We start from the raw sequence: 143,193 nt of genomic DNA on the forward strand, positions 1-143,193 counted from the left end.
GGGGTTGGGGAGGAGAAGGGAAATCGTGGGGAGGGGGGCTTCCAAAGAACGAAAGTGACAAACAGGCCTTAAATACTTTCCAAAGCAACTGCTTATCCCCACACTAAGCCTCTCTTTGTTTGATTTCCTGCCACTGGCCTGAATGAGGATGTAGCACTGCACAATTGGCCTGGCACTATTGGATGCTAACACAAACCTGGCATGAAGAGGAAAGCTGCTCTCCTCCTCTGCATGAAACGTTACGGCATGGAGCAGTCTGGCAAAGGAAGTTCCGTCCGGTTTGCATTTAGTGGACACAGTAAGGGACTTTTCAGTGTGGAGGGGACATAACATCTAGAAAGGATGGGCTCTTGGTTAAGGGACTTGCCTGTGCTTCAGAAGAGCTGGGTTCAATTCCTGCTCTGCCACACTCTCTGTGTGCCTGGGGCTAAGTCACTGAGGCCCAATGCTCCTTGGTGTTTAGGCACTGAACTCCCATTGCTATCAGTGGTGTGCTAAACACCAATGGGAGTCAGGCACCTAAATACCTTTGAGCATCTGGGCCTTAATTTCTCTGTATCTCTGTTCCCTATTGGTCAAACGGGGATGACATCACCATCCTCCCACTCTTTGTCTTGTTTTGGCACCTTTTCAGGGCAGGGACTGCCCCATACCATGTGTCTGTGCAGCCCCTAGCACAATGGGGCCCTGGACTGGTTTAGGGCTACTAAGTGCTGCTGTAATTCAAATGATGATAACGCAGCTCTCCTGTGGCCCATGTGTGGTTAGTGGTGAGGGCACTACACTGGAACTCAGGAATTCTTGGTTCTGTTCCTGGCTCGGCCACTGACCTGCTGGGTAAGTTCAGGCATTTCACTTCTCAGTTTGCCTACCCACCCTTTGTACATTTGGCCCATGCTACCTCCACAACGGTGAAACTTCAGTGCCCACTGCCCAGAGTCTCTTTAGAGTTGGGTGGCCTTCCTCAGCACCGATTCTAGCCTAACACAAAAGTAGGCTCTTGTTCAAACCAGGGGGATTACTTTGTGATGATGACATCATCATCCCAGAGGGTGGAAGAACACACAGGTGGGGAGTAGTGTGAATGTCACAATATAGGGGAGAAGCCCTGGCAGGGAAAGTCTCATGCATCAGCTCTTGGAAGCTGCTCCTTCTACAGGTGTCTTGGGAGGGGGGCACTCTGCTCTGCCCATCCCCAGATAGCATGGGGGCAGCCAGCATTAGGTATCCCTGTCTGGGGCCCAAGCAGTATGTCCTGAGCTAAATTATCCACCTTCTAAACTCTTTTGTCTTCCTTCCATCCTGGCGGGTGAACTGTGTAGGCGAGAGATGATTTATTAGGAGGAAACTGCCTTGTTCTGCAGCTGGAGGAGCAGGGCCAGCCTGGGAGCCTAGCCATGGGGCTGGCATGAGCAGAGAAGGAAGCATCCCTGTGCCAGACCCTCCGCCCCAACATTAAGCAGCACAGCTTTGGCTGGCTGGCTGTGTGACTGCCAAGGGGGAAAAGGGTAAGAGAGAGAGAGAGAGAGAGAGAGTGTGTGTGTGTGTGTTCGTTCCCAGAACCGATTTGGACTGGGGGAGAAGGAAAGCTGCCCCATCTGTCATTATCCTCCTTTCACCCACTCCCACAGGTGGCTTCCCATCCAGCCTCTCGCTTGCATGCCACCTTGTTGCCCCCCGCACATGTGGCTCTGTGTGAAGATGGCTGATACCCACCCAGGTCTTCCCTGCTAGAAGAGGCCCTCTGTGGACCTGATCAAAGCGGAGACCACACGCCCCGGGCAGCAAGGTAACAGCGTGTCGAGGGGGAGGGGGTTAGGACTCCAGAGGAAACGAGTCTGGTGTCTCTTTAAGAGGCTGCTCTCTGGCTCCTCTGCCCTGCTTTGTTTTACATGCAGGCTGGGAGGGGACAGGCTAAGGGGGAAGAGCCAATTTAATCTTTTCTCACCTCTGCCAGCTCGCTCGCCCCATGGCACTTCCCCCTGGGGTGGCACACTAAACGGGACGCAACCAGCAAGGGGCGGAAAACCCCAGGCCAGGAAGGAATGGGAGCGCGAGCCCCCAGCCACTGATTTGCTCTCTGCCCCCCAGGAGCCCCATATTCTCGGCCCCCCGGCTCTGGCTGGAGGAGGGGCGAGGGTCCTTTTCCTAATGCACATGTCGGAGCTGGAATAATCCCCGCTGCGGCTGGTGGGTGAAATTGACACAAAAGAGCCCTGGAGGGTGAAACTGAGGCAGGCTGTCGGATTTTTCAGCCATTTCTTGCTGAGTTCTCGGGAGATCTGATCCGTCTCCGATCAATGCAGAGAGAGATTCGCCAGCTGCGGGAGGGAAAGAGCCAGTGCGTGTGTGGGGCGGTGTAGGGGGGGACGGGCTGTAACCGGGGGCCCCGAACAAAAGGCAAATCGGGCCACCAAGTAAGCCCCCCTCCCCCCGCACGCGCTCTTTGCAACCAAATCCTGCTGGAGGAGCCAGGCTCTTCGGGAATGCTTTGTGTCTGGCTGCTTTCGCTTTGGACTCCGCTCGGGAAGGAGAAAAAAAATGGTGCATGATTCAAACCGGGAGAGAGGCGATTTTCTGCAGCCTGAGGGGAGTGAAAAGTGGAAAGCTGGGGGAACGAGCGATCCGGGTTTGCTTTCGCCCTTCTAGCTCTCCCCCAGTATAAACACTCATTTCCCCCCCTGTAGGAGGGGGAGATTGTTGCCCGGCGAGCCATGAACTGAAGCTGCTTCTTGGATTGTTTGTGTTTTAAGTCTTCCGAGTGCCACGAGTGAGCGGCAGATCCCTGGTGTTTGGAAATCTCGCCGCCTTTGAGGAACGAGGTGGAGGCGGAGGGGCGCGATGGCGTCTGGCTTTTCCAATGGACCCGGTGTCCAGAACGAAGCGGAGGTGGTTCACCTCTGCAGGAGTCTGGAAGTTGGCACCGTGATGACTTTGTTTTACTCTAAAAAATCGCAGAGGCCGGAGAGGAAAACTTTCCAGGTGAAGCTGGAAACCAGGCAGATCACTTGGAGCAGAGGGTCGGAGAAAATAGAAGGAGCGAGTAAGTGGATTCTTCTTCTTTCTCTTTTTTTAAACAACCAACCCTTGTTGCCTCTGATTCCCCAAACACCCGACTGTGGATATGGAGGAGCAGGCTTGTGGCGCATGGAGGTGAGGGTGGCCCTGTGACAGGCTGTGTTTGGGCTGAGCGAGGATCTGTGTACAATAGATGCAGCGGTGAAAGTTTCCCTAACCAGTTTATTTTGAAAAGTGCCTGGCATTTTTTCTCCTCGTTACACTACTGGTGTGGAAGTGGTAGTGCTACCCAAACCTGGCCCTAAAGCTGCCGTATACCTTTCTACCTAGCTTCACATTCTGGCCTCTTGCCCATCCGGAATCACTATTATTCCGTTTTATTATAAACACTCGTTTCTCGCAGAGGAAGAAGTACATCGGTCTTAATCGTTTGATAATTCATCTCTTCTGGCCCATTTTATGTTCCCTCCCTGCCCCACCCCACCTCACCGCCTAAAACTTCAGCAGAGCTGCCAGAGAAAAATAGATTTCCTGTTTCCTCAGGATTTAAAAACTAAAAATATGTTTATTCCATCCTTGCTGCTGTAATGTGGTGGAGCTAGGTTCTCATGGTCTGAGGACCCGAATATATGTGTGTGTTTGTGTGTGTGTGGATTAAAGTGAAGTTTAGATTTTTGTGTTTTATTTGCAAAAGCAGATGATCCGAAAAGGCTGAAGGCTTTGGAGCTAAATTGGGTTATTTAACCTTCTGCCCCGTTGTTAGCAAGTTTCATTTCCCCTACACAGACACCCTACCATCTTTTGATTTGTTAGTTGTGTGGGAATCACACTACATGTAGAGATACAAACTCCTTTTGTTATCAGTGCCTGCTTAGGAGGACAGCAATCTAGCCACTTAGATGGAAACTCTTAACTGTCTGTAGAACTAATTTTTATCTTAAAGCCATTAACTAGTCCGCTGCTTTGTTTACTCTCGTATTTAAAGTTGTGGACAGAGTTGGTAGGTCCAGCCCTGATTTTGATCATTGCAGTGAGGTCAGACGTGAAACAATGGAGGGCTGGAGAGAGAGGTTTCGTGCCAAATACAGGTGAAGAAATTAACATGGTGGGTAGTGACTCTCCTGCTGCTTTTCATTGTCCTTGAGCTCGATAAGAATCTGCAAAACAAGATAGGTTGTCTGTCAAATAAGCTATTGAGTGACCAATTTCTCTCTTTTGCAGGCACATACCCAGATGTTGTCACAACTGGGTGGTGGATTGATGAGTTATAATCCTCTTGTAAACTCTGCTAGCTAAATTGTAACATACTAATCTAATTATAGCCAGTAATAATTATATAGCTAGTAGGGGCTGTAGTCTGGTATGAAGTTGGTGCCAGTAAGAATGGTGCCTGTACGCTAGGTCTAAGTCAGGGGCGCATCCTTTGTATCTCTTGTCCCTGCAATGTTTGCAGTACGAACTGGGCATCAATATTGAATTCTAAAGGAGAGTGGGTCTCTCCTGTCTCCTTCATGAAACAGCATAATTGATAAGGTATCTGGTTTCTGCTTCCATGAGACATGTCTGTCTGCAAGCTAACCGTCTGCTATTTGATCAGTTTGCATGGCTCATAAGTAGAGTGGTGTGTATTAGTGTTTAGCTACTCTGGTGATGGGTGCTGTAGAAATCAGACACTAAATAGCACTCTAGAAAGCCGGATATTCATTTGACTTTCATCTTGGTAAGTGACTGCAAAAAGGTAGGATAAGGTTGGAGTCTGTGACAAACCCCCTCCCCCATGATATATTTACTACCAGCACCTCTATAGCAGAGGATAGCTAAGCGTTGCAGAAGGCAACCCAATAATTTAAACCCCTCTTCTGTTTTTACATGTAGCACTTGAGGCGGGAGAGAAGAACGCTTGGTTTTTTTTTTCCATTTGTTTCCTTTGTGCATTCGACAACACTTCGTGTGTAGTGGGCCTCAAGGTTTCCAGCATAGTCTGGCCCTGATCCTGCAAGCTGCTCTGTGTAGGCAGACCCATAAGCAGAACGACAAGAATGAGAGAAGCATAGGAAATAGTGCACGTAAACCCACAAAGAATAGCAGGGGGCTCAGAAACTGCTTTTAACTCCTCTCTTCTTTCCATGTTGCTCAGGGCCCTTTTTAATCAAGTCCAACAACCCCACTGTAAGGCGAGTAAATATTATCCCTGTTTTGCAAGGGGGAACAGGGACTGAAACACACAAAGGAGAAGTGACTTACGCAAGGTCTGGTCTGTTTTACACAGATTCTTATACTGCCTCATCACCATATATATATTATAGTGCATTGAGCGTCATGACTAAACATACAATGAGTCAGTGACAGACCCAGGACTAGAACCCAAGGGTTGTCCTAGTCCCATGTGTTAGCCACTAGATCGCAGTTCCTCCTCACAGTACATTGTGATTCTGTCTTGATGCCCAAAACGCAGAAGTTTGAAACATTTAATATTGCCAGGAGAGAGATCAGTGAAGCTGCTTTTCCTGCAGAGCCTATTTCCATTTGTTAGGCTAATGCCTTGTGAAAGAAGAGTCTTGGGACGGCTGGAGCCCTGCGGCTGTGCATCGCCAAAAGCATTAGGGGCATAGGTGAAATCTAAGCAACACGTTTGCTCTGTAACTGGGAGGGCAGCTTGGTACTATTTATTAGCACGATAAAGGGAGCTGGATAACGGGTACATCACCTGACTCTCTTTCTCTGTCACATCTGACATCAGCTGCTTCTCTTGACTTTTGAGGCCCTTCACGGCCTATCCCCACTGTACCTCTCGTCTCTTGTTCACTTTCGAGCTGTTGGCGGTTGGCGGCGCTTGGCCCATGATGCCAGCCTCCAGTTACACTTGCAAACAGGAACCTCTGCGCTTTCTCCTGTGCGGCCCCACACGCTTGGGAGGTGCTCCCCATAAACATTGCAGAGTTCCCTCATAATCCACCCTAAAAACTCTCCTTGGCCGTGATGCGTACAAAGCTCTTCAGGCTGCTGGTGTGCTGAGACCCCTGCCTGTCATGCTGACCGGTATTGGCTCATCATTTCCTCGTACTCCCCACCTGTCTGTATCCGTATGTTGTCTCTCATCTCACACTTAGACTGTGAGCTCTTTGGGGCAGGGACTGGGGGATTTTTTTTTGTTTTTTTGTTTGCTCTAGATTTGTACAGCACCTAGCACAGTGGGGTCCAGGTCCGTGATAGGGGCTCCTACTGCAATACAAATAATAAATGTTGGGGGTAAGGTTGGTTAATAGAGGTGAGAGAGGCTTGATTTAAATGCAACAGTTAGAGCTGATGGTGGGATGTGATTTCCCACTTCAGAGAGAAGACTAGAAAGGGAAGTGTTAGGCGGAAATAGAAATGACAGTTTCCTGGCTGAAAAGGGCTGAGTTCTTGAGTTGTGTGCATGCCAAGAGGGTGCAGAGATCATTCAGGTAGCTGAAGCAACTGTAAAAGAGAGCAGGATGACATCTTATTTCAATAGCATCTTCCATCTGGGTGCATCACAGGACTTACAGAATCTGCACATCCAGGGATTGCTGGACTCGCCACAGAAATGCAGCTTTCTCTGGGGTGGAATATGCCAGCGTTTCTGTAGTGCACAGTCACAACTATTTAGGGACTTGTCGATATAGCTCGGTGCTGGGATCCTTACCTAATTTTAGGCTGGAATTGGCAAAGGGGCCCAAGGGAGTTAGGTGCACAGCTCCTGTTGACTTTTAACACTATTACATTTTTTCTTAACTGCATCCAATGAATGTTTTGTTTTATTGTCTTGGTCCGGTAGACAGGTTTGTTTGCTTTAAGCAAGTAGGTAAAACTATGGGACTGACTGTCTAGGAGAATTCTCCCCCTTCTAATGACAATATATTAAAGTTTCAAGAACAAACTGTGTACGTTAAAGTTTCCTGGATTTTTCAGATTTTTTAAGGCCCCAGTCTTGCAAAGATGTAGGCACCTGATTAAACGCCTACATAGAAGTAATGCCATTGACTTTGAAGAGACAATTCATGTGTGAATTTAAGCAGGGGCACAATAAATCTTTGAAGGATCAGGATCCAAGCTAGACCATTTGCTGTCTGATAACAAACTTCCTTCAGCTTCTTGCGAAATAAAGAATTTTTAATAGGTAATTCTAAAGTTAGGCACCTGAATAAGAGTGGCTTGATTTTTTCAGAGTGGCTGAGCACCTGCAGCTCCCATTGCATTCAATGGCCTCTGAGAGTCAGGGCACTTACATTTAGGCACCTAATTGAGGACTTAGGTGCCTGAAATGTGGAAGGCCTGAATTCTTTTCCCTGCAGACATTTGAGTTTGATGGGTAAAGCTGGGAAACCCTTCCCTCGCACAACTCTCCCAAGAACCAAGCTGGGGTGGATAACAGATAGGGTGACCAGACAGCAAATGTGAAAAATCGGGATGGGGGTGAGGGGTAATAGGAGCCTCTATGAGAAAAAGACCCCAAAATCAGGACTGTCCCGGTAAAATCGGTATAGCTGGTCACCCTAATAACAGACAAATAACTTGTAGGAAAGTGGGGGCTTGTAACAGCATGGATGTGATTGGTGCAGATAGCGCAGCTGTACTGTGCTATTGCTCAGGTCTTATCCTCTCACACCATGCTGCTGTGTAAGGCTTTCCATGGGTGGCAGTTTTAGTAGCTTGCTCGTCTTTCTGGCTGGCTCAGCAACTGACTTTGAGGCTATGACCTCCAGGTTGGAGAGGGCCTTGCACCTTTAGCTGAAGAAAGGTCCTGACCATTGGTGGTCATTCACAATTGTAGCACTCTTAGCTCTGGGGTCCTCCCCTAGTACCAGCTGGGTTACATTTTTGCCTCCCCAAGCTCCTCTTGTAGTTGCGTTTGTCACTATTCCTGTTCGGCCCTGAACTCTGCAGTGTTGTGACCTGCTCTTAGTTTTGTTCCACCTTAGAGGTGGCCGCATTTCCTTCCTGGTTGAAGTGCTCTTTTAGGGCCCAGTCCTGTGAGGTATTGAGCATACTTATGGGTGCAGTGTGTGCTCAGTAAGTCACAAGAACAGGGCCTGAGTGTGCTTTAAGGTATTCTGAGGTGAATAGCGCTATGTGAACCTGAGCTAACAGGCCAATGCTCTTAAACATGGTGTCTGGAGTTAGGCTCCTAAATCCCTATTTAGTCAAATACGTAAAAGTGGCCTGACTTTCAGAGGTGCTCAGCACTTTTACTCAGGTGCCTAAATGTAGCCTGGATTTGATTGCCAATTACCTGGAGACAGCTAACCCATTTGTAAAGGCTGGAGTGGAGAATGTCGCACGTCTGTGGCTGACCCAAGGCTGAGAATGCACCACAGTGGCTGCCTGCCAGCCCGCTCTTCCCCAAATTCCATCTGCATGCCTTCCTCATGGAAAAGACTGGACTTCCTTACACGCCACCTTCAGCACAGTCCTGTGAAACTACATACAGGAGGTTTGGGGAAGTTTCTGCAGGGAGGCTGGAGCTCTGTGGGGGCGGAGTTAAGGCTACTGTGCTAATGGAGAGGTGGATGTCTGGCTAGGGAGTAGAGGGAATGTATTGCTGGTACCCAAAACTTTTCATTTCCTTGCTTTGTAGGTTTTGTGTTGGGTATATTACATAAAGAGCAACCTTAACTGACCGGCAGTTTTGGTATGTTAATTGCCCAGGTGTGGGCTTTGTTTAGTTAACATCTCCGACAAAGAAACGGTTTCTTTCAGGCAGAATAGGATTTTCAGCCAGCTGGGCTCTATGACGATGAACCTTTTCTGTGTGGGAGGAGCCATTGCTGCGTTGAGGATCCTGCTGTTAACAATCAGTTAGCTCCAGAGCTCTGCTGCCCTTGATAAAGATTAGAATCCACCGATGGGATGGGATCTTGATCAAACATCTCAAACAAAAAAAGGTTTAATTTGCAAAATGGCAGCCTCCCCTTTCCAAAAATGGGAGATTTTGCAATTAGACCATTTATCAATAAATATTTTTTTCAGCCACAATATCTCAGCTGGCTCTAAGCATTACCAAACGCTGCTTTCTCGATGAGCAACTTCACACACAATCCTTGTGATTATGAAATTGTTCATTCAGTTCAAGACAAACGCCTCCACAGCTTCTCGGAGATCATGATCTTTGGTAGATCAGCCCCTGATACTTCCTAATAGAGCTGATCATAAAAAAGTGGTTGTCAGCCCATTGTGGTGCATCAGGCTATCTGTTATGATGAGGAACTCTTAATTCTTCATTCTTTGTGTTAATCAATACAGACCCCACAGTACTCCCGCCAAGTGCACGTTTGTAACTTCTTAATCTGTAGGGGCTCAAAAATCATAAGTTGGAATGTGAAACTTTTTTGGCCATTTTTTAATCAACAAGTTTGTCTTGAAACTCCTTGGAAAATTCAAGGTTTGTTCTGAGGCTGAACTGAATTTGGAGCAGATCCATTTATTTTTCTATAAAACAAACAGGGTGATCTCCTGCTTTAAGTGTAATGAGACTAGTCCCAATGGGTCGGATCAGTGTCATAATCTGAGCCTCAGCTGCGTGCAAAAAATTACAAGAACTACTGTATACGTTTTTGAAATAATGTGACTTTTAGAGAGTGTGTATCTCAGGAGCCCCTTGCTCAAACAAATCCAGATTTAGACCACTAACCCTAGCAGCTCATGAAGCTGCTACCAGCTATTTGTCAAGGTGACAAAGGTGCTGCTTTGTGGTGGGTAAAGAAGCCTCACCAAAAAAAAAGTTTTGTTTTTTCAGTGGCTGGAGGTTCTGCCTGTCTTTTTACCTTAAGTGTCAGGCATAGTTGATTAGGTCACCCCTGGTTTTGCTGGAGTTCTCCGATGGGAGCTGGGAGCTTTCTCAGTCGTTATTTGAAGGTGCAAGAGGGGTATTTCCATCTTTACCAAACAGACCTTTTATCCTAATTGCTTAGTGAGGTGTTTGTGTTTAAATGTGGGTGAGCAAAGAAGCACCCTTGTCTCAAAAAAAAGAAAAAAAAGAAAAAAAAAAAAAAGAAACTGTCTGATTAAGTTACTTCCCCTCTCAGTCACATTGCGCTTGCTTGTCTGTGGTGTCCTCATCTGGCTACTTTTTCTTGTCCTCCATCCAGTCTTTTGGGAAGAACAGGCTAGACAAGACTTATTTTCTAAAAGCCCTTCAAAAACAACCTCCCTCCCGTCCATCTTTCAGGCCTTCTCTAGATATCCTAGAGGGACCAAGAAGGGATGCAGGCTTTCCTTCTGCGGGTTGTCTTTCAGAGGTGAACAGCAGGGGAGAGAGAGACCTGTGTTACATGTGCCACCAGCAACATTGCTGTGCTCACTGCATGTCTGTTCTATTGGTCTCCTCACTTTCCCTCCCTCTTCCCTGGCTCCTGGGTGATTGAGTTGCAAAGCGCCAGGTTTAATTTCTAAGCCCTGCTGGCTGAGAAGTGGTGCAGCAGGCCCCGTGCTGCAGGAATCAGTCTTATTAGCTGTCACTTTACTCCCAGTTTTCAGGGGCAGATGCAAATAGGGTTTATGTTTGTCCGACTCTACCGTATGGAAACATGCAGTCTTGCCTGTCAGATATGTGAACGTTGTAGTAAATGTAGCCTGAATGAACTGGGTTTGAAATGCAGGCCTGCCTTTCTTTCTCTTTTGCATTGATTGTTTTAGTAGTTTATGTCTCAGTCGGGATTTTTGCACTAGGTTTAGTTTTTACATACTTTTAACCTTAAACAGTCTTGGATCCCTGCACCAGTCATCTGAGTCACTGTGTGACCTCTTGACTGCTTTGTGCCTTAGCTTCTTCATCTGTAGAATGGGAAGAGTAACTCGTTATCTATGCCAACAGACTGGCATGGTTACCGAATAACTCTGACGTCCTTTGAGAACCTCAGGGCGAAGGACAGAGTATTACTAAAGCCACGTACTTAGCGCTATTCTTCCTTATATCACTTAGCCCTCCCCAAAGGTGGACAAAAAAGCCTCCTGGGTATTTTTCTGGTGGGAGATGGACGTAGGGAGGAGTGACTTGTCCTCGAGTCTGTGGCAGAGATCAGACTGGAACCCAGAGTATTGAATATGATAGAAAAAAACATGACCAATGGGCTGTTCTCAAAGCTGCCTGGAACTAATGGAATCTCCAGAATTGTAGTAACAAGAGCTTTGCAGTTGAGGGGGAGAGAGGTGGTTCTCGGGACTCCACAAAAGTGTTCCAGTTCATGCAGATTGCTGCAGCGCATTCCATGCCCTGTGTGAAACGGGCGATATGACAGCTTTACAGAATGAAATGAACCATTGGGCGGGGAGACTTGGTGGGGTAGAGGCTGGGGAAATCCTTTATGCGGCTACTGTATCCTTTGGGGTCTCCTGGAGTTGCCAATAAGAGAGACACTGATTCTTTTCTCTGCACCAGAGAGAAACTATATCAAACAACATAAAATGGAATAAAAATAAATAAATCTCTGCTTTGGCCACATATGGGTTTTGTTCACAGCTGTGCTAGTTTGTGCTACAGTCGTGTCTGTCCATGCTAAGCAGGATCTGGATAGGTCAGTGCCTGGAGGGGAGACTGCTAATTCACAACTAGGAGTAAATAGCTCTCTTCTCTCTGATCCGCAGCCCCAGCGCCAGGCTGGTGTGGCATTGCTGTCACAGGTGCCATATTTCAGCTGAGATGTAAAACCTGAGGTCCTGACCACTTGTGGTTGTTAAAGATCCCAGGGCAGAACAGGTACGTTCTGGCCAAACTCCAGGTTGGCAGTTAATGTACTGGACATCGATGGTTTCCTTTGAATGCGATCATGGAATTTCCATTGGCATTCTTCTTTCTCTCTGTTTGCATAGGGTTGCTGTGTGCCATTGAACAGGTGCTGTATTTTGCCCCTCCAAGCCACTTTGTGGGCTCCCAGCACCCATTAGCTAGCGGCACTGTGATCACGAGCTGCATGGCGATTGCTAGCGGCCATGTGGGATTTTTTTCAAAGCACGCTGAAAACTTTTTTAGCAACGTGGGTCACACAGATGATCGATGTGAGCATGTAACTGGATCTTTCTGTGGCAAAGCAAGACATTGCTTAGGCTAAAACTGAGGCATTAGAAATCCTGGTGCCCATATCATCCGGTCCATAAAACAATTCTGAAAGGAGCCAGGAAACCTTCCTTCCAGGGGACCAATCCGATGCGTGGCTATTGCCATTCCCCAAACTGTGTGGTAACAAACTCAGGATGCAGTGAAGCCCATCAGTCAAAGGGAGCATCACAGACCATCTCCTTGCAGAAGTCTGGATTTCATTAAAGCTGCACTGGAGACCCTGGGGATGCAATAAAGTGCTCACGTGGGACAGCGGGGTTGCCTGTAGGACATAGGCTTAGTGCACTTGTCACAGTAAGTTTTCATATCTTAGCTCTTTAGAAAATAAGGCAGGACCTGTTGCAAAGGTCAAACTGGGGGGAGACCCAGGGGAGCCTGTCACATGTGTTGGAGAAGGTGTCTGGCGCTTATTCTGCTGCAGCAGAGAGCACCCGCATGTAAACGAGTCGACCAAGGGAAGCAGAATCCTGAGATTACTTTGTCGGGGGAGGGTTTTTTTTTTCAAAGCACCCATGAGATTTAGGAGAACAAGTCCTACTGGAAGTCAGTGGGGCTTATGCTCCTAAATCCTTTCAATGCTTTTGAACATCTCTCCCTAAAACAAGCTTGGAACATTGAAGGGGAAGCTTTTGTTTAGTAAGTAAAAACCTGATGATGCCAGTGTGTGCCTCTAGCGTTCGTGACATTCTGGAGGAGGGCAGGGAAAAAGAGAATGTATTCGGGGGGGAGGAGGAGGAGTCACACATGCACAGACTCGCACACAGTGGCATTTGGTACCGGCAAATGGAAAATGCTGTCAAAACCCTGTCGTCATCTAAGACCTCCAAGCAGATGTGCATGTGGCAGTCTTATTAGCATGTCTCTCTGCTTTTGGGATGCCTGTTATCGCTTTCTTGACCTTTTGGCTAGGATCACGAGTAGTACCAGTGTAATACCAGGGACGTCTACATCGAACATGTCACTGGCCACCAACAGTACCAGGAGGTGTGAGCCAGAGCGACATTGACTATGAGAAAGGGACTGAGAGACTTTGTCCGTTGGACCATGTGAACTGGAACCATAAACTCACTGAACGTTAAATCTCACCAAATAAGGGTCAATCCATCCTCATCATTGTATCCACTCTTTGTACTCCACACCTGAACACAGCCGTTGTATGAACAACATACCCTCAAATCTCAGTGTCTGTACTTTGACCCGTTAACCTTTTACCGCCAGTCGGGGATATTGCAGATTATGTATTCCTTACACCACCCTAGTTTAAACAGAACATCTTACCCCTCGATAATCTGTACATTCTTCCCTGATAACAAGAAACTTCTATCCTTAAACTCTGTACCATTCACTTTTTTTTTAAACATCTTAATAACATTTTTAAATCCAATACATCCTTTATCTAGTATCTGTATCTTGCATTGCATGTAAGTGGAGGCGAAGATCTCATAGTTTCCTCTGCTGCTTCCCTGATTCTGTTCCATGAACATGTTTCCCACAGCTGAATTGGAAAGTGGAGCAGGAGCACTGCTGTGCTGACTAGCTATGCAAAGTGCAGGATAGAGGCCTCTGAGAGAGGTGCAGTGGGATTGGCCATTCAAGTAAGGCTGGTCAATAATTTTTTATCTGAACATTTTTTGCTGGAAAATCAGGTTTTTGATTAAACTAATTTTTCTGTGACAAGCATTTGCTTTCTGCAGAAAGCTTCAACTTTTTGTTGCAAATGTCTTTAGAGTGTCACCAAACATTAGCAACTTTCTGCAGCAGGAAAAAAAACATTTTCTGGCCCGCTCTAAGTGGGAACTCAGTCGTCCTGGAATTCATGATTTGTGCAGCCAGGGTGCTGGTGGTTGAACTACATCTGGATGTGTTTTTTCTCTCTCCTTCTGCCCTTCGAAGTGGCTCTAGAGATCTGGAGTGCTAACTTTGCAACATTTTGTCCTGCTATTGCACATACGGTGCGTCAGAATAGGGGCGTTCCATTGCCAGAATTCCAGAGGAATGAACTGATCAGTCCACGGTGCGAGGTGGCTTTGCAAAGAGAGATCCACTCCTAAAAAAGTCAGAGGGTCAGATTCTTGGCTGTTGTAAACTGGCACAGCTCTGCTGAAGTCAACATAGCTGTGCAAAGAATATGGCCCGTTGTCTTAATAAACAGTCTTATTTGTAAACAAGAAAAGTCTACAATGGGTATAAATTCCTTCTCAACCTCTATATCTGGAAAATTTGTGGTTGGGAGACCTTCAGAGTAGACATGGGTGAGTCTTTCAAGTGGATGGAGATTTGTGTAGAGCTTCCCCACATCGAAACAGGCCTCAGTTTTTCTCTAGCTCAGTGATGAGGTTTTTGTGAGTGCAATTATCACTTTATTAAATGCAGCCTCCCAAAATGTGCTTGGCACGTTACAGGTCAAAAGACCTGCGCCTCTGCTCCACAGAGCTTATTGTTCAAGCCTGCAGCTGGGTTTGTGCAGCCACAACGCTGTGTTCAGATAGAGCTGGCTGGCAGAACTGGGGCCTCGGTGAACAACATTTTCCCGGAGGAGTGGGGCAGGAAATGGCTTAAATGTGATTTGCTGATACCTCCCCCGCCCTTGCACACCAGACACTCTTCTGTTTAAAAATAGGTGCAGTTTTTTAAAGTGATTTTGGTGCCACGTGGGCACATGGGGGGACCCTCATTAACCAAGGCTCTGCCAGTGCCTCTCAGTCTCACCCCACAGCTGTCCGGACTCTTCCCTGACACACAGGCAGACAGAGGTCTAGTTATCCACAGAACGTACAAACACTGCCTCCTCGGTGGGCTGTGCCTCCCCATGTTCCCATCCCTCCTCTGGCTCCCAGCCCACTGCTGTTCCAGCTCAAGGCCTTAGTCCTGAGCGTCAAAGCCATCAGCAAGGTGAGGAACCAGTCGTGTTTGTGACTGCGTCTCCGTCCACCACCCACTGCAACAGCGGCGGTTCTCTTGGGCAATCCAGTACACAGCACCCGGGGTGGGAGCACAAGGAAGGGGCAGATAAAGTGTTCTCAGGCAAGGAGAGTCTGTTGTGGGAGGAGCACAACCTGCCATTGCACCTGGGTCCTGACCTGCTGCAGCCCCATTTATAATCCAGTTCCACCCTGTTCCCAGCTTTGTCAGTGGCCTCCGCAGTCCTGACCTGCATCATCCCTTATATTCCAGTCGTGGGCCTGTGCTAAAAATGCCAGTTGTGCCAGAATCTATGGTGACTTCTGTACCCTGCATCTGTGTCCACTAGGGGCTCGGTTGAGAGATGCATCTTCAGTTGTGGTCTGAGCAGGGTTTGAGCTGTGGCTGTCAGAGACCGGAAAGTGGTAACTTGAGGCCTGTTTGCAGGGATGTCGGGGAGAAACCCCTTTGCACTCTGTTTCAGCAGAGTGTCTGTTTGTGTAAGGGCAGAAAGGAACCCACTACAGCAAAAGTCTGATTTGGCTTAAAACCAGAAGCTGACCAGCCCGGCTGTACCATAATCTCCTTGGCCTAAATTAAAGGGCACAGTTAATTGCATCTTGAAGTGGACCCTTCAAATCATGGTCACTTCAGTTCCATTAAAGAAAATCAATATTCTCCCACTAGGAGGGATAAAATGTTAAACACCCAGCTGTGTCACTTACCCTCCCCCTCTTCATGCCCAAGCTGTGAAGAGGCCACGCAGTCTTTGTTACCCATCACCTTCCCTGGTCTCTGCTCATCAACATGTCATGATTTCCAAGCTGATGCTGGTAGGTTTGATTCCTGTTAAAGGCTGTTTAATTTCCCTGCACTTCTCCTCCCTGAAAGGATTTCGCTTGGGTCTGGGATTGGCAAGACATCAAGGCAGATTGCTGGGTCAGTCTGATCTCAATGGGGAGATACTGGTTAGAGGCCTGTTAGAGGGTGTTGTTTGAGTGGCCTTTTCCTGTTTACATGCTGGGTGAGGTGCCGGGTGATGATCAAAAGCCGTGTGGTTTTGATGTCCTTTCTCTTCCCCCACTTCAGTTCCCTTGTCCTTTGTTTTCCTCAGGCAATATCTAGTAAGAGCTCAGTTTATCAGTGAATCTTAAAATCTTGGCATTTACTAGGTCACTTGTTTGTGTTGTATCTACTTATATTTGCTCCTCTCCTGTCTCGTACTGTTGCTCTGTCTCTGATCTGGCCTCTGCCTTGGTCTATGACCTTGAGCGAGTCACGGAACTTTCTCTGTGCCTGTTTCCCTCCTCGTAAAATGGGCAGGACAATGCTACCTCACAAGGATAAGGGGAGGCTTTGTCTGTGAGGTGCTTGGGCACTACCTCAGGACAGATGCCACGGTATCTAGGATAAGCTTCAGTTGCTTCGAGGACATAGTGGATCAAATGTTCACATTCTGCCCTCGGATCTTAGTGGCTGCTGCGCTTGTGCATCTGAGGGTAGAACTCGCCTCTAAATTGTTGTTTCAACCAATATCTGTTTCACAGGCTTGCTCTAAGGTCTCTGCATCATTCATTGTATTGATTCTCTTGCTGGTGTAGGCTAGATCAGTGGTTCTCAAACCTTGTCCACCTGCGACTTAGAAAACACCTGGGTTCCTGTTGTGCCCCACCCTGATTCCACAACCCTCTGTGCCTAGCAAGGATTGGGAGATTGAGGTTTTGATAAGAAAGTATGAGGCTGCTGGCGGTTTTGGAGGGTGGCATCTTGGCTGGGGTGATAAGGAGAGTGTAGCACCCACAAACGCCTCTCTGCCCAGCACTTGGCTCTGGGTACAGCGCCATACTAAGGGGCTGCCCAGCCTCTTGGAGCACCCTTTCCCTTCCTTGGACTACAGTTGAGCCTCGTGCGGGCCGAGGGTACGGTGAGGTGGGGGATTGGGGCAGAGGGTGGGGGTGAGGAGGTATCAGCAGAGAGAGCTGGGGGACAAATCCAGAAGCTCCTGTTGGTGCAGCCTGGCAGTTTGAAAAACCCTGGTCTCCAGGGCAGTGGCTGGGAGTCAGGACCCTGGGTCTGCTCCCAGCTCTGCCCCTGACTTGGTGCGTGACCTGGGCAAGTCACACACATGGGCCTGGTGAGCTCAAAATCCAGTTGGTCTCCAAACAAGAATTTAAAAGTAGTTTCAGGCCCTACAGTAGTGTTGGGGTTTGCTCATTTGCTGGACATGGCTTGGCAAGATGCACATTAAATGTCAGAATTTATTTCTGTTCTTTACTTACTCATTGGGCTGTTTTTCCTTTCCTGACATGTCCTCACTTTTCTTCTTCAATGTCTTGCCCTACTTCTCCCCTGCAGTACTGCTCTGGGAACAGATGGAGTCATTCTCCCAGGCTATCAAGTCACCAGCTCTCACAGCACTAAATTAACCCCCTCCCCCCCACCTCAAAAAATACAAAAAACAAAAACAAAACAAAACTAAGAACCAAAATCCTATCCAAGCTGCTTTTAAAGGCACTGATACCTGGAGCTGCTGTCGTGGCTTCCTAATTAGGATCACCATGGTCCCAGCGTTGACCCTCTCCCACACCTTTGACTAGCCCCAGAGTATTTCTGCAGAGGCATAGCTGGCACGCTCCTGGCTCTTCTGCCAGTTGTTGGATGGTACGGCCCTATCCCTGTCCCCCTAAAGCCAAGTGCTGTGTTGCTAGTGAACTGCGTGCTTCTAGCTGTGTCGAGGTGTTAGTATCTGCAGTCTGGTTTCCTTGGCTCTGGAGAGAGCGATGCTGCACCTTGGCAGTGGTCAGTTCCTGGAATCAAACCTGGTGCTTCGGTTAATTTTCCCTCCGTACCTCGCTGCCTCTCAATCCCAACCCCTGTGGATGCTGAGATGAAGAGCTGTGTCAGAGTCACTCTATTGATCAGCCTTTGTCCTCTGCAGGACCTTTCCGATCTTGTTACAGCTGTACCATCCACCCTGAAGAGTGACACGGGGCTGCTGGAGGGATGGCGAGATTGTGCCACTTGCAAATCCTTGGCTGCTGCTTTCCCTCGGTTTTGTTTCCTCGCCCCTCCCCCCCCCCCAGTGGTGGTGATCTTTCTGGGAAAGAAGGAGGGAGGGGGTCAAGAGTGAAGGTTTCAAGTACAGCGTGGAAGAGGTCACCTTGGGCCCATCACCGACTCTTTCAGCAGCCCCAGGGCATCTGCTGGATCCCACTTTCATTTAAGTCAGGGAAAGTTTTCGCTGCTGATGTGAGGATCAAGCCGTTGCTGCTCATTTTATGGTGCCAGGGGGACAGTCCCAGAGGACTGAAGTCCTCTGTGTAGCCACAGGATGGCAGGTACCATTGCAGGCCCCCTGCATTGCCTTAAACCTGGTCCAGAGAGATTCTCTCCAGGTGCACATTGGCGCTGGCAAAATTGAGCCCCATCATTCACAATTGGGGCAGCTCCTCTAGCAGCGGGAGTGATGGATGCTGTAGTATACGCGGGCCTCCTGCTTGGTGTTCTTACCACTTAGTTGCCCAACCCTGCAAGTCTAGTTGCCATGGTGGTAAAAATGCCGGCGCCCTCTCTACACTGAAGCTTCCACCATTACTGACCCCAGGAGGGCTGCACGAGGGGAGAACTCTGATGTGTAGCCAGAGTCTAGAAATGAGGGGGCTAATCAGTTCCCGGGTCTCTGCTGAGCGGGGTGAAAGCCGTATCAATGTTCGGTGAGAATTCACTCACTTCTGTGCTATTTATTTACTTAGGAAGCTTTAACAGGTTTACAAATCCTTGCCATGTAAATGCCAGAAACAAAACAGTAACCATTAGGGGCATGCACAGGGACGAGAGGAGCGCAAGCAGGGGCACCCCCCTCAGTAATTGGTGGGGGCACAGAACTCCGCTGGCCCCTAGGGCTGCTGTGGGGAGAGTGAGCTCCTCCGCCTCCCTGGGGCTGCAGCAAGGGCACAGAACATGCTCCTCCAAAAGCAGTCAGATTTAAATTCCTGCACACACCCTTGGTAGCCATTACAACAGGGAGCTTTTGTGCAAAGAGAGACTGCCCAGGAATATTGTCATCACGTCTCTCTGTGTATCAGGGTGTGTCACCCTATTGCACCTATGTCGTTTCTAGTGATTTTATTAAATTGAATGAAAGCTCCAATTACATGTATTTAGCAGACCAGGCACATCTCTCAAATGTTGTTAAAAAAACAAAACAAAACAAATGTGCAGGTGTGCTGGGTTATTTTATTTTTTTTTGCAGGATTCACTCACTTTTTTAAGCACTGCCACTTCGTCTGTGTTCATCCCCCTTCTCACCTTCACTCGCCATGAATTTCCTGACGAGAGCATTTGTAGAGGCAGCAAATCTTAAGCGAGCACTGCAGAGTGTTTGTAGGAGAACAAATTTCAAATTCCTATTTGCCCCAGAAGTCTCCCTTTGTACCAGCTCATCCAATCAGGGAACAGAACCATAGCATGTACCTTATTAAGAAGAGTTTGAGTTTCCTGTCTGGAGTACTCATGATGACATGCCTCCAGACAAGACTGAGAACTAGTCAGAGAGTAACTTCAAGTAACAAATTAGAGGAAAAGCCATCAGGAGAACAGGAAAATCCCTTGAATAAATTTGCCATAAATTACCTACAGCGCTACTGCTAAGTCTGCCAATTAGCCTCAATCCTGGTGGTGGGTTTCGTAGAAAGTCTCAACTCTCCCTCATGTCACGCACACGTATATATATTCCATTTAAATGTAATATTTCCTGTAGTCCTTATACAGCATTTTACATCTTCAAAGTGCTTTAACCCTTCTAGTGTCCCCTTGAGGCAGGTAAACGAGTATTGTCCCAGATGGGGAAACTGAGTCAGGGATGTGAAGTCAGGTGCTTAAGGACACCTGGTTTTGGTGGAGGAGCTGGGCTTATAACTCGGAGGTCCTGGCTCCCAGTCCTGGTGTCTAGTGCAGCTGTACAAAACAAACTCCAGCATCTTAGAGTCTAGGACCCAGGTCCTGCTTGCTTGCTTGTTTTTTTAAACAAGGGGTTTAGGGCACTTCCTGGTTTGCTGCTTTTTTGTGGTGTGTTTCTATTCCACTAGCACTGAAATGCCCCAGCAAAGACTGCAGGTCCATCATGCTCGGCACTGCACATACTCATAGTGAGAGAGAGTCCCCATCTCAAAGAGCTTACATTGTAAAATAGGCAGGACAGATGGGGAGCGGGAGGGGCAGCAGAGGCACTGGGAGAGGATACTCACCCAGCACATCAGTGGCAGAGCCAGGACTTAGAGCCCAGGTCCCCTGACTCCCAGGTGGATGCCATTTCCACTAGCTCATGCTGTCTCCCAACTCGGCCCTGCTCCCTGAGTCCTGCTGGAAGAGCTACACCAGCCAGATAGTGGCTACTCCCATCGGGGAATAGGGGGGCTTCCCATCGTTGTAGTTAATCCGCCCCCCCCAAGGAGGCAGCAGCTAGGTGGATGGAAGAATCCTCCTGATGACCTAGCGCTGTCTACATGGGGATGTAGATCAGCTTAACTACGCTGCTCAGGGGCGTGAATTATTCACACCCCTGAGCGATGTGCTTATGCTGTCCTAATTTCCTAGTGTAGACCTGGTCACAGGCTTGGCCTTTTGAGCCTGATCCAAGTGTGATGGAATCCCCTGGCTCTCTACAGAGCAGATGCCTGTGTGTACTGTCCCTGTCCCTTTACTTCCTTTGCTTTGGGCATCACTTGGGCTTAATGAAAGCTTGTTATCCTTCAGCTTCTTGGATCACCTAGCCTCTCAGAGGCAGCCTGATGAGGCTTTGCCTGTTAGCCCAGCAGAAAAGCAGGTTATTTGGAAAGGAATTTTGTAAATTTCTCTGTAGGAATGGAGTGATCGCTGAGCAATTCTCTGCCTTCCACCCTCTCCTGGGCCCATGGCGCTGATTCAAGCCAGTTCATTGCATTGGTGGGGGGATGCACGAAATTGGACTATAAGATGATCTCTTCGCTCCTGAGCCTCCTGTAAACAGTTCTCTCCCCTTGTACCATGTTATAAACTGGAATGATAAAGGACCCTCCGCTCTGAGGAGCTGAGTCATGTGGTTTGGAATCGATAGTCAACCCCCTCAAAAAAGTCCCTCCTGAGCTGTGTAGCTAACTGGGAACGCTGTCTCCAGTGCTGGAGTGCACTGGGTGAATGCTGCATGTGGGGGCAGGGCACGCGGAGTCAGGGCGAAAGGAGAGGAAGATCCTTTTCTGAGCACCCTCTCCTCCCGCTCAAGGCCTTCTCTAAATGCCTGTTGTGTGTGACAGCTGGCTTCAGTTAGCAGGGGTCCTAATCTGTTTGTCTGTCCTCACATCACGTGTTTCACTTTGTTTGATAATGATTTGTGGAGCTAGGGGAAGGTTACCAAGTGCTGGAGTGTACAAGACACAGAGCACGTGAGCCAGAAATGAAGCTGAGGCAGCAACATCTAGAGATTAAGGCAGGAAATAGCAGCACCCACAGCGAAGCCACACGGAGCATCTTAAGCGCCTACGGCACGGGGAAGCATACCCCACGTGCTGCCTACATTGCTCGTCTCACAGCTGACCTGAACCACACTTGGCAGGGGTTGGGAACAAAGGGCTGGTTCCCAGGCACAGCATATCTGCTAAAAGGACACTGACATCGTCTGGGTGCACAAAACATCGTAGAAGCTTGAAAGTAAAGATCCTGCCCCGGTAGACGTCTTTTTGTTCTGTATCGACTGGCAGATATTTATTAGTGAGGGACTCAATCCTTTGTGTTCAGATCTAGATCCAAACTGGGACATTCCCAGAGTTCAGGGTGAGTGGGGAACTCTGGTGTTCCAGGTTGATCCCATCTTGAGTATCTTGTGATATTTGCATAGCACCTTCCATCCCAAAGGCATCTACCTGCACACGCTGTGCATGCATCCACTTCTGGGGTGGGGCTAAGAGGAATACAGTAGCTGTCTAACTGCACACATCAACCAAATATGCTAGCTTAGAGCAAATGCTGATTTGTTTTCTGATGACTCCATTAACAGGACTCCTATTGAGTAAAGATCTGCCAGTCTTATTCATGTTGTGCAGCATGTTGCTATGCAAGAAGTACAAGTGTAATCTATTTATGTACATGGCATCCCTCATAGAAGTATCTGTACCAGGTTTAATGTATTTATCTTCATAATACCTGTGTGAGTTTACAATAGTGGTTTTCAATCTGTTTTCAGGCCCCTAAAAATTTTTGAATGGAGGTGCGGACCCCTTTGGAAATCTCAGACATAGTCTGTGGACCCCCTGGGGCCCACGAACCACAACTTGAAAACCACTGAGCTTGGGAAATACTGTTCTCCCTATTTTTACAGATGGAGAATGGAGGCCCAGAGAGATTGCGACTTGCCTGGGGTCGTACTGGAATCCTGTGACAGAGGTGGCAACTAAACCTGGCTTTCCTGAGTCCCAAAGCAAATGTCTTTACCTGAGTCCATGCTATTACTTGTGCATGAAGTTAGAGTGGCAGAATCTGACCTTCCGTTCATGAGAGCACCAGCATTATTGGGGACAGTGCTGGGATGGTTATTCAACTGCAGAACAGAAGAGGGAGCTTGTCCATTGCATTGCACTAAAATAGCAGCTTTTCCATGTTAGTTTTTATTTTTCCTTGAAGGGGGAAGGATTGCTGGATTTGGGGCTTTGCAGACACTAGAATCCAGAGATAACTTCCTCTTAGCATCAGAAGGGTAGCCGTGTTAGTCTGGATCTGTAAAAAGTGACAGAGTCCTGGGACACCTTATAGACTAACAGACGTATTGGAGCATAAGCTGCCTCTGACGAAGTGAGTATTCACCCTCGAAAGCTCGTGCTCCAGTACATCTGTTAGTCTATAAGGTGCCGCAGGACTCTTTGTCGCTTCCTCTTAGCAGCATCTCTCACCCAGGAAGAACAAAGAAGGTCAAATGTGGGGCCTCGACTGGGTTACTCTTGCCGCTCTTTAATAAACCAGACAATTAACAACAGGGGGGCTGGAACAATTTGTAGAGTGGGGGTGCTGAGAGCCATTGAATCAAACTGTAAACCCTGTATAGGATGGAAACCACTTGAAGCAGCAGCACCCCCAGCGCATCTGCTTCCAGCACCTATGGCTAACAATGTGGATAAGCATGTCCTTGAGAAACCCAATAGCCCTGTATTTTCCACTGCATGCATCCGATGAAGCGGGCTGTAGCCCACGAAAGCTTATGCTCACATAAATTTGTTAGTCTCTAAGGTGCCACAAGTACTCCTGTTCTTTTTGTGGATACAGACTAACACAGCTGCTACTTTGAAACCAATAGCCCTGATGCCCTGAAAAATGCTGAAGACTGGTATGGGAATAGGTATACGGTGGTGGTGAGGAAATGGTAACCCCGGTGCTTTCTAATCTCCATCTGCAAGCTATAGATTGATTATTTTTTTTAATTAGATCTGTGTTATTCTGGCACTGATTTACGGTGGAGGAAGGTGCGCAGAGTTTGGAAGTTGAGCTATTGTAGCTTTTAAAACCATGTAAATGCTAGTGGGAGAGATGTAATCCCTATCTTTAAAAAGCTGTGTAATTCAAAACCTTCCCACTCTGGTTTATAACACGTGCTGAGGTTATTTCTCTCTTTATTCTGAATGAGATGTAAAAAGTAGGTTGTGGTGCCTCATGGCTATTAAACAGGGGTTCTCACGCTGGGGATTGGGACCCCTCAGGGGGTCACAAGGTTATTACATGAGAGGGTCGCAAGCTGTCAGCTTCCATCCCCAAAACCGCTTTGCCTCCAGCATTTATAATGGTGTTAAATATATAAACAAGTGTTTTTAATTTATAAGGGGAGGGGCGGTTGCACTCAGAGGCTTGCTGTGTGAAAGGGGTAACCAGTACAAAAGTTCGAGAACCACTGCTATTAAAGATCTTACAACATTTTTCTTAAGAGCAGTGATTTTAATCTCAGCATCCAAGCCAAATTCAGAATCGAGTAGTCACTGCCGACCTAAATTCCCTTTGCAGTTACAATTGGATGTGGTATTCTTTACTTCCCGACCTGAGCTGCTGTTCAATGTTGCTGTGCACTGTTTAGCATCTTCTGCCTTCTACCCAAGAGGTGGCTGCATTTCAGGGGTGAGTCACTTGTGCATAGATAGTACACAGGCTTCAAAGCCCCTGGGAATCCTTGCAAATGGAAGGGGCTCTGTAAATGTGAGATGATGGCAAGATAGGGCTCAATACTGCATGGTGCTGAGCACTCTGGCCCAGTCCAGAAGAACGTGTAAGCACTTGCTTGACTTCAGGTAAGTGGTTCCACTGAAGTCATGTGTGGGGTGTTTTCCAGGAAATGGGCGATTGTGTCCAATGTAAGGACCTGGCGTAAGCTAACTTGATACCAGGACAGATGTGATCAACTTTAAGTGTCTCCTACAGGGGTTTGAACCTAGCTTTACTATATTGCTCTAAAATCTGATTTTTAGTTAAATCAGTGCATCTTTCCTGTATAGACAAGGCCCATATGTCTGACCTGTCCGATTTCTAATGAGGTATTGCAAGGAAAACTGCAACATTCTCTTTTCCGCACAAACCCCGTTATACTGATTGAGGAGAAACTTACCACTGGGTTATTAATTTGTTCCTCTTATTTCAACCAAAATATATTTAAAACCATACCACATTTTTATTTTCTTTCTCACTTCCCAGATGATTGTCTTTCAAATCAACCCGTCAAGCTATGGGGAAATTTTAAAATTAACATGCAGTCCGTGCTTGGTTGAATGTGGGGTGTCCTAAAAGGTTCAGATGTTGTATATGTGGAAAGCTTTGTATTAAGGGTGATTATGTGCTGGTTGGATGAGTTTTAAATTTGAAATAACTTTAAGGACTGGTATAGTTTTCTTGCAACCAGAGATTGATTTTAGAAGGGATACAAAGAGAAGACTGGGATAAGCTAATTCCTTCCAACTAAACCCACTTTAAGTGGTGGGTGATATTTCATGGGTAGGGCCCTTCGGTTTTGGTTTTTATTTTATTTAAACGTTCCTGGGAATTTATCAGTGTTTATTACTATAACAACCAAAAAGGTGAAAATCGGGGCAAAAAAACTTATTACCTTTTCTGGATAAATATTGGAGTTTATTTTGGTGGACGGAAGGACAGGAGGAAAATGTGTTCAGTAGATTAATGCTTTGATGAGTGGAATTCAATGTAGTTTGCTGCAGAACTAAAACAGAACTCAAAACACAATGCCACCTCAGAGTTGAAGAAAACAATATTTGTATTCCCCAAATAAAACTTTTCCTTTGACTAAACAGTTTACTCTTGTAGACTTAGAACTATTAGCCTATAAATATTTACATTTAGTAATTGGGCCACACCGTTTGCAATGCGTACACTTAACTTCATCCTTTTATCCTGTTCTGTTTTATTTTTAAACTTTTGGATACTTCCTCATGTTCTGAAATGTAGGCTGAGACAGATTTTTTGTTTGCTTCCCATTTTAGTATGTCAAATCTTTAAACCATTATCTGCTAACAGCTTGAAATGTGTATGTGGTGGGCATGAGAATTCATCACTATGTTCAGATGTGCACGCACCTCAGACCTTGCGTGCCTTCCTGTTTGTTTATTGCTTGTATCTTCTAGACTAATACATAACCTTACTTCAACAGGCAGCTTTGCATATACACAGAGACTAATGTATTATCATAACACATATAGCTCATATTATGTATTGTATTTTCCTAATAAAACAAGTTATTTTTTATATATAGAATGATACCAAAGTAGGGTGAAAATGGGAAAAAGAAACACATAATATTCTTTGTAAAACCTGGGATTTTTTCGGTCAAAATTGGTTTAAACTGAAAACGATGGGGCTTATTCCTGGGTGACAGAATTTTGGGATACAAGTTCAGTGCACAGTTATATAACGAGATTGGGTTTGCCAGTTTCTGTTCAATCTGTATCCATGATAGATTCTCTCCTTTAGAGATCCATTCCAATACTGGTCTAATTTCTGCCACCCTAGAGTATATTTTGAAATGTGGCAGAGCCAGGCCTCCCATCTCAATTTGTTGGTCCTGCCATTCGGTTTTGATTCTTGGTTTGATTTGACCATAGGGATCTCTGAATCACTTTTTAAAATTTCTTAAAGCAATGTAATGTCTTATTGTAAATGACCACAAATATTACTACACCTCTACCCTAATATAATGCGGTCCTTTTGGAGTCAAAAAATCTCACCGCCTTATAAGTGAGACCGTGTTATATTAGGTTTGGTCTGGTACAGCGTACCAGACTGGGCCAGCTTCCCTGGTGGTGATTTAAAGGGCCCGGTGCTCCAGCTGCTGTGGGGAGCCCTGGACCCTTTAAATCAACACCAGAGCTCCGGCAGCGGGGCTTGGGAGGGTATTTAAAGGGCCCGGGGCTCCCTGCAGTGGCCAGAGCATCTGGCCCTTTAAATCACCGCCCGAGCCTGGCTGCCAGAGCCCTGGCAGGGATTTAAAGGACCCAGTGCTCGAGCTGCAGTGAGGAGCCCTGATCCCTTTAAATCACCGCCGGAGCTCCGGCAGCCAGGTTCGGGTGGGAATTTAAAGGACCTGGGGCTCCACACGCATTCGGATATAACGTGGTAAAGCCACGGGGCTTGGGTGATGCTTTACCAAAAAAACAACCCTAAGCCCATGTCAACTGGGGCTAAGGAATGGTGTCTAAAAACTTGACCATATAATGGGCTTAGGAAAAGCTGATTTCTCTGTGAGGTCAAATGTTGACTTATTTATTTAAGCGCTTGCCTGATTCTGAAAAGCCAATTAGTGTAATTACACCGTGGTTTAAAGGTTAACAACATCCTGTTAGTCCAGTAGTTCTCAGACTTTTGTACTGGTGACCCCTTTCACATAGCAAGCCTCTGAGTGCGCTCCCCCACCCCATATAAATTAAAAACACTTTTTAATATATTTAACGCCATTATAAATGCTGGATGCAAAGCAGTGTTTGGGGTGGAGGCTGACAACTCATGACCCCACATGTAATAACCTCATGACCCCCCGAGGGGTCCCAATCCCCACTTTGAGAACCCCTGGTTAGTCTGACTTGGAGACAGAAAATCAGTACTTGTGCTCTAGGGATCCTTCGTTATGGGAAGAGCAGTCTAAGCACATATAGTAAAAAAGACAGAGAAGACTATGGCTATAGGTAGTTGGGGTCCATGAGACTAGCAGAGACTGACATTAAGCATAGTTGTGGTTTGATATAACCTGACCACTTCAAAGAAATCTTGTTCAGCAGTACACAGACCCCAAATCTGACCTTCCCTAATGTGGAATTCTGGCCTGTAAGGTGGCAGCAAAAAATGGTACTGTGGGACTCTCTGCATGTTGTGTCTCATTGAGTCTATATTGGATTGGCTCAGATGACAAGGTGTTTGTTTTAACATCAAGCTGGGCCCTTTCCATCTCCCGAGTGCAAGAAAACCGTCTGTCTCTCCAGCGTGCTCATATGGCCCCAATTATCCTAGTATCTGAGCTCCTCACTATCTTTACCACACTTATTCTCACAACACCCCTGGGAAGTAGAGTAGTGCTATTATCCCAACCTTGCAGATAGGGACTGAAGCACAGAGAAGCTAAATGACTGGGCCAAGGTCATACAGGAAGTTTGTGGCAGGCCATGGACTGGAACCCAGGTCTTCCTAGGCTAGTGCTTTAACCACTAGACCATTCTTTCTCTCTGCTCTCCTGTAATTTCTGTGCTGGGTTACATCTGTGCAGCCCCCAAATGCTAATGGCTTTGAGCTGGCATTCCTGAGGTCCACTGGAAAGCAGTGGATTGCACAGGTATAACTGAACATAAAAATGGCCATACTGGTCAGACCAATGGTCCATCTAGCTCAGTATCCTGTCTTCTGACAGGGCCAATGCCAGGTGCCCCAGTGGGAAGGAACAGAACAGGGCAATTATGAAGTGATCCATCCCCCGTTTTCCAGTCCCAGCATCTGGCAGTCAGAGATTTAGGGACACCCAGAGCATGGGGTTGCGTCCCTGATCATCCTGGCTAATAGCCATTAGTGGACCTATCCTCCGTGAACTTACCTAATTCTTTTTTTAACTTAATTATACTTTTGGCCATGATTTAAATCACTAGTCAGGAAGACTTGATTTAATCATGGATTTCTACATAAAAGTGCATTCTTGTTGGTTGTTCTAACCGTAATACATATTCTTCACAACTCAGAGATAGATGTAGGTTTCATTTTTAGAAGGTACATACTATATATTTTTAAGAGATTTATTTTGAAAACTTTTCAGATTAGTTTTACAGCTATATCAGAAAATGAATGATTGTTTAGTTATTTCATTTACCAAAGGTAATTGAAGAAGATAGTTCACCTCCCAATGACTTCATAAATATATCCATTTAACCAGGTTAATCATTAATATTTGGAGGATTTTCTTTCCATGCTGTATTAGAAAAAGAACATCATCAGACAGACATTTAAATTGTTTTATTTAACTAAAACAACAACATTAAGTATTCTGGACTTTTTCTTCAACAGCAAACATATAATATTTTAACAAAAGAAGCATATGAATTTTTGAATTTAGTTAAACATTCAAGTTTTTTAAAATCAAATTGGTTTTGTTAAAATTGCTTTAACTAAAATAGTTAAATTAAATATTTAAAAAAAATTAAATCGACTGTCAGCCAGGTCAACATGAGAAACTTAAAATATTGGCTTCTGCAGCTGAGTCGCCTTCACCTTCATTTATTTTCCTGTTTGTTCGTAATCTGGAAAAGAAAAACAAGCTTTCCTACTTTTTTAGGTCCCAAACTATTTCTCAATTCGGAATGAAAGGAAGAAACTATTCTTTCTACCCTGGCAGAAGAAGCTACAGCTGTTAAAAGTGAGATTATCACTTCAACAGTCTCTGAATCCAAGTGCTTAAGTGACTTCCACCAGTTCAATGGTGTGACTTTCTTTAAAACATCATCAGCAAACATGTATTTCTTGAAAGGTTCACCCTTAGCTCTGAAGTTTTATAATTGGCATTATGGAGGGATGATTGCTGGATGTCCATGTCATAGCTAACTCCCCTTCTTCAGCAGTTAAGGTTTGACCTTGGTACCGAGTATTGAGAATATTTGCAAGAATATGAGCTGGAGATAGTGCTTATCCCATTTGTTTTTTTGAATGCTTGTAATTTAACTCGGTCATTGCATATTTCTCTTTTTAAGATCTCACTCAGTTCCTTCCAAATTTCAACAGCATCAGCAATAAAACAGCTATTTCCCTCTACTTTGTTCAAGGCTACAGAAACAGGCTTCAGGGTACTCAGCATGTGTTCAACATTTCTCTTAAGCCCAATGTTGAGAACTTTGGTTGTGACAGAGCCATCTATTTTTTCACATTTTTGTTCACAGACTGTCATCAGATTAGGCCAGTTCTTGATATAGTGCTCAAAACAGTCCACTGCTAAGTTCCATCGCACATCTTGTGGGAGAGTTAGCTTGGATCCTCCCACTTTTTTCAGAGCAGCTGCTGCAAAGTGGTTGTTATGAAAGTATTTTGCAATTCAACAACATTAGCCTTTATTTCTGGAACACTGAAATCTTTGGCTAGGAGGTGCATCAAATGAGCACTGCAACCATATGATCTTCGCTTGGGACTCTCTCCTAAATAATTTCTTCTCATCTTGGCTATATTTGCAGCATTGTCTGTTACCAAGCTGCGTACTAGACATTTGAAATATTTTTCAGTTTGTTATAGCCTTTACTGTTACTTCTTGTAAATATTCTGCTATGTGTGCATTTCCTGATGTATCAATTGTTTCTGTAAGGAAGACATTCCCTTGTTCTGTCATCACACAAGCACATACAACAGGATCATTGCGGACATTGCTCCACCCATCAAAACTCAGGTTAACAATTTTACCCTCTAGACCTTTTGCTCGCTGCTCAGTTTTTCTTTCATACACTTTATCCAGCAATTTGCCTACAACATCTGGCTCTGTTGGTTGGACTGTATCCTGGTCTTAATGACTGACCCATGTTAATGAAGTGTGGGTTCTCAATCATATGGAAAAGAGAGTTTGTTGCATAAACAAATTGAGCAATTTTTTCATCAATTACCTCTTTTTGTAATCTGCTGGTTCTTATTATAAACTTACTTACGGTTTTGTCTGGATGATGTAGATTTTTTTTTTCTTTTTGCTACAAGTGATATAAGAACATAAGAATGGCCATACTGGCTCAGACCAAAGGTCCATCCATCCCACCATCCTGTCTACCACCAGTGGCTAATGCTAGGTGCCTCAGAGAGAGTGAACCTAACAGGTAATGATCAAGTGTGCATCCATCTACTGTGGCTATGTGACATACATGATGTGATTGAAACACTGTCATTGGCAGATTACTCTGAAATTATGGAAGACGATGGTGATCTTGAAGGTGGATAGTCTTCAGAATTCTGTATGTTGAGGATGGATTCTCCTAAACAAAATAAGTCAATGCAGTTATTTAATTATTATTACCATATTGCTCATTTAGTATTACTCACTGCATTCACTGACACTCAGTACTACTTTAAAGGTGAAATTGTAAAAGGAAGATCTGCCTATTTCAGCTATTTATTTTTTATTACAACTATATTTTTGCTCAAACATGAGAATTCAAGAATAGTCCAGAAGGAAGACAGGCAGGCAGTCCTTAAGAAAAAAGTATGAAATAAAAAAGTTTACCAACCTGAAGATCCTGCATGTTCGACATGTTCCTATCATCATCTTCAATGCAGCTTCCTCCTGAGAAGGAACACTTCTCATGATGTTGTTTCATTCCAGCAACCAGGCCTTGCATTTTTTCTTTGTTGCACTGTTTGTATTTTGCACACATGCCTGTCTTACCCACAGGTAGAGGAACTTCATTAAAATATTCCCAAACTGGGTCTTGTTTACGGCCTGCTGCCATTATAGGTTTTCCCTTCTAGTGAGAGAATGGTATAGTCGATCTCAAATCAATGAAGGCTACACTCAGAAAGGCCTCAAGACTTCTGGAATATGCTGCTCAAACAGTTTCACTTTTGTTTCTACTGCCTGTCCCTCCCTTCTCATATTTATCTCCAGACTTCTTCTCCTTGTCCAGATCTATTTCGCTCCCAACAATCTTCTATTCATTGAACTTTTTGAAATGTTGCACTTTTAGAGAGAGGTAAGGGATTGACTCTGTGTACACAAATTTGCAGAGGGAAAATAGGGTTGAGGTCTGTTATTTCTCCCCTCTGTATATTTTATTTAAAAATATTTTTGCTGTTAACAAGCATGTGTTGTCTGGAGAGACAAATCCACAGTTTGAGAACTGCAAAACTAAGCATCTCTGATGGTATCTTCTAGACTGAGCACTGAGTCCCATTGCGTGGATAGAAAGATTAACCTAAATAATCTATATAGAAGCCCCTGGAACCACATAAGATTGGATCCCTAATCCATGAACTGTTGGAACTCATTTACAAAACTTTTCTTAAACATTACATGAATAGATTATCTCATACTGTAGAATTAGAATTTATAATCCCCATTCCATGATGAGATATCTTTGAGCTATAATGTATCTTAATGAAAACTATCTTTTAGAGAAGTGTTTTTATCAAAAAAATCTGATTTAAAAAAAAAAAAGATTTTTATCCACCCTGCTTTTGGCCTTCCCAACATCCCCTGGCAACAAATTTCACAGGTTGACTATGCGTTGTGTGAAGAAGTACTTACTTCCTATTGTTTTTTTAAGCCTGCTGCCTATTAATTTTATTGGGTGACCCCTTGTTCTCATGTTCTCTGCACCGTTAATGATTTTATAGACTCTATCATATTCCCCCTTAGTCATCTCTTGTCTAAGATGAACCATCACAGTCTTTTTAATCTCTCCTCATATGGAAGCTGTTCCATACCCCTAATGATTTTATTTGCCTTACTTTGTACTTTTTAAAATTTGAGTATATCTTTTATGAAATGGGGTGACCAGTGCTGTATGAAGTATTCAAGGTTGGGAGAACCATGGATTTCTTTAGTGGAATTGTTATATTTTCTGTCTGATTACACTGCTCTACAGCCAAAATGCTTCTGAAATAAATGTAGTCCAGCTTTACTAATTCTGGGTCACTGAGAACGAAAATGATACTTAAAATTGTTGATCGGCTCTAGTTTTCAAGATATGCTATTGGGTCAGTATATACGACCCTTGACTTGGGAATGGCGGAGGATAAGTGAGTTATAAAGGGAAGGGATCTCAATTTAAACCAGAAATGACTAAAATACATCTTTGACTGGAACTATGAATAAATCTATGACTGGGTTTGAACAGTACTTGCTTTTGAGGCAAAACAATGAATGATGCAATCTGAAGCTGGTATTGCATCTTACATGATATGAATTGCATCATGTTATTCCTAGAAGTCATGGATGATGCAATCATAAGGAAGCTTACATCACTCTGCTGAACAAATTGCCCTATATCAGCTCTAGAAATCATACAGTGTCGCTCTCTTATTTGGCAGTGTTTGATTTTGCAAAGGGACACATTTCTGTTTAGCCAAAGTGAGCAGAGATGCCTCGTACTTGTGTGAACAGTGCAGATAACTTCTGCTATGTTTGTAGTGACTTTTGCATCACAAAAGCGCAGTCTAACCACTATGGTTAAGAAAGCCTATCACCTTTATTTGGCTGCAAAATTGGAGATCGGGACAAGAGGTGGGCCCCACACATATGCTGCAACACTTGTGCAACAAATATTCGCCAGTGGTTGAACAGGAAAAAGGAATCCTATGCCTTTTGCAGTGCCAATGATTTGGAGAGAGCCAACAGATCATACCAGCAATTGTTACTTCTGCATGGTGCCTCCAGTTGGGAAAGGTGTGTTAAAGAAGAAAAAGTGAGCTGTGCAATATCCAAACATTCCATCAGCTATACGCCCAGTACCCCACGGAGAAGGACTGCCGGTTCCTGATGCACCAGAATCATTCTCACTTGAGTCAGACGAGGAAGAGGATGAAACTTCTGGTCCTGAGCCATCAATGTCACAGGACCCACATTTTCTCCCATCCTCCTCCTCTGAACCACACCTCATAACACAAGGTGAACTGAATGACCTTGTCAGGGATTTGGAACTACCCAAGAGTAAGGCAGAGCTGTTGGGCTCCAGACTACAGCAGTGGAATCTCCTGGCAGGTGATGTTAGGGTTTCCATGTTCCGTGACCGTCAAAAGGATCTTGTCCCATTCTTCTTCATGGAAGGTGATCTTGTAGCCTGCAACAACATCGATGGTGTGATGGCAGCCCTCAACATCGTTCACGATCCAGATGAGTGGAGACTGTTAATTGATTCATCGAAGACGAGTCTTAAAGCTGTTTTGCTGTATAATGGCAATGTTTTGCCATCAATTCCAGTTGGTCATGCAGTCCATATGAAGGAAACCTAAGACAACATGAAACAACTTTTGAGGTGCATAAACTATGACTAACATCAGTGGCAGCTTTGTGGCGATTTGAAGGTTGTTGCTCTCTTGCTTGGTCTGCAGACTGGATACACGAAGTACTGCTGTTTTCTCTGCGAATGGGATAGTCGTGCAAGAGATTCCCACTACATCAAGAAAGATTGGCCACTCCGACAGTCATTGGAGCCTGGGAGGAAAAGTGTTCAGCATGCACCACTTGTTGAATCAGGGAAGATTTTGTTACCACCCTTACACATCTAGCTGGGTCTGATGAAGAACTTTGTCAAGGCCATTGACAAAACACAAGCAGCTTTCAAGTACCTCCGTGGAAAATTTCCAAGGTTAAGTGAAGCTAAGATAAAGGAAGTTGTCTTTGTTGGTCCTCAGATTCGTGAACAACTTTGAGATGATGCATTTGACCATGCACTGCGTGGCAAGGAAAAGACGGCATGGAAAGCCTACCAGTTAGTGGCAATAAATTTTCTCGGAAACAACAAGGCAGACAACTACAGGTTGTTGGTGGAAAACCTCCTCAAGGCATACAAAAGCCTTGGTTGCAACATGTCACTAAAGATACATTTTTTGCGCACTCATCTAGATTTTTTTTCCACTGAACTGCGAAGCAGTGAGCGCCGAGCACGGCGAGTGATTTCAACAGGACATTGCAACAATGGAGAAACGCTATCAGGGCAAATGGAGCCCATCAATGCTTGCAGACTATTGCTGGACAGTGACAAGAGATGCTCCATTTAATGAATACAAGAGAGAAGCCAAGAAGCGCCGAGTAGACACTGAATAGGACTAAACTATGTACAGAATAGTTTTTTGCCTTTTGTTTCATAATAAATTTTATTTATATAACCCTTTTGCTGATTTTTAAAGTGCTACATAAACAGGACAGGTGAAATATTATCATGTAAAGCAATCATAAACACATGAAAAGACCTAGGTTTACAATTTATGATTAAAACTCTACTATCTACACAATATACATAGACATAAAATGTAAAAACTTAAATATTTTAGAAACAGTAGCCAATCAGTTGTTTTAATTGTCATATTTGAATTCAGCACATCAAAATACATAATAAATAGCACATTTTATCTCTGAAGCAGACGACTTCTCAAAAATTGTAGACCAGTGCTGGCTGGCTGCCCAGCAGCCGTGGCTGCCCTGCTTCCCAAGGTGGGCCATCTCTGTATGGCCAGGCACTCCCCCAGCAATGCGGGCAGCACAGCTCCAAGTCACACCCCTGATGTGCTCTTGCCTCTCCCTTGAAGGAGACGAGCACCAGCTGGCAACGCCCCCTGGAGCTGGCCCCTGCCCATGGAGCCTGTCTGCCATGAGATGCTCCCTGCGGTGCTCATTCACTGCTGTCCTGGTGCTCCTGGCTCCCCTGCTGCTCCTCAGCCCAGAGGCAACATGTGGAGTGGTCACATGCCCACCTCGAATCTTTAAATTGTGCCCCAACTCCACTCATCAAGAGTTATGCATTGTCTCTGTAGCCTGTAATTGCTAGGATCGCCTCTTGAGCCCTTTTAAAAAAAAAATTGGCATTTCATTAGCTATCCTTCAGTCATCTGGTCCAGAGACTGATTTAAGTGATAGGTTACGTATTGCGGTTAGTGGTTCTGCAATTTCATATCTGAGTCCTTCAGAAGTCTTGGGTGAATCCCACCTAGCCCCGATGACTTATTACTGTTTAATTTATTAATTTGTTCCACAACCTCCTGTAATAACACCTCAATCTGGGATAGATCCTCAGATTTGTCACCTAAAAAGAATGGCTGAGATGTGGGAATCTCCCTGACATCCTCCACACTGAAGACAGATGCAGAGAATTCATCTAGCATCTCCACAACAGCCTTGTCTTCCTTGAGTGCTGCTTTAGCACCTTGATCATCCAGTGGCCTCACTGATTGTTTGGCAGGCTTCCTGCTTCTGATGTACTTTAAAAAAAAATTTCTGTTAGTTTTTGTGTCTTTTGCTAGCTGTTCTTCAAATTACACTAGAGGCTGATGGCATTAGTATGCCATAAACATCTTGTTGCCGAGGACATGAGAAGGGAGAGAATTAAGGCGCTGGAAACCTTTCTGGAATTAAGAAAACATCATCACCCAGCTCTGTGAAGCTCAACTTGCCCTGATCCACCCAGCACAAGGTTCCAGGGCAAGCTGTGGACCTGACTTACAAGGGCAGCTGCAGGAACAAATATAAATGCTGTATGAACTGTAATTTGAAAGCTTTCAACCAGCCCCAAGCAGTACTTATTGAGAGCTGTCGGAGCAGTTCCTGGGGAGGGGAGTTTGGATGGATTGTAGGAATTTGATTGGTCCATAGAAGGCTTCAAACTTCTTCCTAGGGGGTCAGATCGGGTTAGACATGACATGGGGGGAGCCAACATGGGTCAAAACACAGAAAGCAAAGCACAGTAGCCAGGTGTGAATGCTATGGTAAAACACTGGCATGCCATCACCTAGTTTGAGAAATGGACTCTCTCCATGTGAAGAGACAATGAGCACCGCTTCACATCTCCATTCCCTGAGAGAGAGCTTCTTAAGACCTCAGTCAACATTAAGGACTCCTGGATAGGCTTTACTGACCTCAGCGACAAAGACACTGACTCCACTGTGATGGCATGGTTAGGCCAAGCTACTTGGAGACTCACACTGGCTTCTGCTGAAGTGGGAGCCAGCCGGCCGCAGCTGAGTGGAATTCAGAAAACCACCAGTGTGTGTCAATCCTTGGTCACCATCTGTGTGTTGCTCTCTCTGCTGCTCCCAAGGATGCTGGAGACTCAGGGGGAGGACCTTGTGGTTCTGTAGTTCTTGCCGCGACTGAGGACACACTCAACCATCAGCAGGTGATTTGACTTCCTTTGTTGCCGCCTCATTCTTTACCCATCAGTGCCCTTGGGACATTGGCTGAAGGCTCTTTTGAGACCAGTTTTAAATAGGAAACTAGAACCAAAGATTTAGAAATGCATGACAATTGCAGTCTATCATCCCTTTGACCTGAGGTAAATTTGGGTTCCTGAGGAGAATATGGAGTTAGGGGTTTGTTACAGGAGTGGGTGAGATTATGTGGCCTGCATTGTGCAGGAGGTCAGACTAGATGATCATAATGGTCCCTTCGGACCTTAAAGTCTATGAGTCTATGAGGATCATCTCTCTGGTAGTGCAATGCAAGGCCTTGGTGCACTCCATGCCGTGCAAAGCAAAGAAGCCAAGGTCTCTGCCCCAGTATGTCTACGGTGTAATCCATCCACGCTGTGTGTGAGGGACCAGTCAAATTTACATAAACATAATTGCTAATTTACATATATTTGTCTATTCTTGGCCTGTTGGAAAACAAAGGGGATGTCTAAAATACATTTTCCACATCTTCAGATGCAGAAGGTCTGTCCCGCCCCTACAGCAATGTCAGGGGCAGCTCTATCCACTTTCCTCAGGGGACACGAGCCTCTTTTGTCCTCTGGAGTTCCCCAGCACTCCACTCCTGGAGCTGCCCCACATCTGCCTTCAGCCCCATTCCTCCTCCTCTGATATCAGAGCCCCCTTTTCCCTGTCTCATCTTGCCTCCCAGCTCTCTGCCCCCCTCTTTCCTCTTGGCTGACCCCTCACCCCATGGATGCTGTTTGACATTTGACTAACACCTGTCAATATTTTAAAGACCAGACTTATGCATTTCCTGGCCGAAAGGAATTGTGGACAACAGGCATCCCAAGAGCAGTCAGCCTTCCTGGACAGGATCCATTGCTCTCTTCCCCTCTGTTCAGTGTCATGGTCATAGCTGTGTCAGCCAGCAGGCAGATCTTGGAGCAGGCCTGAGAAAACCAGCCGCTTCCTACAGTCTGAGGTTAGGCAGGTTTGCCCACAGTTTGCTCTGCTGCGTGCTATTCTGATGAGCAAAGGAGTGACTACCACACCCTGGGGCAGGATGTTGTTAAAGTCAGTACCCCGACCTGCTAGCCAGAGTGGAAGAACCTGGGAGGTGGCGTAAGCAGGTGAGCTGTGCATGGGATGGCACTTGAGAGGCTAAGCAAAGCTGGGGGTGGATCTACTGTTAGGCTTTCTGTCCTTGAATGTGTTCCCAAGAGTTGTTCCCTGTTCCAGAATCACTAGAACGCGTCCAGATAGCGCCAAGCTGGCTAGCTTCTGTTTTCTGTTTCAACTCCCTCCACCAGTCCAGGTGTACGCTGCTCCTCCCCCACAGCACAATCCTCCAACCCAACCACCCTCTTCCAGTTAATAAAGCCGCAGGACTCGTTCTGCACATCCCAAGAATGCAGGTGCTAACAAGGCTTAGTGAAAGTGTAAATCAACCCAAGCATGAGGGATCAATAACCTCTGGCCAATGCATTCCTTGTGGAAAACAGGACCAAGCTTGCAGTCTGTGGAGGGGCTCTGGGCTTTCTGTTTCCCTTCAGGGGAGTGGCTGGTGTGTGCTAAGTCATCTGTGTCTATTTGTGGCTCTTGTGAAGTGAGGTGGGAGTAGATAGGGTTTGTTTTATTGTCAGATGGGATGTTACATTTGCTGCTAGGGGTGGTAGGGACAGAGAGGAGAGCAAAATCCTTGGGCTGGAGGATTCTCCTGAGGTGGGAACCGAGGCATGACTCTAAGGGGTTGCAGGAAGCACTGAGCATTCTTGCCCTGTATCTGTTGGTATGTATGGGGCTGATGAAGCTTGGATATGAACAGGGAAGTAACCCTTAAGTCATGTCGGCATCTCCCCTCTTTGGAAGGATACAGGTTTGGGTGGATGGATGCTTATCAAATGGAAAGGAGACAGAATCATTCAGGGAAAGCATCTTGTCTGTCAGATCAGAGTCTTCACATGCGCACTTGCTCTCCAAGGAGTATCTTCCTCGTAGCATGTGAAGGGACCGGGGAGATTCTTCAGCTGCTGGGGTGGTGGATGAGTGGATGAGTAGAGCCCTGAAAAGTAGCTACTCTGCTGCTGCGTGGTACAAAAGAAGCTGCTGAGATGGGAGAAGAGAAGTTGTATGTGTTGAACTCCAGTTCTCTCCAGATGCACATGCAAGTGTGTCTGTGCAGTTGAGAGAGGGCAGAACAGGCAGCAGTGAGCTGCTATGCACTCTGGGCCAGCAGTTGTCACACTGCTCCCTCTTGGAGCAGAGAGAGACAAGTTTGTGCTGTGAAATCAGTTCCTCCCAGAAGAGTGGGTGCTTGGGTTTCTGAGAAGCTTCTGGTTTGATTGATTTTTCTCCAGAAGTGATATATTTGCATGAATGCAAGTGTCAGGTTTGCACTGAGACCCTGGCTTTCTCCGCACTGACAGAGGCGTGGGTTTGTTTTGTTTTGTTTTGTTTGAAGTGAAGTAATTAACGCAGGATAGTTATCTCACTGCAAAATCCAAATGGAGACACAGCAGTTGTTGTGTTTTGCTGCAAGGCCTATAGGTCGGCATTATACTGGCTGCCTGGGTAGACCCGCTCTAATTTATCACACACTATAACTGTAATTTGTCTCCACTCTGTTTTTACAGCAGGACAGCTAATGCGCCTTGGTGATCCCATGGTAAAAACAGGCCTGTTCAGTCGGTGAAGACCGAGCTGCTGAGTCTCTTCTAGCCACAGCCTGTATTTAAAGTCCTTCACAGGAATAGCCTGTAGCCCTGCACTGTCGCTCTCGTAAGCCATGTTGGACCATTACTGTGGAATGCTGCAGTATTAGGGTGACCAGATGTCCTGATTTTATAGGGACAGTCCCAATTTTGGGGACTTTTTCTTATATAGGCACCTATACCCACTGTCCCAATTTTTTACACTTCCTGTCTGGTTATCCTATGAAGTATTGTCTTGAAAATGGATAAAATCCTGTAAAGATCCCAGTAAAATACATTGAGCTGAACTCTCCATGGAGTTACTTCTGATTGAAATTAGGGCAGTTGAGAGCAGAGCTTGGGGGTGGGGGGGTAAAGGGAGAATGAACAATATAGAGAGCTTTGAGGCAAACCATATCTTCACTGCTGCTCTTCAATACAAGGAAGGCCCCCCTGTGTTAAGGAAGAGGCCATGAATGGAATTCCCCTTGTATCGCAAACTCTGGATGGTGATGAGATTGGTAGGTAGACACATGGAAACAGTGTGTTTGGAAGAATTATTTTTGGATCTGTTAGTGTGTTGACTCAGCTGACAGTGCCGTCGGGATTCCTGTGACTAGGCAGAGGTGATGGGTCTACTTTGGCTTAAAAGGAGATGGGAAGAGAAGTGTTACAAAGAGCCTTGTACAGTTCTGAATGGGAGAACTGATCCCCTCTCTGGGAACTGGCAGGGAGTTGAAGGTTGTGGGCTGGGGAGTCATTAGCGGTTCTTGCTACCAGCTAGCTGTGTCCTGTGCCAAACAGGAGGCACGTGGCGGTGTACGCCAATCAGCTTCCTAGTGGTTTGTAGCCCTGTCAGAAATATGGGTTCTTCCAAGACAGCCAGGACAGGAGGCAACCCTAAATAGTTGAATCAGCAGTTGGGGGATCAGTTGCACCCTTCTACCTTTGGGGGGGATTACATTGAAATGTGTGTGCCCGTATGGGCATGCAGTGACAAATGGATCAAAGTTGTGGCCTTTCTTTCCAATGTTTTAACAATATTTGTAATCTCCCTCGCTGGTAACAGATGAAGAGTTCCTCCAACTGCAAGTTCCAGGTTACTTGAGTTGTGGTTAGTAAGGTGTTCCTTGCCGTGGTTTGATACATGGTCAGGAGTCAACATGCTTGTTTGCTGTCCTGGCCAGAGCCTTCTGGCTGTACTGCTGTTGGCTGGCGTGTCAGATTTCCACCCAGCCAAAGAAATTGCACTAAAATTAAGGGTCATGTTACTCCCCTGTTTGTGCAGCGAGTGGAGCTACACCAGGGTAGAATTACAGCCTACGCTTGCAGTAAGCTGTATTCTGAATTGCTTGGAAACATTGGGTGTCTAGAAAATGTGACTCACAAATGTCATTATTCGGTTCCCCTGAGGATTAAAGAAACACTTTTCCAGGAAGCAAGTGGTTCTTGTTTGTTGAGGGTAATCAAAATCCTTTCCCAGAATCTGCTCTGGGGAAGGCAGACAGTGAGGTGTTGTCCCCTTGCCCTCCTGCATTCAGATCCAGCCAGTCTATCTCCATTTACAGTGAACCCATCCCTGTCTTATCTTGTCACAACTTAAATAGATCACATCGAATTTGAAACCTCTCCATCCCGTTCCTTGTTCTAGATGCTGTCTTAAAGCGAGATCGCTTGGCTGGCTGTGTTGAGAGGACCGTAGCTGGGATGTTCTGGAGCTCCATTCCATGTTAGGAGTGCCTACTGGCTTGCACTGTGTCCCAGCAGCATGACGCTGGGGCAGCCGAGTCTGAGGTGGGGAGGATTTCCACAGCCGTAAGCCTGTTCTTGTGCCCCAGCCAGTCTGATCCTGCAGGCTGTTGGCATTCATTATAGCAGCATGCTGTCTTCACGCTGATACGGTTTGGGCACTCAGATTCTAACTGAAGTTTAACTTGTCCCGTTTCGCTGCTGCCTTTCTGCTGGACCTTTAGCCTGGGGGAAACAGGCAGACATATCGGTTGTTCATAACCTGAGGTGAATGTATCATATATGACAAATGTAAGAGCTGCACCATGAGGTTCTTGGTGCCAGCCCTGACTGGGGTGTAGCATCTGAGGTCTGCCCATGTCTCGGGTCCAGCCCCAGCAAGTGGGATTCCACTAAATTAACGAAGGCTTGTAGCGATGAGCCCCCACTTGGAAGAACCAGAAATAGCTGTTGTCAGTCATGCTGGTGATTTTGGTGATGTGGGAATCTGTTACCTCGTCAACGGGCTGTGAGAGGGCCATGATTTTCAGTCATTGCCGCCTTCATCTAGGGTTGCTTCCTTCTTAGATTTGTCCTGTTGTGCAGTCATTTCCATGTCCCATAATGATACTGTTATGTCTGCCCTGGAGCAAAGTTGGGATTTTCTGTGTGAGCCAGATCCAAAGCCTGTTGAACTCATGTAGCAAGCAAAGGTTAAACCCTTTAAATTGGGACAGGTGGCCACCCTGTATCCTCCTTCCACCTCCCTCCTCACCCGATCCTAATCAGGGGCTTGTGTTTCTTTAAATGCTTCATGACAACGATTCCGGTTAGGGTTTGTTTTTGGTAGTTAAATTTGCTTTTCATACCTTTTTAAAATATTTGCTCTCTGGTAGCTGCTGAGCAGTAAAATACGAGAGATTTCCTGTTGGGTTGTGGGGAAGATTCCTTTTTGGAAGCAGGACAGACCTTGGATTCAGTGAAACCTCACTCTGGTTCTGTAGGGAATAAGCCACAATTAGAACACGGAAGGTTTTGTTTTGTTGGTTCCTGCATTGTGCTTTTCCTGTGGCCGGTTGAGTGCCGTCCAGATGTGTTTGGTATTCAGCTGTATCTGGCTGGGGGAAGGCCAGAGAATGTGCTGGTGTTGCATTAATGTACAGTGGCTCTGGCAAGCTGAGCTTGCAGCTCTGCAGATGTATACAAATGCGGAGGCACCTGGCACCACTCAGGGAGGCAGAGGCCAGTGTGATTCCTATTCATCACTAGACTTGCTAGGGGAATCCATGCAATGGAGGCCTGGACACAAGTGGCTTGTGTGATCTATTCTGAGTGGGAATGGTTGCAGGGAAGAGTGAAAGGGACACTGTCAGTAGTTTAAACCAAAGAATATGATGGTTTTAAAAACAGCTCGTAATTAGGAGAAGAATAGATTCTAAATACATGGCGGCTCCAAGACTGTGGAACTTTGTTAAACTGGATTTGATTAAACTGAACTGCAGGTTGTATGTTCATTTCCATAATTTCAGGGAGGAAAAACCTTATTTATACTATTATTATTATTTATTATTTATTAATTTGTTTTGTTCTCTTGAAAAAAAAATTACAGCCTTAAATAGTAAAATGATTCTAAGAGGCAGTTACACTTGTGAGGGGAACTGTTTGAAAATGTGAGCGTGAAATGTTTAGGAACTCAGAATAATCTTAACTCTGCCCCCGTATCCCACTGCTTTTGTGTATTATCCATATCTGGCAAATAAGAAATGCTTATGATTGAGTATGGCAATTGGACAGGGCTTTGCATTAGTTGTGTAACGGACACAAATAGTTCCGTATCTTTTGCCCATGAAAGTGTTATTCATTGTGTGCAACATACATTCTACTTCTGTCTGGAAGAGCTAAGGTGCTAGTGTCCCACTTAGTTTGGTGAGTGACACACTTACAGTTAGGTTTGTGGTTAGTGTTGCTAGAGTGGATGAGATCAAAGTGGTTGGCTATAGAGGTTGGGCTGTATGACTTACAATGTTAATTACCCTCCCCCTCATGTAACACATCGATTCTCAAATTGGGGAGGGGGGGGTCACAATATGATCACTCCCCCTTTTTTGTGGCCAGACTCGAGGATGAAGGCCCCAAAACACTTTTCTGTTTTACACGAGGTCACTGCATAGAAAGGTTGAGAACCACTTACAATGTGTGGAATAGTGATACTTGTAGAGGTGCCGGCGATGGCAATAGATGTGGCTTTTCAACTTCCGTTGAAATGGTAGATATAGACGGGGTGTGTGTGTGTGTGTGCGCGTATGTATGTGTTAGTCAGTAAGAGAAAATCTTGATAAGGTCTTGACTCTATTTGGCAGGGTTTTTGTGTGTAGGGTAAGAGCTGAGATGTCAGCATGGCAATCTTGGGAAGAGGCTGAGAACTGGAGGAGAAAAGAAGACTGTGGTCTAATGGGAATTGTCTATAGTGGGCAATCGATGCACAGGATGGTATGTCGAGTATCCAGTGGCGTAGCAGAAGGGTGCAGCTTTCAGAATCGTGGCACAGCATATACCGTGTGCCAATGTGGACTGTGTCAGACATTTTGGCAGGGATTTGGAAGCTGTGTGAAGGCCCATTTGCAGTAATGTACCCCTGCGTTTCCAGCCAAACGTAACTTTAAACGTAAACTGCAACCTTGCTTTGCTTTCACATTTTTTAAAAAAGGTCTAAGAAGCTCTCTGTCCCTCAAATTATAGATTTGAACTTTAAAACCGCAGATTAACTAAACTAGGTGGGAAAGTGTGGTGTTCTGGGAGTTTCCTGAGAGTTTTCCTCTCTCAGTAAGTATAACACATGATCAGTGACACCATGGTGTACGTGTTTGATCTGCCTGGATTTTGACTGATGTATTAAACTGTGTCCAGTTCAGATCTTTTTGACCCTCTTCCATACTGTCGGTTCACATGCAGGCTTGTTAAAGTTCGCAGCTGCATGATGAGCTGTAACAGAGTATGAGCAACCAGGGTTTATAAAGTCAGTGGCATTCTCAAAGCCCACGGCCAGACTAACCTGCTGTATCGGCGGTTTAAAATCGATTGCTCGGGGATCGATATATCGCCTCTAGTCTGGACGCGATATATCGATCCCCGAGCGCGCTTACATCGATTCCGGAACTCCATCAACCCGAACGGAGTTCCGGAATCGACACGGAGAGCCGCGGATATCGATCCCGCGCCGTCTGGACGGGTGAGTAACTCGATCTTAGAAATTCGACTTCAGCTACGTTATTCACGTAGCTGAAGTTGCGTATCTAAGATCGATTTTCCTCCCCTAGTCTGGACGTGGCGAAAGTGTTGTCCTGACTATGTTCAAAGCTAACCCACCAGACTTCACACCAAAGACACCATCCTTGTTGATTTCAGCAGAGTAAGCTGAGTTCAGAGATTCTAGGCCAAAACATATTTGATGGATCACCTGAAGAGGCTGTGGGGAAAGAGAATTAGAAAACATTAAAAAGTGCAACCTCAAGTAGCCCCTGCATGAACAAAACTGGTGTATCTCAATCCAGTAAAAAGGAATCCCACCACAGAAATTTCCACCACCACAGTTGACCCTACCTGAGAGTCTCTTAGCTGAGAAACCAAGGACTGAACAAGTCCCGGAGATTGAAATGCCCGCTCAACCCCTTTGAGGGCAGGCCTCAGGTGCACAGCTGAGGCGAGAGGAAGCTTGCACTCACACACTGGCACTGGCTGTGCAAGGCTTTGTAATCCCCATCAATAAACACAAGCATCTTAAGGAGGAGAGAAGCAGGTCAGGATAAGAACAAGGAAGGGGGTTAAAAAAACTAGGGGCCAAATGCTCCCTGTGCCAGGCTTGGAGTAGGAGGTAATGCCGGGGTTGTTGGGAGGAGTCCTCCTTTGCCACCTCTCCAGGCTGTGGAGCAGCAGTGGAATTGCTCTGATTCTGCTACCAACTGTGCTGAAGCAGGGCTAGGCCCAGCTGCTGTTGCTCCCTGGCTCTGCAGGGAGCTATGCTGGTGGATCCACCAGTCCCCACGTCACTGTGCGGAGATGTCAGAGAAAACTGCATTCCAGTGCATGTGGAACACAGACGCCTCTGCTGCAGAGGGTCATTAAATTGCCCCCACACCACCATCCCTGCCCAGGCTCCTTGTCCTTCTGCAGAATGGAGCGGGATTTATTGCAGGTGAAGCAATGCTGAATGGTTTTATAAAGCAGCCTCCCCATCCCTGCCCTTCAGCTTATCCTGGCAAATGCAGTTTGTTACATCTGGGTTTTCAGAGTTAGGTACCCAACTCCCCTAGGCTTTGTCTAGCACCAACAGTGTATAATGGCTGCTAATGTCACCTGTGTACCCAGACCCTTGGATAATGATAGTCATGTTATTGGTGCCCTTCCCTGGGCCTTCTCTAGTGACTAAGGGATCCGGGGGCCTTTCCAGCAGCCGTGGTGCCAATGAAAAGTGCAGGCCACAAGGTTACTAGAGAGGGCAGCCTACCTGCACAAGCCTAGGGATAGCATGTATCTGTAGGGCATTTGTAGTACTTTACAGCTTCAGAACACACTAATGAATCCTCCAGACACCCTTATGAGCTGGCTAGGCTAAATCACAGCCAGTTTTGCAGAAGGGAAAGCTGAAGTGAAGTGATTTGGCTGAGGTTATGCAGGAATCTGTGGCAAAGCAGAGAATTCAACTTCAGCCTCTCCAGTCCTAGGCTAATGCCTAACCATTGGGCCATGCTCTCCTCTCCCCTGTTTCCTCCTTCACTGGTGTGTTTGAGAACTGATACCTCATGGCTGTTCTGCTACATTTTCAGTCCTCTTATTTCCTTTTCCTTCCTCTTTCCCCCCAGTCGACATTCGTGAAATCCAAGAGATTCGTCCAGGAAATAATTCCCGAGATTTTGACCGATACCAGGAGGATCCCTCTTTCCGGTCAGACCCGTCTCACTGCTTCGTTGTCCTCTATGGAATGGAGTTCAGGCTGAAAACTCTCAGCCTGCAAGGTGGGCAGTCCACTCTGTTTGCTTTGCATTTGCAGGGTCATTTCGATTGCATGCTCCTCAGGGCATTTAACTTACGACCAGTGCCAAAGGCAGTGTAGCTGTTCTCATTTCGGTCTAAGGGTGGCTTGTTTCAGATTAGCATAGGTCAGTTAGGAACAAGTTTACACTAAAACTGAGACAAGGCACTCTAAAGAGCCTTTGGCACTGATTTCCCTATATTGGTTTACAAACCAATTTAAGTTAAATTGGTGCAGCTTTCTCCTATAGACAAGCCTTGGTGGGCAGCCATGCTGGCTTCTGCATATGCAAGACAACTGGGTCTTCCACATGGCGATTGCCAGAACGCACAGGGAGAGAGATGTTATTTTCTAGCTTCAAAGAGGATACAGCAAACAATGGGGAGGTTAAAAAGAAATCTGTGCACATTCTAAAAATAGCTGTCGCTTGTGTCTCAAGAGCAGCTGAAAATTTGCTCCTTGAAAACAAACAGGCATCAAGAAACCCCAGGGCCTTGTCAGCGAGGTGGCTTAGAACGCTGAGTATGGAGGTGAATAGGAACTGACCAGTCATGTGTATTGAGAGAGATGTGGGTGAGAGCTTAGTAGTGAGAGCTGATGGCCTCTCACTGGCAGACAGACATTATGGGGAGCAGGAGAGGATCAGAGATCAGCAAGGTGGGAGTTACTGACAATGCAGGGAAGGGATGGGCACTGAAAGGGAGAACAGACAGGGGTGCTGTATTTTTTTTATATTAGGCAATGGATATAAAGAGGGGTTGACAGAGATCCACATTATGGTGATGTTTAGGCCCCTGGCCTGGCTGGATCTACTTCCTCCTGCCATGCTGCAGCTGTGCCAGGGCTTCCTCCATGGAAGCCAGGGTCAGTGTGGCTGCCTCGTTCCTTCATGAGCCCTGTTCTTTATTTTCACAGCCACATCCGAGGATGAAGTCAACATGTGGATCAAAGGATTAAACTGGCTGGTGGGGGATACTCTCAGGGCCCCCACCCCTCTGCAAATCGAAAGGTAAGGCAAGCATCAGGGAGGTGAGGAGCTAATGACACCACAGCGGGCACAGGGCAAGCAGCTGCTCTGCTGGCTTCGCCCTTCCTGCTCTGCTAAAGCACTTGACTTGGCAGCAGCGTCTTTGCTTTGGTCCAGTTTGTCCTCGGAGTTCTTCTCTGCCAATGCCCTTCAGTCCTCGCCCTCCTCCCTTCCTCTGTGGCTTCAGACACCATGGTCTGCGCCAAGACGGCTGTCTGTCCTGTCCTGTCCTGCAGCATCCCTGCAACCCCACCCTGCTCTGCCAAGGCATCCGAATCCTCACCGGCAGCATCGCCTCTTCCAGGCATGCTTTTGTGTTGAGTCACCTCAGCAGTCCTGCCAATTGTGTGGGAGCTTCTGGGATCTGAGTATGGAGCCACTTAGAGCTTGTATAGAGAGAGGCCCACCTCATTCCACTTACGAACTACAAAGGGTTTGAGCCCAGAGCTCTCTAAGCAAAAGGTTTCATTGCGTTGACCTGCTGTGGTACATGATCCTCCTTGTGCTCCATGATCAAGATGAGCCTGATCCTGCATGCAATAGGGGTTCTGGGTGCATAAAAAATGTCAGAACGCAGGTCTGCAGTAAGAAACTAACCTGCTTCACAGGGGAGCAGCCAGGCATTCTGATGGGAGCGGGGGGATGACACCAAAGGGAGTTGAGGACAATTCAGTACCTGGCAGAATTAGGCCTGGAGACAACGTTTGATATCGAGCAATCAAGATTTATGTGGTAAAACGAGTGTGTTTGTGTTTGTGTTTTTCCTTTCAGGTGGCTCCGGAAGCAGTTCTACTCGCTGGATCGCAACCGAGAAGACAGGTAAAGAGAGAGGAGCTCTTGTTTATGCAGATTTATGTATTTAGAAAAGTTGGGTCTGTTTTACTCAGTGCTAAGTCTCAGAATTGAAGACGTCTCAGGGTGCAGTTAGAAACCAAACGTGTAATAAGGGTATTTGAGCATCTCCTACTGGTGCTGTCCCGCCTTCTAAAGATCAAAACTACACACACATTTAGTTGGTGTCAAGCTGGGGTGTAAATTTACCTTGCACTAGCCTGCGGTGCACTAACTGTCTGTGCGGATCTTGCTGATAGCACATTAAAGATTCCTTAGCGAGCTTTGATCTACCCGGCTTTGGCATGGGACTAGTTCAAAACTCACTAAGGAATTATGAATGCATCAGTAGGGTCCACAGGGACCATTCATTTCAAGGCAGGCTAGTGTGGGGTAGATTTACACCCCAGTTCATTGCGAATAAAATGTTGGTGTAGACAAGCCTTAAGACACAGTCATGCAACTCTTACTCTGGTGAGCAATTCTTTTGAAGTACGTGCGGCTTGCTGATCTGAGTGAAGCTTGCTCATCTGAGCTAGGCTTATAGAATCAGGATCCTAATTTGTAACACTGATAGCATACGGGCTTAATGTATTGGTGTTTCCCTCTGACTTTTAAAGGGCTTTGTCAGTTTTAGCTGAAGTCCAAAGCATGGGCTGTGTGGTTTTTTTTTTGAGAGGCTTTATATACCCTAAGAGGAGTCTAAATCTTTTCATGGTTATTTGAAATACTTCATGTAAACAGTTTTTTTTGTTTTCTATTGATCCTGTGGAACTCTTTGCCAGAGGATGTTGTGAAGGCCAAGACCATAAAGCAGGGTTCAAGAAAGAACTAGATAAATTCATGGAGGATAGGTCCATCAATGGCTATTAGCAGGGATGGTGTCCCTCGCCTCCATTTGCCAGAAGCTGGGAATGGGCAACAGGGATGGATCACTTGATGAGTACCTGTTCTGTTCATTCCCTCTGGGCACCTGGCACTGGCCACTGTTGGGAGACAGGATCCTGGGCTAGATGGACCCTTGGTCTGACCCACTAGGGACATTCTTATGTTCTTATGACCCATTCCCTGCAGTTAGGAATGCAAAACACCAGGGTATTGGGGTCTCCTGGGAACCAGCAAGGGAAACTGAGCCATGGAGCCCCAATTGTCTCTGCTCAGAGAACCACACCGTGCAAAGCAGTATACAGCAGCAACAGCCCAATCGGTGCTAAAACCTTTTATTTGGGTACTCTCCCTGCCCCTCAGCCCCCAGTACCCCCTTATTTCTCACTCACTTGTCTTGTCTTTTAGACTGTGAGCTCTTTGGGGCCTGGACTGCGCCATTGACAGTGTGTTTGTGCTGGTCCCATTTCTTTTCTGGGACTCTCTCTCCCCTGCCATGAGGAGGGCTGGTCTGAGGTCTGGGCACCATGTAAGCCCTGCTGGGATTTCAGTGGTGTGTAGATTTGTGCACAAAGTGAATTTCACCTGGTGAGAGGAGCTCTGCCCTCTGAACTCTACCCCTGCTGACATGAATTTAAATGGGTATGGTGTTCTTGTTCAGTCTGCCCTCCGCACCAGAGTCAGCAGCCCTCTCCTCTTAGGGCACTGTTCCCTGCCTCCTTTCTTTTTCCATGACATGGTTCTCCTTAGTGATGTTAACAGAGCACATTAACCTTTTGCTATTGATTTTTTTTTTAAGTGCCTTTCCCCTTGAGATGTGAAACATTCGTCCATTACCGCTGAACAGTGAGAGAACAGGGTGCGGGGGAAGGCTGTGGAGGCATTGCTCATGCAGCAGTGTGTGTCCTCAGATTACAATAAGAAACCTGCTGGACTCATCTGCCAAAGGGTTATATCTGCCCCCCTTTATTTATCTAGGCATTAATGCCATGCTTATTGCCATGGTGACTGAGCACCTGATTGGATTAAATATTCCAAAGGATCTCCTGTTTGTCCTTTCGCCTTTCTGCTGATTATTTTGTTTTGCGGTAAGGCCAGCAAGTTCCACCCTGAGGTTTGTTACCCTAATCCTTGCAGGAAGCCACTGCCACGCTCATGGCGCAGCAGCCTGGGAACGTCTCTCCCATGCTTGTGAGGTTTGCTTTTGCTCCGTGGCATGTAGCTGTCTTGGGGATGTGGCATGTGTGTTTGTATCATGGTGGAGTATCATGGGCCATTTTCACGGAAGGCCTTGAATACCACAACTCTGCATTTAGTGGGAAACCAGTGGTGTGAACAGGTCCCTTGTGGGCATCCGTCATCCTCTGACATTTGACATCTCCTGCTTATCTGTGCCCTGCCATGGGAGAGCCTGCCTCCTCTGCCGTGATTGCCCACTCTCCCTTCTGCATTCTGTGAACCTGTTTTTCAGCTGCAGCTCATTCTGACCCAGTGGTGGCTCTTGGCAGAAACAGGCCTATGAACTCAAGCAGCTTGGGCGTAATCAAAGCTGGCCAAGATACACGGCAGAGCATGTATGAGAGAGGGAGGGAGTGCTTCGTGTTGCTTGGATCCGGATGGACTTGTGTCCGTATATCATGGCATGGTGAGAGTGTTGCCTTGTCCATTCTGAATGTGCCACTTAGGGGACTGGAGAGGTGATTAATGCTTGTGCAGCACAGAGGAATGGAAGTGTTGTCTTTTTAATATATTCCAGCAGCGCTAATGCACTTAATGGACTTCTGTAATTGTTACTTGTTTTTTAAATATTTTAAAACTCCGTTTTCCTGTTTTCACTGTCCTTGTGTGTTCTTGGGGGCTTGGGGAGCAAAGATACAACTGATAGGTTCATTTAAACAGAGTCCTTGTTAAAGTGAGGGCTAATGGGATTTCTCTTTGTATGAGAGGGTAAGAGCCAAATTACCAGGCTCAGGTCTCCAAATCTAAATGCCACCTATATCTTTTGCGTGTTTAGCTGGCCTCTGTGTGTGAAATTTGGATGTTTGAGTGCTCAGCAGTTCAATGGGTAGATGCAAAACAGGTGCAGAAGTAGAGGTACAGATTTGGAAACTAGATTAAAGAAAGATGAAAACACGGCCCTTAGTTCAACGGCTCCAGTCACACACCCAGCTGCTTTAAAGAGACCATCAGATAAAATGTGGCATAAAATTTAGATTTTGTGTACTTACATGTGCATACGTACACGCACACCCTGACCCCTCCCTCCGTCCAGAAGCTACCCGAACAGAACATGAATTCTTTCCATATCTAAAACCCAGAAGACACATTCTTTAAATGTATAATCTCTCCATGGCATTTGGAATGAAGTGAAGAAAATAAACGTTCTCCTTCTGTGCCAGTGGTAGCATCAGGCAAGTCACTAGAAGCCTTTAAATGAAATTGACTAAAAGCAAAATGCGCAAGTGACTAGTCTCCTTCTGTTGTCCAAGTTGTGAGAGGTGCAAAATGTTAAGCCAGGAGCATGAAGAGTGAAAGTAAATGAGGTTTTAGTTCCTTCTGTTTTATAACAATCTTACGTACTGTCGGTAAAAGAGTTGCAGAGGTTGTGGGGAGTTAAAAAGTATGGGGTGAAATTCTGCCCCAGTGGGGAGTTGTAACATTCGTTTCAATGGAGCTGGGATTTCATCCATGGTTTTGAACCTGGAAATGGTTTTCTAAAAGGGCGCAATGCTCTGTGTGTTTTAAATAATGGTCTTTAAAAATCAGCAACAAACGAACCATCCATTGTAGCAGGTTCTTGGAAGCTGAAAAATAACATTCCTGTCACCACCACTTACTAGAGATCTCGTTCTTCGAGCACGCATGTATTTAGTCACATACACGTCGGCTTCAGCAGGACTGCTTGCATGTGTACAGTTAAGCAGGTGTGTAACCAACTGCACGTGCAGGACCTAGTTTTATACCAACACTTTTAAAACCAGTGGTGTGTATATAATCCTCCCCCCTCAACCCTCTTTGCAGGTGCTGTAGGACAACCCCCCCCCAGGGGTGTGTTTGTGTGCATCCCACAAATATATACACACACAATGGCTGTTCAGGTGTTATTTGATCACTGTTTTTGGTAGGGGGGGAGGATGTTAGTTTTTTTTCCTAAATACGATCTAGAAAACACCGCTTTGCCTATGGTTAAGAAAAATTGCTCCCTTTGGGGTGAAATGACAGTGTCAGGTTACAGAGAAGTTTGGGATGGGTGTTTCAAGTTTTGCTCTGATTGCACCTATGTATAAATACCTTTTAAAAAGCCTAAAACCCAGATTATTTTCTCTGTGTTGAGATTTAAAATAAAAAAATCCGTCCAAGGCTCTAGGCACCTTCACATAATTAATAACACAGTACATAAAATCCATATCTAAGCTGGTTCCTCCTGCCGCAAGCAGTGAGGGGAATGCTGGGCACTTCTCATAGTGGTGTGGTGGGTTCCTTTTTCCCTCTTAGACCATAACAGCTGGGCTGACAGCTTCAGTGCTGCCAACACCCACCATGGGTCTGTGCTGCAAACCCACCCTCCTCTGTTGTCCTCCACTCCTGCTAATGTTCCATTGGAACAAGTAGTCTTGAAAATGCAGCAGAACGCTGCAGTGAACCAGCTAAACAAAAACCTCGCATGGAAACCTCCTCTCTTGCTGTGAATATGATACCCTTGCAGGCTTCCCTTCCCTTCCCTTCCCTTCAGTTAGTCATGTCCTTCCTCTTCTGGGGGTAAGGTTAATCCTTTTCTGTTTTCCCTCCCACGTTGGAAAGCAGTAACCTGGCAGATTTAGGGCTCTTGGCTCACCCAGTGAGGCCTGGAAATAATAAATAGATAATTACTGGGTTCCATTTCCTGACCTAATCACTGGAGCCTGAGCATCAAACTGCAGGCCCTTAAGACTGGTCCTCTGTGAGCAGCATCTCTGGAGTGTAGCTGAAAAGGGGTTTAACTGGATTAAATCAATCCTTTCCTGTTACACTATCAAGGGACTCTCTGCATCCCTCTCCCTGGTAAGTAGATCAGCACCAGCATGTAGCCAGGAGCAGACAGGTTCTCTGCCAGCAAATCATCATCTGAAACTGACTTGCTTGGGCTTTGTGAGTCAGCATTTGGCTGATCACAAATCTGAGAGAATTATTAGATGGGGGAGGGGGAATTCCCTTCTGAATGTCAGTCTGCACTGGTTGCTGTGCATGGAGACTGTGTGGGCATGTTGGCTAATTAGCTGGATAGCTGTTATGCAGTGAGCAGGGCAGACTGGGTATCACATTTCCATCTCTGGAGCCCGTACATATGCTCACACTTTGTCTGTCTCCATCCCACACTCTTTCTGCCTCTCGCTGCCTTGACTATCCAGATCAGCTGCTCCACAGATCTGCAGAAGGAACTGTGTACGCTAGATGGGCAGGCCTGGAGACTCCTACTGTATCTGAAATAACAGTGCCAAGGTCTGCTAGGCCTCTCCAGCTGTAATCAATGTGGTCCTTTGTGAGCAGAAGGGGGGTCAAAGGCCCTATGGATCCCCAGCTCTGGGGAGCAGGGAGTGCTGGCTCACTTCCCACTTTCCTTGGGGCCTGTTGAAGCCCTTCTATGAGGCTGGGGATGTGAGAAGGTCATTAGTCAGGATGAACTTCAAGGCACATCACCTCCTCTCTATTACTGCTTTTCCCCCTCCTATCCCCACTGAGGGAAATTTGTGGGCCAGGTGCTGGGACTGCATCCTGGCATGGAGCTGTGGGGGAGGAGGCAAGCAGCCCTGGAGCCAGGGAGGAAACAAGGATAGCACCAACCTCTTGCTGACCCCCAAGGCATGCTGGCTTGGAGATTTGGCTCTCCTGCCCTCTCTGCATACTGGGGGAATACTGCAAATGAAACCTCTTGGAGTTCCCTACCCCCTGCACAGGCTTTTCCCAACATAGGGGCAGTCTGGGCCTACAATTCGAGCTGTGTGTGTGTCTCACTGAACTGGTCACTTCCAAGTCCCAGTGGCTGCAGGAGGTGGGTGAGCGGGCAGGAGCCAGCTGTGGCTTCCAAGCCCCAGTTTTAAAAGGGGCCAGTTCGGCTGTCTGCAGGAGGGCTCAGACTTCTGGCTTGTTTCCCAGAGCTGTTTGCTGTTGCTCCCAAGGACCTCACCCAGGCTGGTTTGCATAAGGATCTGAGAGCGTGGGCAGTGCTGTAGCACCAAGTCCAGTGTGATCTAGTGACTGATGACTAGTGCTCAGGGGCCGGGGAGTGAGGTTGATAAGTATCTTGTGACACAGTCCTTACTGTGCTTGTTTATCTTCCCTCTCCTGTGGGTCAAGGCAGCTGGGTTCTTCCCTGGGCTCTGAGAATGGCCTGCTCAGAGAATTCAAGTTTGTTGTATAGGCATGTGGGCTGGCTCCCAGCTGCCATGGATTATAACAGGCTGGGATTCATGCTGAGTGTGCTCTCTCTCTCTCTCTCTCTCTCTGAGCTCTTTGGGAGTCTCTGGCTAAGCAGAGGGCCCTCGTGGTGGGAAGAAATTTCTGCTAAGTTCTCCATTGGCAGGATGCACGGTGGGTGGGTGTGAAATGTGTGTGTGTCTATATATATGTGTGTATGTATGTATGTGTATAATATATATATATGTGGGGAGGGAATGGAAAGCAAACGCATACACACATCATCTGTTTCTCATGCATGCATCATGGAAAATAAGAGTGGGGAGGCTGGAAAAAGACAGACTGTGCCAGTTAGAGCAAATATTTAAAGATATATGAAGAGCTTGTCTCTGCCTCTGGCTGGTGAGTTTCAGGTCTTATCTCTCTCCCAAATAAGATTGCTGCCTGGCTCAGTGCCTGTGGTACAGTAATTGGATAAACTTTAGTCTTTCCCATGTGGGTGTATTTATTGTATATGAAAGTGAGGGTGTAAGAGCCCTGGCTAGAGTCCCGCATGGTAGGAGCTGGAGCTCTGAAAGCTTCCCCAGAACAGCTCTGCCAATGTACCCTGCAGTCCTGTAACACCACCTGCTGTCCCTGTCCCCACAGTGCTTCACTGATGCATCTCACTTGTGACCACAGCACCTCCTGATGCTCCGGTCCTGGATGCCTAATCTCCTGGCTCCGTCCCTGCCCCTTCATTCTCAACTGCTGTGTCGCTTACTGGTCCAGTCCTGGGTCCCCACATACCCAGATCTGCCCCTCAGTCCTGACCCACTCAATCCCAGGTGCTTCCAGCCCTTCACCTTGCTTTAGAAACGAAGTGGTGTCTTGCTGGAAGATAGAGACAGGATGCCCCCTGTGAGTGAGAACCAGGTTCATGTCCCCTTGGGAGCTGGAACCCTTGTTCCTAGAGGTGAAGGCTAATGCCACTGCTACCTAGGGATAGGTTTTCTCTTACACCGTCCCCAACCCATGCACACACCTCTTCATAAACCCCAAGCCTCACCTCTGGCAGGACTGAGATCTCTATTGAATGCACAAAGTGCATATTGTGTATGGGGAGCGACAGGTTGGGGCCCACCTTCCTTGTGATCTGTCCTGTAATCTGATGGCTTCGGGTCATGGCTCTAGCATGTGACAGCTGCTTCCTGTGACCTTCATCCTTAGGTGTTCTGCTGGCTGTTGGTGATGGTCCCATTCCTCCCCTCTTCCTTTTGCTGTTGAGTGAGGCCAGTTGATTGTCCCTGTTTCTTGGACCTAGGATGCAACAAGCATGTGATGAGTGGGCAGGGATGTCCCAGTGAGAGGGCTGTGATGCTTGTGGAGAAAGCTCTACAGGGAAAATCACGCCCTAGTTGTAGCAATGTAGCTGAGCTGGTGGCAAGGACGCCCCTAGCACAAGCCATACCCTTAGGGTTGCCAGGTGTCCGGTTTTCGACTGGAATGCCCTGTCGAAAAGGGACCCTGGTGCCTCCAGTCGGCATCGCTGACTGGGCCGTTAAAAGTCCAATTGGTGGTGCAGTGGGGCTAAGGCAGGCTCCCTGCGGCTCCAGGAAGCAGTGACATGTTCCCGCCCCCACCCCCAGCTCCTAGGTGTAGGGGCAGACAGGAGGATCCACGCAGTGCCCCTGTCCCTAGTGCCAGCTCCATAGCTCCCATTGGCTGGGAACCACGGCCAATGGGAGATGTGGGGGGCAGGACCTGCGGATAGGGCAGTGCGCAGAGCTGCTTGGCTGCGCCTCGGCTTAGGAGCTGGTGGGGGGACATGCCGCAGCTTCTGGGAGCTGCCTCAGATAAGCGCCGCCCAGAGCCTGCACCCTCTGTCCTGATCTCCATCCCGCTCTATGAACCCATCGGTCCCAGTCCGGAGCCCCCTCCCGCACCCCAAACCCCTCATCCTCATCCCCACTCCAGAGCCCACACCCCCAGCTGGAGCCCTCAGACCCCTGTCCCAGCCCTGATCTCCCGCCTGCCCTCCATACTCCTCTATCCCAGCCCGGAGCCCACACCCCAAATCCCTCATCCCCAGGCCCACCCCAGAGCCTGCACCTCCAGGCAGAGCCCCGTGTCCCAGCCCTGATCCCCCTTCTGCCCTCCAAACCCCTTGGTCCCAGCCCGGATCCTGCACCCCAAACCTCTCATCCCCCACCCCAGAGCCCACACCTCCAGCCAGAGCCCACACCCCCTCCCACACCTCAACCCCCTGCCTCAGCCCAGAGCCCCCTCCCATACTCTGAACCCCTCAGCTCCACTCCCCGGTCTGGAGTCTCCTCCTGCACCCCCAGCTGGAGGCCTCACCCCTCCACACACACACACCCCTGCCCCAGCCCGGCGGTCCCTCTGGAATTCTGAACCCCTCATTTCTGGCCCCACCCCGGAACCCACACCCCCTTCCAAATCCCTGCCTCAACGCAGAGCCCTCTCCCATACTCCAAACCCCTCAGCTCCACCCCCTAGCACAGAGCCACCTCATGCACCCCAAACTCCTCAGCTCCGCCCCACCCCAGAGCCTTCATTCTCTCCCGCATCCTAACTCACTGCCTCAGCCTGGATCCCCCTCCTGCACCCTGAACTCCTCCTTTCTGGCCCCACCCTAGAGCCCGCACCTCTTCCCGGAGCCCTCAGCCCCTCTCGCACTCCAACCCCCTGAGCCAGCCTGGTGAAAATTAGCAAGTGAGTGACAGTGGGGAGAGCAAGCAACAGAGGGAAGGGGGATGGAGTGAGTTGGGGCGGGGCCTCTGAGGAGGGGCAGGAGTGCGGCAAGGGCGTTTTGTTTTGTGTGAGTAGAAAGTTGGCAACCCTACATGCCCTGCTCTGCACAGGGCAGGCAGGAGAGAAGGAAGAGATGGATGAGCGCCTTACCGTGCTCAACAGTGACCCCTACGGCCACTTTAAGGATCTGCATTAACAGTCTCCAAAGGGTATCCTGACTAGACCTTGGTCACAGTGCAGAGCCTCAAAGCTGGACAACTGCGAAACACGATGGGATCCCCAGATGGGAACTGAGAGGACCCGCTGCTTCCCGCAGAGGGGATGGCAGGGAAGGTAAAAGCAGCTGTCAAACAAATGGCGGGATGATGACACAGGAACAATCTCCCTTGTCTCACCCCACCTTCCCCCATCCTGTGGCTCCTCTATTGTGATTCATTTCCTGTGGCTGATCCCAAAATAGGAGTCACAGGTGGCATTGATCCAGCCACTGCGTGTGCTCCATCCTCCAGCGTTTGGCACTGCGCTCCCTTGGAATCCCTTCCCCATCTGACCCCCTTGCTACCACCTCGGATGCACGATGAAGCCTCCCGAGGCCCTCTGTTCTGGGCATGCAGGCCTTCTCTCTGGCTTGCCCAAGACCTTGCAGAGCTCCATTAAATATGTTCATTCCCCATCTTTGTCGCACACTGTTTCCAGAGGAACCTGGGTTTGTGTGATTACCAGTGCTTAATTTGTGCCAGGGCTGAGCCCTGGCACCTCTGGGCTTGGCAGTTCATACCCCAGCATTTCTGGGCTTGCCACATTAGTTATGAAAGTAAAAAAATTGCGTAAGCCCCTGCACCTAATTGCTTGAGCCCTGGCACCTCTTTCATTACAAATTAAGCACTGGCCATTAGGACTAACCGCCTCCTGGTAGAGGAGGCCATGTTATTGATCCAGCTTTCTGGGTGACTCCGCATCGCTGGCTCTGCAGTTTATTTGGCTGCTCGAAGGGGGAGGGTGGGGAGGGCTGGGGCTGTGTGTTGGACCTGCTGCCTTTTTCTGCAGAATGATCTGTTTCTCACTCTCTGTCCTGTGAACAGAAGCGTGACCTCCCTGCTGTGTAGACGGCTCCCAGGTTAGCATCACTTTGGGGCTGGTGCTGAAGGGCGCCTGCGAACGAGACACACGGCCTTCCCTTCTGGGTTCCTGGCAGACATGAGCTGTCTCTGCACATTACTGTTCTGTGGGCGTCCATGCCCGGTCTCCCGCAGACCAACAGGGTCTCCTTGGTAGTAGTGTCATCAGACTCAGCTGGAAAATGATACCAAACTGTGTTCTGGCAATTCCCGGTTGTGCTGTTCATGACATCCACTTGTGCTGTCTCTCTCTAGGTTTGCCACCCAGTCTAGTCTCTTCCCACTTGGGGATCACCCAGGTTTCAGTGGGTGGTTTGAATCATCACACTGTGACTTTGCATTGCCTGAAGGACAAGAACTGAATGCCAGCTTGTTTTTTTTCTTTTTGGCTGAGACACCTAGGTTGTTTCTGGAGTAACTGCATGGGCAGTTGTAGGCCCAGCCCCCAGGCCTTTCTTTGTGTGGGACTTCCATTGACCTAAGCCGGAGCGTGATGCATGGCTGGCTTGCTAATGCCACGCCTACCTGTTGGTACATACTCTTGGCTCATAGGCCCAAGGCTTCCCAACTCATTTCACTGGGCTATTTCCTCCAACTCTCAGCCAGTCTAGTCCTTAGTCTCTGTTAGGCACTAGGCCACTGCCTCATCAGAATCGGAAGACACGGTGAGCCAAACCTACTGAAGCCACTATAACCTGCCCATCAGTACTATTACCCTGATAGCTCCATGGGATGAAATTTAATAGTCTAAGGCAGTGTTTCCCAAACTTTTTTGGCCACGGAACACGTTTTAGCCTATTACAGAACACGTGTAATATTTTGTAGTCGTTCGGTTTTCAAGTAAAAAATTGTGTTATTTATGCTCAAATATATTTTATTTTCTAAAACAAAGCAAAAATACAAATTTAAAAGAACTTGAACTAACAATTTCTAACTGGGAAGCACGTATAAAGTAGTACAAAAATCAAGCGCAAGAGTCTTTCACAGAACACCTATTCACATTGTGCGGAACACCAGTGTTCCGCAGAACGCAGTTTGGGAAATGCTGGTCTAAAGTCATGCATTTAGGGGATAACAACAAGAATTTTTGCTATAACCTTGGGACTTATCAATTGGAAATGGCAGAGGAGGAGAAAGACCTGAGTGTGTTGGTCAATCACAGGATGACAGTGAGCCACCTGTGTGACAGGTTTGTGAAAAAGGCTAATGCAATCCTGGGGTGCATCAGGTGAGGTGGTTTTAGCTGTACAATTCAGGGTGCTAAGGCATTTGTGTGTGATGCATTCACAGACTGTGGTTGCTTATTCAAAAAATCTAGTGTTCTCAGATTGCATAGAATACAGATTTTTCTGAACAAAGAAGTTAGCAACAGGAAAGATAAATCTCATACCATTTAGTATTGTGTTTGTAAAGGGAAGGAGCAACTCCTAACATGAAATGTACCATTAATCTGCATTGAATAATTATGTTGTGGTGGTGGATTTCTTGGCTAATAAAGTAATCTCAATGGTAAAATGATTTTTCCCTAATAGGAAGAACAGGGAAATGAATTATCTAGTTATAAAATAAAAATGTAGATTTAAATGGGGATGGTTGATAAACTTGCATGTACAGATGATACTTATTTATCATTTTAGTTAAAATATATAACTACAACCTCTAACTTGTTTATATTAGTATAATTACTCTCTGGAAAAAAAATTAATATAATTAGGTATGGAAATAAGAACTTGTCTGGGGATTGGTCCTGCTTTCAGCAGGGGATTGGACTAGATGACCTACTGAGGTCCCTTCCAACCCTGATATTCTATGATTCTATAAGTGATCCATCCTCTGTCACCCATTCCCACCTTCTGGCAAACAGAGGCAAGGGACACCATCCCTGCACATCTTGGCTAATAGCCATTGATGGACCTATCCTCCATGAACTTATTTAGTTCTTTTTTGAACCCTGTTATAGTCTTGGTCTTCACAACATACTCTGGCAAGGAATTCCACAGGTTGATTGTGCATTGTGTGAAGAAATATTTCCTTTTGTTTGACCTGCTACCTATTAATTTCATTCGGTGACCCCTAGTTCTTGTGTTATGAGAAGGAGTAAATAACTATTCCTTATTTACTTTTGCCACACCAGTCATGATTTTATAGTCCTCTCTTATCCCCCCTTAATCATCTCTTGTCCAAGCTGAAAAGTCCAAGTCTTATTAATCTCTCTTCATATTCCATACCCATAATCATTTTTGTTGTCCTTTTCTGAACCTTTTCCAATTCCAATGTATCTTTTTTTGAGATGGGGCAACCACATCTGCACACATTATTCAAGATGTGGGCGTACCATGGATTTATATAGAGGCAATATGATATTTTCTGCTTATCTATCCCTTTAATGATTTCCAACATTCTGTTTGCTTTTTTGACTGCTGCTGCACGTTGACAGGATGTTTTCAGAGAACTATCCACAATGATTCCCAGATCTCTTTCTTGGGTGGTAACAGCTAATTTAGACCCCATCATTTTATATGTAAACTTGTTTCAAGACTGAGAAGTTTTAGGAGGGGATGGTATGATGAGGTTGTCTAGAATAGCCCATCCTTGATTGCTATTAGCAAATATCTCCAATGTCCAGATGTGAGACACTATTCAAGGAGGGCTCTGAGTTACTATAGAGAATTCTTTACCAGGTATCTGGTTGGTGGCTCTCACTCACTGCTCTAAAATTAACTGGCACATCTGGAGTTGGGAAGGAATTTTTCTGCAGGTCAGATTGACAGAGACCTGGGGGTTATTCACCTTCTTCTGCAGAGTGGGGCAGGGGTCACTTGCTGGTTTGAATTTGAGTAAATGATGGATTCTCTGTAACTTGAAGTCTTTAAATCATGACATCAGTAACTCAGCCAGAGGTTAGGGGTCTGTTACAGGAGTGGGTGGGCAAGATTCTGTGGTCTGCGATGTGCAGGAGGTCAGCCTAGATGATTGTGATGCTCTCTTCTGGCCTTCAATTCTCTGAATAGTTCCAGGTAATTCAAATGTAGGGAATAATACAGCCTCCTGCAATGGCCCCTTCAGTACTCTATATCCCATTTCCAGCTTTAGGGGCTCACTGCACTGTGTGGACATGAAAGCTTATATGGTTAAGGATCTTCTTTTTAACCTACCCTGAGGACCGTCCCCGGCTTCCTGCCAGGCAGGGCTAGATGACTGATGCCAGCTTGGGGTATTTTGGATGGTTACTTCTCCTTGCTCCCCTGTGGAAACGTTCTGCTTTATGGGCAGAGCACTGAGATTTGGGGGTTGGGCTCTTCATTCCATGAAAGCGGAGTCTCTAACTGTGTGTGTTCCCCTCCTTCCTCTGTTGAGCTAGAATTTCAACTAAGGATTTGAAAAACATGCTGTCCCAGGTCAACTACCGAGTCCCAAACATGCGGTTTCTGCGGGAGAAATTAACGGTAAGTGCTCGGGCTTTACCATGACCAGTCACAATCCCTCTCCCCGTCCCCACTTTAAACCCAAGGATCTAGAGACTGCTGTGTAGCAAAGCGATAAAGGGTCTCTTGCCTTGCTAGGCACCTATCTCTGGACCCGCAGCGGCCTTTTGTCTGGTTTTAAACCAGTCTCACCTGTGACTATAATGCTGTGCACGTCTGAGTGCCATGCTTCCCAGCCCTCCTGCAGTGAATGAATTGGTGCCAAATCCCTGTTCATGCCACTCCCTGGCTCCTATGTGGCCAGCTTGATTTTCTGTCCTACCCTTTTTATGCCCCTTCTCACCAGCTGGTGTTTATTGGTCCCTGATCTTTCCCACATTTTTGTGGTCCCTGCTCCCCGAGATGCTCCCATGCTCAGAGGTGGGGGTGCACATACCCATGCCGCCTGTCACACATCCTGTCCTGGCTGAACCGAGCACTGCACGAGAAGAGAAGTTCAGCTCAGCAGGCTGCTGCCTGACCCTGCAGCCTTCTGCAAACATTGAGCTGATCCGGCCGCTGGCTGCGTCAGGTCACCATGGAACCAGGGATGGCCGGGTTGTGGGCAGCGTGCAAACATGCTGCGTTAGTGGGGGCAGGTCAATGATCATCTGGGATGATGGAGCTTTATCCACTCCTGTCCCATGGCCACTGAGCCCCTGCAGGCTCTGCCACCCATGCGATTGGCAGGCAGTTCTAAACGATGCCACCGGAGGATCTCGAAGCACACCTGAAATTGTTACATCTCACAAGACCACTGTGAAATAAGCCAGCATCAACCCCATTTTGTCGATAGAGGAGCTGGCGCATGGAGAGGTGAAAGTGACTTACCTACAGCCGCAAGAAGTCAGTGGCAGAGATGGGGAATAGAACTCAGGAGTTCTGCGACCTCAGCTACCTACCCTAGTCACAAGATGACCCTGCCCTTTAGTGCATGGCTGAGGTGTGAAGACTCCATTTGTTTCTCACTCGCTGGGGTTTGAATTTCCTATGAAGACTGCTGCTTCCTTCCCTGCAGCCTCCTGGCTGGGAGCAGCAGTGCGGAATAGGTTGCTTTTACTGCACTGAACTCTTTGCTTTGCAGATCTCCCGGCACCCACAGGGAGCAGAATATATCTGAGTCTCCTCCTGCTCCAGCTTGTAAGCTGTGGGGGAGGGTGTGAGCTTGGAGGCAGAGCATCTGGCATGCTGCTACAGTGGCAGGCGTATTCTGCATCAGTTAGAGAGTTCACAGCCTGTGCCTTCTGCAGGCAGAGGTATCGGTGAGAGGTATCGGTATCACCAGCCTTGGTGATGCTTGCTGGCAGAAACCCAGATCTGAGAGATCGGTTTCTGAAACATGTTTCTAGACCCTGTGCGGTGCCGTGGTGGGCCTCCTGGTTGCAGCGCATGAATGAAAGGGCAGTGGGCACAGTTGGATGAAGCATTCGCTTTGCCCTCCCTGCAGGGATCATGTGCCTCTGCAGCAAGCCCCAGTGAGGGGAGGGCTGTCCATGCCACGAACGGTGTGGTGTCTTGGGTGATCACAGCCACTGTCATATTTCTGTTCCTCTTGGCTGCAGGATGTGGAGCAGAGGAACGGGGATATAACGTATAGCCAGTTCGTCCAGATTTACCGGAACCTGATGTACGACGACCAGAAAACGGTGAGATGGCTCAGGTTCTCTGTACTGGGGATGTGGGGGGCAGAAACATGCCAGCCATGAGAGAAGATGGTTTGGAGTGACTTAGTGACTGGCGTTTCTGGCACTTCACATACATACACGAACTCCTCTGCCTCTTTGCACTCGTCTGCCCAGGACATATATGTCCCACATGCTTCCACCCTTTTCTCCCTCTCTCCTTCACTATGGGAGCGTCCCTTTGCTTACCCTCTCCTTGCCTTGCATCTTTCTCCTTACCCAGTCACTGATACAACCACCTAAGTGGGGCAAGGAAATGTTTCTGTTCCAGTGCTGAACTATCCTGTGGATGTTCCATTTATGGCTTCAGGATTCATACATTTGCATTTCTGCTCTCTCCTCCCTACCGTTTTTAACATGTTGCCCCTGTGGCCGACGTGCCCCTATGCTTTGCATACACCAGCTGCAACGTGAGGCTGGTTGCAACTAGCAGGGAGCCTCTGGCGGTTGGGATTGTGGTCCATCTCAGTGCACAAGGGTTCGGGGGAGGGCAGCATAGGTAATGGAGGGGAAAGAATGCTTACTTGGAGGTTAGCTGGCTGTGACTCCCCCCCACATCGAGCGCTCTGCGAGTGATTACCACGGATTGCCAGACAATTGGCAAATCTGGCATCAGTGAATCAAGTGTTTCACAATGTAGCCTTCACCTGCTGCATATTGGGATTATTCCCTTGAGGCTGTTAACGGAAGTGATGTGTCCAGAGCTCTGGCCTTTGTCTTTTTTGGAGGTTCTGTCATATTCCAACTATGTTTTTACTCCCATTCAAATACGAATGGCATGATCAGACACATCCTTGGCCCTTCCAAAGCTTAGAGGTTGATAACCTTTAGTGTGATTAGCTTATAGGTTCCTGATCTCTCTCCTGCTGATGAGATCTGAGCATTGTGGGCTAGTCTGTGGGCCTTAGCTGTGTCTGAAGGATGTTTAACAAAGCTGGGAAGATCCTGGTGAGAGAGCAGGTCCGGCGGCTGCACTTAATCATTGCACTTGGTTCCAGAGGTAGGATGGAGCAAGGAAGACCGTTGTTCTGCCATACATCTAAGATGGAGGGGTAGTGTATGGGGGACCCTCACTCCTGGAGTGTCCCTGGCGTCCTGGTGCAGCATTGCATTTGTGTCTGTCTCAGTTTCCCCAATGGGCTTCAGTGAGTCCAGTGAGGCTCATGTATGTTGATCAGTACCCCTTCAGGGGTCTAGTTTATTTAACTCGAAGGTGGCATCTTATACAAATAGGCCCCCACCTCAGCACTTCTAGCTAAAGGGAAGAGGGGCTGAGTTAATCATGGTCCATGAACCCCACTTATGTCCAGCTCCCTTACCAGCAAGGTCCCCTTGGTCTTGGAGCTTCTTCTGGAGCCAGGACCTCTTGTCATCAGCTGGGGAAGGGCTTCTCCTCTTGGGTCGGGGTCCCCACAGAGATCAAACTATGACAACCCTTCCTTGGAACAGCCTGTAATCCCTCAGATCTAGGATTTCTGCTGCGCACGATGAAGTGCTTCCATGGGGCCAGGTTCTGCTGAGACACAGCATTCGTAGCACTGCCCTTTCGGAGCCTCTCCCACCTAGCATCAGAATTCCTTTCCTGGTGAGCCTCCTCCCCATGGGAGCTTTCCTTCTGTGCTGTAGAGAATTGTTCCTCTCCCCAGGAGTCCCTGGTCTCTAGCTCACCCTGACAAACTGGGAGAAGCTGCCTTTTATCAGGCCCAAGTTCTTTCCTGCCTAATTAGTTGCCTCCCAGTTATTCAGTGAGTTAATTAGTCCCAGGTGAACCTGAATGTCCTCCTTGCCCTTGTGGAGCCTGTCAGAGATAGGCTGAGCCCCTGCCCCTTTTTCCAGTCCTCAACATGCAGCGGGGCTGGTTACCCACCAGCTTGCCCCTTGTATTTCAGGCCTGGATCAAGGAGAATGTAAAATGCTGCTAAACCCAAATTCTCCTCTGACTCACTTTGTACTGGTGTAAATGATGGCACAAGGTGCAGGACAGTGGTGAACAGGGCCAGTGACTCTTGGGCTAACGGTGAGATTGTCCCAGGGAAGTTGGGACGTCTGTCTAATTGACAGGAGTGTGCTGCCTAGTACTGGAGGGGGCTGGTATGTGCAGAAGGAGAGAAGGACCTTTTCACCTTGAGTAGCTCTGCTTAGCACAGGCTTTCGTCTGAAGCACCGTACACCCGAATTCAACTGGAGAAGGTCAGCAAAGGATCACAGGTTCCAGGGCCATCCAGGGACCCATAGTGTTAGCCCTGCTGCGTTTGAGGTCTAGTCTTGTAAAGAAGCTATGTCCATGGAAATAGAAAGGCTGATGTGTGTTTTTCTTCTGTTGCAGATCCAGCTCCCATTCCTGGAAAGGTAAATGCCTCTCTCACTTTGGGGGTGGGGGGTGGAAGGCTATTTCCTTACACTTTCGGTGCGCGTGGGTGTTGGCAGCTGTGTGGGAGCAAGAGCAGTCCTGTGTGCACCTTGCTCATCAGAGAAGATTCTGCTCATGCTTACGCATGTCCTAAACCAGCATCGCTGTTGTAGAATTGCCGGGCTCAAGAGGTTAGTATTGGAGCCTCTAGCTCACCAGATACAATCCAGCCCTGGTCAGTAGTGACCAGAAGTTGTTGCCATCTGATGGCTGTTTGTTTGGTCTGTGTGAACTAAGTTTGGTCTTGATCTAGTTCCTAGGGGAAAACTGCCCACACCTCAAAAGCTGTCCCCACAGTTGATGCTAACCGCACCTGCAATGTTGACAGTCTCATCAGAGAAGCCAAGGACTGTATGGGCCTGTAAGGGTGCGGACTCACCCCTGTGGCGCCTCCTGCTGGTGACTTCCGGGGATTAGCTCCATTTCCAGCCCCCAATGTCCTCTGCAGGCCAGTGATCCGCCTTACCGCTTGCTGTTGGCCCCCCATGTCCCTCCCTGGACCCGGTGCCCCTTTTACCTGAGGTGCTGCCCCCTGGCAGTAACCCCTTTCTCGCAGGGTCTCCCCTTCCCAGGGAAACCCCCACCCACTATCCCCACTTCGCCTCAGTATATGGCTACTGCCAGTCATTGTCTAGCCCCACGCCCTGGGGCAGACTGCAGTATTAGCCTAGTCATCACTGGCAAGGTTGGGTTTGGCCTATCCATGGGCTGCCCTCTGCAACCCCCAGTACCTGTTGGCCTTGTGCTAGGCCGTAGCCTGGGGCTTTCCAGGCTGGAGCGCCCCAGCTCCTCTGCCTTTCCCCAGCCCTGCTCCACTCAGGTATCCTGTCTCTAGCTCCCTGCAGTCAGGCCCTTCTCCCTCTACAGGCAGAGGGAGACTGTTTGGGCTCCTGGCTCACAGCCTTTTTATATAGGCCAGCTGTAGCCTGACTGGGGCGTGGCCCAGCTGCAGCTGCTTTTCCAATCAGCCGATCTTTTAGAGCTGCAGCCCTCTCCAGGGCTGCTTTAAGCCCCGAAGGGCAGGAGTGGGTAACCACCCCGCTACAGGGCCATTGGTCCCTGAACCCAATAGGTACAGGGCCATTGGTAAGGCCCTTTGTTTTCCGTTTTTATTTTATTTATTTTTTTCGGGAATTTGTCAGTGTTTATAACCACAACAACAAAAACAGGTGAAAATCAGTGCAAAAAATGATTATTTTTTCTGGGTAAATATCAGGGTTTATTTTGGTGGATGGAAGGACGGGGGGGCGGGGGGAAGTATTCAGTAGCTGAATGCTTTGATGAGTGGAATTCAATGAGGTTTGCTGCAGAACTAAAACAGAACTCAAAACGCAATGCCACCTTGGAGTCTAAGAAAACAATACATCTGTAATCCCCAAATAAAACTTTTCCTTTGAACAGTTTACTATTGTAGATTTAGAACTATTAGCCTATAAATATTTACATTTAATAATTGGGCCAGACCATTTGCAGCACATACACTCAAGTTCATCCTTTTCTCCTGTTTTTTTTGTTTTTATTTTGTTTTAAACTTTTGAATACTTCCTTGTGGTCTGAGACAGATTTTTGTTTTCTTCTCATTTTAGTGTGTCAAATCCTTAAACCGTTATTTGCTAACAGCTTGAAAAGTGTACGTGGTGGGCATGAGGTTCATCGCAATGTTCAGATGTGCACACACTTCAGAGCTTGTGTGCCTGCCTGTTTGTTTATTGTGTGTATCTTCTAGACTAATACATAACCTTACTTCAACAGGCAGCTTTGCATATGCACAGAGACTAATGTATTATTGTAATACATACAGCTCATGTGATGTATTGTACTTTCTTCATAAAACATGTTGTTTTATTTATATTTTAATGGTACAAAAGTAGGGTGAAAATCAGAAAAAAATGAATAATACTTTTTGTAAATCTCAGGAATTTTTTGGAAAAAAAGGGGCTTAGCCATTGGTAAATAACACCCCTCTGACTCCTAGAGGTCATCCCAGCCAGATGGTGCTCGAGGTACGTTGGCAAACCGTGCCCTCACTTGCCCATGTGCATCTGTGCTGTGGCTAACCAGAAGTTCAATGCAATTGCGGAAGCTGGAGATGGAAAAACCCACCAGCTCAGCTAGTTACTGCCCTAGAAGCCAATGCAGGATTTCTAGTGTCTTGTCTAGAACTAGTTCTGCTAGTCCTACGCACTGTCCTGATGCCTGTAGTATGTTTCACTCAGAGGACGTTCTTGATAGTCAGCCAACATTTTTTCTTGACTTCATCATATCACCCCTCGTTCTGCCCCCCACCTCGCTAACAGTTCCTCTCCCTCCTTGATCTTTATATCCTCTATCTGTTTGTAGGCTGTTACCATGCCTTCTCCTTAGTTATCCCTTAGCTGTGCTCTTTTAATCTTTTCTTACAAGTCAAGCCCCCTAGCTCCCTGATTAATTTTGCTGCTCTTCTCTGGCCTGCTTCTCTCTTGGTGCTGTATTGCTTGTAATATGGTGCCCCAGGCAAATGCAGAGTCCAGGAACAGGTGGCTGAGGCTGGCGAGAGGAGCACTTGTCTCTTTGCTACCTGACTTGATTCTTTTGTGTGTGCACCACCAAAAGTGTGTCTGTCTTCTCTTGGTGCTGGGGTGACGATGGGGGTTGCTGTGTTGCTCTCTGAGGGATGTTGTGTGTTACTTGCATGTGCCATCCTGATCTGTAATGGCTTCCCATCTCCGATGGATCCCAGAGACCATTCACCGAAATGATGAGATCACTGATTGTGGATTCTCTGTGTCTCCTTCCCCCAGGTGTGCAGAGAGACTTGAGCACTCCAAGGTGTCCCTGCTGGAGTTCCAAAAGTTCCTACTGGAGTATCAGATGGTGAGCTCCCCAAAGGGCAAGCGAGAGTGGAGAAAGAGGACTCCGCTATCCTCTGATACGGGCCATCTGTAGGGAGCCAGTGTCCAAAGGGTGACTGGTGGTGCTGAGTGCTTGGCATGCTCTGCCCGTGAGGCAGCCCTGGGAGCACAACACTTCCTGTCAGGAACAGCGGGCTGGTTAAGGAAGAGCACTGACCATCTTAAGAAGGCATCTCATCCAGCCATCCTGGTCTGGGAGCAGGGGAAAGTAGTGTGAGGAGATCCTAGTCAAATACTTGGGGAACATGGAGGTTCCATGAAGGAGATGAGATAGGGAGAAGAGGGTTTGGTCTAGGCCCTTAGATCATGACTGTTAGATCAGTCAGAAGGGTTAAGGTAGCAGAAGCACTGCTTGTCTCTGCCTATCTGCTCAGGAGAGTGGTTGTGACTGCCAGCAGAGTCTGACAGGCAATTGATTGATTTTATCGCTGACTTTTCTTTTTAAAGTGCATCTTCTAAAGCAGTCAGTTAACACGTATGCTGTGTATTTTGCAGACTATGCAATCTCTCACAATCTAGGTTCATAAATGGCACCCACCACTGTACTATTGCCCTCATTAATGCAATCGTGCAAATTAAACTTCATGCTCAGGGGCCCTGACAGCTAGAGCACACACTGGAGAACCTAGCTGACTGCAATAACCATGTGCCCTCATTGTTGATGCAGGTTGTAACTACAGTGAGAATATTTAATATTTCATAGCATGGAGCTCCTGCCTTGCAGCGACCCCATGTGTGCCTCTCTGGCTGCCACTCTGCAGCCAGCAGTTAACTAATCAGCGGAGCCCTGATCTCCCTGGCTGACCTAATGAAAGATGCTGATGCGCCAGGAGAGAAATTGACAAAAAGGAGCCAGATTGGCTTCTGTTGCCTTAGACCCAGGGTGTGGAGGGAGGTGTATCTGGGTGAGGAGCATTTTTCGGTAGCAGAGGACAGCATGAGCAGAGAGAAATATATCTGAAATCCTAAAAATCATAAGATCTAATTAACCATGGGGAGGGTTTCTTTGGTTGAGTTCACTGTTGGTTTACTACACCTCTACCCTGTTATAACGCCACCCGATATAACACAAATTCAGATAGAACACGGTAAAGCAGTGCTCCGGGGGGGGTGGGGCTGCACGCTCCGGTGAATCAAATCAAGTTTGTTGTAACGCAGTTTCATCTATAAGATTTTTTGTCTCCCAAGGACAGCCTTATATCGAGGTAGAGTTGTATTAGTTTACTTGATTTGTATTAACAATCAAATTCCCAGTCCTGGATCCTTTTCCCTGGAGACCCCTTTTTCATTTAATTTGCTGATTTTAAATTAACTCAGTGTGGTTTATAAATGGAAGCTTCTGAAAATGTTCATTTCACACAAAGCAAAACTCTTCCTCCCCCTCCCTGTGTTTGCAGGAACTCTGGGCTACAGACATCCTCCAGGTTCAGGAGTTCATGTTTAACTTTCTGAGAGACCCACTGAGAGAGATTGAAGAGCCTTATTTCTCTCTGGATGAGGTGAGGCTCTGAGGAAGCTGTTGGTATAAAAATGGGGTTGAGGGAAGACTCAGAATAGTCAGTTGATCTAGTATTCTTTATAGGGAGTGTGCCTTTACCTCTGCCATGCATAATGCTGCTTGAAGGGTCCAAGTCTCTCTTGCATAGCATTGCTGCATGTGATTATCCCGATGAATAGCTTGCACTCGATTGTCACCACGTTGCATGAGAGAATTTAAATGTCCCAATTCCCTGTGATTGGAACCAAACATTGGGCATTTGAGCTCCGCACCAGAATGCTCCATGGGGCACTGTCTGGTTCTGCTGATCTTGCAAGGTTAGGAAGACCCCTTGGGGTAGAGAATTATTTGTTTAATTGAATTATTTGGTGATTATTAATAATAATCATACCACGTAATATAGTCTATTAGTTGGCAGAGATGAAATAAGGTTTCATGTCCCTGACTGTGTGTAAATATGTTTAAAGTCCTGCAGCATTGAGACCTTAAACAACTAGCTCCTATCCCCATCTGCCGGTTGACTTCACTGGGGTTGGAGCAGGCCCTTTATCAGTTTGCTGTCACTGGAGTCAATGGGCAGACTGCCATTGGCATCACTGGGGCCAGGTATAGCCTGCAGTGCCTTAGGAACTGTCCTAGCCCTTGTAACTGCTTGAAGTGAGAATGATCTGGTTTGCATCTGCCTCTGCATCAGTTACAACCCACGAAGTAAAACTCTTATTGTCCTTGATGCCTTTTCGTTTCTTCTTGGGCAGATACTCACCTTCCTCTTCTCCAAAGAGAACAGCATCTGGAACTCGCAGCTGGACACTGTGTGCGCAGAGAACATGAACAATCCCCTCTCCCATTACTGGATCTCCTCCTCGCATAACACGTAAGGACAGAGGAGAGGTGTGTCTCCCCAGCCTTTGGGCGTCCGTGCTTGCCGGCCTCCCGCACCATTATGCAGTACTGAAATTCTCCCTTTTGTGCCAACTCCTGTGGCACGATGATTCCCCAGGTCCAGGTTTCCCCAGGTTTCAGTTTGTGGCCCTGTTCATCAGAGACACCTCCCCAGTACTCCAGGCCTCCCCACTGCTGGCTTCTGGCAGTGTTTCATTCTGTGCATTGTCAGGATCACCTCTGTGCTGGCTGCAGTCTGAGAGCCTGCGCTGTCGTCATATTGCTTTATTTACCATCAGCATTATCGACCTCCCCCACCTCTCCGGAGGGTCATAAGAAAAAGCCTGGAAGGATGAGATCAACTGCTTGAATTGCTGCTGTGTGGAAAACCCTCTTAGAACCATGGAAATGGAACATCCTTCAGCTGGCAAATGCTGATGGCGCTTTGTGCGTCTCACGGAGCGGACGGCAGCTTGAGTTTGCTTCCCTGTCTATTCACAGTCACAGGTGCCATCATCAGGAAAGGGCACAGCTCTGCAGACTGAATTTGCAACCCAGCAGGGCTGAGGGTGGGTTGATCTGAACCATTCCTGAGAGTGGTACGAGAGATGGGTCGAAGAGGAGGACAGTGTCTTTGTCATATTCTAGCAGCACAAAGCCAGGCTGTGGCTTGCACCAGTCCTCACTCCCGTGATGTCCCGTGCAGAGCTCTCCGTGTTCCCTAGCGTAGCGAATTACTTTTTTTTGATGGCGTGTTTCTTTTGCATGGAAGGTACCTGACGGGGGATCAGTTCTCCAGCGAGTCCTCCTTGGAAGCCTATGCGCGCTGCCTGCGCATGGGATGCCGCTGCATTGAGTGTGAGTACCTAGCAGGGGCTGGCTCCTTTTCTTCAGCAATGGCCATGAATTTTGTGCTGCCCTCATCTGAGGCCCTTGGTTCCTTTTGTGGAGTGGGGCCTGCTGTGCGATGAGCAAGCCAGCGCCTTCAGAAAGAGTGCGCCCTGGGGGCTGTCCCATGGGCATGGCCCCATCTTTCCATCCTGCACTGTGCCATGCCTGGCCTGCGGGTCACAGCCCCCGCCTCTCTTTCCTGGGACCAAATAGCAATAGTGGGGATAGAGCTACCACCCACTTGAACCTCCTCCTAATGCCACAACACCACAGCCTGGCATTCTGGGGCGGAATTTTAAAGGCATATAGGTTCCTAACTCCCTTTGGCAATCAGTGGGAGTTAGGCACTTCCCTACTTTAACCAGTCTGGCCTGCCTTCTCTTCACATGCTTAGCTGCATTCCAGGAGGCAGCCTGCTGCAGTGGTTAGAGCAGGGGAGTGGGAACCTGGAGGCCGAGTTCGTTTAAAAAAATCCAGTTGTATTTCCACAACCAATGTTAATTAAGCTATTTCTTTTGGAATTTTTCACAGAAAATTCTGCATTTTTTTAATTGAATATTTTTTTCTGAATGAAACCGTTTTCAGTGAGGATCCTGTTTGTCAGGAAATCGAACATTTAGTGAAAATTACAGTTTTTCTGGAATATATTTTGATTTCAACCAAACCATTTTTTAAAGATCTTCAGTCGAAAAATTTCAGCCAGCTCTGTCAGGTGATGAAGTCTAATCTCCCTCTGATACTGACTGGCTGTGTGAGTGGGAGAAAGTCACATCATGGTTCCATGCCTCAGTTTCTCCATCTATAAGATGAAGAGATTCGCTTTCTTGGTTGTTATGAGATTCAGTCCATGGAAGTAGATAGAAGGTGCCACTGAAGTGCTATTAGCACTGTTACTGTCCTGTGATGCTGCATTTTGACACTCTCTTGCAATGCCCAGCGTAATGCTATGGTTGCATGTGCCCTCGCGCTGAAAGAGTTAAGAAGATTTTGTTTGTTGGACCATCTTGTACTTGTTTAAGTCATTGTTTTCTCAGAAAGATCCTTGATTTTCATCTCTCTCCTTTTCCCATCCAATATGAATTCCCCTGCAGAGCTAGCTTGGTTTGACCCATTTTGCGCTGACATCGTGTTTGCACCACTGAGTTTGTTTAAGTTTCCCACTGGGTTCTGTTTTAGTGGATTGCTGGGACGGCCCGGATGGGATGCCTGTGATTTACCATGGACACACCTTAACCACCAAAATCAAATTCTCTGACGTCTTGATGACCATCAAGGAACATGCCTTCATGACCTCTGAGTAAGTAGAACAGGTGTACGAAAGGCAGAATCCTCATGGGTCTGATTCTCATTCAGGTAGAGTGAAACCTATGTTTGTGCAAAGGACACACTCGAAGCCTCCATGCAGGGTTTAAGTGGGTGTGAAGTGGCCCACGCAGGCCTTTTGCTTGCCCCCCTCCCCCACCCTCAGTGTTTAATTTGTTAGGTGCAGGGGCGCAAAGCAATTTTTTAACTTTCATAACTGATGTGCCCAGCCCAGAGGTGCTGGGGCTATGAACTGCCAGGCCCAAAGGTGCAGGGGCTATGAACTGCCAAGCCATGGCATGAATTAAGCACTGTTGCCCCCTCTGCATGGGGGTGATTTCACCAGTAAAGAATGTCCTCATTTGGTCAAGATCTTGGGAATTCTGTCCCTGGCTCTCCCATGGGCTCACTTTGTGATGCTGAGCATGGTATTTATACCTGAATTTCCAAATGTCCGTTAATTTTGGGTGCCCAACTGGAGACACTTTTGGTCCAGATACCCAGAGGAGCTGTGAGCCCCCAGCTCTGGCTGAAGTCCATAGGATTTGTAAGTGCTTGGCAAACTCCAAATCTGGTAGTGGAGGGGCAGGGGAGTGTCAACTTGGCATCCAGAATTAGTAACACTTCTGAAAATTTAGGGCCTAACTTCTCTCTAGGTTTGAAGTTGGTGACTCTACTTAATAAATCTGACCTGTGTCCTTGCTGATAAACAGGGCTCCTAGAAATCCATTTGCCATGGAAAAGCACAGAATTTGCGTTTTTACAGAGACTCTTCAGTTTTTACATTTTGTGAAAAAGTAAAAACATATATTAACTATTAACTAAATGTTACTGAGAGTTCCAGTGTCACTTATTCAGTGCGCACGACCTCCCCTGTTGTGGTTAATTTTTCAATGTGCTTTAAATTTACATAACTAAACATACTCCAATAAACTGCTTCCGGCATAGAGAGGCTACTCAATGGCGCATAAGGATTCATGTTTTAGTGCATCTCAAATTTCACTTTGCCTCCAAACATGAGTAATTAAAGTTAAGAAAAGAAGCCGAAAACTTTAAAAATTCCCCCTAAAGACCATGTCACTGAGTTTGGCAAGCACAACTTTCCTGGTGATGGTGATGTGCTGGTCTGCACTGTGTGCAGCAAGGCTGTCGATCACATTAGAAGGCAGACAGTTGTAGAACACCTGGAAAGCACTAAACATGAACTGAATGAAAAAAAGCGAAAACAAGATGCTGAAAGAGCAGTGCCACCGATAACAGTAAAGAAACTATGCACTGTGTCTGGATCATTCTATTAATTGTATTTTATTATAATGATTGATGGCACTGGTAGGCTTCGGACTTGCTTGAAAATTGTAAACATATCAATAAAATGTGTTCAACATATGTATATTGTGGTTAAGGAAACTAAAGTTTAGTGTTATATTTTAATCGTAGAAAAATGCAGGGTTTTATGGTTTTTTATTGGAGAATTTTTTTATTTATTTTTTTTATCACTGAAAACTAGGATCCCTGCTGGTGAATGTGTCTAACTGTGCCGGGGCTAAATGTAATTTCTCTGGTAGCCTGGGATTTTCCAGGGCAAGTGATGCTTATAGCCTCAGTTAGTGTCCTTTGATATTGCAGCCAAGGGCTTATTTTCCTCTTCGTACTCATGTACAACTTTGGTCCGTGATGGTTTTTATGTGACCCTCATGCACACATGGATGGTACACCGATGATCAGATACTGAAGTTCTTCTTGCTAAACTGGTACAGCAACAAGGGGACAACAGTGGGCTTCTGTCCTACCTATGGCACAGATGGGATTGTTTCTCCACAAGAGGGCTCTGATCAGCAGGAGGCACCAAAGTGCCTGTTTTGTATTGTGTATTATAAATACATACGCCATATTCGTAGTCCATTTGGTTCCTACATGGAAGTCATTGTCCTTCTCTGTGTTGGTGAGGAGGCAAATTTTTGTTAGGTTAAATTAAACTGGGAAGCACCCTGCAGTTTTTTGATAGGTGTCTCTGTTCCCCCTCTCAGCCCAGTCCTGAATTGGAATGTACAGATGGACTCTGCTGAGCCCTGAGGCAGAAACTTGTGTTCATCTTGGTGGGGATGAGAGTGAAATCTAGAATGTCCAAGGGATGCAAAGGAAGCTGAAACCAGACTCTGTGGAGAGTAACTTGTAGAGTTGTCTAGTTGGTAACTGGTAAATTCCTGCAAGTTGGTGCTAGTAGTTAATGCATGCAGTTACAGAAATGCTGACCCTCCCCCAGTCACCGCTCTGTTATTTAACCCCTTTATTCCCTCCTGCTTCTTCACCTACCAGCTATCCTGTCATCCTGTCCATTGAAGATCATTGCAGTATTGCTCAGCAGAGGAACATGGCTCAGAATTTTAAGAAGGTTTTTGGGGACATGCTTTTGACCAAGCCGGTGGATATATCCGCTGACGGGCTCCCCTCCCCGAACCAGCTGAAGAAGAAGATTCTCATTAAGGTAAAATTTCCCTTGTGGCTGGTGTCTCTAATGCAAAGGAAAGTAGGGAATGGAACTGGGATCAAAGGAATGCTCACCTAGGCACTGGAAGGGCTCATCAGTGATTTGAACCTTAAAGGGACAGTGCCTGTTAATTTTATTTGGGCCCATTTCCCAAGAAGGTTGAATTAGGTTGGTTTTTCCTAGAGGCACTAGAGAAGATCCGATCTGGATCCTGATACTAATTTCCCCAAAGTTCAAGGTGCTTTGGATTCAGGATCCATCTTTAGTTTTTTTCCCTCCTTGTCGCCAATGATCTGGTATTTGTACTGTGGGTCTCCTTGATCTGCTTCACTGTCTACTCCATCATAATCTGGTTACCATGGCACCTTGCACTGGCAGAGAAAGCTTTCTACTCTGCTGGAAATGCAGGATGCTCTAAGGTGGGGAGGGGGCATGGAGCTGAAAACTAAACAGAATTGGGGAGAGCCTCTAACTCCTCTGTCTTATTGCCCCCTGGAGGCCACCTGGGAAATGTATAGAGACTGTTGTTTTTAAATATCCTGTGCTGTGAAATTCAAGCAACCCCCAGACAGAATCTCCTTCGATAGCTTTTTGGAGTCATTTCTTTAGAACCACATTGGTTTAATTCTAACCCACTGGAGAGTGTGTGTTACGGATCTCCTGCAACGCTAAGCCACAGAGGAATCTACAGAGCTTTAGAACCAGCTGTGGCCAGCTCATGTTTTAAGGTCTGGAGGGTCCCTGGTTCAATCCCTGGCACGTTGGCCAAGATGGTACTGTCACATAATCTCTTATAAATTCTAAAGGACTCTTCCCAGAGCCACCGTGCATCTTAGAGTCAAGACCTGGTTCTGCTATGTGTTTGTGGGGCCCCCAGCACAATGGAGTACTGATCTGTGACTGAATCTCCTAGGTACCACCGCAGTACAAAGTATACAGTGGGGTTTTTGGCATCACTGAATTTCTTGACCCTTCTCTGCAGCGTGGAGGGATCTTTTATCTATAATTATGATCTAGGAGGTACCCCTTGCAACAGAGCTGAAGAACGTTAAGGTTGCTCAGATCGGGGCATAAACAGGTGAACATGGTCTCTTCTGGGGCCGTTGCTTCCTTTAGGGTATTTGACCCAAGTGTCTTATTCTGCAGCACAAGAAGCTGGCGGAAGGAAGTGCTTATGAAGAGTTGCCGATGTCTGTAATGTATTCGGAGAATGATATCAGCAACTCCATAAAGAACGGGATCCTCTACCTGGAAGATCCCATCAATCACGTATGTTTCTTTCTGCGCCTGCCACCTCATCCACATCCTTCAGGTTACCTAGAGATCATTCTCTAGGGATCATTAAGCCAATCTGATCTTGTAAACTAACAATAATGGTGCTGGGGAAATCATTGCATGTGCATGGTAGGGAGCCATCGTGCCTGGGAGGGGGAATAGTGTAAATTACTCAGGGCTTTTCTCACTCCTCTGATTATGTGACACCGAATGTGCCTTGTTTAATAGACCAGGTTCCATTATTGCAGTAAGTTATAAATTAAGTCCAGAGTTTTCAGACCTGGGTGCATCTAAATCCATATTCAGGCACCTGACTAAACAGTCTAATTTTTATGGGTCTGAGGACTTCTGTCGTTTCAGGTTTACTGTGTGCTTTTGACCGTGTTTTCTCCAGTCAGTTTCCCTTGTTTTCTGCATGGATCTTTCTCACGCATGTTTTGAAAAGGAGGGAGGTGCCAGGGTGAAACAACAGAAATTGCCTGGGTGACTCTGGGTCTAGTGTGGAACCTGAATCTACTCCGAACTTTTGTTTTTTAACTAGATTTCCAGTTGACAGTATCCCATTCAAGTGTGCTGAGAGTTCTCAGTCTGATCCCGCATGAGCATCAGTGTGCATCACCAAGCTACCCCACGCTTTGATGCTATTGAAAGTCTCTGCTCAAGAGTATCTCTTGAGTTGAATTAGCAGCTGTCGAGCTTGTGGTGTCTTGGAAGCTTGTCTGGCTTTCATCCTTTTATCAGTGCCATTGATCATTGTCTTAAATGAGCCTTAAAATTAACCAATCAGCTTCCCTCGCTACCCCCCAGCCCCACCAACCACAGGGCTGAAAATCCATCCAAAGGTGGATAAGGTCTGCTGGGTGCCGTTTGAATGAATTCCCTGTACAGATCTTTCTGTCTTTCCCTACAGGAATGGAATCCGCACTACTTTGTCCTGACCAGCAGCAAGATCTATTACTCTGAGGAGACGACCGGCCACCAGGGAAACGAGGATGAAGAGGAACCAAAGGAGGTGAGGGTGATGCTTTCAAAGAGGGGGTGCCTATGCTCAGGACCCCTTGAAAACCTCCATTTCATGGACTGCCCAGAAGTTGTGAAATTAGCTCAATACCATGCCTTTTCTGACCGCAGAGAAGTGGAAGCGGGCAGCCACACACACCGGCCTCGTGCTCGGCCTGGCTCGTAGCACATGGCAGCGTCATGTCAGAGTAGCTGTGCAAGGGAGGACTCAGTGGTTGGTTTTACTAGAGGCACAGTTGCCAGTGCTATCGCCACTTGGTGCACGAGCAGCCATGGCCTCGACAGCCATCCACACATGCCAATCTCCTGCTTGGTGCAGCTCGTAGCCTGTGGTTCCACACCGCAGCAGTGCAGGCTACTGTGCCTTAGCTAAAACCCAGCCATGGAGCCCTCCCACGCCAAAACTGCTGCTCCGACATGGCACTGTCGTGTGCTCTGAGTAGCACCAAGCAAGAGATCGGTGTGTGCAGATGCCCGCTTCCGCCTCCCCGCTGTTTGAAAAATTGCAGCGGTGCAGGAACAACTCAGGGGCTGTGCAAGTTCTGTGAAATTGACTACTTTACCCATGGTGCTGCTATGAATTTTCCAAAAAAAAAAAAAAAAAGAAAGTCCTTGATTTTTTTTCCTCATGACTTTGTCTATGCTACGTGGCCTGATTGTGTGAGAAGCTGATCTGAGCGTTGATTTCAGCAGGAGCTGCAGGTGCTCAGCGCCTCTGAAAATCAGGCTGTTACTTTACACCTCTGTGCCTCTGTTTCCCTATCTGTTCAATGGGGTTAATGACATTTATACTACCCTGGGGATGGTTTGGGCCCTGGAACATTCTATGCTGAACAGTAATGGAGGTAAATTACTGGAGTCCCAAAGGATTTTATTTTAGTAGGAAGGGAATTCAAACACTCACAGTCCACATCTGGAGGCCCTCTGCCTCTGAGAACAGCAGGCCCCTTTCACAGTGAGCTCAGCTGAAGTGCTGGTGCTCAGTGAAGTGGGAGATGTATCTCTGCCCCCTGCCAGGTGAGCAGCAGCACTGAACTTCACTCTACTGAGAAGTGGTTTCATGGCAAGCTGGGGGCCGGGCGTGATGGGCGCCACATAGCAGAGAGGCTGCTGATGGAGTACTGCATAGAGACGGGCGCCCCTGATGGGTCTTTCCTAGTACGAGAGAGTGAAACCTTTGTGGGAGACTACACCCTCTCTTTCTGGTAAGGATTTGCAACCCTTTCACGAGCTCTGAAGTAGCGTTAATCCATGAACTCCTTATCAGGACCTCTAACTTCTGTGCCAAGATTCCTGGGTCCAATTCCTCCTCTGCCACTGATGTGCAGTGTAACCTGATGCAAGTTACTTGACTTTTCAGGGCCTCAGTTTCTCTACCTGGGATACAAAAACAGGAATCCTGAGTAGAACTCGAGGTTATTTCATCTCTGTATTTGGCACTGGTGCGACTCCTTCTGGAATAAATACTGTGTCCATTCTGGTGTCCACAATTCAAGAAGAATGTTAATAAATTGGAGAGGGTTCAGAGAAGAGCCCTGAGAATTATTAGAGGATTCGAAAACATGTCTTATAGTGAGCGACTCCAGGAGCTCAATCTGTTTAGCTTAACAAGGAAGGTTAAGAGGTGATTTGACCACAGTCTTGAAGTTCCTACTTGGGAGCAAGCATTTAGTGATGGGCTTTCCAGTCTAGCAGAGGAAGGTCTAACACGATCCAGTATCTGGAAATTGAAGCAAGACAAATTCAGACTAGAAATGAGGCGTACGTTTTTAACAGTGCGAGTAACTAGCCACTGGAACAATTTACCAAGTGTGGTGGTACATTCTCCATCACTTTCAATTTTTAAATCAAACTGGATGTTTTTTTAAAAGATCTGCACTAGGAATTATGATGAGACAGCTCTCTGGCCTGTGCGATACATAAATTACAATTATGAATAACGTGTCCCAGAAGATGATCTTCCTAACTCAGGTAGTTAGCCATCGGCTTATGTCTTTGGATTTCCTCTCCCATGTGCTGCTGACCTCTCTGGTGTGAGTGTACATTGATTACACCTTTGTCCTGTTTAGTGTAATCCCTGGTCCGACGGGGGCCATGCATCCTAGATTTCTTTACTCCTGGTGTCCAGTTTAGCTGGGCCATAGCCTTACAGAAATGACCAGCTAGTGATTAGCTTGAGCAAGTCACCTGGTGGCATCTTGCCCAATTCATTTGCATTAGGGAATGGCTCTCTCTCCGCCTGCCCAGAGTCCTCACTCAGGTTGGATCCTGGGGCAGGCAGTCAAGGGCAAGTGTCTTTCTCTCTCCTTGTTCTGACCCAGGCGCAATGGGAAGGTGCAGCATTGCCGCATCCATTCCCGGCAGGACGCCGGCAGCCCCAAGTTCTTCCTGACCGACAACCTGGTGTTTGACAGCCTCTACGACCTCATCACCCATTACCAGCAGGTGCCTCTAAGGTGCAACGAGTTTGAGATGAAGCTGACTGAGCCTGTGCCACAGACCAACGCCCACGAGAGCAAAGAGTAAGTGCAGGCGGGGCGGTGGGAGGGGAGGGAGCTCCTAACCACATGGCTGCCCGGTGATCTCCTAGCGCGCTCCCCTCTCTACCTTGCTTTGGCCCTGCTGTGCCCCCCTGTGCTGGAGTGTGAGGCAATGCTCTGCGTGGTATCCGCAGCCTGCCGTCCTGCCCTTCCGACCCTGAGCCATGTGACATTTGGGGGGAAAGGGCAGGGGCAATGCTTTGTAGGATGCCTCCCCCTTGCCACGGTTACTGGCCAGATCTGACCTACGTCTGCGCTCCTCTCATCCCCGGCCTGTCTCTGCTGAGGGGATGACCCTTAATCACTCCAGATGACCCTTAATCACTCACTGTCCCTTTCTCTGCCTCCTGTCCGTGTCACGTGCTCCCACGTGAGTAGAGAAACCACTACCAGTGGATTTGGTTACATTGCGTCATGAGAGGGACCTTGCCGTGGATTGGTTCTCGGATTCGGCTGGATATGTCTGGGACATGAGCACTCATTCATGTCATGGTGTCTTTACCCAAAGGTGGTACCACGCCAACCTCACCCGGGCCCAGGCCGAGCACATGCTGATGAGGGTGTCGCGGGATGGAGCCTTCCTAGTGCGCAAGAGGAGCGAGCCCAACTCCTATGCGATCTCGTTCCGGTAAGCTCCTGGGCTGGAAAGTATGTATGTGCATCTGTGCGCTCATGCATCCATCCATCCATCTCATGGGGAAGGTTTTGTTTATGCCCTGGCCTTCAGCACTCAGGACTGATGCTGCGACTGGGGGTTGTGTTGCTTTGGATTTGGCTTGGGAATCTCCACCACTTACGCTCTCAAGCGCCTTCACTGTTCCCCTGCATGGCCCCTGCCTTGCGCCCCTCCCTTGGCGTGTACCCAGGTGTAGGGGAAGTCCTCGCCCGCTCGTGCTTAGCGCACTATAAACCCCTTTAAATTGCCAGCGAGTTTGCATTAAGGGAGCAGTTTGTCCGGTCATGCCTTATAGTGAGGACTCCAGGAGCTAAATCTGTTCATCTTAACAAGGAAGGTTAAGGGGTGACTTGATCACAGTCTTGGTACCTACTTGGGGAGCAATCATTTAATGATGAGCTCTCCAGTCTAGCAGAGGAAGGTCTAACACGATCCAGTATCTGGAAGTTGAAGCTAGACAAATTCAGACTGGAAATAACGCAACTTCCCATTGATTTCAGTGGGAGACAGGTGCCTAGCTACCTTTTGAGGATCTGCACCTTAGTGTCCCTGCATTGCTGTGGTGAAGCTTTGTATTTGACAAGGACCGTCGGGGCCCCTGTGTCCCTAATGGCTGTGCTGGTTCAGACAGACAGTTGGGCCACTGGATTCTGCAGCACCAAGCAGGGGAGGCCCAGATCCTTCCCCTCTGTCCAAATGGCCGTTCCTGCTCAACCCCGACCTTGCAGGGAAGAAGAGCATGCCTGCTGGCGGAGCATTTAGACTCGGGTGGCTCACAAAGCTGCCCTGCTCTGGGGATGTTCACCCCAGTTGCCTGCCATGTCGTGGGGGTGCCCCAGCTCTTGTCCCTGTGTTGTCTCATTAACGGGTGCGGCCTTCAGGATCTGTGGGATTGTGCTTTATCTACAGGAGGTTTCATAGTGATTTGGCTTCCTTGCAAGCTTTAGACACGTCCCTGAGTGTGTGTCGCCCTCTTCTGACATGTGCTGGTGCTTCACACGCCATCCTAGTGCTTCGCTCAGATCTTCCCTAGCTCAGGGTGTTGGGAATCTGGCTCCACAGCGATTCCTGTGTGATCTGGGGTGGTGGCACCTCTTCCCTCAATATTGATGGCCGGGTGCTAGTGTTCTCTGCTCAGCAGTGCTGCTGGGTAGTCAGGGTGGCCCCAGGCATGGAGGGAAGGTGTCAGGACTGGACTGGGGTCTCACTCTCCCAAGTGGCTGCCTGGGAGGGGCTTTCTCTGGCTGTTTGCCAAGCAGCGTTTCTGGTCGTCTCGGCCTGGCAGGGCGGAAGGGAAGATCAAGCACTGCCGAGTGCTGCAGGAGGGCCAGACCGTGCTCCTGGGCAACTCAGAGTTCGACAGCCTGGTGGATCTGATCAGTTACTACGAGAAGAACCCGCTCTACCGCAAGATGAAGCTGAGGTACCCCATCAATGAGGAGACGCTGGAGAAGATTGGCACAGCGGTGAGCACGAGGCAGGCCTGTTAACGGGTTGGGGGAGGAAGGGAGTCAGCCCATCTGGAGCGAGGGCTCGGCTCTGCTGGCGTTGTCCGAAGCCATTTGCTTGCCCCTGGCCATTCAGAGGTTGAGCGAGTGTGTGGCACCTGCACAGCCAAGTTAGCAAGAGGACCTGGGATCCCCTCACACACACACACCTTGGGTATGCACAGCCTGACGTGCTGCCTGAGCTCTCGTTGGCTTCAGCGAGGTGTCTAGGTGCTCAGCACCGCAGACCCTCTGGCCAGCAGTGGAGGTGACCAGCACCCTAGTTTAGATAGGGTCTGTTTCCTACGCGCCAGAGCCCTTCTGCACCTGTAGCTTCTGTGGCCCTTTCCCCCAGTGGCAGCAAGAAAAGCGGCTAGTTCTCCCCGTAGCAAATGCTTGGTTCCAAGCGACAGCGTGTGTGCTTTTGTTTTGTAGGAGCCGGACTATGGAGCCCTTTATGAAGGACGCCATCCGGGATTCTATGTGGAGGCCAATCCCATGCCAACCTTCAAGGTATTCTCCTGCTGTTTGTCTTTACAGGTCGATTTTAATGGCCCATTCGCCCAGCTCTGCCCTTGGGGCTTTCGGGCTACCTCCAGCATCCAGCTCTGCTCTTGGCCTCCCCCTCACTCCCAGTTCTGTCCCCCTTCTCCCACCACTGCCATTCTGCTTGCCCCTGGAGCTGTCTCCACCGCCACAGGCCAGACCTTTGCTGAGGGGAAAAGAGGAGTTTCAGGTGGCTGGAGGGCTGGGCTGAGTGAGGACACTTTGGAGGAACCTGTCCCACTGCCCCCCGCCTGGCCCCAAACGCCTGCTACCTAGACAGGAGTCCATGCTGCTGTGCCTGATTCCTGGCCCCTCTGTTGCTCTCATAGAGAGTTCAGAGGGATGGTGGGAGGGTTTCCTGGCTTCGTCCCAGCCCGTCGCTAGAGTGCGTGTGCGTGCATGGGTTTGATGCTGTTCTAAGGTCGGGTCTGTTACTGTATTGCCGAGAAAGTCGCCTGAGCATGGTTCCCTCAGCGTGCGTCCCCAGGGTCTGTTTGTCTATTCTGCAGCCTTCATGCAAAAGTGCAATGAGATCAAATAGCCCCCGGTGGCAGTGCTGGCTCCAGGGTCTGCAGTGCTTTTGGCAGCCCCTGTGTTTCAGAGGGCTGTCTCTGAGATCTCCATGAGGGCACTTCAGTCCCCACCAGTCGAGCCTCCAGCAGAAGGAAGGATCTGCTTTTCTCCTGGTGGTCAGAACAGGGTGCCTGGGTTCAAATGATTTGTTCTGACTCCCCCTGCTGGCAACTTCTGGAGGGGCGTGATCTCCCACTTGCTGTCCTCTGGAATTTTTATGTACTGTAGATTCCACTTCATAACAATCAAGATATTCATATTAGCAACTTCCAGTTAATGGCAACATTTTTCTGGGAACCTCACTATTAATGGGGTTTGAATATTGGCAACAGGCATGCCACATCCTAGCAATTTCGTTTGTTTGTTTTTAAGAAAAGACCCCGCTGCAGACAGGGAAGGAATTGCTGAGATGCGCGTTCCCTGTCTGCAGCCCTTGAAACCTGCCTGCACACAGGGACTGCACAGGAGGTGAGGGGCTGTGGGCAGGGCAGTAGCTGGAAGGGGCCAGCAGCTGGGACTGTATGATCTATCTGTGCTTTCCAGGCTGCACCTTGCTAGGGGACTGCACACAGGGAAGGAAACGCTGGGAGTAGCAGAGCCTCAGCCTCTGGAGAGCTCAGGAAGAGGTACGGTGCAGCCCAACAACCCTCCAGTGCCCCCCACCCCCTTCCTGCTGCTGTCCTGCCAGCAGGCAGGGCTGCAGCCAGGAAAGGTACCTCCCAGCATTTCCTTCCCTGGCTGCTGCCTCATGCACCTGCCTTCCGCTCATTAGCAACTGCCGGATAATGGCAACCTTTTGCGGGAAACCCAGGGGGGATGCTAGTAAGTGGAATCTCCTGTATTTCTTTTCATGGGGTTCCTAGCAGTAAGATAAAGGAAACAAACCACACATTGGGTTCCTGTTTTGGTTTTTTCCCCTCTCTAAAATCTGCATGTAAGTTTGTATCATTTGTGTCTCATCTGCAAAGCACTGTTACAAAGCCTTAGTGCAGACTGCATTTTTATGTGTGTCGTGGGCCACGGCATGTCTGGCCGTTTGACCGTGTAAAGGTCCATTTGGACGTGACGTCTCCTGATCTGATTGTGCAGGGAGACTGGGTGCCCAATTGCACACAAGCCATGTACAAAACCACGATGGCGGTGACCCATATCTGTCATTGCTTGGTCCAATAGTGCCATCAAGCTGGGCGGGGCAGCAACATTTCCTTTACTCATCTTTATAGCAGCCAGGCACAGGGATGACAGAGAAACAAAATGCAACACCAAACCAGGAAGAGACACGCTAAGGAAAATCAATGGCTCTTGCATTTGTGATGGCTGCCATCTTGGCCAGCACATCAGAGGTAAAACCAGGGTCCTCCAGAGCTAAAAGCTGCTAGAGCTTGAGCTAAGGAGCCCTGGTTCCCTAACAGATGTGTAGCCTCTATACACTGGCACAGCTCGGTACCAGTAACACACACTCAGCAGTGGGTTGCACGTTGTTCTGCGATGGTTGCTAGATCTGGCTCTTGGTGGACATCCCGAATGGGGGGGTGCCCTTAGGCAAGCAAGCCCTGCCTGTGAGTGGTTGTGCATAGGTTCTGTGTTACCATATGATCATACCTGCCATGGCTAGTGAAAGAGGAGCTCTTGAAGGAAGGAGGCCTCATGCTGGCCTTGGTGTCAGCTGCCCAGCCTCATGCCTGGTGGCCCTCTGTTGTTTTTGCAGTGCGCCGTCAAGGCCCTGTTCGACTACAAGGCGCAGCGGGAAGACGAGCTAACCTTCATGAAGAACGCCATCATCCAGAATGTGGAGAAGCAGGAAGGAGGCTGGTGAGCAACCCCCACCCCACCCATTTCCGGTGTCTGCCCTCCATGGATGGTGGATGCCAGAGGATGAGCGTGGTGACCTTGCACCCATCCTAGAAGACAGGTCCCAAAAGCCAGCAGCCTCAGAGGAGAAGCCAGGGGTCTGCCAACGTCACAGAGACCACTGGGGAGGAGGGGGCCTTGCTGCCGCCCTGTTCTTGTTCTGTAGATGAGCAAAGGACGCTGGTCTCGAGGACTGTCCATCTGGCACCAGCACTCAAACCCTTCCTATTTTGGAGGGGCATGTGGGGCTGGAGAAGTAATGAGTGAAATTGAGCTGCGGGGCCACAATAAATGTGGTGGTGGAAGGGGGTTGGGAGGGATGGACTCATGAGCTTGGACAAGTGCCTTGTTGTGAAATGGCCACCTGTCAGAGGGGTAAACTCCACCGCTGCCCATCAGCTTGTAATGAGCCATTCAAAATAGAGTCCGTGGGAGCTGTTATGCAGCCGGTGGGGCTGGGACCCTTTTGGAGGGCTGAGGGCATCCCTCTGTGCCTGATGCCAGCAGGGCTCACACAGGAGTGTGGTGAGAGGGGACAGGTTCTGCTGACTCTGCTGTGGCCACACCGTGGCTTCAGGAGCTGGGCCTTTCCCGATGTGGAGCCTCCTTAGGGTTGTGTCCTTCTGAAGTCCCAGGAGCTCCAGGGCGGCTCCCTGGGGCCACTGGGGAGTGTTCTGACAGTGGCTGCACCTTTGTCTCTCCCAGGTGGAGAGGAGATTATGGGGGCAAAAAACAGCTGTGGTTTCCTTCCAACTACGTGGAGGAACTAGCCAGCCTCGGTGGCCAGGAGCCCGACAGGGAGGTGAGCGTGTTTCCGAGTGCCTGGGAAGGGATGTGGGGGTGGGGTGGGGACGTGCCTGCGAGAAAGTGGCTGTGTCTGAGCCAGAGGGGAATGCTTCCTCTAGCTGCTGGGACACGTGCCCCATGCTCAGGGTTGGGGTGCTAGCGTGGCTCTGGGGAGTAGGGTGGGCTCGCCGCTGCACTAGTCAGTTCTGACATGCAGACCTGTGATCCGTTCCCAGCAGCAGCTAGACGAGAACAGCCCCCTGGGAGTCCTGCTCGGAGGCACCCTGGATGTGCCGTCCTGCCAGATAGGTAAGCACTGGGGTGGGGGTTCTCATTCGCACCCACGCGCGGGTCTTGCAGGGAGCTCCCTGGCGTGAAGGGGCCTGGTTTCCCTCTCCGCCCACAGCCGCTCCAGTGTCTGGAGCCCAATGTCTCCCCTCCTCTCCCGTCCTGCATCCCCTGGGCACCTGGGGTACACGGCTTCTCTGGGGGCTTGGGAAATCTCCCACTTTGAGCCCAGGAACAGTGCTCAGTGATGGACTCAGGGACGCCATGATCCTGCTCCCCCAGCTCTGGGCAGTGAGGCCAGGAATCGAGCCCAAGCGTCCTCTAGATCTCTGGCCCATTTCCATTCCCGCCCTGCCTCGTCTCTGGTCATCATAAACCTGGAGGCCAGCGAATTGGGTGCAGCTCAGGGCCTGGCCGTAGGAAATCCACCTGGCACTTGTTCCGTTCCTACCCCTACCCTCACTAATGGCAGTCCAGAGCGCGGAGGATTTGGCTGCGTGAGCGGTTGTGACCTTCCCTTCCCTCCCTCTCCTGTCGCAGCCATCCGCCCCGAGGGGAAGAACAACCGCACCTTCGTCTTCTCCATCAGCAAGGCCTCCATGTCGCGCCCATCCATGGACGTGGCGGCTGACACACATGAGGACCTGCTGGACTGGGTGAAGAAGATCCGGGAGGCAGCCCAGACTGCCGACGCCAGAGTGAGTCTGGTTAGCCAGCTCGCCCTACAGGCCCCGAGCATCCTTGGGGATGGACGCCAGGCCCTCCCAGAGCTGGCTGCTCAAGCCCAGACGCCTGTCCCCACCGAGCCTTGTAAAGAGAGTTCTGCTCCCAGCCCTTGGGAAGAGGGACAGGTCCTGGTAGAGTCTGGAACAAGCAGCTAAATAAACCAAAGTCCTCCTCACTTGGAGAGAGAGAGGGGCTTGGAGGGAGGGGCACCTGTAACCTCCCCCCTCCACGCTGTAGATGGCTAGTTCTCTGGTGGGTGGAGGCAGGCCAGGGAGCGCCCTACAGTGTGGGGTGGAGGTGGGATGGAGGCAACTGGTAGTCATGAATTTTCATAGTGATTGGAGGGCACAGGCCCCACTGACTGTCACTAGGACTTGTGCTCCTAAGTCACGTCAGGGGCTTTTGAAGCCCCCCTCTGCCCCCAAAGGTTTTCAGGGACCATGATGTTTCCTAGTGCAGAGCCCAGCAGCCTCCGGTCACAGTGACTAGTGATCCAGTGACTAGTGATCACTCTGCAGCCAAGGTCACCACTGGGCAAGTGCTGCTGCTAGCATAGGAGCCTTGTGACTTTGTGTCTGCCTCCTGGCAGCTCTCTGAAGGGAAGATGATGGAGAGGAGGAAGAAGATCGCCTTGGAGCTATCAGAACTTGTCATCTACTGCCGGCCCGTCCCCTTTGATGAAGAGAGTAAGTGCAGGTCCCCTGTGTGCCGGTACGCAGCAGACAGGCTGCAGGTGCATTATAATGCCCCCAGCACAACCTGGCCTGACTGTCTGTCAGAGGTGGGCTGAGATGCTGGGTGCAGACTCCATTCGATTTAACCAGCGGTTTGAGGTTTAAGGCCAGATTGGAAATAAATTGAGGTCAAGCTCCTAAGATTCCAAGCCCCAGGTGGTGGAAATCTCCCACAGCCAGCCGTTCTCGAGAGATTTCAGCCACCTGCCAACAGGATCTGGCCTGGAACAGTGTGTTCAGATCTGGGGATTCACACCAGGCTGTCAGAGCCGCCCAGGGGATATTGAGACACAGAGCTCCCCTCAGAATTAACTGTGGCTCTGGCAATCTCAGCCGTCTGCCCTGACACCCTGCGCCCACACGCCCTGGGGCAGTGGGTCTCAAACTATTTTACTGACGACTTCTTTCACATAGCAAGCCTCTGAGTATGACCACCCCCCCAATAAATTAACACCCTTTTTAATATATTTCACACCATTATAAATGCTGGAGGCAAAGCGGGGTTTGGGGTGGAGGCTGACAGCTCGCGACCCCTCATGTAATAGCCTTGCGACCGCCTGAGGGGTCCGACCCCCAGTTTGAGAACCCTTGCCCTGGGGGATAGCAGGTGGAGGGCTCTGGAGGATGCCCAGAAGCATCTCAGATCTAGATCAGGGTTAGTAGAGGGAAGAGCTGTGTGGCCGCAGATTGCCTAAGGGAGGGCATGGGGAGGACCAGGAGAGTGTCTAGAGCAGGGGCTGGAGGAGGGGGCAGTGGTCCAGCTTAGGCAGGGGGCGGGCTTGGATTCGGACAGTCCCCCCCACCCCAATCAACTGCAGGGTATTTGCTAGTCACACGCTGAAGATGCCTGTGCCAGGGAGTCAGCTTGCAGGTGGAAAGGGGAACGCAAACCCTGGTGATCTCTTGGAGGTGGGAGCAGCTCACCCAGCCTTGTCCAGGGGCGATGGAGCTCCTGCGTGATGAATGACTGCTCCGTGTCTCCTGGCAGAGATTGGCACAGAAAGGGCCTGCTACAGGGACATGTCGTCCTTCCCCGAGACCAAGGCAGAGAAGTATGTCAACAAGATCAAAGGCAAGAAGTTCCTGCAGTACAACCGGCTGCAGCTCTCCCGCATCTACCCCAAGGGCCAGCGCCTCGACTCCTCCAACTACGACCCCCTGCCCATGTGGATCTGTGGCAGCCAGCTCGTGGCGCTCAACTTCCAGACCCCAGGTGAGACCTGCCTGCTGGGAGGGAGGGAGGCATAGCTTGGGTGCCACACAGAGCTCCCAGTTAAAGGTGCCCTGCCAAACCCCCCTCCCTGAGGAGTCACAGCCTGATCCCTGTGTCAAAGGTCAGTCCCACCCAGCCACTTGCCCCTCCCATAAGCGCTTCAGGACACACAGCGTCACTAGCACGCAATGCCCCCTGCGATCGCTGACACCTGAGCCTGGTGTAGGTGAGACTCCACTTGCAGCCCATCTGGCCCATTCCATTGCAGGCAGAGGGGCTTCATTCCTCCCGGGGGCAGAGAACCTCCCTCTCTAGCACAGCATGCGATCCTGGCCCTCGGTCCCAGGCCCCAAGTTACTGGAGGGACACTGATCCCCTGCATAGGGAACAGCAACAGAAATGCAGAGGGCTGCAAGGACAGACCGATGGGGAGAGATGGAATGAGTGAGGGCCTGCGTCGCAATGGGTGCACTGGAGGTGGAAGCCTATAGGTATTTAGGGGGTGGCAGGGGATCCTCTAGGGCAGTGGTTCTCAACCTTTTTTCATTTTGCAGGCCCCTAAATAATTTCAAATGGAGGTGCTGCCCTTTGGAAACCTTAGACATCATCTGTGGACCCCCAGGGGTCTGCGGCCTACAGGTTAGGAACCACTGCGCTAGGGTGCTACAGGAGGGGATACCCGGCAGGAACGGGATGGAGTTAAACAGGGGAAACTGGACATTGGGGCAAACTCTGTGTGATGTACCATGCCTGGGAAAGGAAGAGGTGGAGAAGGTCCTAGGCTGGGTGACATGCCATACAGTGCCCTGTAGAGACAGAGCCTGTCCCGGTGCCAGGACAATGAATTGTGCACTCCAGTAACTTCTCTCATCGTGACTGCCAGCCTGTGTTGAAGCGATCACTCCCTGCCTGTCTTTCTCAGACAAGCCCATGCAGATGAACCAGGCCCTGTTCATGTCTGGCGGCCAGTGTGGGTACGTGTTGCAGCCGGCCAACATGCGGGATGACCTCTTCGACCCCTTTGACAAGAGCACGGTGCGCGGGCTGGAGCCGCTCTCAATCTCCATCGAGGTTTGTACTGGCCTGCAGCCCTGCCATCACCTGGTTACCTTTCCCCTTACAAAGGGAATGGCTGTCCCTGCTGCGATCCCCTTGAGTGCCCCACCCCTATTGTGTGGGGGGAGCAGAGGACATCTGCCAACAGCTCTGTTCCTGGTTTGTCTGAGCCCTTGCTGGGAGGTGAGGGGCCTGGCTGACTGTGTGGGAGAGGCATGTGGAATCAGCCCTTTTAGTCCTACCTGGGGACACTGGTAGAGAATTATGTTCCTCCCCTAGGCCTGTCACCCTCTGGCATCTTCTCACTCAGAATTATTGGGGATGCTTTGTCCTGGCCCCGTTAATACCCGCATTAATACTCAACAATGCTTGACCCAGAACCAAGCCCAGATGCGGTATGCTGCCTTGAGTCTAGTGGCAGGAATCTGCTTGGAAGCATAAGACAGAAGAGGATGAAACACCCCCTGGAACTGTCAGGGAGGAGGAGAGGAGAAAAATGACCATCTTCTGTCACCAGCAGGTGGTGCTCTGCCCCCGCAGGACCACATACTCCTGGGACAGCTGCTGTCCAATCACCAGTGCGATTCTGGCTTCAATTATAAGTGTATGTGAGGGAGGGAAAACGCATGCGCGCACACACGACTTGCAGCCAAAGTGGTGCTCTCTCAGGTGGTTCATTAAGGTTGATTTAAAACACAATAGCCCCTTGCTCCAGGCCTGCAAAAATTGTAGTGCAAGACTTGAACTGATTCCCCTTGCTATAAAGATCTTCCCAAGCAACCTGAAGCAAGCTTTTCCCTTCCCCTCAGTTGAAGCCCCCTGCGAGCCTGGGGAAGTAGACTAGCTTCGTGGTGTGACCTGAAGGTTAACAAAGATCAAGGGAGGCACGCAGGGCTCAGCTGATCTCTACTGCCAGGGTATAGCACGGGGGGTGGGGGGAGAGGCAGCTTGTCAGAGAGCAGGGACTCAAAGAATTTAGGGCTAAATTCCAGCTGCCTTCCTGCGAAGTGTTGGAGTCACACACCCTAGTGGTTTTAACATCTGGGGTGTAATCCTAGCCCCATTGAAATCAGTCAATGAGATTTTGCTATTGACTCCATTGGGGCCAGGATTTTTACCCCTGCTCTCTTAACGGCAGTCTGATGCTAGCATAGGCAGCCCTCCTGGAAGTGCAGTGACCTGTCTGCAGTAATACCCCCCATTCCCACATTCTGTAGTGCTAGCCTTCTGTAGCTCTCAAAGCATTTTATGAAGGAGGTCGGTATCGTTATCCCCATTGTAGGTGGGGAAACTGAGGCACAGAGTGGCGCCTGTTAACTCACTGGCCCAGCTACTCCCTGGGGCAGGTCTGAGGCCCAGCAGGGATCAGACATGTTGAGGGTGAGCGGTGGTACCAATTTCACTTTCTCAGGCATTTCATGGTAGTGAGAGGATTCCCCTTGGGGCTGAAGAGAAGCTGGGTCCCGGAGGGTTTGATGCCCACAGGAGTTAACAGGTCTACTGTCCCTCAGAGCCAGCAAGAGATCTATTCACAGGGAAGGTGGGCTCACCTCAGGCATGGCTTCAATGATGGTATCCCTCCCTGCGTGCTGCCTGAGCTGATGATGGCCTATTACAGGGTGAAGGCATCTGACACCGTGTCCTTTGTCCTTAAGGATTTAGCTATAATAATATTACATCATTCCCTAGCAAAGACCTCCTGATGCCATGTGGGGTCTAAAAGGAGTTTCCCTTCCTGGGGGATAGTTACTGCTGTACGGGTCAGGTGCACTGGGGAAAGGTTGCCTTCAATCTGTTGTACCGGTAAGGCACGATGGCTTCCCCAGTAAGGGGGCCTTGGTCATCCACTCCAAGCTGGTGGTTCTGAATTGGCTAATACAGGATGAAGCCAAGCAGTCGAATGGAAAAGGAAGGACGTGTGGGTTCAGTGAATGGGGCTGGGAGGCGAGACACTTGGGTTGTGTCCTTGGCTCTCTGCGTGACTTTAGCCCATGTGCCACATTCTCCCCAGTGTGTGTAACGGGTATATGTCTTCTGGACTGGCAATAGGGCTAATCCTGCTGTTCAGGGATGTTGTATTCAGTAAAGTTTGCTGTGATCCTGAGCGAGATGTGCAAGGGAACAGAGTTGTTCTCTCCCCACTCCACGCCAATCCATTTATTCCTACCCCCTCCATGTCAAACGGTCATACTGTGCCCCTCTCCCTGCGGGTTGGAGGCAGGGCAGCACTGGACAGCCAGCCTGGAGCCAGGGCCATTCCACTGGAGAACCCCCAAGTTTCCCGCAGATTGCTGTCTTTCTGCCCCAATACCAAGCATCCCTAGGAGACTGAATGGCCTATATTGGAGGTCAGGAGAGCACTCAAAATCTTCCTCAAGCACATGGAGCCATGTCGACGGTCCACAGCACCTTTCGTCTTGTATCACTGCCAAAGGGAAAGAGGCTCTAACTCCTCCACGACAAACAAGGCATATATTGTCGAAGACGATAGAGCCTCTGGAGTGAGTCCACCAGACAGCATTAGAGTCCGCTCCTGAAGGGGTTCAGCGACCTCTTGGGCAGAAAGGTCTGGCAGGCAGCTACATGGCCATCAGCATTCACAAAACACTACGATGGTGATGTCCTTTCTTCTTCAGATGCGGCTTCGGGACCAGGGTACTTCTGAATGTGCGTCCCCAGTAGTAATCCAGGCTCAGCACGTTGTTTTAATCCTCTCAGCCTAGGGCTGAGAACTACTTAGCACATCCCACAATGCAGTGTGTTGAACAGAGGGGTGAGGAAGAAGAGGGGAAACATTCCTTCTTACTTGTAAATTTTCCTTCTAACACTTTCCCTGTTTGACAATCTGGCCCACCTGGAGAAGGATTCACTTCGAGAATTCAAGTTGATGCTTCTGTTCTCTGTTTTTCCACATTAGCATGGAACATGCATGTTTGCATAAGGGAATATTGGTCTATTCCCTAGGGCTCTGTTACAGGTTCCCATGATAGGTGACATAATGGTATATGCAATTAATAATGTTCAGCTTTGGAAGCTGTCATTCTGGGGTTCTGCAGAGGGTGGTCCTGCCTCTGGGCTGGCTGTCAATCTTGGTTCTGCTTCCTGCTTGCAGTAGGAGGGGGAGCACCCTGCAGTACAGATTGTCAGACAGGGTGGGTGTTAGAAAATTCACAGGTCAGAAGGCAATTTTCCATTCTCATCATTATCACAAATGCTTTCTTCCTTTTTCTAGATCCTTGGGGCACGACATCTTCCCAAAAACGGGAGGGGGATCGTTTGCCCATTTGTGGAGGTCGAGGTGTCTGGAGCGGAGTACGACAATGCCAAACAGAAGACGGAGATCGTGGGTGAGTACCGGGGTTGGCTTTCCCAATGGAGCCATGGGCGAAAAACGTCTCGGGTGCAGTTTGTGCCAGCGAAAAGGGAGCCCCTGGTAGAATGTGCTTTGCCCTGTTTGTAAACAGTTTCCCTTCCCATTGATCCTGGTGTGTGATTTGACACTTGGGCATGCATCCTCACTAGGGGAAAATAGTGTGTCAGCGAACATGGGGGAAATTCCTCGGGAAGACCCAGCACTTGGTAGTTTTAACAGGAGTTAGGCTAGGCTTCTCCACAGTCTGTACATAGACCTGCCACTCTTCACCAGGATCTTGCCTCATGTTAGCTGCCTCTGCCTGCCCCCCGCCCACACGCACTTTATTGCGGCTCTCACCCTTGAGCCTGCAGGCATGGAGCCAGCGAGAGGCTTGGGAAGCCTCGTGCTCACGCTAAACATTAGTCCTGAATGTACTGTGGGCGCTGTTTGATGTGGTGAGCAGCGCTGCACACCCTGCAAATAGCTCAAAGCTTCACTGAGCCAAGCAGGGGCTTTGTTCCGGTACTGCGTGGTGTGAGCTGAGTGCTAATGGGGGCCGTCAATGTGAGAAGCACATTTCCACCTGCAAACACCACAGTTCCTCTAGAGACCAAGACTGTAAATGAAAGAAGCTAGCAACACCCTCCCCCTCTCCCCACAATTTCTCTGTTGTTTCAATGTGTTTCCTCTGGGTATTTGACAGCATCTCGGGGATAGTCATTTTCATGGTTTTCCCCTCTATAGACAGCTGGGATGAAATTCACTGCTACTCACTTTCCCCTCTGGCTAAAAAGATCCGAAGAAACCTCCGTCAGAGGAGCAGAAATCCTTATCTATGTTCCCTTTGAAGGGATATCTTTTAATTCAAGTACTTGCTATTTAAAGGGGGGGGCACTGTCAGAAAATGGATATATTTTTAAGGGGCCAACATTAAAGAATTCCAGTTGACATTGTCCCTCCAGAGAGTGTAACCATGCCACATTGCAGGCGCTTGTTCTCCTGAGGGAAGAGTTACAAGAATTCTTCCTCACCTCAAAGCATGCTGGGCTGCTCGGAGACTCTTTGAATGATTTGCCATTTGTAGCTCATGTAGAACTGAGGGTTGAATGGCAAGTTTGCTGGACTAGTCTCACTCCAAGGCACAGTGGCAGGGTTTTGAACTTTGTGCCATAACATCGAAGGATGTGTGAAGGAATGTTGGTTTAACCATTACGGCAGGGGAGTGGGTGTCCACTGTCCTGGGTTCACTCCCTGTTGTACCATGGACTTGAGGCATGAAAGGGGGCAAATCACTTGAGCTCTCTGTGCCTCAGTTTCCCTCTCTGAGGTTTATAATGCTGAGCTGCATGACTGAGCAGATTGATTAATGAATGCTCATAAATAGCTTTGAGAACCTCTCTTCTGCTGCTGGCTACTTTCTTTTGAGGCTACTCTACAAGCAAAGGTGACTGGTTGTTATTTCTTATGTTTTGATTTCATGTCCTGAATATACAGGTAGGAGCTAACTGCAAGGCCAGCTGGAAAGGAAAGCTGTATTGTCGTGGTACCTAGAAGTCTCAGTTCTGAGCAAAGACTCTGTTGCGCTAGGTGCTGTACAAATAGAGAGGTCAAAGCCCAGAGCTCCTGGACAATTGTTGTTAGATTTGTAGGTGCCGAAGGAAACAAGATTTCTGGAAGGGAACAGTTTCCAGCGTTCACTCCAGACACTAAATGAGCCAGACTTCAAGTAAATTTTTCTGAGAAATCAAATGGGGAGAAGCCGTGGGGAAGCTCCATCCTGCAGCAAAGGGAATGTTGGGGCTGGTGTTTGATGGTATGATTGTTCTTTTAAATAGCGGACAATGGCCTGAACCCCCTCTGGTCGCAGAAGACCTTCAATTTCCAGGTCAGCAACCCCGACTTCGCCTTCCTGCGCTTTGTGGTATATGAGGAGGACATGTTCAGTGATGAGAATTTCTTGGCGCAGGCCACGTTCCCAGTGAAAGGCCTGAAGACAGGTAAAGCTGCACGCGCTTGTGTGCCCTTCCCGCTGTCACGCAGACTTTGTGGCAGGAGAACCTGTCTCAGGGTGGGTCGGCAGCATGGCAGAACACAGGGCTCACATCCCGTCTGATCTGCCCCTCTGTCCCTAAGACCCCTAGTCACCATCTGGGGATGGCATAGGCCCACGGTCTTTGCTCCAGGTCCATCAACTCACCCGCTTTCTGGGTTGCATCCAAACCCTCCTACATAGGAAACCACTAGGATTCTGCTGCAACTGGGATGCAACCAACAGAGAGAGCTTTGCTCTCCTAGCCTCTTAACTGCATATTGTGTGGAGGGCTCTGCTGGTGCCCTGCTCCCTTTAGGGATGTAACAGTTATTTGGTTTCTGGGTTCAGGAGGGCAATGGGGGAAGGGTGAGGCCCGGCATCCCTTCAATTTACTTCTGTGGCCTGGGTGCAACAAACACCCATCATTGCCTTGGGTCATGCTCACAGGGCTTGAAATGGGGAAGAGCTTTTCGGGTAGTAGGCAGCTTTTTAATCCGGCAGGAAAATGCCTAATCAGATCCACTGGCTGGAAGCTGAAGTTAGGCACGTTCAGACTAGAAATAAGCTGGCCATTTAACGGAGGTATTTACCCATTGGAACCACGAAACTAGGGACATGGCAGACTCTGCATCCCTTGCAATCTTTAAATCCAGACGGGGATGCCTTTCTGCAAGGGATGCTGTAACTCAGACAACAATTATGGGCTTGATGCAGGAAATAGTGGGTGAGGGCCTCTGGTCTGTGCTGTGCAGGTCACACTAGAAGGTCAGACAGTTCCTTCGGGCCCTAAAATCGATGAATTTCACCTCATATGCCAAGGGCCAGCATGAAGCCTCTACACCACTCAAGCTTCATTGACAGTCTCAACCTAAGGATTAAGTAGGCACAGACGTAGTGCTGGCTCCTCTGCACAGAGGTGTGTTAGAACTGGCCCATCTGCTTTGTGCTGACTAGAGCAAGCAGGTGTGTGCACGGTAGGGCATGGCCATGTGCATGAAGCTTCACTTGTGCTGTGCATGGCCCCCGTTAGCCAGCCCTCCCCTGGGTTTCTCTCAGTAACGGTTGTGCTCTCTTTGTATCAGGGTACAGAGCTGTGCCGTTGAAGAACAACTACAGCGAGAACCTGGAGTTGGCCTCCCTGCTTGTTAAAATAGAGATCTTCCCTGGCAAGGTAAGGCTGGTCCACTTGGTCGTCCTTCTCTGCAACACAGGAGAGCAGATACACTGGGCTTAGAAACCAAGGGCTGGTTGGTCCAGAAGGCTTTGAGCTCCCCTGATGACTAAGGGTAAATCTGCAGTGCAGTGAGAGATGTGACTGCAGCACGAGGAGATGTACCTGAACTGGCTTTGATCTAGCTAGCTCCGATAGCAGCAGCGAAACCGCAGCAGCACAGATGTACAAGGCCACCCTGCACCCTCATTATGTACTCAAGCAGCTAGTCACCTCTTCGCTGCTCTTGTCACTTGGGCTAGCTAGATCAAAGCTAGCTCAGGTTTGTCTGCCCATGCTGCACTCACACCTCTGACTGCAGTGTACACACACTCTTAAGTGAGACTGTAATTCATTGTTTCCTCACCACCTTACTAATCTTACTTCACAACCAGAGCTTCCCATCTCATCAGATCTCCCATCTAAGCTAGGGTAAGTCTGGTCTGTGCTTGGAGGAGAAACCTCTGTTGAACAGCTTGGCACTCCAGGAAGCAGGGTGGCACTGCCCACTGTGAGGCAGCACTGACCCGCCCTCCGTGCTGGAGATGCTATCTCCTGGGTGGCTCTTAAAGATGAGGTCCTGACCTCTTGGCGATTGTTAAAGAGCCTACTGCTTTCTCTGCCACACCTGCTGCACAGTGGCACAAGCAGGATTTTGAATGGCCTCCTCCATTCTAAAGCCTCCAGAGGTGTCATTCGTTAGCCCAGAACATCACCCTAGTCTCTCACAAAAAAGCAGCTTGGTTTTTCCAAGCTGTTCCCTGTAAGAAACCCACCACACAGCTGGGAATAACTGGCAGCCTCTGCTCAGGAGACAAGCATGGCACATTGTGGGCCCCTCTGGGGCATTGCCTGAGCTGGTTTTATCCCAGTGGGGTGAGGCAGGGATGAGCAGAGCTCTGGCAATGAAGCTTGAACAGGGCCGGCGCTTCTATTAGGCGACCCTAGGCGGTCGCCTAGGGCTCCAGGATTCGGGGGGCGGCATTTTGTGCGCTCCCCCACGGGGCGCACGGGAGCTTCTGGTTCTGCTCCCCTTGCGCCGCTGAAGAAGGACCTTCTGCCGACATGCCGCAGAAAACAGCGGCAGGCAGTTGAGCAGCTCAATGACTGCCACTGTCGCCTGCGGCATTTCGGCAGAGGGTCCTTCTTCGGCGGCGCGATGGGAGTGGAACTGGAAGCTCCCGCGCACCCCGTGGGGAACGCACAAAATGCCGACTCCTGAATTCTGCCTAGGGCGCCAGAAACTCTGGCGCCGTTCCTGAGCTTGACCACACCTGCCTGTGCTGCACTTGGTTTTCATTGGCTCCTCATGCTAGACCACCCGTCTGAGCAGGTATAGTTCTAGCTTCCAGGCCCAGGAGATGTTGGTTTCTAAACGTACTCTCTCTGGGCGAGAGGAGAGGGAGAGAGGCTGATATCTCATCTCAGTTGGGCTGGTTCATGTAGTTCTGTCATGAACAAGTTTTGCCTGAAGGGTTGGTAATTCCCTTTCTAGCAGAAGGTCTCTTAAAAAACGAAATCTTGCCCTAAAGCCAATGTTTGTCTGTTAAAACTGGGGCAGATGTCTAAAGAGCATCAGCGCACAATTGCATGCTCATTGCACATCTGACTTGTTCACACCATCTTTGTGTTTGCATAACTACACAGACAGTTCTGGTTCCTTGCAGCACTGTTACCCTGGTAGAGAATGTGCATGCAGTCCCAGTGCAGTGCTTTAAAAATCACTTCCCTTGTTTCTGATTCAAGCAGGAAAATGGAGAAATTAACCTCTTCGGTGCCTCAGCCCTCCGAGAACGGACAGGAGACCCTTCAAGTCAGCTCCTGACAAACCGAGCCCGGGAAGGGTCCTTCGACGCCCGCTACCAACAGCCATTTGAGGATTTCCGGGAGCAGCTAGCGGACCATTTTGACAGCCGAGAGCGAAGGTAACGCAGTGGAGTTTTGGAAAGGGACTTGTTCTCTCTACCTTGAGCTCCTGTAACGCAAACCAAGCATGGCCTTGGATCCAAGCTACCCTTGATTTTAATCAGTGCAGCTTCTATTGCCTAGTTGTCAGTTTTCCTTATCGTCTCCCTGTGATGCTGTCTGAGTGTAAGCTCTCTGATCTCGACAGCCCATGGAGACAGTTACCAGGAGTCCAGTGTGATGCAGTGAGAGGTTTGGTTTAGTGGCAGAGCTAAGGCAGGGGGACATCCTACCATTCATGGCGAGGCACTCAAGCCTGTTGTCATAATGTAGGCCCTGTGTCAGGGCTGTTGCAGCACACTCCCCACCTGCCCAGTGTGCAATGCAACTTCTCCGCCCACCCTGATGCGTCAGGTACCTGCAAAGCGCCTGTATTTCATATTGAAGGGTGGATGAGCGAGGTTCATCTGCAGAGTCCTGGCCTGCAAGACAGGTGTGTATCTCACAGGTTGCCATTCACGCTCTGGGGCAGGAAGGAAGTCCTCACCCTATTTAACACTAAGCGAGGAGAAAGGCTCCTGACTGGGAGCTGAGAACTTGAAAGCTCTGAGAGCCCTGGCTTAACCTGAGTCTCTGAGGATTCCTTTCCGTAAAGCTGGGAGCCTGGAATTCCTGGGACTGGCATACATACAGGGTTTGGGGAAGCCCAGCCATGCAGACTGCCCTGGGGCTGAGGACATCAGGGCTTCCAGACTCCTGGCTCGACCTGCCCCACTCAGGAGTCACACAGCCCATGGAGCCTCCTGGGCAAGGAGTTTTGAAGCCAAGGTTCCTGGCCAGTCCACATTATGGGGCTGCACCAGAGCAACAGACCCTGGCAGCCCCAGCAGCAGCTCCATGAAACAGACATTGAGTGACTAGCAGCCATGAAACTGACAAGAACATCAGTTTCATGTTTCGTTTGGGAACCAGAAGATTTTGGTGTTTCCGAGACAACATTTTCTGTTTGCTAAGAAACATCAGCAAAATAGGTTTCATTCAGCGGCACAGCCCACATTTCAAACCTGAACTGTCTCTCAAACCCCAAAACACAAGTTTCAGCCAGTTCTATCTAGCAGTTCTGAGATGGACGCCTAAGGGCTTAGCGCTGGAGCCAGGTGACCTTGCAATGATTGGGATTATAAGTAGCGCACAATTGCTTGTTAAGGTCTGTGCAGCAGAATTCATCTCAAGCCCCTCCCCTTTCCTCTCTTCCCCTGCAGGGTACTGCGAAGGACCAGGGTGAATGGGGACAACCGGGTCTAGCCCAACTTCGCCTGCTGAAAAGCACCTCTAGTGCTTGTGATTATCACGGAACGCTGTGAACTGGTTTCTATGGAAACGTCACTGCTTTGGCCTACTTTCAGGCAGCTTTTCCAGTTTCTCTGCTGGTGTGTGTGTGAGTGGAGAAATTAAAAAAAACTCACCACCCGACCACCTTGTATTAATGTGCATAGCCTGTCAGCTATTAAAGCTGGAGACAAAACTGTGTCTATAATCAAACAAACTCCCTTTGAGCCTATATCCTGAGAATTCTAGATCCCGGTCCTGCTCAGAAGCTGGTAGGGAAGCTTTTTACAGCATTAACTCGATGTAAATGTTTCCCACTCCCTTGAGTGACCTGCCTCTTCTCCCTCCTTTTACGTGCCCCCATAGGGAGGTGCTTTCCTAAGAACCAGGCGGGATGCACCTCAGCCCTATTGTTGTATCAAAGTACCTGTATAGCCTCTGCCTCTGGGCCCAGTAGTGAAACTCAAAGTTTACAAGGCCCCTCTAGCTTTAAGTTACAATAAAAAAAAGTCAGTGTTAAGTGTGTAACGTCTCCACTTTCTCGAGGTTTGCCTTAGCTGCCGAGTTCATGCTCCACTGCAGAAGAGCACCTTGTGGGCTAGTGGCCACTCTTCAGTGCCTTTCAAGCCAGCAGCTAGCTGTGGTTTTTGCGTGCAGTCTCTTTTACACCTTCAGGCGGACCTGGAGCTCGCTCGCTGTCCCTGCCTTCATGTTGCCTTGTAAACAGTTCAGGCAGCGGGTCTGAAGGATTGTGGGTTATCGTTCTCTGTTGCCCAGACTGCACATCAGGTAGGGAACGTGTGCTGTGGAGGCCTGCAGGAGCACTCCCAATTGATGGTGTAGCAAGAAAATGGAGTGCAGAAAGCCGAGGCTCACCAGAGAAACAACACGAGATACTGAGCCAAATTCAGCCCTGCTGGCAGCAGGTGCAGTTCCACAGAAGTTTCTTCCTACTTGGTGAGCAGCCACCAGCCTGGTGGTTTCTGGCAATGCTGCCTCTAAAGGAACACTCCAGGCTGCTGAAACTCGTGACTGAGTAGCTCTGGTTTAGGTTAGGAGCTGGCAGTTGCAAGTTCTGCTTTGACTGGTGGCTTCTCCAGCTGAGATTTAGACAAGTTCTTGCCACCCTTATTTTGGAGGTGGCAAAGCTTTGCCTTTTCTTTGAGAGTGAGAGGAAGAAGAACTCTGGCCGAGTGTTGGCATGATCTGCAGAGGGAACGTGTCCTTTTCCAAACAGAGCACTCCAGGGCTAGTGATAAATGGCTACTCAGCTGCACAACAGTAACTCGTACCTGCTCTCTAGGCTGGGGCCTGAATTTAGGTTATTCCAAGCTTCCAAAGGGACTGTATTTATCATGGGGGTGGAAAGACAAGGCAGGATAACAGACCATGCGACAGTTCCTGAGGCAGGCTGTATGCTCCACTGCAGTGCACTATATTGTGTTTGGCTCTTGACTGGTGTTACTTAAGAGCCATACTCCCCATTCAGCCTGAGGCTTGTGTTCAGGTCACTCTTTTAAAGACCAGAATGTCCAATAAAAGTCCTCAACTTACTTTTTCCTCATTGTGTTTTGTGCAGAGGGGGCTGGGTAGGGAGAAATGGTAAAGCAAACCCTAATATGCCCTGGTATGTTCTTGTAACGAGCACATGTGCAGACAAATAGCTGAAACAGCGATAAACATTCAGGCAGAACGTAGAGCAAGCCACCTAGGAAGGCTGCAGAGGAATATGGATCCTGCAAAGCCTGGACCAGGCTGCTTGAGGAAATTCTGTCATGCTGTTTTCCAGAGGGATGGCAGAGTGCACAATGCGTAAGTTATTCGATTCCGTGGACCAATGCAGTCCTTGAGCGTTTGAGACCCTCCCATGCGCCCCAGGAGCTATCACTTTTTGTTAAGTCTATGTGGGGGACTTTACCAGCATTGCTGCTGGGTGTTGGGCACTGCCAATGTGTGTCTTCATGCTCTGTTGGGCAAACTGAACTCCCAGGAGTAGCCAGGCTCGCTGGGAGGGGGTGACATCAGAACTGAAGGCAAAGCAGACCTTGGTGTCTCAATGGATTCTTGTTTTTAAAAAGGGGAGAAGAGTTAGGAGATTGTGAGGTACAAAGTCTGGCAAATCAGATGCATCAGCGCTGGCCCATACTACCTTAATACCCTGTGTTTCAGAACCCGTTGCCTGTCGGAACAGACTAGCGATTGGAAGGCAGGCAGACTGAATGCTGTTAGCTGGGGTGATCCTAACTGGTACATCAGTGTGAACTAAAACCCAGAAACCCCTCTCCTGCCTTCAAGGCTGTCCCTGCCCATGTGCTCTCTGGAAGCTGATTTACAGTCAGCCATCAGGTCTCTGGCTTTGGTGACACAATGAGGCAGCAGATCGAAAGTCATGGCTGCTTTTATATTTTAAGTGGCGATTTTTACTGATATAAGTCTGGAAGCGTGTATGTCTGATGCAGAGGACTGAAGTGACCTTGCCCCAGATGGTCTGGCACAGCCAAATCTCTGTGGACTCCAGAGGGTTATCTGTCCTAGAGGCTTACCTCTGAGAAGTGTGCTTCCCCCTTCAGGACCCAGCTGCTGTTCCACCAGGCACGCTCTCCCTGTTGGACTCCGCATGCTGAAAGCTGGGCAGGACGCCTCACCGGGCCCAAACCACTGGCTTTGAAAAGAGAGTTGTAACAAAGAGCCGCTGTGCAGCAGCTCTTGACAAAGCGCAAGGTAACATGCCTGGCCCTTTAATCCCACCGTTCCAACTGATACAGACACCACCACGCCGCTCCAGTTCATGTTTTATGCTCTTTATTTAGGAACAACTGAAAAGGTCTCATTTCTTTTCACCAAACTATACAAGCAAGCTCCCCCCGCCCCTCTCCACATATACAAAAGTAAGGGAAACTTGTGGTTCACTTCTCAGAAGTGGCACTGTTGCTACAGGGAGCTCTCACCCACAGAATAAGAGCATGTAAAGTCCATCGCAGGGACAAGCGACCCTAGTACTAGTAATAACTATAGCTCACAGTCACAGGCAGCTTTGTTTTTCTCTTTAAAACCTTCACCAAAAGTAAAAACTACCTTCTCACGCAGGTGCCACGTTAAATCTCCTAATTACGGTCTTAAAAAAAAATCCAAAATAACTCCCCCTCCTGCCCTCCTCCCCTACCCCCCATACAAAGGTACAAAGACGACAGCCAAGCCTTTTCTCTGTCCCTGGCCACAAGGCTACCCTTATGAAAGGTCCCATTGCAGCTCCAATTCTAGTTTCCTTTGGATAAATCCACACAGAATCCCAGGTCACTCAGCACCAGGATGATTTTAAACAAGACACCATATGTTGATTGTGTGGTCTGATGAGAAGCAGTGTGTTCCCAAAGCCTGACTTTTAGTGCCACGCTACCTACATGGGGTGAAAAATTCCTGACAAAATTCCTAACAAAAATAATCAGATGGGGCTGAGCAAAACTGCAACTTTATCAAGAAGATTTCTATCCTGCTCTCTTCACTGGCACCAGCGAACAGCATATGGATACTACCATCCATCTACCAGGACAGGAGAGATTTGCTTAAGGCCAGCCTTCAAATCAGTGACCAAGTGGCGCCGTATGCTCTTTGCTGAAATGAGGACAAGTGTAATAGATCTCTGCTGCATCTGGAAGAGTTCAGTTAATTTGTTTTCCTGTTTGTTTTCCAGCTTTTGTGGCGCTAGTCTGAAATTCCTGGCAGATCCCATTGCAGTAATGGACACAGCAGGAACTACCCTGGCAGAGAGTGTGACTGAATCCCCTTTTCATGCTGGCAGCTTCAACTGATACTTACATGTTTGAGGTTAGGTCAATAGGGTTCCCTGTCTTAGGAACTAGTTTCACAAATTTAAAACACCGTTTCACTGGGAAGTAGGGAGAGATGAGTTTAACACTATCACTGTAACTATGAATACAGCCATGTGAAGGTACAGTATTCCCATCTCTCACCTGCTGACCTGTGCCAAGTTCTGAAAAACTTCTTACCATCTGAACTCAGCCATAACATTTCATCTTCTAGTCAGGCTCTATGATCAGTTGTTCCAGCTTTATTTGGGGGGAAAGGTTTTTAAAGTTTCCAATCATCAAGAATTGCTGCTCTGTGTGGAAAAACGAAACTGCTATTCAGCCTTCCAGATCCTCCTCCTCCTCCTGAATGTATAGATCAAGAGCTGGCCCCAACAGCAAATACAAGAGAATGTGGTGTCTTGTCACTGTGCCTCTCACTGCAAGTCATGCCATCACATAAGCATTGTTAAACTAGATACCCAACCTATTTAGTTTCATACCACAGCTGCCATTGTGCCCTGCCTTTGCTGATTGATTCTCATGCTGTGAAACATTTGCCTTGGCAAATGACACACAAAGGCCGCTGTAGAAAGGATAGACCATTCTGCTTTAAATAACTGAAACATCAGGTGCAAGCTCTCTGCAGATCGCTGCATAATAGCAAGGCTAAGCAAGCATGGAGTGTCGTAGGGCTGTGTCCATCCCACTGCGCCACGTTTGGAACTCGGCTTCATTTACGGGCCCGATTTGCAGAATTGCTGAGTGTCCACAGCTCTAGCTGAAGTCAATGGGAACTGTCAATACTCAATATCTTTGAAAATCGGGCAGCAGCTGTACAGCCGTCCCTCTCCAGCTATTTTATACCAGGGGCATCACTATGGTATCCCCTAATTTTACTTCTTGTTCTCCGTTTTCCACAATTTGGCTATCCCCAGCCTTTCCAGCCTGTATTAGCCCCCCAAAAGCAATCCGATAGGGCATATTCTCTCCTGTTCCAGTCCTTGCTGTGCTGTGCAGCAAGTGGTCAGCAGGGAAGGGAGAGCAACCGGTGAAGCACTGGAATGGGTTACCTAGGGAGGTGGTGGAATCTCCTTCCTTAGAGGTTTTTAAGGTGAGGCTTGACAAAGCTCTGGCTGGTATGATGTAGTTGGAGATTGGTCCTGCTTTGAGCAGGGGGTTGGACTAGATGATCTCCTGAGGTCTCTTCCAACCCTGATATTCTACGATTCTGCACCACCACCTACTAGTACTGATAAGTCTGATTCAAACATTACACTTCTAAGAGTTACAGGGGATGCAGCTTGGGGAGTATATTTCCAATTCACGATCAAATACCAAAGTTGTTAACACAGTCACCTGTTAGGCTGGACACCTGCAGGTAACTCAAATGCAGGCAGCTGCAAATGCCCTCTGTACATGAAGCACTAACTAACCAAGCTGCTATCCCAATGACTCCCTTGTGAAATTGGAACTAGGAACTAAGTTGAGGAACCAGGTATAATTAAATTTTATAGTGTTTTTGAAAAAAACATCCAGGATGCTAGCCAAAAAATCAGAGCCTTGACTAGCAGATCACTGCTCTTAATAACTAGCAAGCCAATTCTATTCCTAGAACCAGGAAAACCTACGATTCTTTTTAAGATGAGACATGACTGGATATTAATCTGGATAGCAGGTAACTAAGCACTTGAGTTTCTGGTTTTAAGCCAGCCCACCTCCTATACAGAAGTCTAATGTTAGTGAGATGGAAGCAACAACATAAGACTGAAGATAAGAATTTTTACAGCTGTGCAACCATCAAATCTGAGTGAACATAGGCTCACTTTTAGCTGAGGGAGTTGGAGAAATTAGTTTTTAAAAATTTCCTCTCCTAATAAGTAAATGCTAACTCACCACTCTATCTAGCCCATTCTCTCCTTTTATCTAGTCCAAGTGACAAGGATGGTTGATTAGAGGATGACAAAAGTTAATACTGTTTAGGTGCAAAATTGTGGTGGTGTTTCCTGCAACACCAGGTGCAGAAGTACTGCTGATGGGACTGTCAAACCACTTCACAGTGACCAAGAGTTGGTCCACAATTGTTTCAGTTTCAGGCGCAAGCACACTTCTAATGTCCTGCACCAAATCCTATGTATTTTGGTATTAGCGCCTACTTCATGTCAACCTATTTACCAGAGGTATTAGATCAGGGGTTCTCAAACTGGGGGTCGGGACCCCTCAGGGGGTACTGAAGTTATTAATGGGGGTTGCGAGCTATCAGCCTCCACCCCAAACCTCGCTTTGCATCCAGCATTTATAATGGTGTTAAATATATTTTAAAAAGTGTTTTTAATTTTATAAGGGGGGGTCACAGTCAGAGGCTTGCTATGTGAAAGGGGTCACCAGCACAAAAGTTTGAGAACCACTGCGTTAGATGAACCATGGATGACAGTAGCTCTCCCTTCTTTATAACAAACCCTTTTGGAAATACCAACTAAAAATGTGTTGGTAATAAACACGTGGGAGATTAAAAAGGAACCAGGTTTCTTTTGGTGTCTGGTTAAGAAGCTTTATCCCAGACCCATTTTATCACTCCCACCTTCACCATGCCTGGACAGGTGCAATTCCATTCACTTTAGGAAAGCCAGGCTGCACAGAAGCATATTTGAAAATTCCTCTAACAAAAAAGGACTAAATAGCCTGATGTCTTTACACATCCACAAACAAGCATTTAGCAGCTCTAACCCTTCAAGGCTGGGTTTTCTGGGTACACCATGGCCAAATTCCCTTCAGCTGACTAGACTTTTCCTTTTATTTTCTGGGCTACTGGCGGACTAAAATCCAGCTGCAAAAAAATTCAGCCAGTGCCTGGAAAGAGAGATTTCAGAAACCCATTCACAGGGTGATGATTGAACATTTCCTTCAGTGGCCTGGAGATGGCTCTTTCTAAGTGTATGCCAACAAAGTCACCTTGAAGGGGCAAACTGTGTTTCCAACATCTTTATATAGCACTCAGTAAAGTGTACATTTTGAATGTACATCTTATGCAGTAAAAATTGCGCATTTGAACAGTACATGTGCATATTTAAATACTCCTGCACGTATACAGACACTAGAGAGTAAATGACTTACCTGTATTTGTTCTCTTCAGTTAACACTGTACATGCAGCCATACTCTTGGGTCACCAGAGTCCCAGCAGTAGCATCAAGAGTAATGGTCAGTGCTAGACATTTCTAGTTCTCCCTCCCATCCCTTGCTGTTTCAGGGTATACAAGATGACAGTTGCAGGGACTATGTAAATGGAGGCACCAGCAGCCATTGTGGAACAGACATCTCGGCTCATCAGAACATAGGAGCTCAGCCTTGCAAATGTTGAGTTCACACCATTGAGAGGCTGGTTATTGTTGCTGGTATGCCTCTAACAAAGGTTTAATGTGACCTGTACAGTTGCAATGCTGTTTTCTGCATAAGGAGAAATGCTGTTCTATCAGCACGGTTCTCTGAACTGCCACCAACTGAACTAACAGGCGTAGGTGTCCCGCTAGAGTCCTTGCATTCCCAAACAATGCTATGACTAAAGAGAGCTACTCGTCTTAATTACTGAATAGTGAGGCCTTCTAAATAAGGGCACGAGGAAAGGGGAACGCTATTCAAGAAGATGACTTAAGGTAGAAATCAAATGCTACCTTTGGAAGAGACGCCAGGAGAGATTTAAAAATACCAACCTCTCTTTACAAACTGACACTAGATCAAGTCACTTAGAGCTTGAAACTCACCCATTTAATAAATATCTCCTACCACTGAGAATAAAGCCTTCCACATTAAGAACAATTACACTAGAATCAAAAATAATAAAAAAGCTGCTTGAAGGCAGTAATCGCCCAAGACATTGTAGACATATACATATTAAAAAGGTATATGATTAAGTGAGCACTTAATATACCAGATAACTAAAAACTAGTTTGCAATGTATTTATTTTCTAGGGTCTTCAGAAAGACAGGACTACAGTTGGAGAACTAGGTAAGGTGACCTGGACCAATAAGTGTAGGTTAACAGCATTAGCACAGTGGGACAAGAGAAGGAATCTAATTCAACTAGTGTTGTAACAAGCAAGCTTCCTGTCTATAAAACTGGTTGCCTGCCCAGTAGAGGCCTACTAGACAAGGATGACTTGAAACGTTAGCAGAAAGCCAATTTTTTGTCTGTATTTGTTCTCTGAAGAACAGTTTGTTCTCTATATAAACAATGAAAGGGGTTCCAGGGCAGGATGGAAACATTAAGTGCTAGTTCTCGGTAATTAACGTGAGGCTTGGAGAGTAATGGGCTGTGCTACATTCCACCGCCTGGCGTAAAAGAAATAAAATTACTCCAGGCAGTAGGGGGACAGATTATATCCAACTCTATCTCCTGACCTTTGCAGGATCCCGACCCCCACTGGATATTGGAGGGTGTACAATAGCTTATTCCTCCCCCATCCCCAGGGAAAGAAACCTACATCCACCCCACTGATTTCATCCTGTTCTTGATACGAAGACTGGCATGTTGCTTCTCAGATCTTCTCCTCTCTTGCTCTGACACACATACTGACACTCACGATGGTATCCACCATTCCCTGATCTAGCAGCCCAAGAGTCGGGGACGTATGCAACACTGCCAACCGTTAGAGAACAAACACATTACAAACAGCTGAAGATAAAAATGTATTGTGCCATGATAGTCCATTTCTATGCAAAAAATACGTTTACACAATCAATGTCCAAAATTAATTATGCTTGTTGAGGCGGCTGTCTGCATGTCAAAAGTTGGTTCCATTATATGAATATGAAATCTGAAAGTTTATCCACTGGAAAGGAAACAACAGCATCCTACGTCACAAGAGTGAGAAGATCTTACTGATGCCCTACTTTGGCCAGCTGGTGAGTAAAATTCTAGATTAGGCTGCAGATGGCACTGCATGAAGAGCCCAATTCTCTTGCTCTCCCTCTCTGCTGTGCTGTACTGAAAGGTCTCATTACAGCAGTGCTTTTACACCACCACTCCCTGCTACTGAGATTTGTATCAGGCCCATGGATTTACACTCTTCTCAAATGTAATCGCAGATCCTTCAGAGCTGGCAGTTTAAGGTCAATCTGTTTCTGAAAGAGACAACATACACAAGTGTCAGAATACAGGTCACATGCTTACAAAATTGGCATGTAACGCTGGGGCCTCTTCTGCTGGAAGAGCCTGCTTTGAGCAACAGCTGGTTGCATTGTAAAATGAAGCTACAGAACAGGATCCTGCTGTGAGGAGGAAGGAACAGGGCTGGCGTGAAGGCTAGAAATTGCATGGGGGCAGGAAGGAAGCAGTAGCTACACCCAGGCAGCTGTGGCAGTTGGCAGGATGCCACCTCTTATGGCAGAAGTTTGTTGTAGTTATGTGAGTCCTTCTCTGGACCACCCTGTTCCAGAGATCTAATAAGATGGAGCATGGCCGCATAGGTGCTGGAACTAGGGGTACTGGGGGTGCTGCAGCACCCCCTTGCTGGAAGTGGTTTCCATTATATACAGGGTTTACAGTTTGGTTCAATGGCTCTGCTCTCAGCACCTAAGTTCCCTCTAAGCAGCTGTGTGCCCACGCAACTGCCTATTAAGCTCCGCATAGGGGTTCAGGGCTGCAGCGGGGAGAGGTGCTTCTCCCTGCTGGCCCCAACATGGACCTGCCCCAGGTGTGCCGCGCCAGGGGAGAGGTGCCCCTCCCTCGCCCCGGCCCAGGCCTACCGGAGCTGCGGGGGAGAGGAGCTCCTCCTTCAGCCCAGCCCAGCTCAGTCGGAACTGCCGCAGCCGGGAAGAGGCACCTCTCCCCCAGCCAGAGCTGCTGTGGCGAGAGGGCTGGAGGGTGAGTCCTCTCTCCCCACCACAGCCCCTGGGCAGCCTGCACCCCAAACTCCTCATTCCGGGCCCCATCCCAGAGCCAGCACCCCCACACCCCAATCCTTTGCCCCAATCCTGAACCCCCTGAAGCTCCTAGCCCCACCCCAGAGCCTGCACCCCACTCACCCCCTGCCTCTGAGCCCTTTTCCACACTCCAAACCTCTCAGCCCCACCCTGCCACATGAATTTTGTTATGTGCACCAACGTGAAGGTAATGTGTCTACATTACAGGGAAAAGTCGATCTAAGCTATGCAATTTGAGTTACGTGACCAGCGTAACTCAAGTTGACATAGCTTAGATCTATTTACCGCGGGATCCACACTACGAGATGTTGATGGGAGACGCTCTCCCATCAACTCCCCTGACTCGTCTTGATCCGGTGGAGCACAGGAGTCGACGGGAGAGTGAGCTGCGGTTGATTTAGCGGGTCTTCACCAGACCCGCTAAATCAACCGTCGATCCTCCAGTAAGTGTAGACAAGCCCTCATCAGCCTTTCAATCAGCACAAGAGCAGGGTCCCTTTAAAACCCATCCCTCCTCTAGAAATTGTGTTTAAAAAAAACTTTGAAGGGGGGAAGCCACTAAAGACTGGAACTTAATTCTTTAAAGGCCTCTAAACTTAGCACAGTTGTGTGGCAGGCAGGAGCCTGGCTTCAACCTGATCTGCTGGGCCTCTGTGCTTTAGCGAGGTTTAGTTCAGAAAACTGTCCAGCTGCTGAGGATCCTCAAGGAGATGGCTGGGGCTCTACTGGGTGAGGAGGGAGAGTGCATCCTCACCCACCCGGCAGCACTGTGCCAAAAACAGGCCCCCTCATATCACCTTGTCCAAAGAATCCATGTTGAGCTTAGAAGCAACCCTGTTTCCAGGAGGAGTCCTGGAATGGGTGTTAGGGCAGCTGGCAGCCAATGCCATTTCAGCACAGCTCCACTGGAAACCCCGCCTCTCAGTGCTCTTCCCTCAGACCAGTGTCTGACTTTCACACGGGCGCGTCTCGCAGTGCTCTACGTACTTTGTGCTTACAGCGTTTTCCATGCAGAGACCTTAAGACACTGTACAAAGTGTGTGTGTGGAGGCGGGATGGGACAGACCCACGGTCGCACAGCTGGGAAACAAACAGAAGCCAGGCTGCCTGCCTCCCAGTCAGTCGCCCTATGTAAAGCAATCCTCTCCTGGCAGGAGGATGGACTAGATTCTCTGTTTGGTTTTATCCCTGCTTAAACTTCTGTGATAGGGTTCTATGTCTCAGCAGCGCTGGTGTCTGAACTCGGGGAGCTAAATAAAAGACAAGCATGACTAGAGGGGTGCCAAGGGTTGCACCCTTTGCCCCATCACTCCTGACTTTCTTTTCTGAATCAGTTTAACCATAACCATGCCCTGGCTTTTTTCACCCCTTCCAGATCAGCTCTGCCACCAAGTAAATCTGTAACAATAAATCTTGGGCATTAAACCCCACAAGTGTCAAATGCTAGTCAGTCAATGTTCAGTGTCATTCTGACTTTGCTTCTTGGTGCTGGAATGAGCCTATTTACAACAGGTAAGCTACGCGAAACAGCCAAAACATCAATCAGTTTCTTACCAAGCTGAACTGCAGGTTGCTGGCTAACTGTATCAAAGAGTTCCAAATGGCCTTCCTGGCCACTGGGCTCCCAAGGTTCGCTATTCTCAGATACCTCCGAACTGGCATCGCATGTCCCTTTTTGGCTTCCTGCTTGTTCACCCGTGCCCGAGTATCGATCTTCACTTCCCGTGTCAGACACGGTCCGGGTTTCTTCGTCCACCTTTACAGCAAACCACACCCTAACCTGCTGTGAATTCAGTTCAGTTCTCTCACACAAGCTCTGAAGGTCATCTTCATACAGCATCTTGTGCTTTTTGTAATACTCCTCTAGGATCTCTTTGCTAGCTGGGCTGATCACCGCTAAGCCTGGAGGGAAGATACCCCGCCGGTAGTTCTCATACCATTTCAGCTGGCCATTTTTTAACCCATACCGGCTGTCCCCAAACCAACGAATTATCTCAGCCCGGGGCAGGCCTGTCTGAGCAACTATGGTATCATATTCTTGATTTGTTGGTCGCTGTGTCTTTACGAACATTTGTTTAAGCAAATGCCGCTGTTGGGCTGTTTTTTTAAAGTTCAGTTTGGTTTTTGCAGGGGTAGGTGGCCTGCTAGAACTGTTGTCCCCCTGATCATTTGCACCTACCTCTGGCAATTCATTTTTGCCATTTGACTCAGTCACTCTAAGCTTCTTCAGATTGATTTTAATAGGACTAACTTTCCGCTCCAGTGAAGTCTGATTGTTGCTTGGGGTGTCTAATGAACCATTTTCTCTTGAGACCCTCAGTTCATCTGAGGAATCTTCCTCTTCTCCACAATTATTGTCAGCATCCTCCTCCTCTTGCTGGACCATTTCTTCTGCTTTTTTATTTTCCTCCATCACCATTTTTTTCCTCCTCTCTGAAAACCAGCTATCAATTTCTCTCCTGGTCATTTTTGTTTCACTCCTCAAACGGTCCACTTCTTCCTCTGGAGGAAAACGGTTTTGTGCAAAACTGCCTTCCAAAGCCTTGAGCTGCTCTGGTGCTCTCTCTTTGTATTTCGTTGGGGTGAAGTCGGGCGTTTGATGCCAGGACTGTCGCCTTGTTTGGTGATTAGCCACAGGCATCGCTGCTGTCGTAGAGGTTAAGTCAATCTCTTTTGGTGACACACTGAAGGTAATGTCAGGCATGGAGTCAATAATTATTGTATTATCTCCAGCAAACATGGCTCTACTGCCTTTCATATTCCTGAAATGATATCTCCTATCACTAAACCACTTTCGAACCTCCCTAGTAGTAAGGCCTGTAATTTTGGTCAGACGCTCAACTTCAGCGTGGCCAGGGAACTGATTCCTGCAGAAGCTGTCTTTCAGTGCAGACAGCTGCTCGTGGGACTTCTTATTTTTGTAGATGCTGGGATCCATGAAAGCTTGTGAAGATATGCTTGGGCATGCAGTCAGCAGAGACTGAGCTGTGTTGACCACCTTCACAGCTGATGCGCTGCTCGAACACACATTGTTGTGTTGCGTAATGGGCTGGAGCTTGGGAATAGATGTCACTGCTAACGTGAGAGACGAGCTGCTTCCTTTTAATCCATTTGTCATTATTGGTTGTGTAACGAGTAACCCTCCCGTTCCTTCTGGTTGCCCGACCATGTGACCAGGCAGAGTTGCCTGAATGAGATGCTGGACATTGCTGGCATTTGCAACTAGAGGTGTATTTAAAACTGTGATAGTGGGCTGCGGTACAGACTGAATAACCGTGTTGAACATTTTTTTCCGTGCATCTTCTATCTCCTCTGGGGACCAGCTAATGCCTTGTTTCAACCTCTGGGCAGTAAACCATATCTTAAGCTGCTCTTCTGGGTACTTGGTCACGACAGTCAAATAGCAAAGCTCAGCTTTTGTAGGATAGGGAAACTTATGGAAGGAATTTTTCAGGAAGCTGTTGGAATCCATGGCTGCATTGTACGTGGGAATGCTGCTCAGAGGAATCATCACTTTAGGAAGGGATTTGGACGTGGGTAGGTCCTGGTGCAGCTGTGGCTGCTGCTGCAATGACACAAGTTGTGCAACGCCTGCCTGCAAAACAGGCACGTTTCCCAATATGGAGCCATTGACTATGTGAGATGATTTTGCTGAGCTGGTCGTTGACTGGCTGGCTGGCAGAGACCCATTGGTGAATGAATGGTCACCATTTTTCATCGCCAAGTCATTGCCTGGCTGATTTGATACATTCTCCTTCAACATGTGAATTTTTTTGGTCTCAGGCTTACCTTTCATTATCTTCATAATGGGAGTTTTGGTGATGATGATTTCAGCTTGACCATCTACCCCCTCCTCACAGAATTCTCCTGGAAGGTCTTGGTTGCTGGTGGCATCAGAGATACTCTGCTCCACTGTCGTATGATTATCCTGCTTAGCCACATTCCAGAGGAAGCCAGTTTCACCACCGTGGCACTCGGCATTGTGATGCAAAAGCCCTTTGTGGCTTTGTGCCAGAAAACTGCACTCAACACATACAAATGAGGGGTCTTTGCTGAAGTCTAAGTGCTCAGAATCCATGTGTCCAAAGAAAAGATTAACATCTTGAGATCCAAAATCGCAATACTTACATAAGTACGTATCACCATCCATAATATTGCGATGCCCATTATACAATGTTGCATTATTGCTGCTATTGTTAATAACAGCATCACCAGCTTCCGGAGGTTCAGGAGGCAGGTGCTGTTGAGTTCCTTCATGATTATCTTCCACAGCATCTGATTCCATCTCCTGCAGCACCATTGTTTTTACCGGTATCATGCAAGGAGTTGTGGATTTTCGTTTGCTAGCCATCGCTGCAACCAATCCAGGTAATTAATGCTTTAAAAAATAAAGCGCTGTTCTTTGCAAGTGTTCTGAACTCTAGATTCCAGCAAATCCATGCTGTCCAAAGGAATATTTTTCAAGAGTTGACAAATGTTTACATTTGCCATTGAACCTGAGGAAGAGAAGAGAGAAGAGTTACTAAGCTTTGCACTAGACAAAACACATACACTTTACATTCTGATTATAATTGTTATGGTATTTTAATTGCTTCACAAGATAAATCATTTCAATATTAAACTGAAAAAGTTTGAAAGCTGGCGATAATGAATTTGATTGTTCTGCTTTTTGTCCAAATGATTGTGTAGAAGGGAGAATTAGATAAGTGAGCCATACACAGTCATAATATTGAGATTCCAGGCCGCAGATAGGTGACTTGTGCTTTGACATTGGGCTGTGTCTGGCTGCTTATGGTCCAAATCACCCTATTTCTTCATACAGGCTCCTCTCTTGCCTCTGTCCTATCAATTGCTAGCAAGAAGAGGAGCCCATGAAAGCAGGCAGTTGTAAGCAGAGGACTACGCTGCACACTAAGTCCAGAGGGGGCCTTGCACATGGAAATGTCAGATGCAGTGCTGAGCAGAGGACAGGGCTACAGTCCGAGTGTTGCATTTTGGCTGTCCTTGCAGTAGTTCACCCAGTCTACACCAAATCTGTTAGTGTCTTGTGCCGCTTTTTTTCTCTAGCATGGTGTTTACAGGGTCTGTTTAGTCTTCAGCTAGAGTTGCAAGGGAAGATGGTTCGTCAAGAGAGCAACTGAAGTGTACACACTTATCTCTTAGATTCCCTCTCCTATGGCACCCATGAATGCTGCACTGTTGTAGCTTTAAAGGTTCAGACAACTCTATTTAATGGCATTTAGGTGTTCTTTGGGGAATTGCAATGCCTCCACGACACATGGCCGTTTTCCTGGGTGCAGGGGATCAAGGAGAAGAGACGTCACCACAGCATTTTTTTTTATTTTTTTAAATCTTACTGTGTGTTGTCTTTTCTTCACAAGTTATAGTAATTCTAGATCAAGATAATATTCTGCTGAAGGCTAGGGCTGGGCAGGTCTTCAGGCGCAATCTTGTCTCTTACCTGGTGCAGTCTGCAATATGCACACTGGATGCTCCATGCCTGAGCTCACCTGCCAAAGGCAGTAAAATGGTCTACGGTAGCTGGCATCATGAATAATTTGCCAAAACTGATCCAGATCAGAAGGGGGATAGCAAATCTGAAGCAGCCCGTTTCTCCTCTAACCCTTCTTCAATCTACTACCTACAGCACTTCTCTCATCAACACTTACTTGAATTTCAAAACCTTCTACATGGATTATAATATCCATTCTTTTCAAGGGAAAATATAGATTTTTACATACAAGAATAAAATAGTATTTTCCAGATTGCATGGTCACTTGGAAGTATATGACCACTCATAGGCGCTTGCTTTTCAAAGTGCTGGTGGTGCTCGACTCCCAGCTCTGCCCTCACTCTCCCCTTCCCCCAAGGTCCCATCCCTCCCCGCCTCACTTCTTCCTGCTCACTGCGTCCTGCCCGAGCACACTGCGTCCTCACTCCTCCCCGCTCTCTCTCAGCCTCCTGCACGCCATGAAACAGTTGATTGTGGTGGATGGGAGGTGCAGAGAAGGAGGCGGAGGCACTGAACCTGCGGGGCCCACTGGCAGGCAGGAGGCGCTGGGGAAATGGGAGGGGAGCTGACAGTGGGTGCTCAGCACTCACCATTTATTCCCCAAGGGTGCTCCAGCCCCGGATGACCCACCGAGTCAGCGCCTGACCCATAGTACCTACTACACAGAGACTTTGTGCCAGACTTTACCAAGATTTACAGTAACACAGAGATATTTATAAAAACACTAATTAAAGTGGATCTTGAAAACTGACTTATCATCCTATTAGAAGATCCAGGTAAGTAATTACTGTCAGTTATAAGCAATGTGAACTGGCAATCTACCAGCTTTCTTAGCAGATTTTCTGTGCTGATGTCATGCACAGAAACATGGGTATCAGGTGAATAATTTTCTTAGTGCTTATGCAAAACCTGCTTTTACTTTTCTTTTTCTTTTTTAAATTAATTGTGTCAGATATGGAGGAGGAAAGATCCTAATTTAAAGTTCAGCTGATGAACTAGCATTTAACTTCTGCAAGTTCATCAAAAATAAGTAAATCTCCACACCTTTTGGAAAAATAAGCTAGCTATATAACAGCGTCTGGATGTCCAGTCCTATCCTGAGCAACACTCATGCACAATTTAAAACACTCTGATAAGAAACTCTAACTTGTGCGCTGGTTTGAGATTACAAAATAGTCCTGAAATACCGTTAGTGAGCATTGAACTTGGCCCCAGAACTAACCGTGTGCTCTGCAAAAGCTGTAGGAAAAGCTGGAAGTCCAAAAGGCGTGATCTTTTTTTTTTCTGTAGTGTGAAACCTGTTTTCATTAGGTTTCTATCCCACCTTTTGGGGATGCCTTTTCCCTGTGCAAAGGAGCAGCAAGTGATTATTAGCACTAGTGAGCAGGATACTTAGGTAACCAAGTGTTTTGCTATTCAGCAAAGACCTGACTCCAATCGCCACCTACTCCCAATCCTAATTTCTGATGCCTCGTTATTTGACACGTGAGGTTGGGATGACTTTTCTAAGTCAAGTCAATTAGGAATGGCAACAAAAACAGCCATAAAACTATAAAAAGATAATGTTAAAGGTAACTGTGAAAATTAGCCTTCTTATTTCCCAGCTCTGCTCTTTGTCTACCTACTCACTTTGCTGCATCAAGTTTTCATTATTTCTTCCTCCTGTTTGGCTCTGCGGGGCCAACTCAGCTGTGGGAGACAGATCTGGAGTCTCTTCAAGTTTGTGCATCTTCAGCAGAATTATTAACAGAGTTCTAGTTACAGAATCTCTATTATTGGAGATTATGCAAGAGCCAGAAACATCCTAGGTCGTGTTTGCAGAGTTGGCAGATAAGAGTGATTGAAACATACAAAGAATCAATCTCATTGTGCCATTTTACAGTCACCTTCAAGAGCAGGTAATCAGCACTGTTTTGCTAAAACTGAATTGCTTGACCCACCTACAGAGGAATCAATAGCGCTGCTTGATGCTTATAAAGTGTCTGTACGTACTTCAGCATTTTATCCAAGCAAACTTTGCTAGGATCACAGCTGAGGGCACATCTAGACTTTGGGTGTCATAAAAGTCATGTTTTGGTTCAGACAAATATTAACTTAATATAAGATGACAATGTAAATTTAGCTTGAAATTAAGGATGGTGGTATTTAACAGACAAATGTAATCAAGTGTATTGTAAGTCAATTTCCTTAGAGCAATTACATAAAATTCAATAAAGACAAGTGCAAAGCACTACACTTAGGATGGAAAAACAAAATGCACAACTACAAAATGGGGAATAACTGGCTAGGTGGTAGTGCTGCTGAAAAGGATCTGGGGGTTATAGTGGATCATAATTTGAATATGAGTCAACATGTGACACGGTTTCAAAAAGCTAATATTCTGGGTTGTATTAACAGGAAGACATGGGAAGTAATTGTCCCATTCTGTTCAGCACTGGTGAGGCCTCAGCTGGAGCACTGTGTCGAGCACTGGGTGCCACGCTTTAGGAAAGACATGGATAAAATTGTCCAGGAGAGGGCAATAAAGGGTTCCGAAAACCTGATTTATGAGGAAACATTTTTAAAAACTGGACATGTGTAGTCTTGAGAAAAGAAGACTTAGGGGAGGGGGGACCTGATAAGTCTTAACATATGTTTAAGGGCTGTTGGAAAGAGGATGGTGATCAATCTTTCTCTCATGTCCACTGAGGATGAGCAAGAAGTAATCAGCTTAATCTGTAGCAAAGATGATTTAGATCAGATATTCAGAAAAACTTGCTAACTCTGAATGTTAAGCTCTGAACAGGCTTCCGAAGACAGTTGTGGAATCCCCATCACTGGAGGTTTTTAAGAACGGGTTAGACAAACCTGTTAGGGATAGTCTCGGTTTACTTGGGCCTGACTCAGCACAAGAGGCTGGACTAGTTGACCTCTGAAGGTCCCTTCCAGCCCTACATTTCTATGATAACCACACTAGACTTAATTCAGATTCTCAGCTGCAACTGAGTCGTGTACTGACTACATCAAAATGTTAAGAGCATGGTTGTGGTTCCTGTGCATTTTATAGAATCTGCTAATAATCTTGTGTGCATTTCCAGTGTGATAGGTAAATGGGATATCCTACAGATTCTATCATTAAACTAGGCAAGCTTTATTTTTCAACTGTGTTGGTTAACGTAATAGTGAATCAACCACTGTTAAAAAAAAAAAAAATCAGTACAAAAACAGAACTTACCTTACTACCACTTTGGATGTTTCAGACTGAGTCATGCATTCGAATGGGATCTTTGTTTCACATACACTACCCTGCAGCAGACTGGTCTGTTGATGGAAAGCAGCAATGAAAAGTTAGCTGAATGAAATACCAGCACCAGAGTTATGAGAGTAATGAAACAATGACTTCTACTTCCATAAAGGTAGGCAATTGATGTTTAATATACTCCTATGTAATACATACGTAAGTAAGGGAGCACAAGCCACTGCTTTACCTCCCAAGTACTTAAACACTTTTCCTTTGAACAGTTTTAATTAGTTTTTCTTTAAAACACAATTCTCCAGGGTGAAACTGGCCCAAAACAGTCAAATTCACACCACATCAATTATTCTTGCACCAGAGCTGCTGATACAGTAGAGTAATCACTGCTTATCTGCATACAGTGTTTGTACCAATTCAGTTACAGTAGAACCTCAGAGTTACGAACACCTCGGGAATGGGGGTTGTTCATAACTCTGAAGTGTTCGTGACTCTGAACAAAACATGATGGGGGGTTCTTTCAAAAGTTTACAGCTGAACATTGATTTCATACAGCTTTGGAACTTTACTATGCAGAAGAAAAATGCTGCTTTCCATTTATTTTTTTAATAGTTTATGTTTAACACAGTACTGTACTGTATTTGCAGTTTTTTGGGGGGGTTGTCTCTGCTGCTGCCTGATTGCATAGTTCCAGTTCCAAATGAGGCGTGTGGTTGACCAGTCACTTTGTAACTCTAGTGTTCGTAACTCTGAGGTTCTACTGTATATCAATTTCAAAACTGACAGTTAAAAATTGGTACGACCCCTGCAGCATAAAGGTGCTTCTGTTGTTAAAGTTTGCTACCCCTGTATAAGCACTTTTATATTGGTATAACTCTGTCCATGCTAGGGAGTTGCACAGACTTTTCACTGTACTGGTTTCTAAATGCACATAGTGAAACTGCTATCAACACTGTGTGTAGATTACGAATAGATTAAAATCTACTCAGCAAGTTATTCTTGGTTTTGCTTAATTTTTGGCCAGGCCTTTTAAGCCCCACTTTCCGCTGGCAGTGGTTTACGCCAGCAATGTATCGTCAACTCAGGCAGAGGCAGACTTCACAAAATAAGCTGGTCAGTAGACTGGTATTGTGGCAACTAACTGATGCTCACGTCTGGTTCAGCAGGCTGGTGTGGTAGGAAGACTGCATTTTAAAATGCTCAAACCCTAGGATCTAAACAATAGCAATTATGTAAATATCTGTATTAACTTTAACGATCGTTCGAAAAAAACAATACTGCTGCTTTAAGCATAACCGCTTTCTTCCATTCTCTCTGTCACACAAACAATCCACTACATTGTCGTCATATTATTTTGCTGGTTTTTTGCATGTTTGTGTCTTTGTTTACAAGGAAAACAATGTCTAAAGACTAATTATAAACTGTGTTTTACAATTTCAGAGCTTACTTTTACATATATTAAAAAAAGAAGGTTTCAAAGGTTTCAAACTGTGCACTGGTGGGTCTGAACTTTCCGCTTTTCTCGGCTCAGCTGGATTTAACTGGTTTGCTTTTAAATGTTTCAGTGAATTAATGAGTTAGGCTGTTAATGCAAAACATTCATCCCACATAATGCCAAGGTCCTCAATTAGAAGATTAATTTATGACCTTTTGCAAACCTTGCCCAGAAACGAAAAATTAATGCACACCATAACTAAATGCTGGAGTTATTATCTTACTGCTGGAATCCAGAAGGTGGTAAGACAACCACCCCATTCCCTCCACTAGAGTTACAGACCTCCCAACAGTCCTCGGTTTCACAGGACTGTCCCACTTCAACCCCAAAACTTCTTGTCCCAGTTGAAGGGAACACTTCCCACGATCAAGGCCACTGGTGGGGGTGCAGTTTCCCTGGGGCCCCCATTTGAAAGAGCCCTCCAAACTGAGTGGCACTGTGACCTGGTGCAAGGGTTGCACTGTCACTCAGGCTTGGCCCGGCTGCCCCTCCATCTTCATCTACAGAGAAGCAGACGGGACAAACCAGTGTGGGGTTGTATCCTGCTTTAGACACTTCAAATGTTGGGAACGTGGAGTTAAGGGTGTGACAATGTTTACTTTACTTAAAAAAGATAATACACACAAGTATCTTCTTTTTAGAGTACTCTGATTTGGACACAGAAACTTGCTCTGAAATTTGACATAGCTCAGTCTGAGCGCAAATATTCTATTTAAAAAAAAGAAAAAGAAAAAAGAATCAATGGTTTTCCTGATGCTTTATGGGCCTGTCAGCTACTTTCTCAAGGCCAGGCTTACTCTTTCTGTCTTGTTCAAAACCAAACACATGATTGGTTCTTTAATAATCATATTAGTTTATTTTTAAACTAAAAATGTGCAGGTCCCCAGTTCACATAGTATTATGGATATGTTTTACAGGAGGAAGGCTATCTTTAAAGCAGGAAGAAGTTTACATTTAAGAAGTGTTTACTGTGCTCCTTCAACAAGCTACAGTATTTTATTCATAGATCCATAAATTACTTTGAAACAGTCCCCAGGTGCGTCTCCCCAATATGTACCCAGATGGCCATCAGTAATCAGCAATATAAAATAGCATGAATAAAGGACTGCTGGGATCAGCCAGCAAACATTCCAACCGCGGTGTGTAACCTAATTGACAGGTTACCCAGGTGTTACTAAAATGAAATGTTTTATGGAAATACTACCACTTTAAGAAGCAAGTTTATCCAGGCATACCGACATCCGTTAAACACTGGTCTTTGGTCTCACAACACGCTCCGGAGGCACGCAGATAACCTGGCATAACGGCTGTGTGTTACAGCTAACTATTTCAGTCCATCAGATAGAGACTGACCTCGTTTACTGAGGCACTTCATAGGGTGACAGAAGGACCACAGAGCTGGTATCCTACATGCCTACCAGCTGAGCAGGTTCCAGGATCTGTTCTCTACAGTTAGTCCTTAACATTTGTTTTGCATTTGCAATCAGTCCATGACAAATCATGTAGGAGGTCACTAGTCAGATTAATTATCCTCCTCACTGCCAGTGCACACACCATCCAGCTGGTGAAGACTATTGAATTTCCAGACAGATAAGCGATGGAAGGATAAAGTTAGGGCCTGATCTAAACACAACAAGCTGCTCTAGTTTAACTCATCAGTTTTTAAACTCTGTGTAGTGCAGGCCTAAAATAGATACAGAGAAACAGCCGAGTTAACACCGAGTGAGGTGAGTGGAGGTATTTCACACGTCAGGGGTGAGTCCCGAGACTTCCTGTTGTCTGTAGCCACAGGTGAGGGCTCTCGGTTACCCACATGGTTCTGCAGTGCAGATGGAGAGCGAATATGTGCCCCTCTTGAATTTTTCAGAGCTCAGCTTCCTGCACAGCAAGGATTTTCAAACCCTGAGACTGGAGTGGAAATACCTGCTCCTGCACATTGGGCTGTGAAGCCTGAGTAGCAGGTGACAGAATTCTTCCTTCCCTCCGAAGGCCCAGAGATGAAACCAAGAATCTGGGCTTCAGCAGTGCCCAGGGGAAGACGACTCTGAATGGGATCACACTTGGAAGGTTATCTTTACAACCACAAGCACTAGATGTATTGCTATTTTAGAGCTGAAAGTTCTGCAGAAACTGGTAGGCAATACCCCATGCACTGAGGTACATTCCAACTCAGCACAGACCCTGGACGTTCTGTGTCAAGCCTTGTTTGAATTCTGGATTATCTTTATCTAGGGCAGGGGTGGGCAAACTTTTTGGCCCGAGGGCCACATCGGGCTTGCAAAACTGTATGGAGGGCCGAGTAGGGAAGGCTGTGCCTCTCCAAACAGCCTGGCCCCCACCCACTTCCCTTCCCCTGACTACCCCCTTCAGAACACCCAAACCATCCAACTCCCCCTGCTCCTTGTCTCCTGACTGCCCCCTCCTGGAACCCCCCACCCCTAACCGCCCCCCCGGGACCCCACCCCCATCCAACTCTCCCTGTTCCCTTACTACCATGATCCTTATCCACACACCCACCACTTGACAGGCCCCCCCGGACCCTCTGTCCCTTATCCAACCTCCCCCCTGCTCCCCACCCCCTTACCAGCCGGAGCCAACCACACCACCGTGCTGCCCGACAGGAGCTTGCAGCCTTGCCATCCAGAGCGCTGGTGGTGTGGCAAGCTGAGGCTGCAGGGGAGCGGCCGGGGGCTAACCTCCCCAGCCAGGAGCTCAAGGGCCAGGCAGGATGGGCCTGTGGCCCGGATGTGGGGCCTGTGCATCTTTGGCATCCACTATTAAGAGGGAAGTAAAGAGGTGTGGGGAAGAACCATGTCAAGGCTGACGTTGTTCTGCAACCCAGAATCTATACCCTGAAAACAGAGTCCTGTAACATAAAAAGGTCAGAGAACATTTAATTCAAGATCTGTTTAACCCTCTGAGGGACAGCTAATTACATGAATGTCTGAACAGCAACATTTCCTCTGACAAAGCACGCCTGCTTCATTGTGCTAACATCACATCAATTTAAAATCAGGATACCTGCAAAATAAATCATCCCCCCCAAGCTAAACCATCAGGGCAACAACAGCTTGTTTGTATCTTCTTATCTTGCATTATAAATGCACCCTAGGTTCTCCGCGGTTTCAAGCAACATCACACAAGTCAACATTTGTGCTATGGAATAAACAAACAATTTTTCTTTATGCCCAGTGTTCAGGGCGCTTTGTAGTTTAAGCTCAGCTTTGAAAATGCATGTCCAGTTTACAGGCAGTGGGAAATGGTTGACTGAATCATTGTATTCATTCTCTATTAGTTGGCAGAATAGAGTAGAATAGAGCTATTCTCATTTGGACAGGTTGAACAAAGCCATTCATTTACATTTTGGTCCATTTAAGCGCAACCGTATTTGGTCACGTAAAACAAGTGTTTAGGAGGAATCCTCTCTGTTACTTTGCAATCATTTTTGTTTACCCATTTCAAGCTGCTTTTATTCTTACGCCACCATCAGCTTATGAACTGCAGTGTGTGACTGTGATCAGGTCCCTCCAAAAACATCAACAACTTGTTAGCGGCTTTGTTAGTTGTGACGAAACTTATAGTCTGTAGTAACACTGTGGATTATCTTCTGTTTTTCAGAGGAACATGCAACCAAGAGAGACTACGGGCTAGAAAGAGGTAGCTGTAACAGAACGCAACTATAGTATAAAAATAGGTCACTGGAATAATATAACCTTTAGACTATTGGCAACATGCCACCGTTTGAGCCAGCCTGCCTGCCATATTTCCATAGAATGTCAGTATTAAAACAAAACAAAATAAAACAAGCATCCTCCACACATTTGCATGCTTCTGTCTGAACATTAAGTCATTCACTCCTTTTATTTTTTCCTCATTCGTATGAGCTAAGTACAGACGAAGCTAAATGCTACACACGTCATACCATTGGACCTCTTCAGAGAAGGTCTATTGCACATGGGCTTCATTACAGATTAGCTCGTAATTGTTCTATCTTTGTAAGACATGCGGAAATCTGACAAGGCAGCAACACAGTCTATTAAAAGTGGCACCAGCACTCCAACAAGTATATGTTGGCACACTCATCAGTGCCCCAGAAGTTGATGAACACACCTAGACCTGTTTGTCAAAAACCAGGTTGACTCCTAAGGTGATGGAAATAGGGACTGTTCTCAATAATCCTTGTACTGGAATCATTAAGTATCCAGAACTCAAGAAGACAAAATTTGACTTTAATACCATTGGTTCCCCAACCTTTTCATTCTACAAACCACTTCACATGAGAAATATAGTCCCAAAGACTCACCTCCATGCTCAATTCCAATCCCCACACTGTTCGGTTTGCAGAACATTTCATTCTGGGGAACACCAGGAAGGCTTCTAGAGCTTACTAGTCGCTAAGGCCTATAGTTTGAGAACCACTGCCACCAGTGAGAGACACCAGATGGTGTTTCTCATACAGGTTCAAGAAATACATCATTTCATCTACATCCAGGCCATCACCTGTGGCAGCATTATTGCTATCAATTCTATTAAATGGGCCAATGCTATACAAAACAGTATGTGAATGCTTATAAATCCACCGAGGCTCTGATTTCTGTCACTTGAACTTACTGCACATTGCTTTCTTTTGTTTGTATACCATAGAGTTGTATTTTAATTTAGGATAATACTGTTTAACGCTGTGCTCACGGCTCACTTAATGTACAGCAATTTCTAGCCCAGGTTGCTTAGAGCTCATAATCAGGTATCAGAGCTTAATGGCTCGCAAATAATTTGGTATGTGGTGCAATTTCAGCTTAGCAGAGTCAGCTCTCTCTATAATATCCTGATAGTTTAATATTACTGCACCGTCCTATCTGTGAAAAAAGACACATTAAACCCAATGTTCCCCTACACATTTTCACTCTCTGACTGTTGTACACCATACTCAACATTAGAACCACCACTCACCAAGCCAAGAGGAGGGCATCTGAGTCCTTGTCGGCTGACAAAGAGCTCAGAAAGAATTTTTTCAGCTCTCAAAGAAGGATATCAAGATCAGATTGATCTTGGTCAATTTTTGGATTTATGGTAACATCACTTGGATCTTTTAAGAGGCAGAGAAAGGATGCTGCCGAAGGCTGGTTGACCATTCACAGATGTAAGCACTATACGGCCACTGAGCACATGAAGGGCATCAATTTTGCTTTATGACTGTGCTATCCCTCTGTACAATAGGGACTCAACATGGTCAAAGTCTCCAGGCATTACTGTAATATTAGTGTCAAACAACACTGGGATCAGCTTTTACACCAGCAATGACTGCATTTAAGAAACATGCCAATGAAACCATGTTAGGACTCACAGAGCCCTCCCACTGAGGCTCCAGCTCTGCTTCAGACGTATGTTGATCACAAGCTGCCATGTGGCTGCATAAGGCATGGAGGAGAGGTAATTCCAAGAAAGTCATTGTGCAGAACAAAGAATTATAAGGTCCAATTTTTTAAAGGGGAAATACCAGCTTGTTACCTTTTAGTAATTAAGCATGCTACACAGATACTGATGAGTTTACTTTCTGCAGTGCAGATTGTTCCCTAATACAGCTCTGTATCCCTTCCCTAAAGTGTTTCAGGATTACTTTATTTATCTTGCACTTTCGCAATATGCTGGCACTAGCTTAGCATCCACTAGCATTTCCCAATTTACTGTTACTGTAACTGAAAAGCCAAGTGCAAACATTTAAGCTCAAGCTATGGATTTTTCTCCCCCAGAGCCTTGCTTAACGAACACTCTTCTGCAGCTTCAACATGGTTGATCTCCTCTGCAGCTTTTTTTTTTTAATATGCTAGTTTGTGGTAATATGTTTTCTGCTCACTGAACTGGCTCCTTCTTTCAGCTGAACAAACTGTTCCATGTTAAGGAAGGAGTTGGCCGAAGTTTAACAAAGGATTTTTTCCCTTCTGACTGTGTTGCAAAAGACCCAAAGTCAGTTCTGAGCCAAGTTACAAAAGGTCAGAAGAGGATAGTCAAGCAATGGGTGTAATTCCTGTGTGTCATAAGCCGGTAAAGGAAATGGGTGGGGAGAAAGATGCATGAAATTTTGACCTGAATTAATATGTCTGTCTAGTTGTCAATGCAGAATGGGCTTTTATCCAGAAATACACTTGTGGGCCTAAAAGTGCACTGCTTCTATTTTAGAAGACCAGGTTTGTTAGGAGAGTTTGAGGCAAATTAACATCCACGTCTTCATAGTCACCCATCATTGTGTGTGAATAAGACAGAGACAGCCCGACTTTTAAATTCTACTGGTAAAAAGAAAAGGCAGCCCTATGCCTTTTCCTGAAGCTATTTTACAGCCCTACTGCTTTCAGTTCCCTTGGTCAGCCAAATGAGCCTTCACAAGGCAAAAAATTCTCATCGGTTGCTATTCGAACAGCACAAACCCTGAGGAAATGGCTTTTCTTGTGGCAAGCCTGTGGATGTTGTGTTGTGCTGAAACTACCGCAACACCTGCAACTTGTGGGCAGCTTTGTGGTGCTGCAGCTTGTTGTGCAAGGTATGCAGAGGCTCACCTGCCTGGCTGCTCTACATGCCCAACTACCTCCAAACGCACAGGTCAAACACAGAGGTTAACTGGAGCCTTGCATGGGCCATGAGGGTAAATTTCACCAAGGATACAATGCTGTTGTTGTTTTTTCCAGTTGTGAATTATGAGTGGCCAAGTGGTGGAAAAGCAACACTATGTGGGATACTGGCAATGTGGGAGCTCAGAGGAAGGAACAAAGCTAATTCCCTAGCTGCTTTATAATAACACAAATCTCTAGTGCCTAAGCCTCAGCACCTCCTTTACATTTTCTTCTGATTTTTAAGCCAAATGTTAAGGAAAGCTGGAAAATGATTTGCCCTCTCTTCCATTGGGCTCCTACATGGTTAGTGTCACAAATGAGATCACCGTTGGAGAAAGTTGGGTGCAGTTTTCTGTCAATGTTCATTATTATTTATAGGAGCCCTATTCATTGACCAGGTGCTAGGTGCTGCATAAACAGAATAAGACCATCCCTGGATTTCCATTCGTTATCAATGGGATCTGCATTGGCTGCCAGCAGTTAACATCTCAATGCTTAAGCATTTACAGGCCTCACAACAGCCCTGAGTGGTAAGGATTAGAGAGGAATCATTCACCACTGAAATGCTGCCACTTTTGGGGTAGAAAGTGGCAGGTGTTTAATAATAATCAACAATGCTACACAACAGCTGAGGACAGGAAGTGAAGAATAGTGCATCCAGCTGAAACTGAGGAGGGAAATTAGGGACATAGTGTAATTCTGGAACTGCAATTTGGTCCCAATACCATGAATTAACATGCCTACTCTTAAAGGAGTGCCAGAGGAGTTTTGTCAAGTGTGTTAAATGGTCAAGATCCTGGACTTGAGACTCAGATGAATGAAAACTTCAGTAGGATAGGACCAGGTTTTCAAGCACTCAACTGGAACTAGATTTTCAAATAAGCTCTGCTTCCATTTAAGCACCTGAATAAGGGCCAAATTTCTAAACGTGCTTGGCATCCAGCTGTTCCCACTGCAACACGTAATGTCTAAAGAGCTTGGCACCCAAAAGGCTAAGCAATTTTCAAATCTGGCCATTTATTCAGGTGTCTAAATGGGGGCTCAGCATTTTGGGGAAATCTGGCCCCAATTGGGAATGCTAAATTTTTTGGAAAATCTTGCCTACATTGTCTAACATCAGGTTGTTGCATTGGTTCATCACTGACTCTCTGAAGAGAGCCACTCTCTGAATCACCCATACCACTTCCTGCAGTACACGTGGATCTTTGAGATCTCCCATTCATGACTGACTTGGCCAGATCCTACTTTCTGTGCTTGTGGTCCCAACAGATCTCCCAAGAACATATGATGGCCTTGCTCAAGACCAATGACTAATTACTCTGACTTTATACCCTAATCAATTGACAGTGGATCTTTTCATTGGGACAGCAGTCAAGAGAAACTAGACTGAATGTTTTCTACCTCTTTAACAGTGAGCCTATATTTCTTTGAAAGTTGATATTAAGATGCAGATGGATCTGGATTTTCATTTCAAATCCCAACAGGTGAAACATTGGATCCAGCAGCATTGGAGCCAGGAGGACTCAATTTCTGCTTCACTTTTCTTTTGAAAACTGTTTCTCATTTAAAATATATTTTCTGATCCACTGTAATTTGGACAGTACACTGTGGCTAGAACAGAGCTTGAGAATTATTGACACTGTGAACCTTTCTTGACAAAGTTCCACTCTTTCTCTGGCCGTTTAGAATGGCACTTTGAATGTATTATCCTTACACAGGAGATTCAATTATTTTTTATTAAGATCCCTCTCTCTTCTAGAGGTCTGCTGTGAGATAAAAGCAGCCCAGTTATTTGCTGCCTGAAATGAAAAGATTTTCCTTAATATCAAGACATTTCAGTTAGTTGAAAATAGTAGGCATCCTTCAGTCTCGAGAGACCATGGGGATGCACCCCTGAGAGGTAAAGAATTTACTCAGTTGGTTTTATGGCAGCCGCGAACGTGGCTGAAGAGACCCACTCGAGAGAGACAATCTCTGCTGTATCTGTCACATTTAAAGGTGATGTTTTGACCCTTTGGCCTCTGCCTTCTGCGAGCTCTTTTCTCCTCTGCTAAGCTGGACGGCTTCCTCTCATGACCCCGGAGGCCTTTGTTAAGCTCATTTCCAAAGGCTGCAGTCCTAAGTGTGATCTTCCCAGTTGTCCACATCCATGTCCATTTCTTTGAGGTCTCACTTGCACACATCCTTGAAAGGCAATTTTTGGCATCCTTTGGGTCTTTTTCCAGATGCCTATGGGGAATGTCCTTTGGCATGCGCCATCATTCATTCAGCACACATGTCCAAACCAGCAGAGGCGTCTCTGTTTGAGGAGTGTTTGCATGCTGGTTATACTGGCCTGGTTGAGTATCTCAGTGCTGGTGACTGTCCCTCCAGAAGATTCAAAAGATTTGATGAAGGCAACACCCATGAAAGCAGTTAAGCTTCTTTTCCTCATGAGACGATATGGTCCATGTCTTGCTCCCATACAAAAGTGTGCTCATAACACATGCATGATACACACAGATCTTTGTGTGTTCTGTCAGATTGTTGTTTGCCATACCGTCTTGTTCAGTCCAGACCTTGTTGTGGCGGCTTTTCCCATGCGGATGTTGAGCCTGCTACTGTAATGAGAGTAGATGGTACTAACTGTGGCTCATCAAACTCACTGCCTTGTGGGTAGCCCGGGACGGTGTAAGGCTAAAGGAGCAACCCCTGACAGAAAAGCCCCACTGCCTTGTAGTTTAAAGAAACTAAGCATATTGCACTGTCTTTCTCGTCACCCCCGATGATTTGATAGGCCTCTTCCATGTGTAACTGCTGGAATTTCACCTCATCTAAAAGTGACTTAGCAGAAGATCAGAGAGACTAAGCAGAACAACTTCTGAAAGCCAAGGAAAGCAGGACTCCTGCCCTAGTATTCTGTAGTGCCCAGCTATTGTGGGTTGATATGGCCAGTAACTAGGGGTGGAGAGGGAGGTTTTAGCTTCTGTGGCTTCACAATCCTTAATATTAAATATTTAGCCAGTTTCAAGTACTTTCCAAACAAAACCTACCAAGGGTGCTTTCAGCTACTATGTACAGTCCTTGCCAGGGTGTTCTCTATGGCCTGTCTGAAGAAAACAGTACAGCGGAGGGGGTCTTCCTTGCCGACTCCGTTAGGAACACCAGTACGTACTGGCCGGTTTGCAACCTTCACAATGCTGGGGGCATGGGAGAGCACTCTCTATGGCTTATTCAATATCTGAGCTCTCTGCTGAGACTCTGCAGGTGGTGTTCCTTTCTGTAAGGACAGGAGCTCACTAAGGCATTCAGTAACTGTTTGATGGAAATATCTTTTGGTAGCTATATGGGGTGGACAAGGGAGACCTTAAAGAGCTATGACAGCCTATTTAAAAGGGTTTTGTTTTTCCAAATAGAGGTCTCCCTGTAACCCTTACTTCACACTATTGATGTAGTCACTAAACTTGTAGACCAAGATAATGCCTTAATATGAAGAATTTCATTTTAAGAATTCCAGGCACGCTGGAAGAATTGCTTCCCAGTCACTGATTAGTGTGCACACCCATGAACTGCCAACCGTGCACTAACCTCCAGTTTGTATTCAAAGCTTTATACGATAGAGTATGTTGTTTTAATACCTTTCAGACACCAGTTTGGGGAGCTCAGAGTGCAAGTTGAAAGAATTAAAATACAAATAACACCATATTATCCAAGTTTGCTATATCCCTGAATATGTTTAAGGTGTTAGATGGTGTTAATATTACAATTTCCCCTTCCACTAGTGACACACATTCAAAGCTCCAAGTCAAATCTTAATCTGACCTGGCAAAACCAAAAATTTAGGAAAAAGTAACAAAGGAAATTACTATCATTATGTAAATCAAAATTCATAGAATTTCTATGCAGTTACCCATTACAGACTGGATTTATCATGTTAAAATAACTTCTGAAGAGGAATGAAGTATTGCCCAATTACTGTCAGATTTCATAGAATCTAGTTTCAGGGGGTTTCCTATATGTTTCAAAACTAATGTACAAATTACATCTAATTATGGAAATATCAGGATTTTTTTTTTACATTTACCTGAATGCAAAGGTACATCTATAAAGTGACCTTAAAGAAAAAAAGAGTAAACACTTTATATCGATATATCTAAAAGTATATCCTAAACTAGTTTACTTTTCTCCTTTACATCTCAATGGTCCCCAACCTTTTCGTCTGCTGGGCGCCAGACAAAGGACTGTAGCGGCGGTCAAGCATCCGCCGAAATGCCGCCAAATTTCTGCAGTATTTCGGTGGCAACACCTCTCGATGACATCGCTTGTTAGCAGCAAGCTGCGTCATCAACAGGCATCACTGCCTAAATGCTGCTGAATTTCGGCGGCATTTCGGCGGATGCTCAACTGCCGGCCAGGATGTGGGCACATTTAGATGCACCCGCGGGCACCACATTGGGGACTTCTGCTCTACCGCATATGAAAAAATGATGTTTACTCACCTGTAACCAGAGGGTTTTTTTGTTGTTGTTGTTGTTTTTTAAGATAACCTCTTAGCATTCCCACTCTTGGCAGGCGCCTTGATCTGACAACTATGCCCCACACGTGCGGGCCCAACGTGCCTGCTGAGCTGCACTGACCCAAGAGTGGGAATATGCAGAGGCCACTCAAATGAGAACAAAAGTTATCAATCAACTCTCTGCTAGGCAGGTGAAACTGCATCAGTTACAGCTTCTACTTTCTTTGAATCTTTTGTGGAATGGGTATGCAGCTACAATGTAATTTACAAAGTCTATCCAGTAATTTCATCTTTCGGAAAGCCAGATGACTCATTCTAAGACAGAATCAAGAAATTGTCTGGGTCCACAATGTGCCTGGAATCCTTGTCCCTCTAGAGAGAAAACTAATTAGTCCGCTAATAGTTGTGTTATCTACCCAGATCAGACGTCCTAAAACGTCACTTGCAAAGGCTTGTGGGAGGATAGAAGTAGAGAATGGGTTTATACCAATTTTGCTTTTTTAAGATGCATAAAGAAGGCCTGAATGCTGGGTTTTATTTAAAGTCTATTTCCCTGCTTGTCTATAGTGGTGGTATTGGTCCCAGGATATAAGAGACACAAGGCGGGTGAAATAATATCTTTCATTGGACCAACTTCTGTTGGCGAAAGGGACAAGCTTTTGAGCAGATTGTTTTGTAAGTTAGACTAGACTGACTGGAGAACTAGTAGGCCTATGACAACGTCGGCAGTAGGAAGGAAGTGAACCTCAAGTGAGAGAGGAATGCATTTTTATTGACTGTTTAAACTTTTGATTTGTTTTGGTCTTGTTATAACCTATTTAACTAAAATCCTTGGGAGAAAAACTCTATTAGGAGTCCCACATTCCATCCCCTTCAATTAAGAGTTGAAAAGGAATTATTCCTCATTTATACCACTGTAAGCAAGAGCCCAAGAAGGCCATGTTTCTTCTCATCTGATGTAACTAAGGTATTAGCTCATCTCTCTTCATGTTAGATTATCCCTTCAGCTCAGGGCAGGCCATAAGACTATCCCTTATTTCTCCAGAATGTAGTGAGACTGCCTTTCATTTAGCCAGCCTAAATCACTCCATGTTATCAATTGTGCGTATAGCACAGTATAGATGATTTGTTGTGTTTAGCTTAACTGACAGCTAACAGCATGATAAACTAAACTCCGGCAGGATTCCGCACAGGAGCATACTGGAGAAGTGCATATGTAGTGTCAAGTATCAGAGGGGTAGCCGTCTTAGTCTGGATCTGTAGAAGCAGCAAAGAGTCCTGTGGCACCTTATAGACTAACAGACGTATTGGAGCACAAGCTTTCATGGGTATTCATCCACGAAAGCTCATGCTCCAATACGTCTGTTAGTCTATAAGGTGCCACAGGACTCTTTGCTGCTTATGTAGTGTCAGCATGCAGCCCACAAAATAAAGGAATTCAGAAAACTGGCAATGGACTTCCGGATCCTTACTTCTCCAGGTCATCAGTTCAAATCCAACCCAGTTAGCCAACATCAACGGAGGCCCCTATGGGATGGGAGTTGGTGGTCTCAGTCTTATTCCTAGTATACATTTGTCCACAACAGCGCGAAACCCATCACAGTTACAGTTGTCAGTCGTAGGCTATGTCTCCACTGTCCACCTGACAATGGTGCAGCTGTGTCGTTGCAGCTTTGCTGTTGTAAGGTGTGATGTGCAGCTGCTCTTTATTGCTGGGAGAGAGCTCTCCCAGTGACAAAATAAACCCACCTCCCATGAGAGGCGGTAGCCATCAAAGCACTGTCCACACCGGATTTTTTGTCGTTAAAGCTTTTGTTGTTCTGACTGACAGACATTTTAATGCCGAAAGTCCTAGTGTAGACATAGCCTTAGAAAGAGGCCAAGGAGATGTGGGATTAACTAGCATGACAGCACAGGGAAAGCTGGCTGCTGCTGCCCATCCTGTGAATAAGGAACACACAGCAGTCTCCATGGCTAAGAAACTATCACTTTAACCTGTGCTAAATGACTGAGAGAGAGATGGTAACAATGTAAATAAATCAGGGTGTTACTAAGGTTTGCAAGGACAGGTTACATTCCCAATTGTGCTGCCACAACCTAACTATGCTACTATTTTATTCTAAATCTGCTTTAAGTCTGAAACCCTAAAGTATACAGTTATTTAGCTACTGGCAGATTTGCTTGAGCTGCCAAAATCCACTCAGCGTCTGGGGCTGAGGGAAGAAAACACAATTGCTTTGTTTTTCCAAGCAGCTGCCTTCTTCCGGTTTGGAGAGGTGAGAAGAGAGCGTGGAAGCATCTTAATGAAACAGCACCAAAGCGACAGCATGTCAAGTGGGATAAAGCACAGGAGGGTAAGAATTCCCCTCTGTACAGAAGCCTGCAATGGGGTTCCTGTAATCACCTGTAGGGAAAAGATTAAGCGGATGGATGTTGGATGTCTACAATATCAGGGGGAAGAAGGAGGGAGAAATAGCAAGTCTGCAGGGCTCATCTCTGGTCAACTCAAACACTCAAGATAGCTTCAATTCATAGAAAAGCCCTTCAGTGTAATACTCTTAAGATCAACCAGGCAAATCCTAAATCAAGCAAATCAGTCAAGTGGCCAATGTGAGGTAGGGTAGCCAAGATCATCATAGAAAAGAGAGGCTTCCAGCAAGACTTCACTTAATGCATAATCTCGTCAACACCACTTTGCACTGGTAATTGGAAAGTAGCTCGGGATATTCTGCCTCCCAAATCCCTATACCCAGTACCAGCGTAATACGCAGAGCCCTGAGGCAATCTGCTTCTACACTGAAAAGATCTGGGAGTCACTAGCCACAAGGCTCTACATTTAGAGCCTGCTGCTCTATTCTGTAGCTGTCATCCTCTTCCCCACCCCCATGCTAAAGTTGGACAGATCTCTCTCAGCAGCATTCTGAAACTGCCAGGTATGACTGGTGAAGTGGTGCCAGACACACAGAAGATACCTTGATTTTGATCTCTTTGATTGTAGAAGTTTCTGCTCTAAGCAATGGTATCACAAAATCCCTGGGCAGACTTAGCAGGAAAGCGATTTCATTTCCCAGCACTGAAAAAGTTTAGTTGTCCCAAGTCTGTGCCTTACTTTTAATTGCTTTTATCATTTTAAGATACAGTAAACATCAGTTCACTTATGGCCGATGCAGACTGTGCAGACATACAAAACTCGCAAACTAGCAATGGAGGCGTCTATGCTAGAGAAATTGTTGGCAGCTTCGCTTTTGTTTTCAAGACAATTTCCACTAACCACTCCCACTCCACTTTCAGTCAACTTCTTGGCCCGATCTATGCTATCGAGTTAGGTCAACATAAAAATTTTTTTTCTAGGAACTCTCCTTGCGTGGCCTCTGCCACGTGATTTTGGATGCTCTCATTCAGAAGTGAAGTGGCCTTAGTTCACCATAGCTCAGTCTTCCTTAAAGGCCACTTTACTTCTGAATGACAGTGTCCACATGGGTTAAATGTGCTTTAACTTATGCACACTAACTTCACACCTTCAGTTAATTTGTCTTAACCTTTGTGAGTGCCCCAGTGAAGACAAGCACTCGGATGAAGGGAAACCTCTCTTTGTAGCGAAGAACTCAGCCCAGAAAAGGACATGGCGCTTTAACGCCCAAGATATTTTTTAAGTTATCTGGGAACCATCTTCAATGTAACTGGGAAGACGCTGAGCACAAGTTGTTAGACTGAGCTGTAAGGTTATAAATTGCTAACATTTCAGCATAGGTAAGTATTCTTGACCCAAGTGTCTGTATCAACAAACAAAAAACACAGAGGCCAGATTTTCAAAATGGTTCAGCACCTGAGGCACCTAAAAGAAATGACTGGAATTTCAAAGTGACTGCAGCACCCAATGGCTCCCATAACTTAATAATGTCTGAAAACCTCACCACTTCATTTAGGTGTCTCAATAGCAGCTGTGCTCCTTTGACCATCTGACTCCAACTGTGAGGGCTGAGCAGCAGGTCTGAAAATCTGGCCCCTGGTCCAGTTCCGTGTGGGGCAATAGCCATTCATAAGCACTTCAGAAGTTTGACTTTAGCCATCTGTCGGCCTGTTGTAGTGAATGCCAGATGAGGAAATTACTGTCATTCCCTGGATATTTTCCATTACATGGCAGCCGCTTCTCCTGTAACTGCAGGTTGTCTCATGAAAACAGATAGCGTTCTAGGTGCTAATAAACTCACTGCCCTCCAATAGTCTCCATCTCTGGGCTTAAATCTGGCCCTGAGGATCCAGCCAATCGATCTGAGATGGGATTAGATAATATAACGCCTCGCTCCTGTAAAGCACTTTTCATCAGTAAATCTCAAAACATTTTACCAAGGAGATCAATATTATTATCCCATTTTACAGACTGGGAAACTGGAAGCAACACAAACGTGAAATGACTTGCCTAAAGATACTCCATATGTCAATGCGAGGAATAGAACCCAGGTCTCCTGAATCCCATCCAGTGCTCTATTCATTAGGCAGCACTGCCTCCTCCGATGTCTGGCAAACCATTGACGTTTGACGCAAGGAGAAAAAAAATGAGCAAAAGCACCATAGGAAAGCAGCAGAATAAACCCCAGAAAGAAAATGCTAGGTAGAGGTGAGTGCAGGAGAGAGCATAATTTCATCTCTGCTGTACCACACATAGGTATTTCTCCTGCCATTTGCAATCTACTTAGAGGCCACTCAGGAGTCTGGCCACCGAATTTAAAACTTAAGGAAGAGTCTAATAAATTGACAAATGCTTCTCCATTTGAGAACATGGGACTCCACACGCTTTGCTATGGGTGTGTGTAGTGGGTCTGGATGGTAGGAGGGGAGACAATTTACAGGTCACCTTCAAAATTATTTCAATTCCTCCACATAATTTTTCCAGTGAGACTAGAACAGAGTTACACAAAAAACAAAAGCTTTAATGCCCCTTATATACACACTCCCTTCAACAAGTTTTGGCACAAAGAAGCATTCTTTGCCTTCCATCTAAGGTATTTATATGGCACCTGTTACCATATCATCTGAGCACCTCGCAATTTGTAATGAAGTTATTCTTACCAGGACAGCACTATTATCCCAGTTTTACAGGTGGGGAACTGAGGCACAGAGAGACTAAGTAACTCGGCCAAGGTCACATGGGAAGTCTGTGGCACAACAGACAATTGAACCCAGGCCTCCCAAGTTCCCTAGACAATGGATCTCCCTTCTGAGGGAAATATCAGAGGGAATTATATTCATCCTCGGTTTCCACATCGAAGCACTAAGTAACAAAAGAGTATCCCAAACTAAACAGGCATAAACTAAATTATCAGAATTTTTCTCCTGTCCAACCTAATGTGCCAGTAACGGTGTTTTAGTCAAAATGTTTCTTTTAAAAAAAAATCAATTGCAATGTTATTGGTGTGACAATATGAATGACTCCTTTGGTACAGCAGACAGAAGAAATGCAAAAGCATGTGCAGGGTGCTGGAACAATTTGTATAGTGGGGATGCTGAGAGACACTGAACCAATTTGTAAACCCTGTACAGGATGGAAACCACTTCAAGCCAGGGGGTGTGGCAGCACCCCTAGTTCCTTTTATCTTTTGTAAAACTTTAGCTCATGGTGGGAGATGGGCAGGGCATTGTTTTGTTTTGGAGGGTTGCCTCTTCTAAGCAAGAACATGACAGAACAGTTCATAAGTTTAATCTTGGCATTATATCTTCATTTATAAATATGTACATTCACTAAAGAGAATATGATCATGTCAATAGCAGGCCAGACTTCAATAACTCTGCATCTCACTGGCCGTTGGAACATACTCTTATCTTGAATGTATGCAAAACTGTGGTATTGACATGCACAAACTATGGGTATGGCTACACTCAAAACTTCAAAGCGCTGCCGCGGGAGCGCTTTGAAGTGTGAGTGTAGTTGCAGCGCCAGCGCTGGGAGAGAGGTCTCCCAGCGCTACACGTACTCCACATCCTCTACGGGTGTAGCTTGCAGCGCTGGGAGACGCGCTCCCAGTGCTGCGGCACTGTTTACACTGAGGCTTTACTGCGCTGTATCTTGCAGCACTCAGGGGGGTGTTTTTTTCACACCCCTGAGCAAGAAAGTTGCAGTGCTGTAAAGCGCCAGTGTAGCCATGGCCTAAGTGTGTAAACATACAGAGTTATAGAAAAAAAGCTTGATAAATACATTTTATTCCTGACCTTTTAGCCCATAAAGGAGGTTTGTCTGCAAGCTGCAACTACTGAGTTCTGAAGAAGCAAGCACTCAGGCTCCAAACGGTACCCTCTTCCATTCATGGAAATTAGTGACGGAAATCTCTACTAACCGCTGCTGACTACAAAGGCACATTACAAACTCAGGGGAGGATCTTCAGGCCTCCTGCGTGGAAGAGTTACAACAGATGACACTGGGTGTTTAAAAAAAACATCACAACAGCTGAGGATGACCCAACCATTTCTGTGAACATCTTGAGGATACAGGTAATTTTGTAAATGATAGAAGTGCTGGGCAATAGATTTAGAAAAGCCCATATAAGAGATCATTGTGTATTAGCATAACATAGGATATATGGTGAAAAGTCAAAATAACCAAGATGGGTCTTGCCAAAAAACTTCTGCAGCGTTTTGACCGCCAGTGGCCTAGCATTTTACTAATTATTTTTTTCATGTTTTGTATAAGCTATTTAATTTGCCAGTATGCTACTACCTCTGTATCCAAGCAGATGTTTCAAAAGGTAACTGAAATGTCTGCTTTTGGTGGCATGCATTGCAAGGGAAATCTCACCTGTGTTGCTAGTTGGACAAACCTGGAGAGTATTATGGACACACATATTGTATGTGTAAGCTTGAGGACAGATAAAAAGAGGGAAATATCCAACACCTTCTGGTCCGTTCCAGGAAGAGCTTTGCAGTTTTAAGGGGGTGGTTATGACAGGCAATGAATTTATTCCACATTGTTTCAAACCCACCATCTTTTTAAAGATCACCAAGATTCATTTTTATTTTTTTAGGAAAAGCAAAATGTAGTCTCCAGTAAGATTGTATTTTTAAAAATAGGTTTCTTTTCTATTTGATAAGTGTGTGGCCAGCACATTCTCACCAAAAGCAAAATGATGTTTCTGTCCTTTATACCTGGCAAAACATCATTCCGATGCAGCTGCTTAACTAACAGAATACTGGCACTTTTGGTTAGCGGCCTAATAGGTATAACGGCAGTCCCTGGTCCACTTAGGTGTCATAGGTCCTCACAAATAAAGTATGGCATCACTCTTACTCATTTCCCCCCACTGCAACTGAAGAGCAAAAACCGTGTTTCAGCCAGAGCAGCCTAAGTCAGGGCTTTCAGTCAGAGGATCCAATTACACACTCTGAAAGTATCACAGGATTTTAACATCAGATGTCATATTGTAATTGTGACGCCACAGTTTGATAAGGATGAATATAGGTCATCCCGTCACAAGAGCGATCTCAACAACTTCCACAGCTATGCCTCAAATAGGGCATGAGTAATCCAACTGGACCGGTAACCATGGGCCTGCTAATACGTTGCCTGGGGACCAAGCTGTAAGATGTAGCACTAGAAAAGAAACCCAAAATCAAATGTTTTCGACTCCCACTTATTATTTCTATTACAGTAGCACCCAGAAGACCAGGGCTGCATTGTGCTAGGTGCTGTAGAGACATGTTGCGAGAGACAATCCTTCTCCCAAAGAACTTACACTGTAAATAGACAAGACCGATGGGAGTGAGGAAAGAGGGGGATGAAGTGACTTGACAAGATCACAAAGCAGGGTCAGTGGCAGAGCCAGGATTAAAACCCACATCTCCTGACACCCAATCCAACAGCCCATCTACTAGACCACACTACCTCTGACTCTCTATTAATTTGCCTGTAGATTACAAAATAATGATGGCTTTCAAATAGTTCAGTTTCACCTCAGGCATCACCGCTGCTCTTGTTCTGCTTGTTTACGATGTGCACATGCATCATCACCCTGAACAATCCCATTTGTTAGTACAACCCTCTGGAATGTTTGGTACTTTAAAATGGGCAGGTCTAACCTGCAGTGTTGGTCACACCAATATGAGAAATCAGATTAACAGTAGAGGAAGCACAACTAAAAGAAATGGAATGGATATCCAAGCTAGCTCCGTTCCTTTCACTCTTTAATACAGGCGTTGGAAGAGGAGACTAAGCAAGACTGCTAAACTGAATTTTATAATAACTAGAACTAGAAAATAATAATTTATCTCAGAGCCAAGCTATGCACTTTTAAACTCTATTCCTAGGAACAGGTGTTGAGAACTAAGGTTTGCTCAAAAGAAGGTTCGCCTAGCATGTTTTCCCATGACTTCAATAAATCCTGCAGACCTTCTGGGCTTTGTACACAATGAGACTATTTAAATCTAGGGTGGGGAAGAATTAGCTCATGCAAAATGCAAATAAACTTGTTTCACATTTGTAACCTAAGAGAAAAATATAAAGCAGGCTGAATGCATATTAATACACAAATGCTAATATAATCCTTTGAAAACAGAAAGGAAATTATAATAAACTATTACTTTTTGTGAAAAATAGCAGAGTTCTAAGAGCACGGACACCAATAGTTTATTTCCTTAAAGCTACTTAATGCAAGAAACCCACCATGTGGCAAAGCAGGCTTGTCATCAGGCAGAGAGGATGACATGTTCCTACAATGCCTCTGAGCTATCTTTATGAATAAATGCATAAGTAGCTAACAATGTTGTTTTCTGCAAACGTAACACAAAGGAAGCCACTCGGCTCACATGAACTCTTTCCACACAAGTCATCCAACTAGATTTTTCATTATTCAGTGGAGAATACCAGGAGATGTACACATGGTTTAAAAATGTGTCTGATAGGTTCCACCCCAAACAATTCACCACCACAAACAAAATTAATAATGGCTGTGTTAAGCTGCAAAGGAATGTTATCCCATGACTATTGCCAGCTCTGCTGTTTATAAGGTAGGACAATTCAAAGTATGTACACGAGGGTACCAAAGTTCACTGTATTTGCAGGATCACTAGTGTAAGGTGTTTGGGGATTTGATACACACATAATGGGTCAAAAATCTAGTCAGGCAAACTCTAAGAGGACTGATAAGGGTTGCAGGTGCATCCCAATGTATCATTCACTAAAATCATTGAATAATACAGGGCCCATTAATTTATCTTTAGGAAGAGAAATTGTTAACAGTCTAGTTTTAGTACAAACCAGGGAGCGTGTCAGGAAAGCAATAGGTTCAATAACAATATCAGCCCACCTGCAAATGCTCCTAACAAGGAAATAGCTTCCTAAAATAGCATGTGGGCTATCCGTCCTGACTGGGTGGTGAAGGGCAGATAGAATGGAAACGTTCACAGCATTTCAAAATCCCCCAACTGCGGCAGGAGATGGTTATTTGTTGCGTGAATGAGTTTAGGCTGAACAAGTCAGGCTGCTGGCTTACATTTGCTCATAGACGTTTAACAATAAATTTAAGAGATTCTGCTTTTATGTATCGGAGGGATTCTGCTTTGCTTTAACACAGGACTGTTCACTAAAGCACTGCAATACTGAGACAGAAAACAGAGTGCAATTATTGGCTCAGGCCTCTTATCTGTGGCTTGGCCAAATACAGGTAGGAGCAGTGTTGATAGACTCAAAGACTTTAAGGCCAGAAGGGACCATCATGCTCATCTAGTCTGACCTCTTGCACACGGCAGGCCACAGAACGTCACCCATCCACTCCCGCAAAAGGCCCATAGCCTCTGGCTGAATTACTGAAGTCCTCAAATCTTGATTTAAAGACTTAAAGTTACGGTTGCTGTAGTATAACTTCGAGGGGTATTTTTGGAGGTGGGGTTGGGCAGGGAGTGGGAGAGAGAGGACTGATGAGTAAGTGGCTGTGTTAAAATCATCCCATAGAGGAGCCTCCAACACTCCCCAAATACATCTTTAGATCCCACTCTGTGCCTTTGCTCGTGATGCAGAATCTGCACTCAGCTGCCTGCAGCCCCAGTGCCAAGAAGGATTCATGAACAACACAGCCGAATAACGTGTATGCATTTGAAGCTAACTTTGTCCTGTCAATAGATACAAATTTAGGGGCAAAGCCTTTCCCCGAGGCTCCCTTGCGAGCACAACCAGTGTGGCTGCATTAGGGCTCTGGCCCCTGGGTGGAGTGTAGCACAGCATCCCTTTGCTGAGTGCTAACATGCAGGCCACAGGAGCCGCATGCGCCGCTGCATGAAAAGGCAGGAAGAGGAGTGCAGAGTCCTCTCTGAGCGCCTATACCTCAATAAAAGAACGTGGCTGGCCCAAGTCAGCTGACTCAGGCTGTGGTGCTAACAACTGAAGTGCAGATGTTTGGGCTTGGGCTGGAGCCTGGCCTCCGAAACCCCACAAAGGGGAAGCCTGGCCTCCAGCCTGAGTCTGAACGCCGACACTCCTATTGTTAGCTACGCAGCCCGAGCCCCAACAGCCCGAGTCAATTGACCCAGGCTGTGACTCAGTGCCGCAGGTTTATTTATTGCAATGTAGACGTACCCAAATGTTTCAGCCGCTGGGCTACATTAGCTTCCAAGGGAGCATCTCCCAGCAACTCTATGGCCCGGAAGTAGGACTCATTCTCCCTCTGCCTTTCATTTTCCTTCTTGCCAGGACCTCAGAACAGGCGCTCAGGCCAGTGACTGGGCATTTTAGTATCTCATTCAGTTACGAATTCAGAATAAATAGGTACCCTCTAAAATTAATACTGAGCTACTCAATTTTCACTCTAATGCAAGAAAAGGGATGTAGATTGAAATATGCCATGTTTCTCTGTTCAGACGAACCCTATGCATTCACACATGGTTTTATGTTACGTGTTTATACACACAAACTATAAAATACCAAAACTGCTACTTGCCTGTAAAATGTATTGCTTTCCAGCTCTTCCTCCTTACTCGTATGCATTGTTCAAGTGGCAGTAGTCCCTTCACTGCAGTCAAGATTCAGGGCTCTAAGAAACAAGAGAAAATATCATCCCAAAATTTACTACTGTGATTCCAAAGGGAAATATGACCTTCTTCCTATAAATAATAATACAAATACAAACTAGCCTGGAGTTTGAGCTGATTGTGCAAGTCACTACACATTCACAATGCCTTCTGCCCATATATAGACTAAAGTATAAGCAAAGTACCCAATAATGTCTCCTTTAATTTCTCATTTAATTAGAAAGGAGACCTATTTATTTAAAGTCAGTTTAATAAAATGGATTAGTTTCTGAGCACTCAGCTAGCTACCAAGATTTTCAAAACTGCATAGGGCAAGATGAATATTAACCGTACAAAATGACAATGCAGCAGCTACAAGACTAGTTATCTGTAGCTGTTCAGCTAGTTTCCCAAAGTAGCTGAGAGCCATAAAGATTAACTAGCCAGGAACATGTTTAAAGTAGCAATCCCAGCAGCCTAACCAACAGGGCTGCAGCCTGTAGCTAAATATAAACCTGCAGTTTTACTTTTAGCTTTGTGCTTTCTCTCCCTGCTCCATTTTCCTCAGCTGCTGTCCAGTCCCATACGCTCCCTGCCATAAACAGTAAACTCAGCCCAAGATATTTCATAATTTGTAAACATATCCTTACACAGGGATCAATGACCAACTTGAGGATTGGAACTAAATTCAGAGACAGAAAAAATTACATGTAAAAACTGTCCTGGAAAAAGGTGTGCTAAAAGTCATACCAGGATAGGAAACCAGAAAACCACACTAGAATTTACTAGGAAGGAAAATTCACACTTGCTAATTGCTTCTTGCTAAAGCTTGGGGGTGGGGGAAACTGTCAGCAGCCTGGCTAGTTTCCTAACACTTAATGTATCTGTTGCAACCTCCACTAGAAAGCCCCAGCAAAGTCGCTACAACCTAAAGCACCTCTGTCTTCTGCAGCAGGCAGCTGTTCCCAGCCACAAGTCCCTTGCCAAATCTGTGCTGTTTATTAAGCCGTTTCTTTCAGGTTAGGATCTCCTGAAGCTCTGAACTACTTGGTTTTGATCAGAGAAATGTATTTGATGAAGTGTAACAGTCATTTTTCCATCAAGACGACCAGTGCAGAAATGTGTGTAGAGTGGTGGTGGAGGGGATTTCCCTTTTATTGTATGTTAGAAGCTTCCACTAGCACCCCCACATTACCAAAACCGGACAGCACACGAATACAGTTA

General features: G+C 47.1%; 2 protein-coding genes across 5 annotated transcripts; one reads left to right on the forward strand and one right to left on the reverse strand.

The window, feature by feature from the left end:
* Positions 1-1,942: 1,942 nt before the first annotated feature.
* On the forward strand, positions 1,943-100,066 carry PLCG1 (phospholipase C gamma 1). 4 transcript variants are annotated; one of them, XM_050917275.1, is made up of 32 exons: positions 1,943-3,043; positions 45,627-45,779; positions 46,712-46,805; positions 47,595-47,642; positions 61,167-61,251; positions 62,832-62,915; positions 65,278-65,300; positions 68,142-68,214; positions 69,650-69,751; positions 70,506-70,624; positions 71,405-71,490; positions 72,700-72,820; positions 75,142-75,310; positions 76,460-76,582; positions 77,499-77,600; positions 78,626-78,813; positions 79,930-80,130; positions 80,657-80,776; positions 82,110-82,290; positions 82,747-82,824; positions 85,139-85,242; positions 85,987-86,083; positions 86,307-86,376; positions 86,896-87,053; positions 87,671-87,767; positions 88,804-89,028; positions 89,951-90,099; positions 93,317-93,431; positions 95,275-95,436; positions 96,554-96,642; positions 98,428-98,606; positions 99,849-100,066. In XM_050917275.1, exons 1-32 carry the CDS (start codon positions 2,842-2,844, stop codon positions 99,889-99,891), a joined length of 3,840 nt encoding a protein of 1,279 aa, XP_050773232.1. In that variant the 5' UTR covers positions 1,943-2,841; the 3' UTR covers positions 99,892-100,066. The 4 variants fall into 4 exon arrangements, with proteins under 4 accessions (XP_050773232.1, XP_050773233.1, XP_050773230.1 ...); XM_050917276.1 differs by having other exon boundaries at positions 98,431-98,606; XM_050917273.1 differs by lacking the exons at positions 1,943-3,043; positions 45,627-45,779; positions 46,712-46,805; ... (2 more) ...; positions 62,832-62,915; positions 65,278-65,300 and having other exon boundaries at positions 68,034-68,214; positions 86,304-86,376.
* A 2,634-nt stretch (positions 100,067-102,700) lies between these two features.
* ZHX3 (zinc fingers and homeoboxes 3) lies at positions 102,701-119,566 on the reverse strand. Its single transcript, XM_050917295.1, has 4 exons — positions 119,426-119,566; positions 118,368-118,453; positions 111,196-114,137; positions 102,701-108,840 (listed from the first exon to the last, which is right to left on the reverse strand). Exons 3-4 carry the CDS (start codon positions 113,990-113,992, stop codon positions 108,830-108,832), a joined length of 2,808 nt encoding a protein of 935 aa, XP_050773252.1. The 5' UTR covers positions 113,993-114,137; positions 118,368-118,453; positions 119,426-119,566; the 3' UTR covers positions 102,701-108,829.
* Positions 119,567-143,193: the final 23,627 nt, after the last annotated feature.

This window comes from Gopherus flavomarginatus, chromosome 11, assembly GCF_025201925.1.
Source record: "Gopherus flavomarginatus isolate rGopFla2 chromosome 11, rGopFla2.mat.asm, whole genome shotgun sequence".
Taxonomy (NCBI): Eukaryota; Metazoa; Chordata; order Testudines; family Testudinidae; genus Gopherus; species Gopherus flavomarginatus.

What these genes read in the sequence shown, in the direction of transcription:
- PLCG1 (XM_050917275.1), top strand. Translation starts at nt 2,842, where the DNA reads ATGGCGTCTGGCTTTTCCAATGGACCCGGTGTCCAGAACGAAGCGGAG. An exon ending in GAAAACTCTCAGCCTGCAAG is followed by an intron (nt 45,780 to 46,711) that starts GTGGGCAGTCCA and finishes TTATTTTCACAG; the next exon opens with CCACATCCGAGGATGAAGTC. An exon ending in TCCTACTGGAGTATCAGATG is followed by an intron (nt 68,215 to 69,649) that starts GTGAGCTCCCCA and finishes CTGTGTTTGCAG; the next exon opens with GAACTCTGGGCTACAGACAT.
- ZHX3 (XM_050917295.1), bottom strand. Translation starts at nt 113,992, where the DNA reads ATGGCTAGCAAACGAAAATCCACAACTCCTTGCATGATACCGGTAAAA.